Below are 144,179 nucleotides of genomic sequence, written 5' to 3' on the forward strand. Positions count from 1 at the left end.
TTGCTGACAACACAACGGTGGAAGGCCTGATCACCAACGACGATAAGACAGCCTATAGGGAGGAGGTCAGTGACCTGGCAGTGTGGTGCCGGTACAACAACCTCTCCCTGAACGTCAGCAAGACAAAGGAGTTGATTGTGGATGACAGGTAACGGATTCTCCATCCACATTGACAGGGCTGTAGTGGAGCGGGTCGAGAGCTCCAACTTCCTTGGTCAACACATCACTAAGGAATGAATATGTTCCACACACACCAACAAAGTTGTGAATAAGGTGTGAAAATGCCTCTTTTCTCTGCCTCCACATGGCAAGCGGTACCGATGCACCAAGTCTGGAACCAACAGCTTCTACCCTCAAGCCATAAAATGACTAAATAGTTAACCAAATAGCTACCCTGACTATCTGCATTGACCCTTTTTGCACTCATTTGACTCATCAATGCTGCTACTGTTTATTATCTATCCTGTTGCCTAGTCACTTTACCACTACTATCTACCTCAATTACCTCATACCCTGCACATCAACTTGGTACTGGTACCCCATGTATATAGCCAAGTTATGATTACTTATTGTGTATATTACTTGTGTTATTATTTTTCTGTGTTTTTAAATATCTTTCTCTCTCTGTATTGTTGGGAATGGCCCGTAAGTAAGCATTTCACTGTTAGTCTACACCTGTTGTTTACAAGCATGTGACAAATAACATTTGATTTGAACAGAGGTCAGAATTCCTTATTGAATGGCCACAAAGGGACTCTTTTCATCACTTACCTTCTTACAAAACTTTCTGGGATGTGATGACTTTCACCAGTTGAGAGTGTGTGATAGATAGCCTACACTTTTTTCCTATACTTTTTTCCTAGCCTCTAACTCATTCACGATATATCCATGCTATTGCTTAGCTTTGAATGAGGAGAGGAGACTCAACTTTCATGACATGATGTTGCTATAGATGCTTTCATTTAGCTGTGTATACAGTATCCACTTAAAAAACAGACACAGACCATTCTGCTCACAAATGATCCTGACCATGGTGTGTCAGTTTTATGTAAAAAACATAAAAGTGTCACATTATCACAGAGAATAAACTTCTACATCAGCCTATCAGATGGGCAAATTATTTCACTAGAAATCAGATCCTTTGTTTACTTCTCACTGTATGGACGCTCTAACGCTTTATGAGAGATCTCCATGTTATGTTTGATATCGACAAGCCACCTCCTACCTTCCTGTGGATGCTTGATAAAATCTCTACTGTGGAGATTCTCAATATTCATTCCTCCTGCAAACCGGACCTTGAGTGTGAAGTTTGGGAAAGGGGGATACAATCAAGGTAAGCTTAGAATATCCTATTGGCAATGCATTATTATTTTCATAGCATTGTAATTACGGCATGAATGATTTATTTAACCATGGGATTGTGAATGGCAAAGTAAAGAGACCGAAGTTAGGTCTTCAGATGGTTTTCTCCAGCTGTGGGCAGATGTGTAGTCAAAGGGACTAAGCGCATTTATCAAGGTCGGGATAAGCTATTTGTTATAGCCTCAGAAGATGTTGAAGCCCTTTATTGAACTACAGTTAATAGGTCGCTAAATTAGACAATAGCCGATTTGTTCCCCCCTCTATTTAGATTACACTTGGAGTGGGGTGATGATTTATTATACTGTCACACTGTTTGTGCCTTCAATGTTCAAAAGGGGACGTTCCTTGTGCATCTGCATCATTTGGCAGATGAGACGGAAGCGTAGACTAGAGCTTACTATAGTTTACAATGGGGGCCAAGGAAAATCTCAGTGAGATGTAGAGAAACATTCAGCAAAGCGGGTAAGAATCAGACTTTTCTACTTTTATTCTCATATTAGGTCTAACAATAAACTATTGGCTATGCTTAGCCTATACAGATTGGCTAAAACAATTGCTTTGAGGACCTACATAATAGGCTATTGTTATATTTGTTGGGCTATATTACATTAGGAAACAGTGAAAAAGGGAATTACTGAACTAATGCGTTAACTAATGCCTCAAAAACAATAATATTCCCTATTGATGTTCAACTCTGTATTGAGTATGAACTCACTCTGTGTGTCTAAGCTAAACAGTTCCAATAACTTAATCTGCATCATGACACTCCTCATTACCCCCTGTCTGTATTTGCTTTAGTTCAATGAGATATCCGCTCTTTCGGTATCTATAGTCAGGCTATAATAAAATAGAGTTGAGATAATGCCAATTTCAAGATTCAACACACATTTATGGGACTGTATGGCATCATGTGGTGGCAAATGCAATACAATGTTGCAGGAAGTGGCTGAATATGTACATAGTAAAGTCACTTTTTTATACAACGGGGGGTTTGGAACATCCATTGTTAGAGCCTATCCAGCCCATGATATACTAGACAACATACACATTGCCAGTACATTAATAAAAAGATTCCATTGTTTATGCCTTTACCTAGAAATACATTTACTACTACTACTTTTAAAGATCCACTGCCCAGCTATTCAATTTAGAAACTTAATCTCCACTGAGAAAAGCATCTAAAGCATTATCTTCAACGTTTGCAACAATGTTGCAATATTGAAATTTGATCCCCACTGTGTCCCATAGTAATTAACGAGTCGGGAGTCGAGATAAGACAGACAGCCATCTTTTCTCAGCCAGTCGAAATCATGAATCAGCATAATTTCTATGGATATATATATACACTGTACAATGACATGTCAATAGAAAAACTAGCTTGCTGTCTTTCCAGCTTCAGTCTGAAGTGATTGTGTTAGTTGTATAGTTGGCTAGCTAGTTCCAGAACTGCAAAGTGGTGCAACTGTTGAGAATCTGAGTCTATGGTTGTTGTCGGAGAAAGGGGTTGAGTGTGTGTGTGTGTGTGTGTGTGTGTGTGTGTGTGTGTGTGTGTGTGTGTGTGTGTGTGTGTGTGTGTGTGTGTGTGTGTGTGTGTGTGTGTGTGTGTGTCCCACAACTGTTGCGAGGGAGTAAAAGATGTTAGGGACAATACAGGATGATTCACAATAATTGTTTGCTAATATAATAATTGCTTGCCATAATGTCATTTTGGTAATGGGGAGACTGGTGAGAGGTAAAAATCCTTTGCATAAATTGCCTACATTACTACAAATATTAATAGCTAATTATGGAAAATAAGATAGAGGATTTTTATATATATATATATATATATATATATTTTTTTTTTATGGCTATATATAATACAAATCGAGGTGAGGGCGATGGAAATGCATTTGGCGGTTCATCTCCTTCTGTTCTGTGGGTGGCACTCTGTGCTCTTTTCGAAGGATGGGTCCCGATCTCTTCGGGGCTATGGGATCTGGGAGGGTCGGGGGTGGTCTGCCGGGCATTGGGATGACAACCCAACTCGGGATGAGGAGGGGTTTTAGCTGGTGGAATAGTGGGGACCAATTGGAGGTTTACTTAGTAGCAATGCAAATATCATGGTACAGCTATATAGACAATCATCATGTTACCTTTTAATGGTACGTTTACAAACTTATATTTTGATAAATATAATTGAAACTTGTGTCTTATTATGATGATAAGTGATGAAATAAGTATAGCCAGTTATAATTGTAATGGCTTAGCAGATAACATGAAAAGACGATACCTGGCTATAAGAGAAAGAATTTAATATCTATTGTTCACAGGAAACTCATTCAACAATTTTAGATGAAGTTTTGTGGAAAAAGGACGGGGGGCGAATTATATTTCTCCCATGGGGAAAGAAATTCAAAAGGGGTGATGATATTAATTAACCGTAATTTTGATCCCAATGTGCAAAATGTCCTAACAGATATGGTAGATGTAGATGGATTATTTTAAATATGTTATTGAACAATAAACAGATAAGGCTTATTAACCTATACGGTCCAAATAATGATGATCCAAGCTTCTTTGAAAATATATATAAGAATGTATCAACTCTACAAGCAACACTAGAACATATTATCATGGTGGGGGATTTTAATATGGTTTTAAAAACCTCTATGGACCGTAAAGGAAATCACACTGAAAATTATCACCCTCAGGCACTTAAGGAAATCATGAATGTTATAGATATATTGGAATTAGTGGATATATGGAGGCTTAAATACCATGACCTAGTGAGATATACATGGTGGAGGCTTAATCAAGCTAGTCGTCTTGATTACTTTCTTATGTCATACTCACTGGCACCAAAAGTTTTAAAAAAGTGTTGATAGGGGACAGAATGCGGTCGGATCATCACATAATTGGCATATAAACTCAGCAAAAAAAAGAAGCGTCCTCTCACTGTCAACTGTGTTTATTTTCAGCAAACTTAACATGTGTATATATTTGTATGAACATAACAAGATTCAACAACTGAGACATAAACTGAACAAGTTCCACAGACATGTGACTAACAGAAATGTAATCTTGTGCCCCTGAACAAAGGGGGGGGGTGGGGAATCAAAGGTAACAGTCAGTATCTGGTGTGGCCACCAGCTGCATTAAGTACTGCAGTGCATCTCCTCCTCATGGACTGCACCAGATTTGCCAGTTCTTGCTGTGAGATGTTACGCCACTCGTCCACCAAGACACCTGCAAGTTCCCGACATTTCTGGGGGGAATGGCCCTAGCCCTCACCCTCCGATCCAACAGGTCCCAGACGTTCTCAATGGGATTGAGATCCGGGCTCTTCGCTGGCCATGGCAGAACACTGACATTCCTGTCTTGCAGGAAATCACGCACAGAACGAGCAGTATGGCTGGTGGCATTGTCATGCTGGAGGGTCATGTCAGGATGAGCCTGTAGGAAGGTACCACGTGAGGGAGGAGGATGTCTTCCCTGTAACGCACAGCGTTGAGATTGCCTGCAATGACAACAAGCTCAGTCTGATGATGCTGTGACACACCGCCCCAGACCATGACGGACCCTCCACCTCCAAATCGATCGTGCTCCAGAGTACAGGCCTTGGTGTAACGCCCATTCCTTCGACGATAAACGCGAATCTGACCATCAGCCCTGGTGAGACAAAACCGCGACTCGTCAGTGAAGTGCACTTTTTGCCAGTCCTGTCTGGTCCAGCGACGGTGGGTTTGTGCCCATAGGCGACGTTGTTGCTGGTGATGTCTGGTGAGGACCTGCCTTACAACAGGCCTACAAGCCCTCAGTCTAGCCTCTCTCAGCCTATTACGACAATCTGAGCACTGATGGAGGGATTGTGCGTTCCTGGTGTAACTCGGGCAGTTGTTGTTGCCATCCTGTACCTGTCCCGCAGGTGCGATGTTCGGATGTACTGATCCTGTGCAGGTGTTGTTACATGTGGTCTGCCACTGCGAGGATGATCAGCTGTCCGTCCTGTCTCCCTGTAGCGCTGTCTTAGGCATCTCACAGTACGGACATTGCAATTTATTGCCCTGGCCAAATCTGCAGTCCTCATGCCTCATTGCAGCATGCCTAAGGCACGTTCGCGCAGATGAGCAGGGACCCTGGGCATCTTTCTTTTGGTGTTTTTCAGAGTCAGTAGAAAGGCCTCTTTAGTGTCCTAAGTTTTCTTAACAGTGACCTTAATTGCCTACCATCTGTAAGTTGTTGGTGTCTTAACGACCGTTCCACAGGTGCATGTTCATCAATTGTTTATTGTTCATTGAAACATGGGAAACAGTGTTTAAACCCTTTACAATGAAAATCTGTGAAGTTATTTGGATTTTTACGAATTACCTTTGAAAGACATGGTCCCGAAAAGGGACCTTTCTTTTTTTGCTGAGTTTAAATTACTCTTACAGAATTTCCACGTGGGCGAGGATATTGGAAATTTAATCAAAGCCTACTTACTGGATGATAACTTGTTTATAACTAGGACATAAGAATTTATAACTGACTTTTTCCGATATGACATAGGTACAGCAGATCCCCTTATTGTATGGGACACTTTTAAATGTGCCTTTAGAGGCCATGCAATTCAGTACTCATCAATAAAACAAAATCAATTTAGATCAAAATAATCCATATTAACAAAGGAAATTGAAGGACTAACAATACAGTTAGATAGAAATAAAAACTGTACCATAGAGGCACAGAATAAGTTAGAGGAAAAACAAAAAGAAATGGATAAAATTATTCAAGAAAGATCCAGGGTAACATATTATTAAAAAATTAATTGAGCTGGACGGAATATGGGGAAGAATGTACCAAATTCTTTTTTGATCTTCAACATAGAAATGCTACCAAATAAAATGTATTGAAACATGTTACAAATGATGGAGTCACGCATGGTTCACCAAATTATATTTTGAAAGAGGAAGTAAAGTACTTTAAGAATATGTTTTCGTTTCAGTCTCCTCCATCTCCACTAACCGAAGCTAATTGTATGGATTTATTTCCTATTAATAATGTAAAATTAACATCTGTTCAGAAAGACTCAAGTCAAATTACAGAGGAGGAACTTCTTGATGCAATTAAAGCCTTTAAGGCTGGGAAAACTCCAGGGCTGGTTGGCATACCAGTAGAAGTATAATTTTATTTTTTATATACTCAGAGGATCATTATTAACATGTTTAAACCACTCCTATATAAACGGTAGATTATCGGACACGCAACAAGAAGGTCTGATTTCACTATTACTGAAACAGGATTGTCACAACATCCGCCGAAGTTGGTGCCTCTCCTTGTTCGGGCGGCGTTCGATGTCACCGGCTTTCTAGCTACTACCGATCTACGTTTCTTTTTCCATTTGTTTTGTCTTGATTGTACACACCTGGTTCCCATTACGTTATAATTTATTCCCTATTTAACCCTCTGGTTCCCACATGGTTTTGTGCGTGTTTGTTCTTTATTTAGTGTTCTAGACTTCTGTGCGCTGGTGTGTTTTTCCCTGCGTGGAAATTGTTGTTGTTTCTTTTCAAGTAAAGTACGTCTTTTACTCAGTTCTGTGTCCTGTGCCTGACTCCGTCCTACCGCTGCACACTGACGCCTGACAGAAACACGCACCTCATATGAAGTCAGCAGGTGCACCCAGTCCTCCGTTACCAGTGGAGAAGCGTGTCCAGCAGCACGTGACGATGCTCCAAAATCTTGGCACAGCCATGGATCGCGTGCTGCACACCATGGAGCGATGGGAGAGAGGGGGTTTTCCCACACCCCTATCAACTTCACCCCAACCCACACCACTGTCCACCCCTCCGTCACCTGGACCCAGTGGGATTCGGCTCTCGCTCCCGAGGGCATATGATGGGACGGCTGCCGGGTGCCAGGGGTTCCTGCTCCAGTTGGAGCTCTACCTGGCGACCGTCCACCTGGCTCCCTCGGGACACTAGAGTGTGTCCACCCTCATCTCCTGTTTGTCGGGGAAAGCACTTGAGTGGGCCAACGCCAAATGGGGAGGAATAGACGCAGCCTTGGTCCGCTATGAGGATTTCACCCGCCAATTCCAGGCGGTCTTCGATCATCCACCTGAGGGAAGAGCGGCGGGGGAACGCTTGTTCCATCTCAGACAGGGGATGAGGAGCGCACTGGACTTCAGGACCCTGGCTGCCAGAGCGGGATGGAATGAGAGGGCCCTGATCGACCATTACCGGTGTAGTCTACGTGAAGACATTCATCGGGAGCTGGCATGCAGGGACACCACTCTTACCCTCGACCAGCTGGTGGATTTATCCATCATGCTGGATAACCTGTTGGCCACCCGCGGACGTCTGGATCGGGGTCCGTCCATTCCATCCCCCAGCACCTCCGATCCTACACCTATGAAGCTCGGAGGTGCTGCTCTAAGGGTGACCGGAGGGGGGGCTGTATCCTGCACCACCAGTGGCCTCAGAGGGCACACTGCTGGTCGGTGCTGGGGAGGTTCCCAGGTGACCTGGTGGATCATCCCAGGTGAGTAGGCACCCGACTAACCCAGAGCTCCCTGTTGCACACTGTTGTATGTATAGAGATTTCCCCGCATTCCCAGAATAAGGCGCTAGTAGATTCAGGCGCAGCTGGGAACTTTATTGACCGTTCATTTGCACTTAGATTAGGGATCCCTATTGTTCCTGTTGATGTGCCCTTCCCTGTACATGCCTTAGATAGTCGTCCTTTAGGGTCGGGCCTGATTAGGGAGGTCACAGCTCCACTATGTATGATAACGCAGGAGGGTCACGAGGAGAGAATTAGTCTCTTCCTGATCGATTCTCCTGCGTTTTCTGTGGTGTTGGAGCTTCCCTGGTTGGCCTATCATGACCCCACTATTTCGTGGCAACAGGGATGGTTTTGTGGCTCTTAAGGGATGGTCACGTCAGTGCTCAGGGAGGTGTGTAGGTGTTTCCATAGGTGTAACTAGGGTGGAGAGTCCAAACCAGGTTTCCACCTTGCACATCCCCCCAAAATATGCCGATTTGGCTCTCGCCTTCAGTAAAAAGAAGGCAACTCAACTACCACCTCATCGACGGGGGGATTGTGCGATAAATCTCCTGGTAGACGCAGCACTTCCCAGGAGTCACGTGTATCCTCTGTCACAGGAAGAGACGGCGGCTATGGAAACATATGTCTCCGAATCTCTGGGACAGGGATACATTCAGCCTTCGACTTCACCTGCCTCCTCGAGTTTATTTTTTGTGAAGAAGAAGGATGGAGGTTTACGCCCATGCATTGACTATCGAGGTATAAATCAGATCATGGTGAAGTACAGTTATCCGCTGCCGCTCATAGCCAGTGTGACAGAGTCATTGCACGGGCGCGCTTCTTCACCAAATTGGATCTCAGGAGCGCTTACAACCTGGTGCGTATCCGGGAGGGGGATGAGTGGAAGACGGCATTGAGTACCACCTCTGGGCACTATGAGTACCTCGTCATGCCATACGGGTTGATGAATGCTCCATCAGTCTTCCAATCCTTTGTAGACGAGATTTTCAGGGACCTGCACGGGCAGGGTGTAGTGGTGTATATAGATGACATTCTAATATACTCCGCTACACGCGCCGAGCATGTGTCCCTGGTGCGCAATGTGCTTGGTCGACTGTTGGAGCATGACCTGTACGTCAAGGCTGAGAAATGTCGTTCTTACAACAGTCCGACTCCTTCCTAGGGTACCGCCTGTCCGAGTCAGGGGTGGAGATGGAGAGTGACCGCATTTCAGCCGTGCGTAATTGGCCGACTCCAACCACGGTTAAGGAGGTGCAGTGGTTTTTAGGGTTTGCCAACTACTCCCGTATGTTTATCTGGGGCTTTGGTCAGGTAGCGGCTCCCATTATCTCCTTACTTAAGGGGGGACCTGTGCGACTGCTGTGATCAGCAGGGGCGGACAGGGCTTTTGGTCACCAGAAGGCTCTGTTTACCCCGGCTCCCGTGCTGGCTCATCCGGATCCCTCCTTGGCATTCATAGTAGAGGTGGACGCGTCCGAGGCTGGGATAGGAGCTGTGCTTTCTCAGCACTCGGGTACGCCACCAAAGCACCGCCCCTGTGCTTTCTTTTCAAAGAAGCTCAGCCCGGCAGAGCGAAACTATGATGTGGGGGACCGGGAGGTGTTGGCTGTTGTCAAGGCTCTGAAGGCGTGGAGGCATTGGCTTGAGGGGGCTAAACACCCTTTCCTCATTTGGACTGACCACCACAATCTGGAGAACATCCGGGCGGCGAGGAGACTGAACCCTCACCAGGCAAGGTGGGCCATGTTTTTCACCTGTTTTGTTTTCACCCTATCCTACAGACCAGGTTCCCAGAACGCTAAGCCAGACGTACTGTCTGTATGACACAGAGGAGCGGTCCACGGATCCCACTCCCATACTTCCGGCTTCTTGCCTGGTGGCACCGGTGGAAAGGGAGGTTGACGCGGACATCGAATGGGCGTTACGTACGAAGCCCACTCCCACCCAGTGTCCAGTTCGGCGTCTGTACGTTCCGTCTGATGACCGCGATTGATTGACCTGTTGGGCCCACACGTCACCCTCCTCTGGTTATCCTGGCATCATTTGGACAGTGCACTGTCTTAGTGGGAAGTACTGTTGGCCCACTTTAGCTAAGGACGTGAGGGTTTATGTTTCCTCCTGCTCGGTGTGCGCCCAGTGCAAGGCACCTAGACACCTGCCCAGAGGGAAATTACAACCCCTACCTGTTCCACAACGGCCGTGGTCACACCTATCGGTGGATTTCGTGACGGATCTTCCTCCGTCACAAGGAAACACCACGATCCTGGTCGTTGTGGATCGGTTTTCTAAGTCCTGCCATCTCCTTCCTTTGCCCGGTCTCCCTACGACCCTACAGACTGCGGAGGCCTTGTTAACACACGTCTTCCGGGCACTACGGGGTGCCTGAGGATATAGTGTCTGATCGGGGTCCCCAGTTCACATCGAGGATCTGGAGGGTGTTCATGGTTTCACCCCGAGAATAATGGGCAGGTGGAGAGAGTTAACCAGGATGTGGGTAGGTTTCTGCGGTCCTATTGGCAGGACCGGCCGGGGGAGTGGGCGGCTTTCATCCCCTGGGCAGAGATGGCCCAAAACTCCCTCCGCCACTCCTCCACTAACCTGTCTCCGTTTCAGTGTGTACTAGGTTATCAGCCGGTCCTGGCACCGCGGCATCAGAGCCAGATCGAGGCACCTGCGGAGGATGAATGGTTTCGGCGCTCGGAGGAGACTTGGGACGCTGATCATGTACGCCTGCAACGGGCCATCAGACAACAGAAGGTGAGCGCCAACCGCCACCACAGTGAGGCCCCGGTGTATGCACCGGGGGACCGGGTCTGGCTCTCGACCCGAAACCTGCCCCTTCGCCTGCCCTGCCTGAAGCTGGGTCCGCGGTTTGTGAGGCCATTTAAAGTCCTGAGGAGACTGAACGAGGTATGTTATAGGTTACAGCTTCCCTCTGATTACCGTATTAACCCCTCGTTCCATGTGTCTCTCCTCAGGCCGGTGGTGGCTGGTCCGCTCCAGCAGTCTGAGGTGCGGGAGGTTCCTCCGCCCCCTCTGGACATCGAGGGGGCCCCGGCGTATACTGTGTGAGCCATCATGGACTCAAGGCGTCAGGTGAAGGGCCTTCAGTACCTCGTGGAGGGGTACGGTCCGGAGGAGAGATGCTGGGTGCCGGTGGAGGACATCCTGGACCCTTCCTTACTGCAGGAATTTCACCGTCTCCACCCGGATCGCCCTGTGCCTCATCCTGCAGGTCGTCCCCGAGGCCGGTGTCGGCGCGCTGCTGGAGCCGTGCGTCAAGGGGGGGGTACTGTCACGACTTCCGCCGAAGTTGGTGCCTCTCCTTGTTCGGGCGGCGTTCAGCGGTCGATGTCACCGACTTTCTAGCTACCACCGATCTACGTTTCTTTTTCCAATTGTTTTGTCTTGATTGTACACACCTGTTTCCCATTATGTTATAATTTATTCCCTATTTAACCCTCTGGTTCCCACATGGTTTTGTGCATGTTTGTTCTTTGTTTAGTGTTCTAGACTTCTGTGCGCTGGTGTGTTTTTCCCTGCGTGGAAATTGTTGTTTCTTTTCGAGTAAAGTACGTCTTTTACTCAGTTCTATGTCCTGCGCCTGACTCCATCCTACCGCTGCACACTGACACCTGACAAGGATCCAAGTGGTATATACACTGCTCAAAAAAATAAAGGGAACACTTAAACAACACATCCTAGATCTGAATGAATGAAATAATCTTATTAACTACTTTTTTCTTTACATAGTTGAATGTGCTGACAACAAAATCACACAAAATGAATCAATGGAAATCCAATTTATCAACCCATGGAGGTCTGGATTTGGAGTCACACTCAAAATTAAAGTGGAAAACCACACTACAGGCTGATCCAACTTTGATGTAATGTCCTTAAAACAAGTCAAAATGAGGCTCAGTAGTGTGTGTGGCCTCCACGTGCCTGTATGACCTCCCTACAACGCCTGGGCATGCTCCTGATGAGGTGGCGGATGGTCTCCTGAGGGATCTCCTCCCAGACCTGGACTAAAGCATCCGCCAACTCCTGGACAGTCTGTGGTGCAACGTGGCGTTGGTGGATGGAGCGAGACATGATATCCCAGATGTGCTCAATTGGATTCAGGTCTGGGGAACAGGCGGGCCAGTCCATAGCATCAATGCCTTCTTCTTGCAGGAACTGCTGACACACTCCAGCCACATGAGGGCTAGCATTGTCTTGCATTAGGAGGAACCCAGGGCCAACCGCACCAGCATATGGTCTCACAAGGGGTCTGAGGATCTCATCTCGGTACCTAATGGCAGTCAGGCTACCTCTGGCGAGCACATGAAGGGCTGTGCGGCCCCCCAAAGAAATGCCACCCCACACCATGACTGACCCACCGCCAAACCGGTCATGCTGGAGGATGTTGCAGGCAGCAGAACGTTCTCCACGGCGTCTCCAGACTCTGTCACGTCTGTCACGTGCTCAGTGTGAACCTGCTTTCATCTGTGAAGAGCACAGGGCGCCAGTGGCGAATTTGCCAATCTTGGTGTTCTCTGGCAAATGCCAAACGTCCTGCACGGTGTTGGGCTGTAAGCACAACCCCCACCTGTGGACGTCGGGCCCTCATCCCAACCTCATGGAGTCTGTTTCTGACCGTTTGAGCAGACACATGCACATTTGTGGCCTGCTGGAGGTCATTTTGCAGGGCTCTGGCAGTGCTCCTCCTGCTCCTCCTTGCACAAAGGCGGAGGTAGCGGTCCTGCTGCTGGGTTGTTGCCCTCCTATGGCCTCCTCAACGTCTCCTGATGTACTGGCCTGTCTCCTGGTAGCGCCTCCATGCTCTGGACACTACGCTGACAGACACTGCAAACCTTCTTGCCACAGCTCGCATTGATGTGCCATCCTGGATGAGCTGCACTACCTGAGCCACTTGTGTGGGTTGTAGACTCCGTCTCATGCTACCACTAGAGTGAAAGCACCGCCAGCATTCAAAAGTGACAAAAACATCAGCCAGGAAGCATAGGAACTGAGAAGTGGTCTGTGTCTCCACCTGCAGAACCACTCCTTTATTGGGGGTGTCTTGCTTATTGCCTATAATTTCCACCTGTTGTCTATTCCATTTGCACAACAGCATGTGAAATTGATTGTCAATCAGTGTTGCTTCCTAAGTGGACAGTTTGATTTCACAGAAGTGTGATTGACTTGGAGTTACATTGTGTTGTTTAAGTGTTCCCTTTATTTTTTGAGCAGTATATAAAGATCCAGTCCATTAAAACAATTGCAGGCCTCTTACACTTCAGTGTTGTGATGCAAAAATTCTAGCTAAATGTTTGGCGCATAGAATTAAAAAGGTATTGTCAGATATTATTCATCCTAGTCAGACAGGTTTTTTACCTGGAAGATACATTGGATATAATATCAGACAAGTACTGGAAACAATAGAATACTATGAAATATCGGGGAAACCAGGCCTGATTTTCATAGCTGATTTTGAAAAGACTTTTGATAAAGTACAACTGGAGTTTATATGTAAATGCCTAGAATATTTCAATTTTGGAGAATCTCTTATTAAATGGGTTAAAGTTAAGTATAGTAACCCTAGGTGTAAAATAGTTAATAATGGCTACATCTCAGAAAGTTTTAAACTGTCAAGAGGAGTAAAACAAGGTTGTCTACTATCGGCATATCTATTTATTATTGCCATCAAAATGTTAGCTGTTAAAATTAGATCCAACAATAATATTAAGGGATTAGAAATCCGTGGCTTATAAACAAAGGTGTTATTGTACGCTGATGATTCATGTTTTCTTTTAAAACCACAATTAGAATCCCTCCACAGCCTCATAGAGGCTAGATTAAAACCAAATTATGATAAGTGTACAATGGGGTGGCAGGTAGCCTAGTAGTTAGAGTGTTGGACTAGTAACCGGAAGGTTGCAAGATCAAATCCCTGAGCTGACAAGTAAAAAATCTGTCATTCTGCCCATGAACAAGGCAGTTACACTGTTCCTAGGCCGTCATTGAAAATAAATTGGTTGTTGGTTGCAATTTCAGTTTAAATGTCTACTCTACCAAAATTACAACCAACTAATTGCAGCATCACCACAGAAATGGAAGAGGCAAGTAGAAGGGGGGAAAAAGTAAGGAACTTGTCTGTCAGCCCTGCATTTAAGACCATTAATGGTTAAAGAAAATTGTGATAAATAAAAACAATTACCAATTTAATTTAAGGACCAAAAAGTTGACAGCTGTGCCATATAAATTGCAAAATAGTTGGGAAGAGATTTTTGATGTACCGATTCCATGGCACATGCTTTATGAATTGACACGCAAAACAATGCCAGATTCAAAACTTCACATTTTTCAATTTCAATTATTATAAAAAATTCTTGCAACCGGTAGAATGTTATAAATATGTTGAATACAATCTTCCCAAGCTCTGCAGATTTTCCTGCGAGGATGCAGAGTCATTAGATTTATTTTGGTTTTGGTACTGTCCATATGTAGCTTGTTTTTGGCCACAGGTCCAGGAATGGCTGAAGAATTGCAACATTTATCTAGAACTAACACTGCAGATAGCAATACTGGGTGATTTGAAAAGTCATAGTCAATCAATAATATAATAATTATTTTAGCTAAAATGTTTATCTTTAATTCACAATCTGTATAATCTATGAGAATAGAAAGGTTCAGTACTTTTGTGAAGCATCACAGCACAGTTGAAAAATATATGGCAAATAGAAATCCGAAATGGATAGTGTTAAGAGATAGATGGGAGGGGTTGAATCGAGCTGAAGGGTGGGACTAATAACAACAAGATAAACAATGCAAAACATACAGGGTCTGTAAAATGTGTATAGGTTCAGAAATGTTGTTAAATAGCACAGTTACAAATAAAAATCAAACTGGATGGACATCAGAAATAGAGGAAGGACTAAAAACAAACAAAATATAACTATTGTAAAATAGTTTGTGTCTGTAAAATGTGTATAATACGTATAAACTGAAGGTAGAAGCCTAAGTGTTATTGTTTATTAGTTACTCCAATTGTGGGAGGGGTGGTAGGGTTTGCGGGAATAATAAAGGTATATTCAAAAACAAAGTGTGTATATGTACGTATATACCGCAATGCAGTTGTAAGCATACTAGGCATTCTATATTATACTACAACATCAGTCTAACTCACAATGGGTGTTGTGTTGGCTGAAAGTTCAAGGCAGGTCCTCTTCAGCTAGTGAACCTCATCTTGTGTTCGACAATGGGAGCTGGTCTGGCAGAACTTCACATTGGCTCTTGCCAGCCCCGTGCAGTCTTTTCCTCCTCCGGGTCAGATGATGTTGAGTCTACAGGATCTGTACTACTAAAGCTTCTGTCAAGGTCATCATCGGCAGCAGCAGCAGGATTAGTCTGTAGGCTATACACTAGTCAGTGTATGTCATTTTACTACTGTCCCCACCAATACACACTCAAACAAGGTATTATATCAACCCACCCCTCTCATGTCAATAGATCATGCTAACTACAATACACAATACCCACCCCCAACAGACACCAGGCAGTCACCCACACCATCCCCTCCTTACTACACTGAATAAAAATATAAAACCCAACATGCAACAATTTCAAAGATTTTTACTGAGTTACAGTTCATGTAAAGAAATCTGTCATTTGAAATGATTTATTAGGCCCTAATCTATGGATTTCACATGACTGGGAATTCAGATATTCATCTGTTTGTCACAGATCCCTTAAAAAATAGGTAGGGGCGTGGATCAGAAAATCAGTCAGGATTTGGTGTAACCATTTGCCTCATGCAGCGCGACACATCTCTTTTGCATAGAGTTGATCAGGCTGTTGATTGTGGCCTGTGGAATGTTGCCCCACTCCTCTTCAATGGCTGTGCGAAGTTGCTGGATATTGGCAGGAACTGGAACACGCTGTCATACACGTTGATCTAGAGCATCCCAAGCAGGCTCAATGGGTGACATGTCTGCTGAGTATGCAGGCCATGGAAGAACTGGAATATTTTTAATTTCCAGGAATTGTGTACAGATCCTTGCGACATGGGGACTGTGCATTATCATACTGAAACATGAGGTGACTGGGATGACTGGCACGACAATGGGCGTCAGGATCTCGTCACGATATCTCTGTGCATTCATACTGCCATTGATAAAATGCAATTGTGTTCATTGTCTGTAGCTTATTCCTGCCCATACCATAACCCCACCGCCACCATGGGGCACAGTGTTCACAACCTTGACATCAACAAACTGCTCGCCTACACGGCGCCATACACATTGTCTGCCATCTACCAAATACAGTTGAAACCTGGATTCATCCATGAAGAGCACACTTTTCCAGCGTTCCAGAGGCCATCAAAGGTGAGCATTTGCCCACTGAAGTCGGTTACGACGCCAAACTGCAGTAAGGTCAAGACCCTGGTGAGGACGATGAGCATGCAGATGAGCTTCCCTGAGACGGTTTCTGACAGTTTTTGCAGAAATACTTTGGTTGTGCAAACCCAGTTTCATCAGCTGTCCAGTTGGCTGGTCTCAGCTGATCCCGCAGGTGAAAAAGCCAGATGTGGAGGGAGGGTGGTTACACATGGTCTGTATAAGGCCTGTTGGACGTACTGCCAAATTCTCTAAAACAACGTTGTTGGTGGCTTATGGTAAAGAAATTGACATTCAATTCTCTGGTAACAGCTCTGGTGGACATTCCTGCAGTCAGCATGCCAATTGCATTGTATGACAAAACTGCACATTTTAGAGTGGCACAAGGTGCACCTGTGTAATGATCATGATGCTTAATCAGCATCTTGATATGCCACACCTGTCAGGTGGATGGATTATATTGGCAAAGGACAAATGGTCACTAACAGGGATGTATACAAATTTGTGCACAAAATTTGGGAGAAATAAACTTTTTGTGCATATGGAAATGTCTGTGATCTTTTATTTCAGCTCAAGAAACATGGGACCAACACTTCCTACGCGAACCACCATCCATTTGGGAATTCAATTTGAATTTCCATTAGGGTTATATAGCATCACAGAATCTACAGTGTGACTGTCAACATAATCATTAGAAACAACCCTGGTAAACACCAGGTGGAAGTGGTTTATTCAAGTATGATTAGAACGGCCTTTCTCTTGCTAGCTTATAATGACATTGGACTGAGTGATTATTATCATCCTAAGTACCTGTAGGCTACTTCATTTAGAATAATAAATAACTTAATTTCTCACTGAATATCAATCAATCTGTTGAGCTCAAATAAAAGCAGATACATTAACCTGAGATAGTATTTTTCATGAGATAATTCAATTCAATCTAAGGGCTGATCCGGGAGGACCATGAATAATGGGCAATAGGTGCCAGTCGGTATAGTACAGCCGCCATAAGTCTGTCCAGAAGTCATTAGAGCAGGTTTATTCCAGATATAATAGTTAATTAAGTATCAAAAGTAAATTTAATTGCTAAAATGTACTTAAGTATCAAATGTAAAAGTATAAATAATTTCAATATCCTTATATTAAGCAGACCAGATCGGCACCATTTTTGTATTTTTTTTATTTGCAGATAGCCAGGGTCTCACCACAACAGTCAGACGTCATTTACAAATGACGCATGTGTTTAGTGAGTCTGCCAGATCAGAGGCTGTAGGGATGACCAGGGATGTTCTCCTGATAAGGGTGTGAATTTGATCATTTTCCTGTCCTGCTAAGCATTCAAAATGTAACGAATACTTTTCGGTGTCAGAGAAAATGTATGGAGTAAATAGAACGTTACATTCTTTAGGAATGTAGTGAAGTAGGGTGCCTCCCGAGTGTTGCAGTGGTCTAAGGCACAGTGCCGCAGTGCCAGCTGTGCCACTAGAGATTCTGGTTTGAGTCCAGGCTCTGTTGCAGCTGGTGGCGACCGGGAGACCCATGGGGCACTGCACAAATGGCCCAGCGTCGTCCGGGTTAGACGAGGGTTTGGCCGGCAGGGATGTTCTTGTCCCATCGCGCTCTAGTGACTCATGTGGCAGGCCGGGTGCAATGCATACTGACACAATCGCCAGGTGTACGGTGTTTCCTCTGACACATTGGTGCGGCTGGCTTCCGGGTTAAGAGGGCATTGTGTCAAGAAGCAGTACAGATTGGCTGGGTTGTGTTTCGGAAGGCGCACGGCTCTCGACTTTCACCTCTCCCGAGTCCGTACAGGAGTTGCATCAATGGGACAAGACTAACTGCCAATTGGATACCATGAAATTGGGGAGAAAAAGAGGAGAAAAAAATTATAATAATAAAAAAACAAATAGGAATATACTGAAGTAAAAGTAAAAGTTGTCAAAAATATTAATAGTAAAATACACTTAAAAAAACGACTTAAGTAGTACTTTAAAGTATTTTTACTTAAGTACTTTACACCACTGATGTTATGTCTAGTGTATGAGACAAGGCTTTGTATTTGCCACACACACACACACACACACACACACACACACACACACACACACACCACACACACACACACACACACACACACACACACACACACAAATAGTCAAGCAATAGGAAAACTTAGGGACACTCACTCTGACGTAGAGGGGCAGTGAATTGGAATAGCTAAGCTGTGATTGGCTGAGAAAGTTGGGTGATTTGTAGGTACCACTATGGTGAAAAAAGGGACGTTGGGCAACAAACTACTAGAAAAGGGGTATTGAAACAGCCTTTTTAACATCAAAGGTGCATTTATCCACAATGGATGCTTGGGAAATGTCACACTGTAATAAGAGTGTCAATGAGGATGAGCATAATAATAATAACCATATCTTATTTCAATTAAACTCAAGAGGTTGCTGTGCTTTGAAATGTGAAATTGATATTATTGCAGTAAAAAAACATGGGTTGATTTTGGAATGGAATGCTGATCTTATCCTGAATTGCTAGCTCCCAAGACGTGAAATGAATCAAATCCAATTGCTCTCAGGAGCAATGCTGTAGCCTTGGGCTGAACATCCCTGTAACCCTGTAACTTATATTTCCCTCGCTAACTTTAAACATCAGCTATCTGAGCAGCTAACCGATCGCTGCAGCTGTACATAGCCCATCTGTAAAAAGCCCACCCAATCTACCTACCTCATCCCCATATTGTTTTTATTTACTTTTCTGCTCTTTTGCATACCAGTATTTCTACTTGCACATCATCATCTGCTCATCTATCACTCCAGTGTTAATTTGCTAAATTGTAATTACTCCGCTACTATGGCCTATTTATTGCTTTACCTCCTCCCGCCATTTGCACACACTCTATATAGACTTTTTATTTTGGCGGTGGACAATGGAACATTTACATATTCCATTGCTCTAGAACAGCTGACCCTTTGTGATAGCTTTTGGGAATCACCTGTTAATCTTTGTGGTACACTTGAGGTCATAGTCAGACACAAGAATGGGAGTAATTTTCCACACATGAGATGTTTATCTCTTGGATTGTGAAAGAGGAGGAAATGCTGTATATCCATTGTGTATACGCTACCCAGCAGGATTCTATCCTTTAAGTATCTTCTCATTTAAATGTCTTCTCATGTTTTATTCTGATTTTTTATTGATTTATTTCACCTTTATTTAACCAGGTAGGCTAGTTGAGAACAAGTTCTCATTTGCAACTGCGACCTGGCCAAGATAAAGCGTAGCAATTCGACACATACAACAACACAGAGTTACACATGGAATAAACAAAACATACAGTCAATAATACAGTAGAACAAAAGAAAGCAAAAAGTCTATATACAGTGAGTGCAAATGAGGTAAGTTAAGGCAATAAATAGGCCATGATGGCAAGTCATTGACACGGTTATTCTCATGGAAATGCACTGCCTGTGGAAGGTGTTGTCTTTGCTATGGGGGTTGAGATTATTTACTGTATATCATGAGGCCTTTTGATAATAACACATTTCAGCTTTCCTCCATGCTGCTTGCTTGATGATACGCTGTTAATGCATCCTTAGGTATAATTGCTAGTACTCAGGTAGACAGAGATATACTGTACATCTGCATGTTTTTCAGTCACCGCATCTTGAACCTCTCACATCATTCATTCTCCTCTGTTTTGCAATAGTCTACTCCAATAAATTGATTTTATTGCTTACACAAGCACCTCAAGAGCCAAAACAAACATGAATGAATACTGCAATGATAGCTAAGGCTAAGTTTTGAACAATTTCAAATATATAGGCGTATCTACTCATTATCTTATATTTCAATTTCTATTGTGTATGCACCAAAGTGGAAACCACTGAACCTGATATTATAGAAAGCAAAGATTATATTACATTTTAATATTGTTTTACTTAAAGTGGATCCTTTTCCTGGAGCCAGCAGTTTTCAGAACAGGAGTTAACATGGTTGCAAAGACAAGTCCTTTATTTCTCCTAGGGTTATTAAATAGCTGCATTCACATTTGGGAAATCAGCTCAGTGAAGGATTTAATGTTTTGATTGTTGTGTTCTCTTTCAGACGGCAAAAAGACGGCAATCAATGTTCCAGTCATTACTAAGAGTACCGGTATGATTAAAACCCCAGCAAACTCAAACATACAATAAAGACATCAGATAATATATTGAAGCGGAAGGGAAACATACTAATACATTTGGATCCCAGTCTAAAAAAAATACGTTTGGACTTCTAGCATGGAGGTGTCCCATGTGAACAATAGCAGTCATCATGCTTGGTGGAAAGAGATGCCATGGGGCGACACAGACGAGTGCCCCTCCTCCTGGAGTGGCACCACCTTCCTGATAGTTGCCTACAGCGCACTGGTCGCGGTTGGCCTTATCGGTAACACCTGCCTGGTGTTTGTCATCACACGGCAAAAGGAGATGCGGAATGTCACCAACATCTTCATTGCCAACCTGTCCATCTCTGACATCCTCATGTGCATCGTGTGCCTGCCTGTCACCATCATCTACACCCTGATGGATCGCTGGATCCTGGGGGAGACACTCTGTAAGGTCACACCCTTTGTCCAGTGCATCTCTGTCACGGTTTCCATCTTCACCCTTGTCCTCATAGCCATGGAGCGCCACCAACTCATCATCCACCCCACTGGATGGAAGCCCATGGTGCGCCACTCCTACCTGGCTGTAGCCATCACCTGGTTAGTGGCCTGCTTCATCTCTCTTCCTTTCCTCTTCTTCAACGTCCTCGACAACAGTCCTTTCCAGAACATGAGCCTCCCCTTCAATCCCTTCACTGACCACTTCATTTGTATGGAGCGATGGCCCTCAGAGCACAACCGACTGGCCTACACCACCTCCCTGCTGCTCTTCCAGTACTGCCTTCCCCTCATCCTCATCCTGGTCTGCTACCTGCGCATCTTCCTGCGTCTCCGACAGAGAAAATACATGGTGGAGCGAGCCAGGGACAACTGTCAGAAGAAAGCCAAGGGGTCAAAGAGGATCAATGCCATGTTGGCCTCCATTGTGGTAGTGTTTGCCCTCTGCTGGCTCCCGCTCAACATCTTCAATACCTTGTTCGACTGGAACCACCAGGCCATCCCATCCTGCCAGCATGACATAATCTTCTCTGCCTGCCACCTCACAGCCATGGCCTCCACCTGTGTCAACCCCATAATCTACGGCTTTCTCAACAGTAACTTCCAGAAAGAGCTAAAATCTACCCTATACCGCTGCCGCTGCTGGGGGTCACCAGAGAGTTATGAGAGCTTCCCTCTTTCTATTGTCAGCACAGAGGTCACGAAGGGGTCAACCTTGAGCAAAGGATCAATGAGCATGAATGTACAGTCCTGACCCATTCAGAAAAGGAGAGAGAAAGTATAGAACTTCAACCCCCATTGTCTTAACCATCCATTGAAGGTTGACTTGTTGAGCTTTATGCTGGAGCAAGGGTTGACATGGCTGGACTTATTCAAATTAGTCACAGGGGATTGTTGTGTGTCTTAACAATCAATGGTTGGTCTCTTCTGTGGGCATGGAGATAAATGGAAAAGTAAGAGAACACTGTAACCTAAGATAGAGTTTACAGTGTCCTCAATTAGATACAGTGCATTCAGAAAGTATTAACAAAACATGGCCAGTGACAAAATAAATCTAATCCATTTTAAATTCAGGCTGTAACAAAACAAAACGTTTAAAAAGTCAGGGAGTGTGGTGTTAAAGCCTGAATTTAAAATTGATTAAATGTAGATTTTTTTGGTCACTGGCCTACTCCATAATATGAAAGTAGAATGATGTTTTTTCAAAAATGTTACAAATTAATTAAAAATGAAAAGCTGAAATGTTTTGAGTCAATAAGTATTCAATCCCTTTGTTATGGCAATCCTAAATAGGAGTGAAAAGACTAAACAATCGCTTAACAAGTCATATAAAGTGTTTAACATGTTTTTTTTAATGACTTCAAACCTACAGGCGTCCTTCCTAACTAATTTGCCAGAGAGGTAGGAAACCGCTCAGGGATTTCACCATGAGTCCAATTATGACTTTAAAACAGTTAGAGTTTAATGGCTGTGATAGGAGAAAACTGAGGATGGATCAACAACATTATAGTTACCCCACAATTCTGACCTAACTGACAGAGTGAAAAGAAGGAAGCCTGTACAGAATAAAAATATTCCAAAACATGCATCCTGTTTGTAACAAGGCACTAAAGTAATACTGCAAAAATTGTGGCAAAGCAATTCACTTTTTGTCCTGAATAGAAAGTATTGCTTTGGATTTGACCCAAACATATTACTGAGTACCACTCTCCATATTTGTAAGCATAGTGGTAGCTGCATCATGTTATCGGTATGCTTGTAATCGTTAAGGACTGGGGAGTATTTCAGGATAAAAATAAACTGAATGGAGCCAAGCACAGGCAAAATCATGGAGGAAAACCTGCTTCAGTCTGCTTTCCACCAGACACTGGGAGGCTAATTCACCTTTCAGCAGGACAATAACCTAAAACACAAGGCCAAATCTACACTGGAGTTGCTTACCAAGACGACAGTAAATGTTCCAGAGTGGCCGAGTTACAGTTTTGACCTAAATCTGCATGAAAACTTATGGTAAGACCTGCAAATGGTTGTCTAGCAATGATCATCAACCAATTTGACAGAGCTTGAAGAATTTTGAAAAGAATAACGGGCTAATGTTGCACAATCCAGGTGTGGAAAGCTCTTAGAGACTTACCCAGAAAGACACTGTATTCTGTATTTCATTTTCAATAAAATCACACCCTCATTATGGGGTGTTGTGTTTAGATGGGTGAGATTTTTTAAATTTTATTCCATTTTGAATTCAGGCTGTAACACAACAAAATGTGGAGTAAGTCAAGGGGTATGAATACTTTCTGATGGCACTGTATGTGTTTATACAATTTAGAGCACGTTTCAAACTCATTCCATGGAGGGCTGAGTGTCTGCAGGTTTTCGCTCCTCCCTTGTACTTGATTGATTAATTAAGGTCATTAATTAGTAAGGAACTCCAGTCACCTGGTTGTCTAGAGCTTAATTGAAAGGAAAAAAAGAAAAAACAGCAGACACTAGGCCCAACATTGAATGAGTTTGACACCCTGGAAGTCGATGAGTTTATGACCGTGCAAAGGTCTTCTCCAGTGCAAGCACTGCAGAGTAAAAGATGTGGATGTACACAAACATAATATTTCAATGTATTATTTAGGTCTCTATAGAGTATGTAAAGTTGGGAGGGGGTCATGGGGGATTGTTTTTGGCATAAAAAAAATACAAGTACAGAATATTGTATGGAACTTTATTTAGAAAGACAGTTGTTTATTTGTTGTCTAAAGTTTGATAAGCGAGAGGAAAATGTAATGAATTGAAGGTGATTTGTTGATGTAAAAATCTAAATTTACAGACATTTTGGCAAATAAAATGTGCCCTGCTAAAAATGTTTGAATACCACAGCTATAGTGTAACCAGATGTGTTGTAGTATTTAAACTTGCATTGCAGCACATTATAATTTAAGGAATTCTAGGGGTCCACTCACAAAGCCATCCCACTGGGTACAGACATCAGTTCAATGTCTAGTTTTGATTTACATTTTGTTGAGTTGTCAACTAACGTGAATTCAATGTGAAATCAACAACAACAAAAATTCACCATGTCATTGGATTTAGGTAAAAAATTGGTTGAATAATTTACTAAATGCTCTTACATTGATGACTTTTTAAAATTCCAAGCAAGTTTTCCACATTGATTCAATGTCATCACAGAGTTTTGGGGGTTGAAATTATGTGGAAACAACGTTGATTCCATCAGTTTGTGCCCAGTAAGATGTTTGAATAATGTGTCATTTTGAGATTGTGCTTTTTCCTCACATTTTACTCCTGCTGTTTTTACAGAATTTGCTTTTATTATCCAGCTCACACTATCCTTCCAGCCCTCCTTGTGTAATTCCTTCCTTCATTCTGAGACTCATGGAATATGCATGTTAAGGGAGGCCAAGTGCCAACCACTTCCAATGGTTAATTTGTGAAATTGATGAGGGTTTAATGGGATAGTTTTCCAAAATAATTTGTTAATGATTTCCTTCATAGACATGAATAATGTGATCTTTACACTGGCAAATTATTTGGCTAAGATCACATCATGTCAATAAATTTTTCAGAATTGGTTTGTAAATGTACCAATATAACAGAACATAGTTATAGAATTTCCACAAGGAAAGACTTTGACAAGGACTGACATTGAGAACTACTGATTTAAAGCAGAGTGCCTGTCACAGACATGTTTTATTCTACCCACCAAGGTTTACTGCTAAATGTATTACTGTCTAAGCAGCTGACTTTGATAATAAAATGTGCTATCCAACAACCATATATCAAGCACCATATAACAAAAGAAAGAGAGCAGTAAATTAATACACTGTACTTTATGAATGCAGCACATGGAACAATATCCTACTGTATATCCTTGCTCTCTCACTGAGGTCCACTGAGTCTTTGTATGCACAGTAATATACCTAGTGCCATGTTTAGATGCATTGTCTGCATTGAACTTGATATGTCTCTTGCATTGCCATGTGGGACAATTGGTTTATAATATTAATTTGGAATCAATCATTCACCATTTCCATCCGTTCTCCCTCTAATCTACTCTCGTAAACAGATTTTCATCCATTACCCCTTGGCAGTTGCAATAATGATTATTCAAAATGATCAAACTGGAACTCATTCATGAATGTGTGCAATATTTAGTAATTACTAGTTTTGCAGGGTAAAATGAAGTCCAGTTTGCCAATACAGTAAGTAGTGCAAATATCAGGCCATATTTTGTCTAAACATTTGTAAGATAGCTGCGTTTCTGTTTTCCTATTATGAAAAAATGTCAATTTAAATATATGGCTCTTAGCCTCTGTATAATGTTATCCAATGTGCAAAGAACGTTCTCTGTTTACTGCGTAGTTAGCAATGAGCTTTTAGAAGCCAGATGAAGTGTTCTACATTCTCTGTATTCCTTTCTACAGCGATAATCTTTTACAATGAAAGTTACAATACCAATAGATGTTACAGTAGCTATACAAACGTTCAATAAACATTTAATATAAAAAGTTATATTGTATTGCATTTCATGAGTTTTCCATTCTCCATGTGCTCTTAGATATAACAAAGTAATGTAAAATGTTTATCAGCACTCTCATTTTTCCAAGGTATTTCATCATGATTTAGAATGTGAATCATTTACAAAATACAGCTCCTTTACAAAATACAGGTTTTACAGCAGTTTAGTCAATTATATCCACATCCCAGAGAGAAAGTGGTTGTGCTTAAACGTCCCACATAAAAAAATACTTCAGTTTACTATGGAGTATATCATGCTATTGTTTGAGGAGAGTGCACAGTTATGAACTTCAAAAGTTGTTAATAAACCAATTAGGCACATTTGGGCAGTCTTGATACAACATTTTTAACAGAAGTGCATTGGATCAGTCTAAAACTTTGCACATATACTGCTACCATCTAGTGGCCAGAATCTAAATTGTGCCTGGGCTGGAATAATACATTATGGCCGTTCTCTTGCATTTCAAAGATGGTACAAAAAATACAAAAAAAATGTATTAATTAAATTAATTTCACATTTCCACAAACTTCAAAGTGTTTCCTTTCAAATGATATCAAAATATGCATATCCTTGCTTCAGGTCCTGAGCTACAGGGAGTTAGATTTGGGTATGTCATTTTAGGCAAAAATTGATAAAGGGTCTCATCCTTAATTAAAGATGCACTATGCAGAAACACTCCGACATTTCCTGGTGGGTGGGTTTAATTTGTGGAACGTTCCAACAGGAATCTGTTCCAAAAACTTTGTAAATAACAAGGTTGCCAACAAACAATGCAACCTTTCCTGGTTGCAAAAATTCTAATAGATCACCTAATTTCAGTTTGTTACAGAACAAGCAGTCATTGTGTAGTGAATCATTGTACCATCTAAACCGCTGTGAGATATATTTTCCATAACCAAAGATATAGTATATTCAGCTGTTTAAAGCTGGTGTACAAAACTGAAATGAAAAGATGGAAAAACTAAACTTGGGAAGCATAGAAATCGCACTCTACCACTTCTTAGACTTGCTTTCAATGGAAATGAAAGATCTATAACTGACATTTCTATGTGAATTTGGTCAGGTAACCCAAAAAGTTACATATTGTAGCTTTAAAGGGAAACAGTACAGAGGCAGAAATCAAAACAAACTACGTTTATTAAAGCTTAGAGGATTAGTTGCTTGTTTGACACAGATAAGTAACACACATTAACAAGAGTACACCAAAATGACTTAGATCTGTTACTTCCACTAGATAGCTTTCTACGTGCTTTCACGGAAATTCAGCTGACCAATTTCACAAAATGACCAAAAACAGTGACAAACAATACTGTACTTCTGATGGTAGAAAATAAACAGTTAACCACTGCATTTACATAAATATAAATGCAACATCTAAAGTGTTAGTCCCATGTTTCATGAGCTGAAATAAAATATCCCAGAAATGTTCCATATGCACAAAAAACTTATTTTGCTCAATTGCTGTGTACAAATTTGTTTACATCCCTGTTAGTGAGCATTTCTCCTTTGGCAAGATAATCATCCACCTGACAGGTGTGGCATATCAAGAAGCTGATTAAACAGCACGATCATTACACAGGTGCACCTTGTGCTGGGGACAATAAAAGGTGCAGTTTTGTCATACAACACAATGCCACAGTTGTCTCAAGTTTTGAGACATCTGTGGCATAAGCCGCCTCCAACGTCATTTTAGAGAATTTGGCAGTACATCCAGCTGGCCTCACAACACGTGTAACCAAGCCCGCCCAGGACCTCAACATCTGGCTTCTTCACCTGTGAGACCAGCCACCCGGACAGCTGATGAAACTAAGGAGTATTTCTGTGTGCAATAAAGCCCTTTTGTGGTGAAAAGCTCATTCTGATTGGCTGGGCCTGGCTCCCCAAGTGGGTGTGCCTGGCTCCCAAGTGGGTGGCCCACCCATGACTGCGCCCCTGCCCAGTCTTGTGAAATCCAGAAATACAAATGACTTTACTTAAAGACAGTCACCTTATTGGAGGACGGCGCTGCCAATAAACTGCTTGGACCTCAAACTAGAATAGTCTCTCCAAACAGGCTACGCAGACCAAACAGGCGACGCAGACCCGGTAGAGAGAGTGGTGAAACAGAGAAGACACTGTCCTGTCCTGCTGACTTTTGATGCAGTCTTTACCCGACAAAGTCAAGTTAGGATGTGTCAGTTATCCCGTGAGAGATTTTGTCCCGATTTTGTCCTGCCAAGCTTAAAGTCATGTTCCCGCAGTGTGTAGGAGGGAGATTCCTAGATGTGAGAAGTGTGCAGGAGGGCATGAGACAAAGGAATGTGTAGTGTTGGTTGAAAAAGTTGTGTGTGTAAACTGTAGGGGTACCCCTGGTGCTGGAGATCAGAAGTGTCCGCTGAGAGAGAGGCAGGGTGATGTCGCCAGGATTAGAGTAGTATAGAAGGTGTCATATGCTGAGGCAGTGAAGAGAGTTGTAGAAGAAGATAGGTACAGGGTGAGGGATCCTAAGAGGATCCCTGTGAGTAGGCCGAGGCCAATGGAGCGTGATAGGAATAACATGTACTACAGTAAGGTTGGTTTCTTAGCATTCATAGCCATGGTTATCAACTGTACCGCAGAAATAGAATGTAAATCAAAGAAATAGATGTTGTTGTACCAGCTGCAGAGAGACGTACTTGAACGATAGTGTCCCGTCCTCCCAGGCTGCCGGCCTGGTGTAGGATCAGATAGAGCCAAGTAGTGGAATAGTGGTGAGGTTTTAATGGGTGTAGGGTTTGTTGGTAGGGCCATTTCTTCTGCCTTTTTCCCCCCTTTCTTTTTTCCATTCCCTTGTGTCACAAAGTGTAATGAATTCACACTCCAGAACAGTAGGTGGAAACACAGGGCTAGAAAAGAGAAATAGATTAATAGCGAGGCCGTCACCGGCCTCACACTCCACTACAGTAGGTGGTGTTGTACGCACCTTTCAGTTAGTTGCGATCCACTAATACAAATTTAAAGAAGAAGATGAAGCGGGCGCCTCCTTTCAATACAAGTCCATCACCCAGACAGAGCTGAGTAGTTGAGTACGAGAAACAACTGTCACAAACAACAACCAGTATGGGTCATTCAAATGTGAGTACAAGCCTTTTATAATATAAAAGAGGATAAGAAGAGGACTCTCTCACCATTGTTTGTTTTGTATAGTTAATATCGGCTGTGAAATACTAACGGCCAGGGGCGCCATTTTAGAAGTGGGGGAGGGGCATACTTTTTTTTCATTTTATTATCATTATTATTTTTCCTCTTATTTTTCCTCTTCCTTTATTATTATTCTATTTCCTCTCCCTGTCACTCACTCCCTCACTCACCAGTCACAAATACAGTCAAGAATATTAGAATACTATTTTACGATTCTCAAGCATTCTGTTCCTCCTCCTTACTCCTTTCACTGTCAATCCTTCACCTAAACAATTCTCATGAGACAACATATGCTTTTAAGATTATTCATAAGTTATTCATAATTCACAGATGAGAAAGCAGCCACATTCTGTGCTCTTCAGTGATATATGATTACAGAGTTCAGTTTGACATTCTTTTTCAAGAGTCCCAGAAATAGAAATCTTTATACATTTTTGGGATTGTTTTTCTTATCACTTATCCTGTTGGGGCCACTATGGATACTTACCAAATTAGCCTGATCTGCATTGCCCTGTAAACAGTTTGCTGAGATGAAGACGTTTTGTATGGACTGTCAAGGATAGTTATGGCAAGTGTGTGTATGTTAAATGACAAGGTTATGTGGATATTTTGAAACCAAGTAAAGTGATGAAACAAAACCACACTGTCTGTTTTCCTTTTTGAAGCAGGTACCCAGCATGAGAAATACGTAAACGCACGAGGAATGGGATGTAGGAGGCCTGCACTAGCCCACCCATCCTTAAGTCTGAAACATCAGGGATCCTCCAGTCACAGGCCTTAATCTCAAATGTTAATGAATTCTCAATAATATCTCCTGTGGTAACATAGTAAAGTCACATTGGCCTGTGTGTAACCTAACTTCTGTGTAAGAAAAATAGAGGTACTGTATTTGAAGTGTATTCTCATTTGTCTTTGGCAATTGAAGAGGTCATAAAGCATCTCTGCCTCTTGAATTCTAATCCTGGTATTATACATGCAAAAACGTGTGACTGCATTGAAACATGGAAACAGTCACCTGGGGTCACACTCGCATATTGGCTCAGTCAATATTTACCAGGTAATCTGTCTTGCTGTTGAATTGTCCTAATGCCATATCTTTTTATGAGGCATTTCCTGATGCCCTTATGCCCTGGCTGCTCTGATGGCTTTAGTAGCTTGGGAAAGAGTGTGTCCAATAGATAGTTTATGATGAATGGAACACAGGGACATTTGTAAGAGAACCTTTGCTTTCCTTCCATCTGCCACAGAAATCATTTTCAGAGATCACACTCATCTCAAGACTGCGGTAGCAGAAAGACTCATCTACGTCTCCCCAAACACGAAATCTTAATAAACCTAATCTATTAGTCACAATTGTCTTGTCTCTTTGTGTTGTTGTATTGTTGGGGGTAATGACAGTTGAAATGAGCTGTTCTAGAAAGCTGCAGCTGCCACTTGATGAGTCTCATTTCCCCACAGGGGTGGCATTTGACTGTGAAAGCAGGTCTTGGCCTTCATTTATGGATCTCCACAGGTAAGAATGACTGAGCCATCCAATGATCACCCACCTCCTGCAAAAATGAGACTGAATATGGAAAGAAAGAAAAGTGGTAACTTTCTCTTATGCCATTTTCACAGCCTACATTCTCACGTCTATAACGATGTACATTATTGTAATTTTACTAATGAATACCAAGTAAGAAACAACACAGTGGCTCAAGTGACAAGGCTCATATGACATTTTTTTATGACATTTATCCCCACCCCAAACCCAGCAACCACTGTGCCACAGCATCTCACCACTATGTCTATATAGATCTGCTATTTTCTCACCTGTATTCTATTTTCTAATTTAACTGGTAGATTAAACCATGCATTATTTACCACGCTTTTTGCCAAGAGGTCCTAAAATGAACATCAGAGCCGTGCAACCCTGTTGATTAATTTATGTGGTGCTGTTGTCTATTGGTGATGTTTCCAGCTCCTCTAGAACACCTGCTGGTAACAGCAGTGGGTACCACCTGTGCTTTCAACACACATATTTGTATACTGCTAATGTCTCCATCTACAAGGGAAAGAAAGTTTGCAGTCAGCATAATGAAAAATAATACATGAAGCTAGTAAATAAAAAGAAACAGGTGAATTACGACTCTTATCATAATGTGATCTAATCGTATTGGTAAAGCGCAGTGTCCATGGTTGCCTTTATATTTAAGCTGTGGCCTCTCCATCTGACCTTTCCCTCTCTTTGATCATGAGAGTAAGACTGAGAGATAGACCTTGGAATGTAGCTGTGGTTGCCTAGTTACTGCTTCCACAAGGCTTCCAGTGGGTTGCCTTGTTGCCTCCTCTCTCATTGGACCCTTTGACAGAAAAGCTAGTCCAGTGATGACAGTGATCTGTGTACCTCCACTGTTCTACCACATATCTCTCTCTCTGTTGAGCTTGAAGACTTGACAAAAGGTATCAGGACTAGAAGCATCATGCTGCTCATCCTCCCGCAATGTTATCAATTTAGGATAGAACATTTACAAGATTGCTTGTTTTACAAGTGATTAATTGCAAGTTGTTAGATCTGGCCCAAAATGAAAAATATATAGTATTCACTGTAGTATTTATTCACTGTGTTTTTGTTTTTTTTAAACACTACAATGAATACTGTAATATGTAAAGTAGTGTTTACAGTTAACTATAGTAAAATAAATGTAGTCATATGTGGCTCAGTTGGTAGAGCATTGCACTTGCAACACCAGGGTTGTGGGTTTGATTCCCATGGTGGACCAGCATGAACAAATATGAAAATAAATGTATGCACTCCCTACTGAAAGTTACTCTGGATAAGAGTAACTAAATAACTCAAATGTAAAAATATATACTGTAGTAATTCAAGTAGTGTTTTTGTGGACTGTAGGGTTTTGCAGATGTGCCTGTATTATTTACTATAGTGTTTCTGGTTTATGGAGGCTTTCTCCTTGAGGAAACCTACTGGAGAAATACTACAAGAGTAAAATTGTCCATAAATCTGTAGGTAGGTACAGTCATGGCCAAAAATATTAGCACCCTTGCACTTTTTTCAAGTAACTCACAATTTTCGCAAAAAATAAGTTGAAATTGACCAAAGTACACTACATGACCAAAGGTATGTGGACACCTGCTCATTGAACATCTCATTCCAAAATCATGGAAATTAATATGGAGTTGGTTCCCCCAATAACAGCCTCAATTCTTCAGGGAAGGCTTTCTACTAGATGTTGGAACGTTGCTGCAGGGACTTGCTACCATTCAGCACCATTCCTCCTCCACAAACTTTACAGTTGGCACTGTGCATTGGGGCAGGTAGCGTTCTCTTGGCATTCGCCAAATGCAGATTCGCATGGTGATCTTAGGCTTGTGTACGACTGCTCGGGCATGGAAACCCATTTCATGAAGCTCCCGACGAACAGTTATTGTGCTGATGTTGCTTCCAGAGGCTGTTTGGAACTTGGTAGTGAGTGTTGCAACCGAGGACAGATTATTTTTACGCGCTATGCGCTTCAGCACTCAGCAGGCCCATTCTGTGAGCTTGTGTGGCCTACCACTTTGCAGCTGAGCCGTTGTTGCTCCTAGACATTTCCACTTCACAATAACAGCACTTACAGTTGACTGGAGAAGCTCTAGCAGGGCAGAAATTTGAAGAACTGACTTGTTGGAAATGTGGCATCCTATGACGGTGCCACGATGAAAGTCACTGAGCTCTTCAGTAAGGCCATTCTACTGCCAATGTTTTATGGACATTGCATGGCTGTCTGCTCGATTTTAAACACCTGTCAGAAACAGGTGTGACTGAAATAGCCAAATCCAATCATTTGAAGGGGTGTCCACATACTGTGTGTGTGTGTGTGTGTGTGTGTGTGTGTGTGTGTGTGTGTGTGTGTGTGTGTGTATGTATATATATATATATATATATATATATATATATATATATATATATATATATTACACATTCACTATATATATTATTTCACTGTTAATATTAGAAACTTTGTTTTTGATCCAGAACTTAAATATATTAATTTAAAATCAGTAAATAAACAGAAATGGCATTGACAAAATTATTGACACCCTAGACTTAATATTCGGTAGTACAGCCTTTGGTCAAAATAACTGCAATCAAGCTCTTCCTATAGCCATCAATGAGCTTCCTGCACCTCTGGACTGGCAGTTTGGCCCACTCCTCTTGTGCAAACTGCTCCAGTTTTTTCCATATTTGAAGGGTGCTTTCTCCCAACTGCGGTTTTCAGATCTCTCCACAAGTTTTAAATGGGATTTAGATATGGACTCATTGCTGGCCACTTCAGTAAAGTCCAGTGTTTTGTCTTGAACCATTCCTGTGTGCTTTTTGAAGTGTGTTTGGGGTCATTGTCCTGCTGGAAGACCCATGACCTTCGACAGAGACGAAGCTTTCTGACACTGGGTTCGACATTGTGCTCCAAAAAGCCTTGGTATTATCCTGATTTCATGATGCCATGCACACGTTCAAAGCACCCAGTGCCAGAGGCAGCAAAGCAACCCCAAATATCACTTAACCTCCATGTTTGACTGTAGGGAAGGTGTTCTTTTCTTTAAAGGCTTAATTTAGTTCTGTAAACAGATGTTTTACCAAAAAGCTATAATTTGGTCTCATCTGTCCACAGGACATTCTCCAAGAAGGATTTTGGAATGTTCAGGTGTGTTTTGGCAAATTGCAATCGGGCTTTCTTATGTATCTCTCTCAGCAGTGAGGTCCTCCTGGGTCTCCTACCATATAACCCCTTTTATTGAGTTGGCGACGGATAGTGTGAGTTGAAACTGTCGTACCTTGTGTCTGAAGGTCAGCTTGAATCTGTGTGGCAGATGATCAAGGTGCTTTTTCCACCATTCTAACAATCCTTCGCTGCAATCTTCTATCAAGTGTTCTCTTGCGGCCACGTCCAGGGAGGTTGGCTACAGTGGCATGGGCCTTAAACTTCTTGATAACATTACGAATGGTAGAAACAGGAACATCAAGGTCTCTGGAGATTGACTTGTAGCCTTTAGATTGTCCATGCTTGGCTACAATCTTGTGTCTGACCTCCTCAGATAATACTCTGGGTTTCTTTCTTTTCTCCATGCTCATTGCAGTACACAAAACAGGAGAATGAGTCCTTTTCTCTATTCAAACTGGTTGAATGAGTGATTTTCATATTGCAGGCACCTGCAACCACCACACGTGAGTTCAATTCCAAAGTAAAGGACAATCAGCTGCTTGAAATCTAATTATTTTTAACTACTTCTAGAAAGGTGCTGATAATATTGTCTAGGCCATTTTAGGATTTCTGTGTGGAATAAGCTAAGATTTAGTAAATTACTCCGATTTTTTTTTGTTTTGTTCAGCTGCAAACCAAAGACATACATATGTGTATACCAAATAATTTTTTAATTTGCAGTTTTCTGAAAGAAATGGTGCATTATTTGAAAAAAGGTCAAGGGTGACAATATTTTCGGCCACGACTGTAGGTAGGTAGGTACGACTGGGGTCTTCAGCGCTTCTGCTATTATCTATAATCTGTAGGGAACACAATATATGCTATATACTTGGCATGTAGGTTTCTTTTTCATGTGTGGCACAAATTGGGATATTGTGGAGGGGAATAGGCAGGGTATATTTGTCCCTTCAGAAATCACCTCTAACAGTGTCTGGTTGTTTCAAAGCTATACATTATCTCTAGGCCAAGGTTATTTTACAAACTGTGTTGCTAGTCTCATCTAGACTAGGTTACATCCTCCCACTGTAGATGGTGTTAAAACTGCATAATATACGTTAGACTGAGGAAAGCCCTTTGAGAAGAGAAGTCTCAGACAAGGGCATTTCTGCCTGTGTGAAAATCTGTTCTACAAGCTACTTTTAATCTGTCTGTCTGCATATTTCAAGACATGGCATATGAGGGTGCAGTGAGGTTGTTGTACGATACTTTTCTCATCAATCATCTTGAAAAAACACGTACTTAACTGGAAATCAACCAATCCTCCATTATTAACACAATGGAAAGGTCAAATGCTTTATCACCAACATGTTGAAAGTGTGTGGGCAATGGAGAGAAACAAAATGGTGCAGTTTGAGGTCATGTGGCGGAGAGTGATGCAGGCGCTGGAGATGAGAGGTGTGAGCAGGTCAGTTCTGGCTACAGCCAGCTCTACTTTTCCGTATCCCTTAAAAAGACCCTGAAAGACCCTATCCAACTAAACCTATAGTCTGAATGTCCAAGATTAGTCCGAAATATAATAATTGTGTTGTAACTGTATCCCACACTAAGGTTTTGTCCCATGTTTACAAAATCTATTAAAACCATTGTTCTGTATCTTCATTTGATATTTTACACATTCAGTTGCTCATTGTCAAGATGATTGAGTGAATGCAATCTGTGTAAATCTGAGAGATCAATTGTCTTGTTAAATTGAAAGTGAACAGTATTATACAATAGTTTTATATTCAGAATGGGATTAGTTTTACCCATTTTTGTACCCTTTAATACCTTATCAAATCTATTTCATAAAGGATAATACTCCACATAGTGTGCAGGGTATGTTCAATGCCAGTAATTTCAATTACATCAACAAGATAGCCCATAGGGGTGATTATCTGGTTCGTGTGTTTGCGTAGTATGAGCAGGGTGGCAGACAGACACATTGAATGTGTTTTTTTTATTGGAGATAAGAATATGACCAACCTATTCAGTTGTCAACAGGATATTACACGCATTGTCTCATTGTCAATTGTCTTGCATGAATGCAACTGAATGTACTCTTACTTTGTTTTAAATTCCCGAAGCTATGGGCAAACTAACACACGTTCCACAGCTGTAGAATTCAAATCAAATCAAATGTATTGGTCACATACATGTTTAACAGATGTTATTGCGGGTGTAGTGAAATGCTTGTGTTTCTAGCTCCAACACTGCAGTAATATCTAACAATTACAAGTCACATGCGCCGAATACAACAGTACAACAACCTTACAGTGAAATGCTTACTTACGAGCCCCTAAACAACAATGCAGTTATATATATATAAAATAAAAAGTAACAAGCAATTAAAGAGCAGCAGTAAAATAACAATAGCGAGATAATATACAGGGGGGTACCGGTACAGAGTCAATGTGTGGGGGCACCAGTAAGTCGAGGTAATCTGTGCATGTACGTAGGTAGAGTTATTAAAAAGTGACTATGCATAGATGATAACAGATAGTAGCAGCGGTGTAAAAGAGGGGGGTGCAATGAAAATAGTCTGGGTAGCCATTTGATTAGACGTTGAGGAGTCTTATGGCTTGGAGGTAGAAGCTGTTTAGAAGCCTCTTGAACCTCGACTTGGCGCTCCAGTACCGCTTGCCGTGGGGTAGCAGAGAGAACAGTCTATGACCAGGGTGGCTGGAGTTTTTGACCATTTTTAGGGCCTTCCTCTGACACCGCCTAGAATACGGGTCCTGGATGGCAGGAAGCTTGGCCCCAGTGATGTACTGGGTCGTACGCACTACCTTCTGTAGTGTATTGCGGTCGGAGGCCGAGCAGTTGCCATACCAGGCAGTGATGCAACCAGTCAGGATGCTCTCGATGGTGCAGCTGTAAAACCTTGAGGATCTGAGGACCCACGCCAAATCTTTTCAGTTTCCTGAGGGGGAATAGGTTTTGTCGTGCCCTCTTCATAACTGTCTTGGCATGTTTGGACCATGTTAGTTTGTTGGTGATGTGGACACTAAGGAACTTGAAGCTCTCAACCTGCTCCACTACAGCCCCGTCGATGAGAATGGGGGCATGCTCAGTCCTCTTTTTCCTGTAGTCCACAATCATCTCCTTTGTTTTGATCACGTTGAGGGAGAGGTTGTTGTCCTGGCACCAGATGGCCAGGTTTCTGACCTCCTCCCTACGGGCTGTCTCGTCGTTGTCGGTGATCAGGCCTACCACTGTTGTCATTGGCAAACTTATTGATGGTGTTGGAGTCGTGCCTGGCCGTGCAGTCATGAGTGAACAGGGAGTACAGGAGGGGACTGAGCACGCACCACTGAAGGGCCCATGTGTTGAGGATCAGTGTGGCGGATGTGTTGTTACCTACCCTTACCACCTGGGGGCGGCCCATCAGGAAGTCCAGGATCCAGTTGCAGAGGGAGGTGTTTAGTCCCAGGTTCCTTAGCTTATTGATAAGCTTTGAGGGCACTATGGTGTTGAACGCTGAGCTGTAGTCAATTAATAGCATTCTCACATAGGTGTTCCTTTTGTCCAGGTGGGAAAGGGCAGTGTGGAGTGCAATAGATTGCATCATCTGTGGATATGTGAGGGCAATATGCAAATTGGAGTGGGTCTAGGGTTTCTGGGATAATGGTGTTGATGTAAGCCATGACCAGCCGTTCAAAGCACTTCATGGCTACAGACGTGAGTGCTACGGGTCGGTAGTCATTTAGGCAGGTTACCTTAGTGTTCTTGGGCACAGGGACTATGGTGGTCTGCTTGAAACATGTTGGCATTACAGACTCCCAGGGAGAGGTTGAAAATGTCAGTGAAGACACTTGCCAGTTGGTCAGCGCATGCTCGCAGTACACGTCCTGGTATTCCGTCTGGCCCTGCGGCCTTGTGAATCTTGACCTGTTTAAAGGTCTTACTCACATCGTCTGCGGAGAGCCTGATCACACAGTCGTCCGGAACAGCTGGTGCTCTCATGCATGTTTCAGTGTTATGTCTCGAACCGAGTATTGAAGTAGTTTAGCTCGTCTGGTAGGCTCGTGTCACTGGGCAGCTCTTGGCTGTGCTTTCCTTTGTAGTCTGTAATGGTTTGCAAGCCCTGCCACATCCGACAAGCATCAGAGCCGGTGTAGTATGATTCGATCTTAGTCCTGTATTGACGTTTTGCATGTTTGATGGTTCGTCGGTGGGCATGGCGGGATTTTTTATCAGCTTCCGAGTCCCGCTCCTTGAAAGCGGCAGCTCTAGCCTTTAGCTCAGTGCGGATGTTGCCTGTAATCTATGGCTTCTAGTTGGGGTATGTACGTACAGTGACTGTGGGGACGACATCATCGATGCACTTATTGACGAAGCCAATGACTGATGTGGTGTACTCCTCAATGCCATCGGAGGAATGCCGGATCATATACTGTCACGGATCCCTCGAACTTTCATTACGCACACCTGGCCCCTATACCAGTGATTAGTAACTGTATAAGTGTGTCCTTGGTTTACCATTGTCCAGTCGATTATTGTTCCCATGTCCGTTGGTGCGTGTGGGTACCTGTGCTGTGTGTTTTGGATGATTACGGGTCTCGTCCCGTGTGTTACTCATTGTGCGCTTGTGTTATTTATTCGAGGTACTCCTCGTTCTTTTGTTTGGGTTTCAACCCTGTGTTTTGTGTAGTGTTTGTTTGGTCTTCGTCCCCTTACACGGCACGCCGTAATTTTGGTATAATAAAAAATAAAAAAAGTTTACGCATTCCTGCGCCTGTCTCCCGAATCATTCATACCAGCGTGACAGCTTATGGTGGAATACAGCTCATTGAGTGCAGTCTTAGCGCCAGCTTCAGTCTAATGGTATGCAGACTGCTACGAAAAAAACAGATACACTCTCTAGGTAAAAATCTCTTGGCCACAACCTAAAAGATACAGCTCATCATGAGATACTCTACCTCAGGCGAGCAATAGCTCGAGACTTCCTTAGATATCGTGCACCAGTTGGTATTTACAAAAATACATAGTCCCCGCCCCTCGTCTTACCAGACGCCGCTGTTCTATCCTGCCGATACAGCTGTATGCTGATAATGTCGTCGTTCAGCCACGACTCCGTGAAGCATAAGATATTACAGTTTTGAATATCCCTTTGGTAGTTTAATCTTCCGCGTAGGTCATCGATTTTATTTTCCAAAGATTGCACGTTTGCTAGCAGAATGGAAGGCAGTGGGGGTTTATTTGATCGCCTACGAATTCTCAGAAGGCAGCCCCCCCTCCAGCCCCTTTTTCTCCGCCTTCTCTTCACGCAAATGACGGGGATCAGGGCCTGTTTCCAGGAAAGCAGTATGTCATTCACATCGGGCTTGTTGGACTTGTTAAAGGAAAAAAAGGATTCTGCCAGTTCGTGGTGAGTAATCGTGTCCAGAAGATCTTTTCAGTCATTAGAGATGGTAACGGCAACATTATGTATGAAATAAGTAAAAAAAGAAGTTACAAACAACACAAAGAAACACAAAACGTCAGCATTCTTCCCCCGGCGCCATTGTGGATAAATAGATACAGTATATACAAATGAGTATAGCACAAATATGTAAACATTATTAAAGTGACAATTCCTTGTTGCTTCTCTGACCATGACTATTAGCTCTGTACTTAGTTGAGATTGGTTTAGCACATTAGTAATAGGGTGTCCACTATAGAATACAGATATTCTCTCCTACTGTACCAACTGCTCTAGTGCCTCTACTTAAAGAAAAACATGTATCCATCTCATTACATGCGGTGGTTGAGAGGAAAAGCAGGTTGAGTTCATTGGTCCACGCAAAATGTGAAGAGTAGAAATAATAACTTATGTAAAGTAAATTGAATCTGTCAGTCAGACTGAAAGAGCATAACCATGCCATTTGGACTCTTAATATAGCAAGTTTAAGAAAAACGTTCTTAGAGTTAATAATAATCTCCTCTAAATTTCTCAAAGTAGGCTTATATTATTTGCCAATATAATGGCCTGAATGATACATCTGCATGTCGGAAAAGTGAAACATCCCATTTGTAGTCTTGCTCACCAGAAGAAAGTATGGCACTCCACAGCAGCTGTAGGAAGAGACTATCCTGATTGTAAAGTCCAACATTCCACATTGTATTTCAGTGCCATCTGGTGGTGGTGTAGGCTTGTCGAAACATACAGTGAGCTCCAAGTATTGAGATAGTGACATTTTTGTGTTGTTGTCGTCTCTTTTGTTCGCCTTCAAAATAAGTTATCAATTGAACATCCAAACGGATACAAATAGTGGAATAATGCCATATTTGGACTAGACAATGCTAAACAAGGTTGGAGTGTTACATAACTTACAAATAAATACAATAATTAATACCATTTACAATAAACAGTCAAATAATATCCCTCTGGATGTATTATACTGCATAATTGCATTGGGGGCATACATGTATGCACTGTACAGCCTTACCTATGGAGTGTGCGCCCATGAAATTGGGTATCAGCCTACTCAGTGACACCCACAGATTACAAATCCAAAGAGTTTACACAAATATTAGCGTCATAGCTCTTATTGCAGGTCTCTGAAACCACTGAAATGAACCACATTAGATCACCAGTCAGCCTATTGTGCATATCTTTTGTCTGACCTCCTTAGACTCAAGATATAAAAGTATTCAGACCCCTTGACTTTTCCCACATTTTGTTATGTTACAGCAAGAGGTGACCCGTCATTCAGGGCAGGTGAGTTCAGTGTTCTGTCACACTACGTCACCCGCCTTTAGTAAGGGGAGACATCAAGAACGTGAGCCCTCCGGTGTCCTGCCATAGATTAGAAGTGCCCTTCCAAGAAGGCTCAAGGTCATTGGCCACAGAAATGTAGTCAAATCATGTTATATGTACAGTAGCTTTGATTGGACTGATCATGTCAACATCTTACTTTCACAATCTTAGCTAGCAGTCATCATCATGAATCAAGTCTACTGGCAAATCTTTTTTAATAATGAAGAGAAAATATAGATAAAACATATCGGTGCTCATTGGCCATTGGAGATATACATTACACGACAATTTGGAAATCGCAAATTCAACAATGAGTTGTTTGGAAGGAATCGGTGACAGTAGCTATCCGCAAGCCTTGCAATTGGGAAGGCAGACTGGGAAAATATGTTTTGAATGGTCATCCAACACAGAATTATAAATACTTTTCTTTGATGACAAAATTTGCCCACAAAGGACCAGCGCGCACAACGAGTCCAAAAATGTTTTATATGCTGCTGCATAAATGATGTAATATGCCAGGGAGATATGGTCAGGCATATGTTTTTTAAAAAGGCAGTAAACAAGGCTGAATGAATTGTTTTGCTGCCAGACAAGGCTCCGCTGATAGCCAGGTGTAGCGGTGGTAAGGATTCACTCCATTGTGCTGGAAAGAAAGCTCTGCTGTTGGGACAGCTTTATGTAGGCCCTAACAGTTTGTGGGCACCGTTTGTCGCCATTATAAATGAATGTATTGTTTACTGTTGTGTAGTGGCTTTCTGAAGAAGAAAAAATGGTTTGCCCCACCATGATTTATATGCTAAAATCTAAAACGTATTTACAAAAAAAGTATAATCTCAACAATCTACACACAATACCCCATAAATGACAAAGCAAAAAGTGTTAACATTTTTGCAAATTTATTGTAGATAAAATCAGAAATACCTTATTTACATAAGTATTCAGACCCTTTGCTATGAGACTCGAAATTGAGCTCAGGTGCATCTGGTTTCCATTGATCATACTTGAAATGTTTCTACAACTTGATTGGAGTCCACCTGTAGTAAATTCAATTGATTGGACATGATTTGGAAAGGCACACAACTGTCGATCTAAGGTCCCACAGTTGGCAGTGCATGTCAGAGTAAAAACCGAGACAGGATTGTGTCGAGGCACACATCTGGGGAAGGGTACCAAAACATTTCTGCAGTGGCCTCCATCATTCTTAAATGGAAGAAGTTTGGAACCACCAAGACTCTTCCTAGAGCTGGCCACCCGACCAAACTGAGCAATCGGGGGAGAAGGGCCTTGGTCAGGGAGGTGACCAAGAACCGGATGGTCACTCTGACAGAGCACCAGAGTTCCTCTGTGGAGATGGGAGAACCTTCCAGAAGGACAACCATCTCTGCAGCTCTCTACCAATCAGGCCTTTATGGTAGAGTGGCCAGACGGAAGCCACTCCTCAGTAAAAGGCATATGACATCCCGCTTGGATTTTGCCAAAAGGCACCTAAAAGGACTCAAACCATGATAAACAAGATTCTCTGGTCTGATGAAACCAAGTTTGAACTCGTTGGCCTGAATTCCAAGCATCACATCTGGAGGAAACCTGGCACCATCCCTACGGTGAAGTATAGTGGTGGCAACATCATGCTGTGGGGATGTTTTTCAGCGGCAGGGACCGGGAGACTAGTCAGGATCGAGGGAAAGATGAACGGCGCAAAGTACAGAGAGATCCTTGATAAACCTTCAGAGTGCTCAGGACCTCAGACTGGGGTGAAGGTTCACCTTCCAACAAGACAACGACTAAGCACACAGCCAAAACAATGCAGGAATGTACTTGAGAGGCCCAGCCAGAACCCAGACTTGAACCTGATCAAACATTTCTGGAGAGACCGGAAAATAGCTGGGAAGCTACGCTCCCCATCCAACCTGACAGAGCTTGAAAGGATCTGCAAAGAACAATGGGAGAAACTCCGCAAATACAGGTGTGCCAAGCTTGTAGCGTCACACCCAAGAAGACTCGAGGCTGTAATCACTGCAAAAGATGCTTCAACAAAGTACTGAGTAAAGGGTCTGAATACTCATGTAAATGTATTATTTAAGTTTTCTAAATTTGTAAAAACCTGTTTTTGCTTTGTCATTATGGGGTATTGTGTGTAGATTGAGGGAAAAAAACAATTGAATCAATTTTAGAATAAGGCTGTTACATAACAAAATCTGAAAAAAGTCAAGGGGTCTGAATACTTTCCGAATGCACTGTACACAGTGGACTGTACAGACTTACTAATAGAGTGTGCACCCATAAAATGTTGTATCAGCTAGGATCTTTTGGCAGGAACCAGGTTACCAAGATTTACCAGGATTTCCCACCCAAACCCATCCCCTTTTCCTGGGATAAACAATTGTGAGAAACAAATAAATGAGATATATGAACAGAAGTGATGGGGGAAAGTCTATACAATTACATATCACAATATATACATATTTTATATTTGACTACAAATAGGGTGTAAAAATATATTTAAATAATAAAGGCAGCGTTAGCCAACGCTCGTTGGAGCCAAAATGTTTTCAGCACTTTTTTCCCCCTGACTGATCAAAACTAATTTGCTCTTGCTCTCTCGTCTCTCTCCGGCAGAGATATAGTTAGAAATATGTTTGGAACGTCAAATCGCAGTGCATATAGAATTGTGAGAATCGATATATATATATATATATATATATATCGGCACATAAGTATCATGATAATATGATAATATCGTATTGTGAGGTCCCTGGCAATTCCCAGCCGTAAGGAACAGTGTGACGTTAAATGGAACTGTTAAATGATATGCAATGTCTAAATCTGTCTCATACTATCTTCTCTGCTCTGCTATCCGCATGATCAATAATCGTGTGTGCGTTGTTGTAGCCGATAATATTTACTCATACAAATCGCCATGAATTCAAAGCACATGCATCGTTTATCCTGAAACTGTCCGCGCGACTTTGAAATGCAGCTCCCGAGTGGCGCAGCGGTCTAAGGCACTGCGTCTCAGTGCTAGAGGCGTCACTAGAGACCCTGGTTTGATTCCACACTATATCACAACTGGCCATGATAGGGCGGCGCACAATTGGCCCAGTGTTGTCCTGGTTTGGCCGGGGTAGGCTGTCATTGTAAATAAGAATTTGTTCTTAAGGATACCCTAGGATAGGGGGCGCCACAGCGCATTTTGAAAAAAATTCGTTCCCATTTTCAACGGCCTACTAAGCAAACTCAGAAGCTAGGACATGCATATACTTATTATATATGGATAGAAAACACCCTAACGTTTCTAAAACTGTTTGAATGGTGTCTGTGAGTATAACAGAATTCATATGGCAGTCAAAACCCCGAGACCGATTGAAACAGGAAGTGGAGTTCTGAATTGTGGACTCGACTTCATCACTTTGCCTATTAATCACACCGTGAGCAATGGTTCACTGAGCACTTCCTATTGCTTCCACTAGATGTCCCCAGTCTTTTCACAGTGGTTTGAGCCTTATACAGTCGAAACTCAGTGAATGAGACGCATTGGAAATTGGTCACAGGGGATGGGCCATCACCATTATGACGTTGGCGGCCCAGTCTACCCCCACCTTTGGAAACGTTTCAAAACACTCTGCAATCGTCCCCGTCGAATCTTATTGGCTCTCTTGGTGTTACAGGCCCTGAAGATGAATGTTTTACAACGTTTGACATGTTTGAACGAACCTAGAGGAAGTAAAAAGTACATTTTCCGAAACTACTGTCCCGCGCACGTCGGATGATTTGGAGATAGCCCTAGGACACGCTACCAACAGCAGGCTAATGGAACATGAATGATGGACTTTTTCGACCGAAAATACATCTGTTGTGGACCTGGGATTCCTGGAAGTGCTTTCTGATGAAGACAACTAAAGGTAGGCGATTATTGACAATATTATACAAGATCAGATGTGACTTGCGATTGTTCCAAGATGGCTAGTTTTCCAGGCTCATTTTCTGAGTATCGCATCTCCTTTTATCGCAAAGTGTGATTACCCAGTAAAGTTAATTTAAAATCTGGTATGACAGGTGTTCTCAAGAGATATTCATCTATAAATGTTAGATTGACAATATAAATTTAAAAAATTGTTTTCGAATAGTAATAAAGGGAAGTATGCACTGTTTCCCGGGACGCATTTGAGGGGAAAATAGTTAGTCAACGTCAGACGCCGATGTAAAATGCTGTTTTTATATATAAATATGACCTTTATTGAACAAAAGAATGCATGCTGTGTGTAACATGATGTCCTAGGTGTGTCATCTGATGAAGTTTGTAAAAGGTTAGTGCTGCATTTAGCTGTCTTCTGGGTTTATGTGACATATGCTAGCTTGAAAAATGGGTGTCTGATTATTTCTGGCTTGGTACTCTGCTGACATAATCTAATGTTTTGCTTTCGTTGTAAAGCCTTTTTGAAATCGGACAGTGTGGTTAGATTAACGAGAGTCTTGTCTTTAAATAGCTGTAAAATAGTCATATATTTGAGAAATTGAAGTAATAGGATTTTTAAGGTTTTGAAAATCGCGCCACGGGCTTAAAGTGGCTGTTACGTAGGTGGGACGAATTCGTCCCGCCTAGCCCAGAGTTAACAGACTTTCCTAGTTAATGAAAGGATACAAAAAAAAGTTAATACATTAAAAACATTGGCTCCAACGGGAAGCATTGATGCACTCTGCTTTTAGAGAGCCCACTTCAGAAGAAAAAAATACAAGTTAAACAGGTACGGCCCACAGCCTATGGAAAATATTTTTGTTTGATTCTTTGCTACAGGGTAGTCCTACCAGGTCCTGCATTAAGAGCTATTACCTTAATAATATTTGTGTAAACTCTTTGGAATTGTAATCTGTGGGTGTCACCGAGTAGGTGAAGCTGGCTGTACAGTGGACATATGCATGCCCCCAATGCAATTATGCAGTCTAATACATCCACAGAGGGATCTGAATTTTTTTTTTACTGTTTGTCAAATTAATTATTATTGCATTATTTTTAAGTTATGTAACAACATTCCAACCTCGTTTAGCATTATCTAGTGGTCTAGATATGGCATTATTCCACTACTTGTATCCATTTGGATCAGTTTCAATGGTGAGCTTTTATTTTCAGGGTGCTTGCACCCAGTGGTGGAAAATGTACACCATTGTCATACTTGAGTAAAAGTAAAAGATACCTTATTATAAAGTAACTCAAGTAAAAGTGAAAGTCACGCAGTAAAATACTACTTGAGTAAAACGCGCACGACCCACGTGGAGTTCCAGGTCTCCGGCAGCCTCTGGAACTGCCGGTCTGCAGCCAACAAGGCTGAGTTCATCTCAGCCTATGCTACCCTCCAGTCCCTAGACTTCCTGGCGCTGACGGAAACATGGATTACCACAGATAACACTGCTACTCCTACTGCTCTCTCTTCGTCTGCCCACGTGTTCTCGCATACCCCTAGAGCATCGAGCCAGCGGGGTGGTGGCACTGGAATCCTCATCTCTCCCAAGTGGACATTCTCTCTTTCGCCCCTGACCCATCTGTCTATCTCCTCATTTGAATTCCATGCTGTCACAGTTACCAGCCCTTTCAAGCTTAACATCCTTATCATTTATCGCCCTCCAGGTTCCCTTGGAGAGTTCAATGAGCTTGACGCCTTGATAAGTTCCCTTCCTGAAGATGGCTCACCTCTCACAGTTCTGGGTGACTTTAACCTCCCCACGTCTACCTTTGACTCATTCCTCTCTGCCTCCTTCTTTCCACTCCTCTCCTCTTTTGACCTCACCCTCTCACCTTCCCCCCCTACTCACAAGGCAGGCAATACGCTTGACCTCATCTTTACTAGATGCTGTTCTTCCACTAATCTCATTGCAACTCCCCTCCAAATCTCCGACCACTACCTTGTATCCTTTTCCCTCTTGCTCTCATCCAACACTTCTCACTCTGCCCCTACTCGGATGGTATTGCGCCGTCCCAACCTTCGCTCTCTCTCTCCCGCTACTCTCTCCTCTTCCATCCTATCATCTCTTCCCTCTGCTCAAACCTTCTCCAACCTATCTCCTGATTCTGCCTCCTCAACCCTCCTCTCCTCCCTTTCTGCATCCTTTGATTTTCTCTGTCCCCTATCCTCCAGGCCGGCTCGGTCCTCCCCTCCTGCTCCGTGGCTTGACGACTCACTACGAGCTCACAGAACAGGGCTCCGGGCAGCCGAGCGGAAATGGAGGAAAACTCGCCTCCCTGCGGACCTGGCATCCTTTCACTCCCTCCTCTCTACATTCTCCTCTTCTGTCTCTGCTGCTAAAGCCACTTTCTACCACTCTAAATTCCAAGCATCTGCCTCTAACCCTAGGAAGCTCTTTGCTACCTTCTCCTCCCTCCTGAATCCTCCTCCCCCTCCCCCCCCCCTCCTCCCTCTCTGCGGATGACTTCGTCAACCATTTTGAAAAGAAGGTTGACGATATCCGATCCTCGTTTGCTAAGTCAAACGACACCGCTGGTCCTGCTCACACTGCCCTACCCTGTGCTCTGTCATATCCTGGCTCTGTCATATCCTCACATGGTCTCTCCTATCATTGCTATGCAGACGACACACAATTAATCTTCTCCTTTCCCCCTTCTGATAACCAGGCGGCAAATCGCATCTCTGCATGTCTGTCAGACATATCAGTGTGGATGACGGATCACCAGCTCAAGCTGAACCTCGGCAAGATGGAGCTGCTCTTCCTCCCGGGGAAGGACTGCCCGTTCCATGATCTCGCCATCACGGTTGACAACTCCCTTGTGTCCTCCTCCCAGAGTGCTAAGAACCTTGGCGTGATCCTGGACAACACCCTGTCGTTCTCCACTAACATCAAGGCGGTGACCCGATCCTGTAGGTTCATGCTCTACAACATTCGCAGAGTACGACCCTGCCTCACACAGGAAGCGGCGCAGGTCCTAATCCAGGCACTTGTCATCTCCCGTCTGGATTACTGCAACTCACTGTTGGCTGGGCTCCCTGCCTGTGCCATTAAACCCCTACAACTCATCCAGAACGCCGCAGCCCGTCTGGTGTTCAACCTTCCCAAGTTCTCTCACGTCACCCCGCTCCTCCGCTCTCTCCACTGGCTTCCAGTTGAAGCTCGCATCCGCTACAAGACCATGGTGATTGCCTACGGAGCTGTGAAGGGAACGGCACCTCCATACCTTCAGGCTCTGATCAGGCCCTACACCCAAACAAGGGCACTGCGTTCATCCACCACTGGCCTGCTGGCCCCCCTACCTCTGAGGAAGCACAGTTCCCGCTCAGCCCAGTCAAAACTGTTCGCTGCTCTGGCACCCCAATGGTGGAACAAGCTCCCTCACGACGCCAGGACAGCGGAGTCAATCACCACCTTCCGGAGACACCTGAAACCCCACCTCTTTAAGGAATACCTAGGATAGGATAAAGTAATCCTTCTAACCCCCCCCCCCCCCTAAAAGATTTAGATGCACTATTGTAAAGTGGTTGTTCCACTGGATATTATAAGGTCAATGCACCAATTTGTAAGTCGCTCTGGATAAGAGCGTCTGCTAAATGACTTAAATGTAAATGTAATGTAAATGTAAAAGTCTAAAAGTGTTTGGTTTTAAATATACTTAAGTATCAAATGTAAATAGAATTGCTAAAATGTACTTAAGTATCAAAAGTAAAAGTATAAATCATGTCAAGTTCCTTACATTAAGCAAACCATTCGGCACAATTATTTTTTTTAAATTGACAGATAGTGTTGGAGAGTGGCTCAGACATAATTTACAAGCGAAGGGTGTGTGTTTAGTGAGTCCGCCGGATCAGAGGTAGTAGGGATGACCAGGGATGTTCTCTTGATAAGTGTGAGAATTGGACAATTGTTCTGTCAAAATGTACTTTTGGGTGTCCGGGAAAATGTATGGAGTAAAAGTACAAAATATAAATAGTAAAGTACAGATCCCCCAAAAAACTACTTAAGTAGAACTTTAAAGTATTTTTACACCACTGCGTGCACCCTATTGTTGCTAGCTAAGCTTCATACGTCACCGTTTTACTTCCAATGGCTTGCGATTGGCTTGTGTGGCTGTACGTCGACAACATCACAAAAACCACGCTCTAATCGTTGCACATAGAGTGGGCTATATAGCTGAGCCTATATAGCTATACATTTATATCTGCATCGTTGCGCCACATAACAAGGCGAAATCAGCTAACTACAATGCTAGGAAAAAGGGATTCATAAAGGACCTATATTACCATGGAGTCCTACGATATAATAGCAAATCAGCCTGTGGTTATTGATAATGTAAGTAGCCAACACCATTGGTAAATGTAACGGTAACTAAGGTAACCGAAAAGTCGCTAACGTTAGTTAATGGGTGGTGGTCGTTGTCTTGTTTATAGATAAAGTTAGCTAGCTAGCTGATTAGCTAGTGGTATGCTTTTGCAAACCCTCTTATTGGCTAGATGGTTAGCTAACAAGATTAGCTAGCTAAAGCCACAGAGATCAAATATCTTTGCTAAAGCCACTGACTAGCTTTGCGACTCAGTCAGTAGCTAGTTAGCTACCTGCTTTAGCATTGTGAGATGGGAAGGGTGATAACCAAGGCTAACAACAAGCTAACGTTTGATGGTTGCATCCCCAACCAATCCATCCCTATGCAGTATGCTAACTATGGGGAGCTCCCAGAGTAAAACAATGTATCTTACTTTTCAACAGTTAGGTTAGTTTGCCAGCTAGCTATAAATAAGTCTAGCTAACGTTAATTATGAAAGAAAGGACGAGTTAGGAAACTAGCGCATCTTCTAACGTTAGGCTAGATTATTAACAGCCTTTCTCTTCAGGCTACTTGATAGCAGCATCATTGAAATAAAATTAAGAATAATTTACTTATGCATCATTGTGTTGCTGATCGTAATCAATACAAGGCATTAGAGTACAAGAATTAAGGAACAGCATTTTTACTATTGATATTGGGGTCTGATACAGTACTTTACAATAGGCCGGTGTGCTGCCCCTCAGCACTGTCTCATGACTACTGACTGATATCACTGTACAAACAGGATGAACAGAGACGCCCTCAGTCCCTATAATAAATGAGTTAATATATGTAGCCAACATTGCAAGGACCTACATTTTCTTACTTTCTCTTTCAGGGCTCAGGTGTTGTTAAAGCTGGTTTTGCAGGAGACCAGATCCCCAAATACTGCTTCCCAAACTAGTAAGATCAAACACTACAGCCATCTCAACACTATAATATTAAATACTTAAATGTATTTGACTGAAATGCTTTGTTTGAATGAAATGTAAAATGATCCATGTGTTTACCTTCTAGTGTGGGTCGTCCAAAGCATGTTCGGGTGATGGCAGGTGCTCTGGAAGGAGATCTCTTCATTGGCCCAAAAGCAGAGGTACAGTGCTCTTCTAAGACTGATGCCTGTGGCCCTGTGTCACTGATAATGTAAAGGGATTTATGGGCCTCTATGCCTATATGTAGGCTGTTTTTAACACTAAATCTGTATTTTTAAACAAAATATAGTACTTTGGCTGCTATTCCAAAGACTTTCTCTCTCCATGTGGTTGTAGGAACACAGGGGGCTCCTGTCTGTACGGTACCCAATGGAGCACGGTATTGTGAAGGACTGGAATGACATGGAGCGCATCTGGCAATATGTGTACTCTAAGGAGCAACTACAGACCTTCTCTGAAGAGGTATTTTTCTCTGGTTTCTGTGACACACACTTATTCTGGGTACTTTTAATTTGATCATGAGAGCTGGTGTTCTCTCTTAGGGCTTCTTGAAGTGAATATGAATTTGATTTTTTTTTTTTTTTTACTGTTTCACTGCATTGACTTTCTTTTGCATTTCTCCTAATGTCCTTTAGCATCCTGTGCTGCTGACAGAGGCCCCCTTGAACCCAAGTAAAAACCGGGAGCGTGCAGCAGAGGTGTTCTTTGAGACCTTCAATGTACCAGCACTCTTCATCTCCATGCAGGCAGTATTAAGCTTGTGAGTTTGTTTTTCCCTTTAGATATCTTGTTTGCCAGCCTTATGTTGGGCATACCGGTACATTTAAAGAATTCACTCCCTGAGGAGGAAAATGGTTGTCACTAGTTATCACAGCCATATAGGTCATAAAACCCCTCCCTCCTATGGCTGTGGTAGCTAGTGACAACTAAGGAAACCCCAGGTTAATATGACATGTAATGCATTAGTAACTGTAGAGATATTGCAGATATGCCACAGGCCGGACAACAGGAGTGGTGCTGGATGCTGGTGATGGGGTAACCCATGCTGTGCCCATCTATGAAGGCTTTGCCATCCCTCACTCTATCATGCGGGTCGACATTGCTGGGCGTGATGTCTCACGCTACCTACGCCTGCTACTGCGCAAGGAAGGCTATGACTTCCACACCTCAGCTGAGTTTGAGGTTGTGCGCACTATCAAAGAGGTATGGATGAAGAAATTCTAGTATTTTTGATGGGGTCAAGACAAATAGTTGTATACATCTTCAAGACACTAATCAGTCCTGTTATTCGTTTCATTCTTTGTCCTTGACACCTGTCACCCTAATTGTTTACCTCTGCAGAGAGCATGCTACTTTTCACTGAACCCACAAAAAGATGAGACCTTGGAGACGGAGAAGGTGCAGTACACTCTTCCTGATGGCAGCACATTGGATGTGAGTCATGTTAGATACATTCTCAAAATGTTTAAGATTGTGTTCTGGAAGTTAAATATTACTACTTACTGTTGTATTTTACTGAATAATTGACAGCTTGTTATCCCCTTTGTAGATTGGCCCTGCTCGGTTCAGAGCCCCAGAGCTCCTCTTTCGTCCAGACCTGATAGGGGACGAGAGTGAAGGAATCCACGAAGTTCTTGCTTTTGCCATCCAGAAGTCCGACATGGACCTGCGACGTACACTCTTTTCCAACATTGTTCTCTCTGGGGGCTCCACACTCCTCAAAGGTATGGACTAGAGTCCTGTCCCACCAATTACATATTGAGGACTGTAGCAAACAAACTCCACTCCTTCAGTATTGGCTAATTGTATTACTCTCCCTGTTTAATTCTTTTTCTGTCCCAAAGGTTTTGGTGACCGGTTGTTAAGTGAAGTAAAAAAGTTGGCACCTAAAGATGTGAAAATAAAGGTATTTGCTGCCTTAACCTTGGCGCTGTATTTACCTAATGTATGAGCACTGAGCAGCAATTTCAATGTAGTATGTTTAATGTTGGTGCAACATATTTCTGAACTAGTTGTGCTGTTTCACAGCCAGTTTATTTTCCTGTTTTACTCTGTTAGATCTCTGCACCTCAAGAACGACTCTACTCCACGTGGATAGGGTAAGTAATGTCATGTGATCAGCCACACTCAGATTAGTCTGTTTTCAGAGTAATGGACAGTAATGATCCTCTGTTGTATGCTTTAAGGGGCTCCATCCTTGCGTCACTGGACACCTTCAAGAAGATGTGGGTTTCAAAGAAGGAGTATGAGGAAGACCGAGCACGTGCCATCCATCGGAAGACCTTCTGAAGAGACTGGCGGTGCTCCTATTCTGCCCCCAAAAAAGTCCAACTAGTCCACCAACTTACATTATCACCAACTCCCTGATGGGGAGAGCCCATGACTCCCTATGGCATGCCTTCTACCGACTCCCCTACACGCCATATGACAGGGAAACTGGCCAGGACTGGCAAAGTGTTGACCAGCATTTACCAGACAGACCCAGAACCTGTCCCAATGACAAGGCTTTAAGTTGCATCTCTTGATATTGTGGATTTTTATTTTTGTTTAACACGTTCAAGGCATTGCTTGAATCAAATTATGTATTTATTCTGCTGTGTTATGCCCCATAAAATCCATCACTTAAATGACAATGAAGGTGAACGTTATGCTTTACTTTCATAGATTCAATTAAGACTTGTTTTTACCTTTTGGGCGTTGTTACTGTGGCACATTAAACAGTGTGCAAAGATACCTTAAGAACTAGTTATAAAGTTGTCTCCTTATTTCCCACAGTCTGAATGGAGACAGTTTAAATGTTAAAATATGACCCAGTGTACTGTAACTTACACCTCGACTCCATTTAAGTGTTGCTTCATATTCAACTGTTGAAAGATGAGACACTGATGGATAAAAAAAAAAATGTACAGATGTTGCAATTTCTGAGAACTTTCCTTTATTTCAAACCCAAGTGGATCTAAATTCTATTAAATATTTGATCAGTTCATCATTTAACTCAACATTGTAAGGAGACTAATATTAAATCTTGAGTGGACCATATGAGTTAAAAGCACTGTCACATTGGAGAATATTATCCAAACTGGTATGGTTTACTTCCTCTAATTAATCTGAACTTTAAACTGCACCAAAAGGTATGCTGACATGATAATGGGTTGGTTGTCATGTTTTCTGCTGGATATTTGCAATTTAAACCGAATTGGAATTACTGACTTCATTTTATATCAAAATGTGTATTTATTTTTTTTTGTTTCAAGAGGAACCGTGTGACCATATCCTGCTGGTATAATAACTCCTTTAAGCAAATACTAACACTAAAATTAACAGTATTGCTGAAAGAATGCCTTTCATTATAATAAATTAGTGCACTGCTGGGATGTGGTTATTTTTGTTGTGCTGAATACATTAGCAACACTGATTTTGAATAAAATTCTCACTGCAGATCCTCTCAAGCTCTGTCAGGTTGAATGGGGAGCTCTCCAGAGATGTTTGATCGGGTTCAAGTCTGGGCAACTCAAGGATATTCAGAAACTTGTCCCAAAGCCACTCCTGCGTTGTCTTGGTTGATTTTGATTTGTTTGAGATTCTTCAAATAGCCACACTTTGCCTTTGACAGCTTTGCACACTCTTGGCATTCTCTCAACCAGCTTCACCTGGAATGCTTTTCCAACAGTCTTGAAGGAGTTCCCACATATGCTGAGCACTTGTTGGCTGCGGACTCTGCGGTCCGACTCATCCCAAACCATCTAATTTTGGTTGAGGTCGGGGGATTTGTGGAGGCCAGGTCATCTGATGCAGGACGCCATCACTCCCCTTAGTTAAATAGCCCTTACACAGCCTGGAGGTGTGTTCGGTCATTATCCTGTTGAAAAACAAATGATAGTCCCACTAAGCGCAAACCAGACGGGATAGCGTATCGCTGCAGAATGCTGTGGTAGTCATGCTGGTTAAGTGGGCCTTGAATTCTAAATAAATTACAGACAGTGTCACCAGCAAAGCACCCACACACCATACATTTTTAAAATTGATTTAACTAGGCAAGTCAGCTAAGAACAAGTTCTTAATTACAATGATGGCCTACCGGGGAACAGTGGGTTAACTGCCTTGTTCAGGGGCAGAATGACAGATTTTTACCTTGTCAGCTCAGGGATTCAATCTAGCAACCTTTTGGTTACATGCCCAACGCTCTAACCACTAGGCTACCTGCCGCCTCAATGCTTTACGGTGGGAAATACATATGCGGAGATCATCCGTTCAACTACTCTGTGTCTCACAAAGACACGGCAGTTGGAACCAAAAATATCAAATTTGGACTCCAGACCAAAGGACAAATTTCCACTGGTCTGATGTCCATTGCTCGTGTTTCTTGTTCCAAGCAAGTCTCTTCTTATTGGTGTCCTTTGTAGTGGTTTCTTTGCAGCAATTCGACCACGAAGGCCCGATTCACACAGTCTCCTCTGAACAGTTGATGTTGAGATGTGTCTGTTACTTGAACTCTGTGAAGCATTTATTTGGGCTGCAATTTCTGAGGCTGACAACTCTAATAAACGTATCCTCTTCAGCAGAGGTGACTCTGGGTCTTCCATTCCTGTGACTGTCCTCATGAGAGCCAGTTTCAATCATAGCTCTTGATGGTTTTTGCGACTGCACTTGAAAAAAAAAAACTATTTAAAGTTCTTGACATTTTCCTTATTGACTGTCTTAAATGTCTTAAGGTAATGATGGACTGTTGTTTCTCTTTGCTTATTTGAGCTGTTCTTGCCATAATATGGACTTGGTCTTTTACCAAATAGGGCTATCTTCTGAATTAATGAACGTGCACCTGTGGAACGGTCGTTAAGACAATAACAGCTTACAGACGGTAGGCAACTAAGGTCACAGTTATGAAAACTTAGGACACAAAAGAGGCCTTTCTACTGATTCTGAAAAATGCCTAGGGTCCCTGCTCATCTGCGTAAACGTGCCTTAGGCATGCTGCAACAAGGCATGAAGACTGCAGATATGGCCAGCGCAATAAAAAAGTCAGTATCTGGCGCTGTTACTTTTGATTTTGAAAGCCAAATCTTGACCCAGAAATTATAAAAAACTATCGGCCTATATCAAATCCTCCATTCCTCTCAAATTTTAGAAAAAGCTGTTGACCAGCAACTCACTGCCTTCCTGAAGGCAAACAATGTACACGAAACGCTTCAGTCTGGTTTTAGACCCCATCATAGCACTGAGACTGCACTTGTGAAGGTGGTAAATGACCTTTTAATGATGTCAGACCGAGGTTCTGCGTCTGTCCTCGTGCTCCTAGATCTTAGTACTGCTTTTGATACCATCGATCACCACATTCTTTTGGAGAGATTGGAAACCCAAATTGGTCTACATGGACATGTTCTGGCCTGGTTTAGGTCTTATCTGTCGGAAAGATATCAGTTTGTCTCTGTGAATGGTTTGTCCTCTGACAAATCAACTGTAAATTTCGGTGTTCCTCAAGGTTCCGTTTTAGGACCAGTATTGTTTACACTATATATTTTACCTCTTGGGGATGTCATTCGAAAACATAATGTTAAATTTCACTGCTATGCGGATGACACACAGCTGTACATTTCAATGAAACATGGTGAAGCCCCAAAATTGCCCTCGCTATAAGCCTGTGTCTCAGACATAAGGAAGTGGATGGCTGCAAACTTTCTTCTCTTAAACTCGGACAAAACAGAGATGCTTGTTCTAGGTCCCAAGAAACAAAGAGATCTTCTGTTGAATCTGACAATTAATCTGGATGGTTGTACAGTCGTCTCAAATAAAACTGAAGGACCTCGGCGTTACTCTGGACCCTGATCTCTCTTTTGAAGAACATATCAAGACTGTTTCAAGGACAGCTTTTTTCCATCTACGTAACATTGCAAAAATCTGAAACTTTCTGTCCAAAAATGACGCAGAAAAATGAATCCATGCCTTTGTTACTTCTAGGTTGGACTACTGCAATGCTCTACTTTCCGGCTACCCGGATAAAGCACTAAATAAACTTCAGTTTGTGCCAAATACGGCTGCTAGAATCCTGACTAGAACCAAAAAATTTGATCATATTACTCCAGTGCTAGCCTCCCTACACTGGCTTCCTGTTAAGGCAAGGGCTGATTTCAAGGTTTTACTGCTAACCTACAAAGCATTACATGGGCTTGCTCCTATCTATCTTTCCGATTTGGTCCTGCCGTACATACCTACACGTACGCTACGGTCACAAGACGCGGGCCTCCTAATTGTTCCTAGAATTTCGAAGCAAACAGCTGGAGGCAGGGCTTTCTCCTATAGAGCTCCATTTTTATGGAATAGTCTGCCTACCCATGTGAGAGACGCAGACTCAGTCTCAACCTTTAAGTCTTTACTGAAGACATATCTCTTCAGTAGGTCCTATGATTAAGTGTAGTCTGGCCCAGGGGTGTGAAGGTGAACGGAAAGGCTGGAGCAACGAACTGCCCTTGCTGTCTCTGCCAGGCCGGTTTCACCTCTTCCCACTGGGATTCTCTGCCTCTACCCCTATTACGGGGGCTGAGTCACTGGCTTACTGGTGTTCTTCCATGCCGTCCCTGGGAGGGGTGCGTCACTTGAGTGGGTTGAGTCACTGACGTGGTCTTCCTGTCTGGGTTGGCGCCCCCCCTTGGGCTGTGCCGTGGCGGAGATCTTTGTGGGCTATACTCGGCCTTGTCCCGGGATGGTATGTTGGTGGTTGGAGATATCCCTCCAGTGGTGTGGAGGCTGTGCTTTGGCAAAGTGGGTGGGGTTATATCCTACCTGTTTGGCCCTGTCTGGGGGTTTCATCGGATGGGGCAATAGTGTCTCCTGACCCCTCCTGTCTCAGCCCTAGTATTTATGCTGCAGTAGTTTATGTGTAGGGGGGCTAGGGTCAGTCTGTCACATCTGGAGTATTTCTCTTGTCTTTTCCAGTGTCCTGTGTGAATTTAAATATGCCCTCTCTAATTCTCTCTTTTTGTTTCTTTCTTTCTCTCGGAGGACCTGAGCCCTAGGACCATGCCTCAGGACTACCTGGCTTGATGACTCCTTGCTGTCCCCAGTTCACCTGGCCGTGCTGCTGCTCCAGTTCCAACTGTTCTGCCTGCAGCTATGGAACCCTGACCTGTTCACCGGATGTGCTACCTGTCCCAGACCTGTTGTCCCAGACCTGCTGGAACCCTGACCTATTCACCGGACGTGCTACCTGTCCCAGACCTGCTGTTTTCAACTCTCTAGAGACAGCAGGAGCGGTAGAGATATTCTCAAAGATCGGCTATGAAAAAGCCAACTGACACTTACTCTTGTGTTACTGACTTGTTGCACCCTCGACAACTACTATGATTATTATTATTTGACAATGCTGGTCATTTATGAACATTTGAACATCTAGGCCATGTGCTGTTATAATCTCCACCCGGCACAGCCAGAAGAGGACTGGCCACCCCCAATTGCCTGGTTCCTCTCTAGGTTTCTTCCTAGGTTTTGGCCTTTCTAGGGAGTTTTTCCTAGCCACCGTGCTTCTACACCTGCATTGCTTGCTGTTTGGGGTTTTAGGCTGGGTTTCTGTACAGCACTTTGTGATATCAGCTGATGTAAGAAGGGCTATATAAATAAATTTGATTTGATTTGATTTTGACCCCCCCTTTGTTCAGGGACACATTATTCCATTTCTGTTAGTCACATGTATGTGGAACTTGTTCAGTTTGTGTCTCAGTTGTTGAATCTTGTTATGTTCATACAAATATGTACACGTTAAGTTTGCTGAAAATAGACGCAGTTGACAGTGAGAGGACGTTTATTTTTTTGCTGAGTACACACACACACACAAACACTGCTCGTTCTGATATTTCTCAATTTATTTTTGGATTGTGTATTGCTAGACTGTTGGAGCTAGAAAACAAGCATTTCGCTGCACCTGCGATAACATCTGCACATCTGTGTAAGCAACCAATAAACTTTGATTTTTAAATATTTAGGTACGGTTATGGTAGGGACATCCCAAGGATTCTACTTAGTAATTACCATGGGTGTGTGGACTGCAGAGCATGTGGACAACACCAGATATACTTCATTTATTAACGAAATGAAATTATGATAATACCCTTTTAGTGTAAGAGCTTTTTGAAAAGACTGCCTGACATTTCTGGTGGGATAGAGTTTTGGCCTGTCTGGTGGCATCACCAGGCAGTAAATTAGTTTTCAATTCAAAATAATAATTGGTCTATCACATTAAGGAACGTAATTGTTACCCAGGAATGATTTGATATTGAGATAAAACCGGCTGCATTGGACCTTTAAAGTATTACTGACGGCACGCACCGGCTTGTAAAACGATTGCACCCAAAGATGGCCCCTGATTGGCTCACCTACTTTCTGTTTCAGAATTTGATTGGTGTGAGGCTTAACGCCTAAGTAATATGCCCATTCCATTGGTTGGTTGGTTGGTTGGAGTTAACCAATGTTCAAGGTTGTCTTCTTGCTGTTTCATCCCACTGTCAAGTCTGCTAGCTAGCTACCTCTGGAGCATCCTTCTGGGGCTCATTGTTCTAAGGATTAGTATTAAAGATTATTACTAAGAATGAGAAGAGTTACTGTTTTTGTGAACGGGACGTCCAAAAATGGCAAGGTGCGTACAGTTAGCTTAGCTGTTGAGCTAACGTTAGCTAGACTAGCTAGCTAGCTAATTTAATACAGCCTCATCTTCGACGCAACTAAGCCACTAACAGCCAAATGTCCAAACAAACTGGGTTTAGTTGCATCGAAGTTATGCGGCCCATAATTTGTGTAGCTAGCTAACGTCAGTGGTGGAAAAAGTACCCAATTGTCATACTTGAGTAAAAGTAAAGATACCTTAATAGAAAACGACTCAAGTTAGTCACCCAGTAAAATACTACTTGAATAAAAGTCAAAGTACTTTGTTTTAAACATACTTAAGTATCAAAAGTGAAAGTATGAAACATAAAAGGACCTTATTTTACATATCAGCAAGAAATAAAAATAAAAGGTTTAATTAATACCTTGATAGGGTTAGTGTTCCCACACTGAATATCTCATGTTGCAGCGCTTGTTTGCGGAAAACAGACAGAAGACAAGAGGTTACCACCTGTGCTAATTAAGCAATAAGGGGTGGTGTGTGTGTGGGTGGGGGGGTATATGGCAATATAGCACGGTTACGCTGTTCTCATGCGCAACGGGGAGTGCCTGGATACAGCCCTTAGCCATGATATGTTGGCCATATACCACAAACCCCAGATGTGCCATTGCTATTATAAACTGGTTACCAACGTAATTAGAGCAGTATAAAGAAATGTTTTGACATACCCGTGGAATACGGTCTGATGTACAACGGCTGTCAGCCAATCAGCGTTCAGGGCTTGAACCACCTAGTTCATAATTAGCTATATAACATGCACTAAACACCTATGTCTAAGCGTAACTCGGGAAGTGTAGTTACTGTGCAAAACTGCCACAGTAAGTGTATATTTTTTTATCTGAAGGATTCTTTCCCGCTGATGAAAGATATGTTTCGAAAGCCGTTTCGCAAGCGATGATTATTGACCTTTCTAAACCCTAAAACACAGCATCGGGATTGTAGTTCACATAAGCCAGTCGTGGGCGAAGCTAATGGCTGAAAACTGTAGGGAGAAGGTAGGGAGAAGGCAGAATGCCACCTAGAATTTTCTCTCGAATGCCAAACTCTTCATTTAGACAGTGCCACATTTTAATTTGTTCCAAAATCAAAATGAAAGGAAGTTGTCTTGCAAATTCAGCAGGCTCTGACTTTTAGAAGTTCCGGCTTTTATTTTATTACTTATTATTATAGTTAATGCCGTCTTTGGTGTGCTTTGCACAAGCATCTTTTTCCCCAAACCTATTTATTTTTTATTGAGTCATACATAAAGTGTTAGTGTGAAGTTTACAAAATGTGTAATGTGATATATTTTAACATGACTATTTTTAACACATGTTTATTAATAAAATATTTCATCCATTGTCTACCTCAAATGAAGGGGATGATGACTCTTTGCAAGATGGAGGGAATCTGATTTCATTGGTCCTTAACTCGCGGCTCAGTAATTTCATTCAATTTCATTCAGAGTAAGTGGAGTTAGGCTGCCACAGAGCAGGTTAGTTCTGAAGGATTCGTTACGATAGAAATTTACCTGACCAAAAAGGTGAGCCACTTTCGTATGACCAGTTATCCCAAGTTGAACTCAGAGTTGACTAAAGTTAAGTCGCTAACTCCTGGCAGTCTTGGTGGATTTGAACTTTGTTGTTGTTATCTGTCTATAAGCAGTGCTCTAGCTGTGTGTCATCATGTCATATTGCTGAGTCTATCTTTAAGTTAGCAAGAAATAATGGGTTTGACCAAATCAGTCTGTTTTGTGACAATAACTCTATTTTCCTTTTATTAGGTTGTAGCTGTGTATGGGACCTTGACTGACCTGTTATCTGTAGCAACCAATAAGTTGGGAATCAAAGCCTGTAATTTATACAATGGAAAAGGTGGTCTTATAGATGACATAGCGCTCATCAGGTATTGTTAACTTCCTTCAACACTTTAGTTTCATGCACTTGGAAGGTCCTTACTCCTGCCAATATTGCGTATTAATTTCTCTACTATTTCTTATTATTATAGGGATGATGATGTTTTGTATGTCTCAGAGGGAGACCCCTTTTTTGGTGAGTTTGTGTGCTCTAATTCTTTCCTTGCAAACCATTTGGTTTGAGATATCCCTCTGAATACTGTTATTATCTTAGACCCACAGAATGATGTCAGGGCTAGAGACGATCGGCCTGGGGCACACACCGATTGGCTGACGCTTAATATTGGAGGGCGTCTCTTCACCACCACACGGTAAGCAATGAATGAGTTATTTCCATGGTCTATGAACATCAGAAGTCACAAATTAACATCTCTCTCAGTATTATTGCCATCCACTTTATCCTTTGGTCACTTCTTTCCTCACAAACTGATCTTTTTTTACAGGAGCACCTTGGTCAGCAAGGAGCCAGAGAGCATGCTTGCTCACATGTTTCGGGAGAAGGGTACGAATAATTAAGTCTGTCACATCTACCACTAACCCTGCCACCTTTTGTGATTTACCCATAATGATGTCCCTCTATCTTGCTCTGCAGCTGTATGGGGTAACAAGCAGGATGAATGTGGGGCTTACCTGATTGATCGCAGCCCAGAATACTTCGAGCCTATTCTTAATTACCTGCGACATGGCCAGCTCATTATCAATGAAGGAATCAATTTACTTGGTAAGTATGGCATTGATAGCCAGGACTTTCATTACCTTTATTCTATGATACTGCTCACAGATGAATGAGAACACTTCAGTTGTGCATGTTGAATACAGGTTTTAGATTTCTGAAATCTTGACAACATATTAGCTCAAATCGGTAAATTAAATGTGAATTTCAGGGATTTTGGAGGAGGCCCGTTTCTTTGGAATTGAGCAGCTTGCTGAGCAGTTGGAAGTAGCAATAAAGGTGAAAAACTCAAGCTACATATTTCAAATGATTTATTACATTTCAACACAGCATATTGATCCATGTCACCCCATGCTTTTCTCCAGAATAATGAGACACCTGAGGACCACTCTCCCATCTCTCGCAAGGAGTTTGTTCGGTTTCTGCTGGCTACACCCACCAAATCAGAGCTCCGCTGTCAGGTAAAACGCAACACATTTGCAACAAGGACAACGCACTGTTGAACATTAGATGCAGTCTAACTAACATGACATGTGAACCTGACAAATAATACATTTATCCACAAGGGACTTAATTTCAGTGGTGCTGATCTCTCTCGCCTCGACTTGCGCTACATCAACTTCAAAATGGCCAACCTGAGTCGCTGCAACCTGACACATGCCAACCTATGCTCTTCAAACCTGGAGCGCGCTGACCTCTCTGGGGCCAACCTTGATGTGAGCCCATAGCTCCTTCATTAGCCTATGAAACCTACCTGTTACAGCATGTCAACATTTCAGAAATGTGCAGTATTCTGTATGGACTGATTTTGTCTTTCTGTTTTAGGGTGCTAACTTGCAGGGTGTGAAGATGCTCTGTTCAAATGCTGAGGGGGCGTCTCTCAAAGGATGCAATTTTGAGGACCCATCTGGACTCAAAGCCAACTTAGAGGGTAAGCTTTCTAATTGATTTGTATGATAAGAGGAATGAGAAATATGGAACTGATAACACTTGTATAACCTCTGGTGTTGAACATCTGATTTCTGTCTTATTAGGTGCCAATCTGAAAGGGGTTGACATGGAGGGAAGTCAGATGACAGGAATTAACCTGCGTGTGGCCACTCTCAAAAATGCTAAGCTGAAGAACTGTAACCTGCGGGGTGCCACTTTGGCAGGAACCGATCTTGAGGTAAGCTGATGGCATTTAAGAGGATTAATCTTGAGACAAAAAAATGAAGTCAAATGGAATTAGACAGCTCTTGTAATGATTTTAAGTTTGTTGTTGAAGGTTTGTCAGATACCATGAAGTTGTCCATCCTAAGATAACTGTTTTATTACCGTGACATCTAAGATTAGTACCAAGAATACTGACTGTTGAGTTTCGTTTTACTCCTCACAGAACTGTGATCTGTCTGGCTGTGACCTACAAGAGGCCAACTTGAGAGGGTCCAATGTGAAGGGGGCCATTTTTGAAGAGATGCTGACTGCATTGCACATGTCTCAGAGTGTTAGGTAAATCTCCTGCACATTCCACCTGGGTTCAGGCTGGTTAATCTCATGGATGCCTGGCAAATGGTTTCTTTTGCCAGCCAATCCCACCCACCCCTACTATCAAGCTTCTTGGATCCTTGTGCAATACAGGTAGTTTTATGCACATCCCTGGCATTCCAGCTCATATACTAGCTTTAAATAATTTGCACTAGAGCACATTCAGGGATATTTGGTTCTGTTATGTATTGGACGCTTTTAACTGACTTTCCTTATTTTTCCCCAAAACATTTAATGTTTTTATGTATGTTTACTATTATGTCTGGATTAAATCCTACCTTATTACAATTTTTTTTTATTCTAGATGTATACACACTTTCTTGATTATTTAATGCAACATCTCTGAATGTCAAAGATTATTAAACTATAAGTGCATGAAGGTTTAAAGTAACAGTATAAGGGCATGGTGTGACTGTACATTCTTATCAATGTACTTAGTTTTATGCCAGATATGCTTTATAATTAGGATAATGGTTTTTTTTCTAAGCCAAAGCCATACTGTAGCATGATCAAAATGGCAAAAGAGTTTGCTGTTATTGCACCACCTAATTATGCTGTGGATTTCATTTTTCTTATAATACTGTGGCTGTTGAAACAGAATTTCAAGAATGCAATGTACTCTTCCTTGATTATCACTGAAATCAGAAGCTGCCTGTTGTTTTGTATGGTGTTCTCTGTGAATCTACCTCCTTATATTTTACCGCTTTCTGATTTATATCTAGTTGCATGCATTTCATGGTGGTTTTTGCCGCTTGTTGTATGAAAACCATTATTCATCATATCCAAATATGATAATCAAAGTGAATAAGATGTTTTTTAATCATGTTACTGTCATGTTCAAGCTTGTGGATCACCTAGTTGTACGAGGAAGATAGTTGTATAACAACACTCCCATCACAATGAATTGCATATAATTCAATCATGTTTTGAAGTTATACTTTGCACAAATCTGTCTTAAATTAAACATTTTGTTCACTAACTTCTGTTTTACTTACTCGCAGGACACCAAAAAGTTGAATGTGTTGCTTGTGGTGTTTTTTTATTTTATTTTATTTTTTATAAATCTAGTGCTTACAAAACTTGTGCGTTTTATAAGGATAGCAAAACATTATCACTGCTGGACTGTGATTTTAACAATCTGTCAGTTTGTTTAAGAAAATGTTTGCATGTTTAAAGACTGTATTTTACCAGTCTAAGACTGCAGAATTTTTTTTCTAGGTGTAGCTGAGACCTTTTTGAGATTCAATACTCTATTCCACAGTAGGCACTCTTTTGTCGTGATAATGAAGGCAATCATAAAGAATATTGCATCTTGAGTGTGGAGATCGTCAATATCAGGACCTTGTAGAAAAGAACAATGGTTATTTATTTTGATATAACATATTGAAGAAATATGGAATGAAAGTTAGTTAAAGACTGGGGGTGTTTTTCTTCCTCCCCTGTCTATAATTATTGCACTCAAGCACAAAAATGTATTTCAATAAATTACTGTTATCAATAAACAAAAGCCACTGTAATTACAAATGAAATACTGTTATCTTTTCACTAACTTCCTAGAAGAACACCAAGACCATGTGCCTAATTCATTTTATCGTTGCTGCTGTAAAAGTGCACAATCATTCCCAAAGTGTTAAGCTTTTAAAAGGCTATTTGGGGTGCCTGGTCTCTGAAGTGGAGGTGCTTAAAGCTGCTCTGTAATATATTTTTGAGTGGAGCCTTTTTCTGTAATCCACTTTGTGTCCTCCTGCAGCAGTGATGGAACTGGTGGGTGTGGCACATGGGAACTAAGCTGCCTATAAAACCTTAAGACACCTGAGTTGCTTACCAAAAGTAATAAGGCTGACTTTGCAGAATGGAAGAGAAAAAGGTCTTGTTGCTGCTGCTTTTGATAGTGGCTCTAGTGTCACAGGGTTGCTGTCAACATTGGTCCTATGGCATGAACCCAGGGGGGAAAAGAGTGACTGACAGCCTGTCTGACACCCTGGACAATGTAAGTACTTTACCTATTCATAATATGGAAGCAGAAGTAGCTAGGTCTTTTACTAAAGGTTGTGATGGTAAAGTATCCAATGATGGAAGGGATGTTCCTATATTTGCATTAAGTAATCTAGTTTAAAAAATCTAGTTAAAATGACAATTCTACAGATGGCTGAAGACCTTCCGAAGATGGACACATCTTGCAGTTTGTTTGGCTGTGCTGATGTCTCACCTCATGCCGAAATTTACCGGTTGAGGGCATTACTTGTGAGTGACATTTACAATTTTGAATATTCATTTCCCTCCAAGAAGTTACCCAGAAGTTGAATATAAAGGGAAATTGTGTTGGTAGTTAAATATTGCAACTTTTTTTTAATGCATGTTTTTTTCTCTCAATGTTTTAAACAATTTGTATCCAAATTGTAAGTAATGTTTTTCATTTACTTTTTTCTAGGCAAGCCTCGCTGACAGACAAAGTGGACTCAATAATATATAGCAAATGTATGCTAGCTAACTCTATTAAACATTGCCGTGCCATCATTGTCTTTTGTGGTGTCTTTGTTGGGGGACATTTTTGCTACATCGCATATTACATGGTATGGCTTTAAAACAATTTAACACGATGTCAAAATACAATGACGAATAGGCCATCATTGAAAATAAGAATTTGTTCTTAACTGACTTGCCTAGTTAAAAAAAAAAAAGCCAACAAATGATTGCCTGTATGAGTTACGTTGTTGACTCTTGTAGCAAACCTTTATTTTGAAAATATTGACAGCATGGCTTTAATGTCGAGTTCCTGTGTACACATGTTCATCACGGGTTAGTTATACAAGTCTTTGTGTACATTCTGTGGTGGTTGTTCAAGATTATTAGCTTTGAGCCCAGAATGTCCAGATAAATAGCTCAACTCAAGCTCAGTTACTTTGAGGGACACGTTTGCAGACAATCGTCCGGTTTTCGCTAGCATCTGTGTTAGCTACTTATGAGAGCTAGCTAGCTGTAGCTAACAACATTAGCTAGCTAACGTTAGCAAGGTACAGTAGTGGGACTTGGAAGCCAACTACTGAGTGCAACGTTTCCTCTATTTTCGTGCTAGCATTACAAACTTCGGCAGACATCGAGATATAAGAAATACCACATTTGTTTTTCAAATGCGTTATATATATTTTTTTTACAAGAACATAAACAACTGCACTGAAGACTGCAATGTCGTCTGGAGGCCATCAATGTAACGTTAGGTGTTGTTCCCACCAACTTGCGTCCCCCAGTGCGCACCAAACATTGGATGAAATGGACTTTGAAAGAGGTAGCTAGCTATATTTGGTACTTTCATACTCATCAACAGTTTTCCTGTTTTAAATGGATCACAAAACAGATATGGAGCTGTAATGAGTGAAGTCTGAGTGATATTACAGGTATTTGGTCTGCTGCAATGGATGGAGACTTGGAGAGGGTCAAATCACTTCTCAAGAAGGGCACAGACCCTAACCTAAGAGACTCAGCCAATTACACTGCTCTGGTGAGGATGTCTCCAAAGGCAAAAATTATAATTTCACCTATATTTGGTAACACATTTTGGCTGAGTTGAACTGATCCTCCTAACTATGTGGAATGGTTGTTTTATTTCAGCACTATGCCAGCCGCAGTGGGCATAAGTCTGTATGTAAGTTCCTTCTGGAGAGCGGGGCATGTGCCAACGCTCAGACGCCAGGTGGGGCCACTCCTCTTCACCGATCTGCCTACTGTGGACAGCTGGACGTGGTCCAGCTGTTGCTTCACCATGGGGCAGATCCCCAGCTATGTGATGGTGATGGATCCTCCCCTTTACATAAGGTGCAGTACTAGTCAATAGCAATAAAAGGAAAATTATACAAAAGCTATAACGGCAGCATTATGTTGTGAGGCAATACTGTAATTCAGGGATGAGCAACTGGTGGCCCACGGATCAATTTTCCTTCGATTTAAAAATAAATAAATACACAGTTGCAGCCAAATATAGGTACCCTTGCACTTTTACTTAAATAATTTCCTATTCTCAAATAAGTTGAAATGGAAAAACAAAAACGTTTTGTCACCATACGTTAATATATTTTCAACATTGAAGAAACAATTTTATTTTTGTATTAAAACTTAAGTTTGGGCATGGGCAAAATTATTGGCACCCCTGAGATAAATTTAAAAAACTAACTAGGCAAGTCAGTTAAGAACAAATTCTTATTTACAATGATGGCCTAGGAACAGTGGGTTAACTGTCTTGTTCAGGGGCAGAACAACAGATTTGTACCTTGTTAGCTCGGGGATTTAATCTAGAAACCTTTCGGTTACTGGCCCAACGCTCTAACCACTAGGCTACCTGCCATGTTTGAGTGGTCCCTCCACCAACTGCTGGACTGTTCTGGAGTGGCCAGTGACGAGTCCACATCTGAATCACATCCAAAACCTATGGCGAGATCTTAAAATAGCAGTTTAAGAATTAGAGCACTTTGCTGCTGAAGAGTAGGCCAAATAGCCAGTAGAACGGTGCAGCAAGCTCTTTGATGGCTACAAGAAGCATTTGTTGTCAGTTATCTTGACCAAAAGATGTGCAACCAAGTACTAGCTCTGCGGTGCCAATCATTTTGTCCATGCCATTTCGTCTTTATTTTCTAAGTAAAAATTATAAACTTAAGTTGACAAAATACAATTTGTTCCGCAATGTTGGAAATCCAATAAGATGTGACGACCAAATTTGGTTGTGCATCAGCAGTTTTTCTCTTGTTATGTCAGTCACTGACTAATCTCGGTTACCCAGAAGTCAAATTCCTGCGAAAGTCGTGAATCTGTCCATGAGAGATTAGTCTTGACAGTCACTCAATTAGCCTATGTTTTAGATTGGTAAGTTAGTCTAGCCAACTATTACCGGCCGGGGGGCCTCCATTGATTTTATTTGTCACTGTCACTCAGATATATTAAAAACAGCAAATATGTCAAAATATGTAGAATTGCACGAAATTAGCTGTAAAACTACAATTATTTTCTCTCCGCGCCAACTAAATGTAACTTAGGGCTGGCTCTGACTGCATGTGGGGTTATGGATGTGGGAACACAGACCCGTGAGCCACGGCGGCCCAACATGAGTTCAGATCTTTTGTGGGCCCCACCCCCATCAAAGTTGCCCATCCCTGCTGTAGTTGTATCACTTACGATGGTGTGTGTTGACGAAGGGAGCAGGCTGCAGAGCAGAGCCATGAAGATGTCTGCAGACTCCTTCTCCAGTGCTGTCCCTCCCTCCGGAGCCACACAAACAAGAAGTCCCAGGTACCTTACCAGCTAGCACCAGATGGACATCTGAAGGAGCTCCTGGAACCCCCACAATAACACAGGGACACCCAGCTTAACCAGAGTCAACACAACACATTACCTATCTGGTTAACTAGAAGCTTATCAGTGAGGCAGTCACTTGAGTTCAGCTGTTTTGTGTTTGTTTTCCTAAGGTCCCCACCTAAACTGTCTGGAAAGGGATTGATGTTATCTGGTGTAATTCTTTCTCAACCAGCAGGGGGAGCAAGTCTACCAGCAATTGGTTTACTTTGTCAACTAGCTGTTTCTGCATATTCACACTCACAAAATGCCATGGCATGCTGATCCTGACATCCTGGCCCTGAATTTGTTAGGTCTGGATGGCCCTTGGATAACTGCATAAAAGCTGAGCACGCGCCTGTTTGTCTGTACTAGCTGCTTTGAGCCATAAAGCAAGTGCACGTCTGTGAAAAAGATGTACTGAAAAACTGATGACGGGGTAAAAAATGAATCTGGCAGTAGTTTGCTTCTTGTTGTACTGTTTTTTTCATAGAACGTTGTGAAACTGAAGAGGCTTTCCATATGGTGTGAGACTGAAATGTGTATGAGTGTGTTGTGGGGAGGAAGACATTCTGCAGCCTATGGATTTTCCTTGGACAAAGGAAATGGCACCAGCCTCAACAAAAATAGGATTAATCAAGCAAATGAGTTGGCTTTAGTTTGACCACATACATTATTTATGTTATGAAAAATCTCTCATTTTGTCTGATCAGTTATGATGTCTAAGACTTGTATAATGTGTAAATGAATAGATGTATTGTTTATATGTTTGGTTATGGACATGAGAGGGAAAAATACCATCTTATATGTCTGGACTTGGCAGTAGCTACTTGTCCAACATCCTTGCCTTTCAATAATTAGCTAAATATATGGTTTGGAGTTAAACTTTTTGCTGTCTCTCTCTTGTTAGCATTCATTAAACTGAATAAAACACTCTTTATATTATTAACATCTTTAAACTGGATAGGTGCAGTGAAATGTGTAGTATCTGACAATAAAACGTATATACACTACCGTTCAAAAGTTTGGGGTCACTTAGAAATGTCCTTGTTTTTTTAGTTTTTTTAAAGAAAAGCACATATTGTTGTCCATTAAAATAACATCAAATTGATCAGAAATACTGTGTAGACAATGTTAATGTTGTAGATGACTATTGTAGCTGGAAAAGGCTGATTTTTAATGGAATATCTACATTGGCGTACGGAGGCTCATTATCAGCAACCATCACTCCTGTGTTCCAATGGCACGTTGTGTTAGCTAATCCAAATTTATTGTAAAAGGCTAATTGATCATTACAAAAGCCTTTTGCAATTATGTTAGCACAGCTGAAAACTGTTGTGATTAAAGAAGCACTTAAACTGTCCTCCTTTAGACTAGTTGAGTATCTGGAGCATCAGCATTTGTGTGTTTGATTATAGGCGCAAAATGGCCAGAAACAAAGTACTTCCTTCTGAAACTCGTCAGTCTATTGTTGTTCTGAGAAATGAAGGCTATTCCATGTGAGACATTTGCAAGAAACTGAAGATCTTGTACAACGCTGTGTACTACTCCCTTCACAGAACAGCGCACACTGGCTCTAACCAGAATAGAAAGAGGAGTGGGAGGCCCCGGTGCACAACTGAGCAAGAGGACAAGTACATTAGAGTGTCTAGTTTGAGAAGCAGATGCCGCACACGTCCTCAACTGGCAGCTTCATTAATTAGTACCCGCAAAACACCAATCTCAACGTCAATAATGAAGAGGCGACTCCTGGATGCTGGTCTTTTAGGCAGAGTTGCAAAGAAAAAGCCATATCTCAGACTGGCCAATAAAAATAAGATATTAAGATGGGCAAAATAACACAGACACTGGACAGAGGAAGATTGGAAAAAAAGTGTTATGGACAGACAAATCTTAAGTTTGAGGTGTTCGGATCACAAAGAACATTCATGAGACACAGAAAAAATGCAAATATGCTGGAGGAGTGCTTGACGCCATCTGTCAAGCATGGTGGAGGCAATGTGATGGTCTGCGGGTGCTTTGGTGGATCTTGGAGAAGGAAGGCTATCACTCCATTTTGCAACGACATGCCATACCCTGTGGACAGTGCTTAATTGGAGCCAATTTCCTCCTACAACAGGACAATGACCCAAAGCACAGCTCCAAACTATGCAAGAACTATTTAGGGAAGAAGCAGTCAGCTGGTATACTGTCTATAATGGAGTGGCCAGCACAGTCACCGGATCTCAACCCTATTGAGCTGTTGTGGGAGCAACTTGCCCGTATGGTACGTAAGAAGTGCCCGTCAAGCCAATCCAACTTGTGTGATGTGCTTCAGGAAGCATGAGGTGAAATCTCTTCAGATTAACTCAACAAATTGACAACTAGAATGCCAAAGGTCTGCAAGGCTGTTTGCCAAAGGTCTGCAAGCAAAGTTTGAAGGACACAATTATTTCAATTAAAAATCATTATTTATAACCTTGTCAGTGTCTTGACTATATTTCCTATTGATTTTGCAACTAAATTCATGCATGATTTCATGGAAAACAAGGACAAACTTTTGAACGGTGGTGTGTGTGTGTGTGTGTATATATATATATATATATATATATATATATACACATATATATATATATATATATATACATATATACAGTATTAGTCAAAAGTTTGGATACACCTACTTATTCAAGGGTTTTTCTTTATTTTTACTATTTTCTACATTGTAGATTAATAGTGAAGATATCAAATCTGAAATAACACATATGGAATTATGTGGTAACCAAAAAAGTGTTAAACAAATCAAAATATTTTTATTTCAGATTCTTCAAAGTAGCCACCCTTTGCCTTGATGACAGCTTTGCACACTCTTGGCATTCTCTCAGCCAGTTTCACCTGGAATGCTTTTCCAACAGTCTTGAAGGAGTTCCCACATATGCTGAGCACTTGTCTGTTTTTCCTTCACTCTGTGGTCCAACTCATCACAAACCATCTCAATTTGGTTGAGTTCGGGTGATTGTGGAGGCCAGGTCATCAGATGCAGCACTCCATCATTCTCCTTGGTCAAATAGTCCTTACACAGCCTGGAGGTGTGTTGGGTCATTGTCCTGTTGAAAAATAAATTATAGTCCCACTAAGCATAAACCAAATGGGATGGCGTATCACTGCAGAATGTTGTGGTAGCCATGCTGGTTAAGTGTGCATTGAATTCTAAATAAATGACAGACAGTGTCACCAGCAAAGCACCTTCACACCTCCTCCATGCTTCACGATGGGAACCACACATGGAGATCCTTCGTTCACCTACTCTGTCTCACAAAGACACGGTGGTTGGAACCAAAAATATCAAATTTGGACTGATCAGACCAAAGGACAGATTTCCACCGGTCTAATGTCTATTGCTCGTGTTTCTTGGCCCAAGCAAGTCTCTTCTTCTTACTGTTGTCCTTTAGTAGTGGCTTCTTTGCAGCAATTAGACCATGAAGGACTGATAAACGCAGTCTCCTCTGAACAGTTGTGTTGACGTTTTTGTTATTTGAACTCTGTGATGCATTTGTTTGGGCTGCAATCTGAGGTGCAGTTAACTCTAATGAACTTATCCTCTGCAGCAGAGAACTCTGTTTCTTCCTTTCCTTTGGTGGTCCTCATGAGAGCCAGTTTCATCATAGCGCTTTATGGTTTTTGCGACTGCACTTGAATAAACTTTCAAAGGTCTTGAAGTTTTCCGGATTAACTGACCTTCATGTCTTTAAAGTAATGATGGACTTTCGTTTCCCTTTGCTTATTTGACCTCTTCTTGACATAATAAGGACTTGGTCTTTTACCAAATAGGGCTATCTTCTGTATTCCACCGCTAAAGTCACAACACATCTGATTGGTTCAAACGCATTAAGAAGGAAAGAAATTCCGCAAATAGCTTTTTACAAGGCACATCTGTTAATTGAAATTAATTTCTGGTGACTACCTCATGAAGCTGGTTGAGAGAATGCCAAGAGTGTGCAAAGCTGTCAGCAAGGCAAAGGTTGGCTACTTTGAAGAATCTCAAATATAAAATATATTTTGATTTGTTTTACACTTTTCTGGTTACTACATGATCCCATATGTGTTATTTCATAGTTGTGATGTCTTCACTATTATTCTACAATGTAGAAAATAGTAAAAAATAAAGAAAAACCCTTGAATGAGTAGGTGTGTCCAAACTGTTTTACTGGTACTGTGTGTGCAGACAAATAAAAGGGTTTATTTTCTTGTCTGTAGGATACACATAACATTTTAGCTTCAAGATAAAAGCACAGTGTTGCTATAACAGCATGTCTTCATCAAGTAACATTTGCCTATCAAAAATGAATGGTTAACCCTCTCACACGAATATAAAAGCACAGCAGGCCTACTTTACAACATTACAACAAACCAGGCTCCATCTTTATAAATATCATGCAAATCATTGCATGTGGTAACAGCAAATTGCAACTGAAAATGTAGGTATAATTGAATTTACCGCAACAAAATATAGGTATAATTAAATTTACTAGACAAAATATGTTTTATATGGAAGCTCATACCTGCCACCAAAAAAAGTAAAATGCCTCATGATTTGTTAACTGTAGCCTACCGATAACAACCACAGCTGTACAGTCGTGGCCAAAAGTTTTGAGAATTACACAAATATTAATTTTCACAAAGTCTGCTGCCTCAGTTTGTATGATGTCAATTTGCATATACTCCATAATGTTATGAAGAGTGATCAGATGAATTGCAATTAATTGCAAAGTCCCTCTTTGCCATGCAAATTAACTGAATCCCCCAAAAACATTTCCACTGCATTTCAGCCCTGCCACAAAAGGACCAGCTGACATCATGTCAGTGATTCTCTCGTTAACACAGGTGTGAGTGTTGACGAGGACAAGGCTGGAGATCACTCTGTCATGCTGATTGAGTTCGAATAACAGACTGGAAGCTTCAAAAGGAGGGTGGTGCTTGGAATCATTGTTCTTCCTCTGTCAACCATTTTTACGTGCAAGGAAACACATGCCGTCATCATTGTTTTGCACAAAAAGGGCTTCACAGGCAAGGATATTGCTGCCAGTAAGAGTGCACCTAAATCAACCATTTATCGGATCATCAAGAACTTCAAGGAGAGAGGTTCAATTGTTGTGAAGAAGGCTTCAGGGCGCCCAAGAAAGTCCAGCAAGCGCCAGGACCGTCTTCTAAAGTTGATTCAGCTGCGGGATCGGGCACCACCAGTACAGAGCTAGCTCAAGAATGGCAGCAGGCAGGTGTGAGTGCATCTGCACGCACAGTGATGCGAAGACTTTTGGAGGATGGCCTGGTGTCAAGAAGGGCAGAAAATAAGCCACTTCTCTCCAGGAAAAACATCAGGGACAGACTGATATTCTGCTAAAAGGTACAGGGATTGGACTGCTGAGTACTAGAGTAAAGTCATTTTCTCTGATGAATCCCTTTTCCGATTGTTTGGGGCATCCGGAAAAAAGCTTGTCCGGAGAAGACAAGGTGAGCGCTACCATCAGTCCTGTGTCATGCCAACAGTAAAGCATCCTGAGACCATTCATGTGTGGGGTTGTTTCTCAGCCAAGGGAATGGGCTCACTCACAATTTTGCATAAAATCACAGCCATGAATAAAGAATGGTACCAACACATCCTCCGAGAGCAACTTCTCCCAACCATCCAGGAACAGAACTTTTCCAGCATGATGGAGCACCTTGCCATAAGGCAAAAGTGATAACTAAGTAGCTTGGGGAACAAAACATCGATATTCTGGGTCCATGGCCAGGAAATTCCCCAGACCTTAATCCCATTGAGAACTTGTGGTCAATCCTCAAGAGGTGGGTGGACAAACAAAAACCCACAAATTCTGACAAACTCCAAGCATTGATTATGCAAGAATGGGCTGCCATCAGTCAGGATGTGGCCCAGAAGTTAATTGACAGCATGCCAGGGCAGATTGCAGAGGTCTTGAAAAAGAAGGGTCAACACTGCAAATATTGACTATTTGCATCAACTTCATGTAATTGTCAATAAAAGCCTTTGACACTTATGAAATGCTTGTAATTATACTTCAGTATTCCATAGTAACATCTGACAAAAATATCTAAAGTCACTGAAGCAGCAAACTTTGTGGAAATGAATATTTGTGTCATTCTCAGAACTTTTGGCCATGACTGTAGGTAGTGTAGAGAAGCCTATGAGCTCTGATCCCATCTGGACCAGGGGAAATGTAATTGAACCAGGGGAAATGTTTTCATAGCCTAAGTTATGTATTTATAGCCTAAAAGAGCCAATTTTATTTGTGTTCTGAGAAAATGTGAATGTGATCAAATTTGATTTATATTAACACTTCGGGTGCTAGGCTTCCTAGGCCTTTTTAATAAAAAATGGATTGACTGGAATTAATCAATCAACTCTAGTGATGCCATACTTAAGAGCACATTTTTTTTACAGAAGTGAAGGCCTACACATTGCAACCCTGCATACAGTGAGTTCAGCCCTGTTAGTTTTATGTACATTTTCGTCCAATCGCAGTTGTTGTCTGTGTAACGGGTTTTAATGTTTTCATTCTCCTTAGGGCCAGGACGTTTTCCAGGATTCTTTTTTTTTACCATATCACGTGATAAGAAATATAATCTGCTCCTATCATTAGTCCATATCAAAGCCCATATAGAATAGTTTTTTACAGCTGATTTATTACTATGTCATACGCTACAACTAGGGTCCGGCGTTGGTTAGGTTAGCCTACTACCAGCTCAGGAAAAACTCTGGGCCCCAGGAAAACAATACCACCCCACCACTCTAAGACCTGTGTGGCCACCTCTGAAATCACCACCCAATATTACAAATAAAAAAACATATCCTGTTTGTATGATCAACATTTTACATGGTTTTGGTGGTGGGGATGGACTTACATGGTTTTACATGGCTCAGTGCTGCCGGCAACTACTGCAACAATTTCAGAATGTAACAGGCAGTTACTGCAATTTCAGGTAAAACCCCAATAAAACCACGGGCATAGCACAAACCCCAGAAGCCCCCGCAAGGCAGGTTTGTGAATTTTAAAGCTGCATATGGAAATGTGAGTTATAGATATGTCATAGTCATTGAAAGCAAGTCTAAGAAGCGGTAGATATGCTCTATGTGTGCTATTTCTATACTTCCCTTTTTTAAGTTTAGTTTTCGTGTCTTTTACCTTCGGTTTTGTACACCAACTTCAAACAGCTGAATATACAATATTTTGGTTATGGAAAATATATACAACGGTTTAGATGGTACAATAATTCTCTACACTATACTTGCTTGTTTTGACACATAAACTGAAATTAGGCGAACTATTAGAATTTTAGCAACCAGGAAATGGCGGAGCGATTTCTGCGTAGTGCATCTTTAACTGTGTCATTGCAGGAGCTGTCCCATGCTGAAAATTATTCCAGAATAGAGGCTATAAAGAGTTATCTGTAGCTCTTAAATTATTTATGGCTATTCAAATTCATCTTTATTTATTTTTATTTTACAAAATACAGTTTTTCCATCAAGCGAAATGTTCTTTAGCCTATTGTGTATTGTATGTTTTCCATATATTGGAGAGTTCATCAATGAGCTTGACGCCTTGATAAGTTCCTTTCCTGAAGATGGCTCACCTCTCACAGTTCTGGGTGACTTTAACCTCCCCACGTCTACCTTTGACTCATTCCTCTCTGCCTCCTTCTTTCCACTCCTCTCCTCTTTTGACCTCACCCTCTCACCTTCCCCCCCTACTCACAAGGCAGGCAATACGCTTGACCTCATCTTTACTAGATGCTGTTCTTCCACTAATCTCATTGCAACTCCCCTCCAAATCTCCGACCACTACCTTGTATCCTTTTCCCTCTTGCTCTCATCCAACACTTCTCACTCTGCCCCTACTCGGATGGTATTGTGCCGTCCCAACCTTCGCTCTCTCTCTCCCGCTACTCTCTCCTCTTCCATCCTATCATCTCTTCCCTCTGCTCAAACCTTCTCCAACCTATCTCCTGATTCTGCCTCCTCAACCCTCCTCTCCTCCCTTTCTGCATCCTTTGATTTTCTCTGTCCCCTATCCTCCAGGCCGGCTCGGTCCTCCCCTCCTGCTCCGTGGCTCGACGACTCACTACGAGCTCACAGAACAGGGCTTCGGGCAGCCGAGCGGAAATGGAGGAAAACTCGCCTCCCTGCGGACCTGGCATCCTTTCACTCCCTCCTCTCTACATTCTCCTCTTCTGTCTCTGCTGCTAAAGCCACTTTCTACCACTCTAAATTCCAAGCATCTGCCTCTAACCCTAGGAAGCTCTTTGCTACCTTCTCCTCCCTCCTGAATCCTCCTCCCCCCCCCCCTCCTCCCTCTCTGCGGATGACTTCGTCAACCATTTTGAAAAGAAGGTTGACGATATCCGATCCTCGTTTGCTAAGTCAAACGACACCGCTGGTCCTGCTCACACTGCCCTACCCTGTGCTTTGACCTCTTTCTCCCCTCTCTCTCCAGATGAAATCTCGCGTCTTGTGATGGCCGGCCGCCCAACAACCTGCCCACTTGACCCTATCCCCTCCTCTCTTCTCCAGACCATTTCCATAGACCTTCTCCCCTACCTCACCTCGCTCATCAACTCATCCTTGACCGCTGGCTACGTCCCTTCCGTCTTCAAGAGAGCGAGAGTTGCACCCCTTCTGAAAAAACCTACACTCGATCCCTCCGATGTCAACAACTACAGACCAGTATCCCTTCTTTCTTTTCTCTCCAAAACTCTTGAACATGCCGTCCTTGGCCAGCTCTCCTGCTATCTCTCTCAGAATGACCTTCTTGATCCTAATCAGTCAGGTTTCAAGACTGGGCATTCAACTGAGACTGCTCTTCTCTGTGTCACGGAGGCTCTCCGCACTGCTAAAGCTAACTCTCTCTCCTCTGCTCTCATCCTTCTAGACCTATCTGCTGCCTTTGATACTGTGAACCATCAGATCCTCCTCTCCACCCTCTCCGAGTTGGGCATCTCCGGCGCGGCCCACGCTTGGATTGCGTCCTACCTGACAGGTCGCTCCTACCAGGTGGCGTGGCGAAAAATCTGTCTCCGCACCATGCGCTCTCACCACTGGTGTCCCCCAGGGCTCTGTTCTAGGCCCTCTCCTATTCTCGCTATACACCAAGTCACTTGGCTCTGTCATATCCTCACATGGTCTCTCCTATCATTGCTATGCAGACGACACACAATTAATCTTCTCCTTTCCCCCTTCTGATAACCAGGCGGCGAATCGCATCTCTGCATGTCTGTCAGACATATCAGTGTGGATGACGGATCACCACCTCAAGCTGAACCTCGGCAAGACGGAGCTGCTCTTCCTCCCGGGGAAGGACTGCCCGTTCCATGATCTCGCCATCACGGTTGACAACTCCCTTGTGTCCTCCTCCCAGAGTGCTAAGAACCTTGGCGTGATCCTGGACAACACCCTGTCGTTCTCCACTAACATCAAGGCGGTGACCCGATCCTGTAGGTTCATGCTCTACAACATTCGCAGAGTACGACCCTGCCTCACACAGGAAGCGGCGCAGGTCCTAATCCAGGCACTTGTCATCTCCCGTCTGGATTACTGCAACTCGCTGTTGGCTGGGCTCCCTGCCTGTGCCATTAAACCCCTACAACTCATCCAGAACGCCGCAGCCCGTCTGGTGTTCAACCTTACCAAGTTCTCTCACGTCACCCCGCTCCTCCGCTCTCTACACTGGCTTACAGTTGAAACTCGCATCCGCTACAAGACCATGGTGATTGCCTACGGAGCTGTGAAGGGATCGACACCTCCATATCTTCAGGCTCTGATCAGGCCCTACACCCAAACAAGGGCACTGCGTTCATCCACCTCTGGCCTGCTGGCCCCCCTACCTCTGAGGAAGCACAGTTCCCGCTCAGCCCAGTCAAAACTGTTCGCTGCTCTGGCACCCCAATGGTGGAACAAGCTCCCTCACGACGCCAGGACAGCGGAGTCAGTCACCACCTTCCGGAGACACCTGAAACCCCACCTCTTTAAGGAATACCTAGGATAGGATAAAGTAATCCTTCTAACCCCCCCCCCCCCCCCCCCCCCCCTTAAAAGATTTAGATGCACTATTGTAAAGTGGTTGTTCCACTGGATATCATAAGGTGAATGCACCAATTTGTAAGTCGCTCTGGATAAGAGCGTCTGCTAAATGACTTAAATGTAATGTAAATGTAAATATGTTATTTATTCTAAGGGTTTTCTCGTGCTATTTTGTATTTCATGTTTGATTATGTAAATTCTGCATTCAGTTTGTGTAAACTGTGAGCAAGAATGAATAAAGCCAAAGTCAGTCGCGCTTTCCTTTGTTCGCTATGGAAAATATCAATGTGACCTAAAAAAAAGGATGACAGAGGTTTTTGTAACTGCTCAACAAATCATTTTAGCCTAATGGCAGGCAGGAATTGGGCTTCAAGTAAGCCTACAGATATTCTCCAATTAAATAATTCAACAATTAAAATTAAATAATTCAACATGAAGTAGCAAGTTAAGCGAAGTTGCCATATACGTAATATGTTGACCTTTAGGTTATTGGTTAGGTTGCTGAAGGCCTAATGGATACTAATATTGAAGTGGCTCAGATGTAGCCTAATGGCTTAATACTAGGTAGTTCTATTTATTGCACATACACTTAGTGTAGAGAACATTAAGGACACCTTCCTAATATTGAGTTGAACCCGCCCCCCTTTTGCCTTCAGAACAGCCTCAATTTGTCAGGGCAGGGACTCTACAAGGTGTCGAAAGCGTTCCACAGGGATGCTGGCCTATGTTGACTCCAATGCTTCCCACAATTGTGTCAAGTTGGCTGGATGTCGTTTGGGTGGTGGAGCATTCTTGATACACACGGGAAACTGTTGAGCGTGAAAAACCCAGCAGCATTGCCGTTCTTGACACAAACCTGTGCGCCTGGCACCTAATACCACTCCCCGTTCAAAGGCACTTAAATCTTTTGTCTTACGGATTCAGCCTCTGAATGGCACACATACACAATCCATGTCTCAATTGTCTCAAGGCTTAAAAATCCTTATTTAACCTGTGACATCAATAAATAACATATAAGGGATCATAGCTTTCACCTGGATTCACCTGGTCAGTCTATGTCATGGAAAGAGCAGGTGTCCTTAATGTTTGGTACATTCAGTGTACATGAAAGTGATGTCAATATTTAGCCTGATTATCTCGATATTAAATCATTTGGTTAATATGGTTTTCATACAAATAAATGTGTCTTTGCTTGTTTATAACATTGTAAACTTTTTAGTCTATTTATATTCAACAAATTAGTTTTCAATGGTCACAGCTAGACAAATAAACATCTTCATTCTATATTTAACAGAGATTTTCTGCGAGTAAAGTGACGCAGGAGGGCAAATCGTGATCTAATGACGCACTTATCTGTCCTATGAGTGGTCTGAGACAGGCATTAGATTACAAGCAATTGCAATGTTAATGAGGATGGTTTTCAGAAACTGCTTGGAAATTTAAAGATGCTCCTACGAAGATTCTAATGATGAACTGAGCCTTAAGATACTTTTGGGAAACCGAGCCCAGGACCAAAGCCAGATCCCAGGACGGTACCATAGGCTTAGACACTGGTCTGAGCCAACGCAAGCCTTCAGGAACCACACCACCAGAGGATGAGACCCCGGGGTAGAGCCATCAATCCCAGCATGTCACAGCGATATGGCTGCCACATAAACTTTCAATGTAAAAAAAGAAAAGCCAAGCTCAAAAAGCTCTTGCAAGATATCAAAGCGTCCACCAAAGATCTCTGAAAAGGAGAAGCTCCTTTAATCTGACACCAACCCTCAAATGCGTCACTTATACGTATTCAACCCCCTCGTAGAGGTCGCTCGTGCTGACTGTATAGTCATAGTCATATTCGAGGGTAAACCCCTAACTGTCAATGTCAGCCTTTCAGGGGCCAAACCCACAGATTCCGCGACAGAAAATGCACACAATGAAGGGCAAGGTTCAGGAGAGATAGAGACCACGCTCCCCCTGCCTGATGAACACCACCGATATCCTGTTGTCAGACCTTACCAACACATGCTGGCCCTCCAATATCGGAAGAAAACGCCTGAGCGCCAGCAAAACAGCCAGTAGCTCCAGGTAATTGATATGCAGCAACCTTAGCACTGTCGTTCCCAGTATCCCACACACAGCACTCCCCATCCCAGTGAAGATGCATCTGTTGTGATCACCTGGCCCATGGGAACGCCTTAGGGCATGGTCGGAGGTTCAAATACGGTTGGTTAGCCGTTTAGAGCTTATAGGCTGACCACACCGCTCGCGTCGCATGCGCGAGCGTTGCAAAATAAATTTAGAAATCCATGTTATTCAATTATTGCATCCACACTGCTCGCCTGCGCCAACAAGCATCTGCGTTGCCAAGGGCTAAAATCCAAGTAATTCCTATTTCTGATGCAGATTGCGCTGCAATTTCTGCCTCTCCCATCTCCTCATTGGTTTATAGAAGCAGGTACCCACGTGGGTGACTGAAAGACGAAATGTTTTGCCGGTCGTTGTGGTAATTCTATGAAAGTTTAGATGCCAATCACCAAGTTCTAAGTTCAACGATGAAAAAGCTTGGAAGGAGGAGAGATGACTAGAAACGATTCGGTTGACCGTTTTATGTGTGGATTAATTGTCGGAGTAGAGGACCTTGTGCGTTTCAGGTAAAATAACAACTCAATGTTTATATCCCAGGACAAATTAGCTAGAAACAGCAAGCTAGCTAAATAGGACAAATTAGCTAGCAAGTGCAAGCTAACTAGCTAAATTGCCATAAATGTTTAATGCTTTTCGACCTGTCCCCAAATTAATGTAATTGGTTCAGTGTTTGTTTTGATATTTTAACCTGCATGTCGTGATCGCGTTTGGTGTGGGAGGACAAAATATATTTATGCACGATGGCGCACACTCGCAGCCGGTTTGGGTTCCGTGTTACTCTTACCACTAGCCATTTTATTCAAGCAGGGAAGCACAAGCAGAGCAGAAGTGTTAAGCTTTTAGCCAACACAAATGCTACCCAAGCAAGCAAGCATTAGCTACACAAACAGAGCAGAAAGTAGTTAGCTTTTAGAAAACACAAAAACCGATACCAAGACCCAAAACTCGCTACATCTAGGGGGACGAGTACTCTCTCCCCACTAACAGACACCTAAGTCAGAGCCGAATCCAGTAGTCTTTGTGTGACACGTTGCGTGACACGTTCTCCTTCAGGCGGGCTGAAGAGCGAAGAATTTAGGAAATTAATGTGAGCCCCGGTGTTCTAGCCAGGAAGGCAGGACTTCCGAGGGCACGCTCTGCATTCATTGACCCGTTGGGCGTTTTTTGGTCGTTGACTTCCCGTAGTATGTTATACCAAGTGACCGACTGAAAGGGAACTGCCTATTTTTCTCTCTGCCCCATAGTAAAAAATCCCCCCCCCCCCCCTATTTTTTTAAAAATTGTTGTAGTGGCCCTTGCTCGAACCTTGTGGGGGGCTCAATGAGACAATTCTGTTTACACCGCCCTGCTTCAAGGGGGGCAACTGTCAAGACATAGCAAGTACACGACTTTACTGCGCTACGCCACTGAATAAAACAAGTCTCAAATATTAGATGTCTGTACATTTCAGCTGTTACAAAAACATTGCGCTGCTATTAACATTTAAACTGTAGGAGTGTTGGCTCAATGAGACAATTCTGTTTACAACGCCCTGCTTCAAGGGGGGCAACTGTCGAGACATAGCAAGTACACACGTTTACATTTGAGTAAAATGTGCAGCCCATGGTATTTTTATGAAAAGTAGTAAGTGTGAAGAGGCTCTTTCATTGGGCCCTGCTGGTGGGCGTTTTCCATTGCGCTCTTCAAACCACATCCAGTGCCGTAACTGGAGGGGTGCCAGGCCACATCTGGAGCTCATTGCAGCTGACGCCACGCTGCACAAGTGGAGAGAGAGGGGGTGAATGTCATGCTGGCTAACCAGGCCAAGTGAGCCGTTAACCCTCAGTGACAAGATTGTCCTTCCACATTGTGTTGTGAGTGTGACTTCAGCATACAGTACATGTGATAATACCTTGTGTTGCTGTGATGCACAGAGTTGGGATGTCCTTTGGCCGTTAGCCTCTGCCGAGTCCCCAACAACCTGATGTTCTGTTTTTCAGGTGAAATGGAAAGAGCCTGTGACACAACTTCCACTTTGGACGTTAACAAGGCGACAATCTATCTTAACTCCTCCTCCACATTTACTGTATTGGTTGAACAGTACAGAAGAGAACCTCCCCCGACAGTTATTTATCTTCTCATCAAGACCAGTATGTAGGAGATCTAGTTTCAGGCGTTTCGTTTACGCCTGCTACGTCAAGTTATTTGGCCATTGGAGGATATGGGAAGATATTTGGGGGAAAAATGGCTATTGCAATGTTTTGAGGGTACCATGGAAAATAAAGAATAATATGCAACGTAAGTGAGCTGATTCATTTCAGATGGCACACAGATAATCATAGCTAATCATGGCAGCCTATCTGATTGTATCTTTGCCAGATTTTGTGAAAGACAAACAATCACTCTAAAACGTTTATGCCGTCTCTGGTTTGCCAATGAGCGAGCTAATGAAAACCTTATGTGGCATTGGGGGAAATGGAGGAATGTTAAAAGGCTTTCTCATTCCTTTTTGATATGTTTTCATGTGTCGGCTTGAATTGGAGAATTGCTTACACTTTTATGTGAGAAGCACATCATAGAGCGAGCAATTGTAATTGGGACAAATCTGCTCTTGAACTGTGTTAATCAACATATTGCTGAACAACAATGCAACTTTGCTACCCACGTTATATGTACTTAAAAAACACAGATCTAAATGTAGTTTGCACTACATTTGAACTTACATTGTGTTATATACGCATTTCTCAAGGTTTCAAAACCTTTTACAGTTAGCGTTGACTCATCTCATTCACAATGTTACTATACAGTCGAAGAATGGATTGATTTCCACAAATCCCACATTTTGATTATTTGTGTATACATCTGCATACCTGAAAGTGTAAACAATATGGATGATTCACTGAAAAAGAATGTTCTTCTCTCTCTATCTCTCTCGCTCTCTCTCTCTCTCTCTCTCTCTCTCTTTGAAACTATATTCTCCCTGTGTGAAAACTAGAGGAGGACTCCACAAGACGAGTAAATGTATACTGCTCTATTTCGTGGGATTTTTTGGGCAAGCAATGAAACTTCCATTGGCCCGAGAACCCACTTCCTCAATAATGAAACCAAGTTAAGCCAGGACTGGATGTTTTTCCCCTCAGAAATAGAAGGTGGTCTGAAAACGCTGGTGTTGGAGAACTTTAGTGCAGGAGCTACATTTTAAACAGGGCCTACTGTGGCCAGAGGAGCAGAAAGAGTGGATTGTGTGCATATGTGTAGAGCATGTTTTCTCCCTCTTGCCTTCTGTAAACTTTGGAAAACAGGAAAGGACATAAACGGAGCTCAAGGCTGTACATCTCTGGTAAAGTTGAGTCAATCAAAACTGGGTCTGAATTAATGTTATTGCACTATAAGAAATAATGTTTTGATACATGAACTGAACTGTGTTTACCATGTTAAATACATTTAGTCCCGGAAACGTTACAATTTGATTCGTTTTGCTGGATTTTAGACTATTTTAGACTCTAAACTGTGCCAGAAAAAAAAGCCCTGAGGCCTATGATTTCTTAATCTGGCCCTGCTGAGTTCCTTTTGTGTGTTTGACCTACACAGGCCTGGTCACTGTCATCTTGGCTGCTGGAAAAGCTCTCCTTCCACCTGTTCTCTACACAGGAGCCATTCCCTGGTCTCCCAGCTGCAGGACCAGAGAGCAGGGCCTGGCTGGTTGAGCCTGAAGTAATCAGCTAAATGGCTGGCAGATGGGAACACATCTAAAAGGGAGTGGACTTCCAGATACTGGCATAGAAGACTGCCCAATATTATCAAATGTAACCTGGAATGAGGAAGGGGGGTCATAATCAAATCTCAGGGGGCTACTCCTCAGAGATCCAACTTAATCTAATTCAACTCCACTCCTGCTTTATAGCAGCCTGATGATTGAAGTGATGTTGGAAATCTTACTCTCCCACTGTCCAGGTTAGGTGGTAACGGAAGGCTGCACAGACTCAGATCCAGGGGCTGCTGCTCCTCTCAATCAGCACTGTCACTATCTAGGGTGTTAAAACAGAAGTGTCAAACGCGCTTTGACATGAGGCCCAAAACAAAGCTAAAGTTGTTCATATTGTCAGATCCTGCCATAAATACTTGAATTTGCAACCCTTGACCATGGGACACTAGCATCCTCGAAGTTTTACTGCAGGAAGTGACTTTAGTAGAGGAGCATTTTTAACCAGCCCTTTAGAATATATTGACAATAAGGAAGAGGCCCAAATTCCCGTCAGTCATCTAAAGGTGGATTTCAGTGGTTCCGCCTTAAAAAGAAATGTATTAATTAAGATCCCCTTTAGCTACTGCTAAAGCAGCAGCTACTCTTCCTGGGGTTCACGCAAACATAAAACATGACATAATACATCACATTAATAGACAAGTACATCACACGGACAGAACTACATGCATTTAAAATGAATACACACTTTTGTACATTTATTCCTTCATAATTATGTGATTAATAGACGCTACTAAATGGCTTGCCCCTCAGTCATACCCAGTGGTGACCCGTCATTCAGGGCAGGTGCAGAGCTCCACCTGTTTTGAGCCCCACCTGTTTAGCTAAAGAAAGAAATATATCTATATTTTTGTTGTTGCCTGTTTTGCATGTTATTTTGGCATTAATACGTGTCACATATCAGTTTGCAAACAATGTAAAAAAAACATTGAGTTAATAAAGCCGTATACAAACATGGTCTCTTTTTTACTTTCTTGAGTGAGGCAGCTCCAAAATGCAAGTGTTTCAGCCTAGCTCAGTGCTTTCTGTGATGGTGGGGGAGCTAGCAGAAAATACGGAGCGTAGGTGTTGGTAATGTTCTCTAGTTGCGCCGTGATTGGCTCAGTGTTCTGTCACTCATGGGGACACTACGTCACCACAAAATCTACGGTGTGAGCTTGAAAATTCAAGCCGCTTGGGTACTGCCATAGAGTTACATTAGAAGTGCCCATCCAAGAAGGGTCAAGGTCATTGGCCACAGATAAAATGACATTAAATTACATTCTATCTACCATAGCTTTGATTGGAATGATCATGTCAACATCATACTTTCAAAATCTTAGTTAGCAAGGTAGCAGTCATCACCATGAATCAAGTTGACAATCTACTGGAAAATCCTTTTCAATCCTTGACATCTGAAGAGAAATTATAGATAAAATGTATCATCAGCCATTGGACATAAACAAAATATTGCAAATTAAACAATGAGTGGTTTGGAAGGAATCAGTGGCTAACTGCAAGTGTTGCAAAGCAATCACTAGCCTATTCAGTGGAGTGGGTGTGTGATCCAAGTTTGGGTTTAAGAGTCTCTTTCCCAAGCTTAAACGATAAACGTTCACATGCCTTGGGCCAGAAAAGGTTGAATACATTGACCATGCTGTCAATCCAGCATGACTTCTGCTGCATTGAAAACAACTGGAAACTCGGAATTGGGAAATCTCAGACTCTGAAAAAAACAAGCTCTGACTGGGAAAATTCCAAGTCAGGAACTCTGGCCTCTTTCTAGAGCTCCGACATGAAGATCACTGACGTCATGATTCAACATTGTTTTTTTCCGAGTTCCCAGTTGTCTTGAAAGCACCGTATTATGCCAGGGAGATATGTATACTGTAGCTACGAAAGTAATACTAAGTGTATGTTGTGTAGTAAGCTGTTAGTAGTCCATGTGCCTCACCCTAATAAAAACCTCACTGTTCCCCTCACTGTTCTGACTTGGTGGTGCACATGTAGCCTAAAGCCTGTTTTAGTTATATTGACCACGGACAGCCTAGCTTGCTCATTCATTTCTTAAATTAAATTACGGATTGCCTCTTATCCACTCTTCGTCCCCTTATGCCATAGTTTGTACATCTCAATTGTCAGTAGAAACCATATCAGCTATGTTTTTTAAAAGGCAGTAAATGAGGCTGAATGAACTGTTTCGCTGCCAGACAAGGCTCTGCTGACAGCCAGGTGTAGCAGTGGTAAGGATTCACTCCATGGTGCTGAAAAGAAAGCTTTGCTGTTGCGACAGCTTTATGTAGGCACTAACAGTTTGTGGGCACCGTTTGTCACCGTTATAGTGTGATTGATGTATTGTTTAGTTATGTGTTGTGTAGTGGCTTTGCTGGCATTCATCCCTAATGTTTTTTGTTGAGTTTGCCCCACCAAGATTTACATGCTAAAATTACCACTGGTCATACCAATGGAGGATGACATGTCAGTGTGAAATACGAGAATGTGTGTCTAATTAAGACATCGTGTTTCTGTGCAGCTAGTTCCTACATGCCTGGAATGAGACTGAATGACATGCAATCATAGACTGCAGTGGACCTCCGGCATACTTCCTTCTGTGGTAACCAGAGAATGCAGTTGTAAAAATTTTCCCATATGTCTCTTCCTTCACTGGGTACAAGCTATCTATCCAGTATAATTACAGACATTTTATGACGTCAACATTACTTTTTATTTAGTTGTTTAAATGTTGGTAAGTGCAGTTTTAGGTAACGTAAAGACAGTGGGACAGAGCTCGCAAGTGCATTTGATAACGTGAAACCATCTGAAAGACCTAATTTGCAGTAAATTGACATTACAAGCAATTATTTACTGTTCCATGCATCCCATTAGTTAGATTCTCAAGAACTTTGCCTTATCATAGTACTTTCTTTTGATTCATAACCAAAGATGACAACATCAGAAATGTGTAAAACAGATCATACTCTCCAGCCATAAAAGTTTACAGCACACCAAATGCTGTGGATATACAGCTCTGGAAGACCACTGCAAAATGTTAGTTTCTCTTTACTATTTATAGGTATGTGTTTGGGTAAAATTAACATTTTTATTTTATTCTAACTACTGAAAACATTTCTCCCAAATTCCAAATAAAAATATTGTCATTTAGAGCATTTATTTATAGTTCAGAAATCAATATTTGGTGGAATAACCCTGATTTTCTATCACCGCTTTCATGCGTCTTGGCATGCTCTCCACCAGTCTTTCACATTGATGTTGGGTGACTTTATGCTTTTCCTGGTGCAAAAATTCAAGCAGCTCGGCTTTGTTTGATGGCTTATGACCATCCATATTCCTCTTGATCACATTCCAGAGATTTTCAATGGGGTTCAGGTCTGGAGATTGGGCTGGCCATGACAGGGTCTTGATCTGGTGGTCCTCCATCCACACCTTGATTGACCTGGCTGTGTGGCATGGAGCATTGTCCTGATGGAGAAACCAATCCTCAGATTTGGGGAACATTGTCAGAACAGAAGGAAGCAACTTTTCTTCCAGGACAACCTTGTACGTGGCTTGATTCATGCTTCCTTCACAAAGACAAATCTGCCCGATTCCAGCCTTGCTGAAGCACCCCCAGATCATCACCAATCCTCCACCAAATTTCACAATGCGTGAGAGACCTGGAGAGGCCTACAAGCCACACCGTCTCGCACCCACTGTGAAATTTGGTGGAGGATCTGTGTTGATCTGGGGGTGCTTCAGCAAGGCTGGAATCAGGCAATTTTTTTACAGAAATTCAATGGTTCCTTCGATCAGTCTAAAACTTTGCACATCCACTGCTGCCATCTTGTGGCCAAAATCTAAATTGCGCCTGGGCTGGAATAATACATTATGGCCTTTCTCTTGCACTTCAAAGATTATGGTACAAAAAAAATACAAAATAACTGTTTTTTTGTATTATCTTCTACCAGATCTATTGTGTTATATTCTCCTACATTCCTTTCACATTTCCACAAACTTCAAAGTGTTTCCTTTCAAATGGTACCAAGAATATGCATATCCTTGCTTCAGGGCCTTAGCTACAGGCAGTTAGATTTGGGTATGTCATTTTAGGCGAAAATTGAAAAATAAGGGGGGATCCTTAAGAGGATTTATTAAAACATTAGTATTGTGTTGTTTAAAAATGAATATGAACTTATTTTCTTTGCATTTTTTGAGGTTTGTTATTTTGATCATATAACGTTTCAGGTAAGACCCAAGTGCAGACTGTGTTGAAGTAACAATGTTTAGTACAGCAACAGGGGCAGGCAAACAACAGGTCAAGGCAGGCAGGGGTTGATAATCCAGAGTGGTGGGGCAAGCAGGCTCAGGTCAGGAAGAGGTCGGTAATCCAGAGTAGGGGCAATGGTACAGGACGTCAGGCAGGCTCAGGGTCAGACAGAGTGGTCAGGCAGGCGGGCTCAGAGTCCGGACAGGCAAGGGTCAAAACCTGGAGGGCGAGAAAAAGAGAGACTGGGGAAAAGCAGGAGCTGAGCAAGCAGAAGGTTCACTTGACAAACAAGATGAACTGGCAACAGACAAACAGAGAACACAGGTATAAATACACAGTGGATAATGGGGAAGATGGGTTAAACCTGGAATGGGGTGGAGACAATCATAAGGACAGGTGAAACAAATCAGGGCATGACAGATCAGTTGTCATTTTCTGCAAATAAATGCTCTAAATGACAATATATTTATTTGGAATTTGGGAGAAATGTTGTCAGTAGTTTATAGAATAAAACAAAAATGTTTATTTTACCCAAACACATAACTATAAATAGTAAAACCAGAGAAACTGATTTTTCATTTGCAGGGGTCTCTTAATTTTTTTTCCAGAGCTGTATATATATCATATATGTTGTACATTGCTTGTGAAGGGTCATTTTGAAGAATGGTTGGTGTGTTTGATTTTCAGATGGAGGGAATAAGTATGCACTTATTATTTTATGATTATGGAGATGTAATCTCCTGAAAAGCATACCCAGAAAAACACCCCCTAGCCTTCACCACATCACTCAGAGGACAATTAGTGAATCTGCTGTATACATTAACATGAATCATCTGTTCTTCCTGGTTCCCATCATGCAAGAGTAATTGGCAGTTAATCACCTTAACAAGAATCTCATGTAAACATTGATGGACCTACATTACTGATGAAACTGTAAAAACGCTGGGCTCGATTCAATCACAACTGGGTACTGGAATACTGGGGTAAGGATAAATCAGCATCCTTCTTGTACCTGAGTTGCATGTACTATCGGGTTCATGCACAATACAAAAAAACAACAATATTGTTTTTTCTTATCGTGGAAATCCCAGGTAAAAGTTTTACATTCATAGAGCCCTTGGGATCTGTAAAATGCAGGCCCTACCAGAGCTCTATATCTCTTTTAGAAAGTAGAATATGTCAGGTTGGGTTTTGTCCATACATTTATCATATGAAACAATAAAACTTCAATGGATGAGCACATATGTGGACAAGATGCTGTATGTAAGTACTTGTTGTGTACTATCCCTCTCCTCCTCACCCTAGGCATTATATGAAGAGGTCCTCTCCCATCTGGCTTCCCTGAAGCTCTGTTTTCTCAGTCGTACAGATAGTTGATCATGCTGTTGAAAGAACCTACAGAAAACCTTGTGCTCAAACTGATTGGCAGGCTCAGTGATTCACCAAGAAATGGGAAATCAGGAGGGATGGGGTGGGGAGAGTTTTGGGGAAAAGACAACAAAAAACATATTGCATCAGGTGATATTGATCAGTTCCAGTTAAAACATTGAAGCAGATTTGGCAGTCTTTGCTGCTCCATCCACTGAGTTATGTCACACAGCACTGAAACACAAAGCAACAGCACAATCCGCACAAAGACAGAAACAATGGACAATCTCTCTGCATGAATAACAAGAGAATGCAGCACCCGGCTACACATGTAATTGAACAAGATGATTGTGCTGGTGAACTGAGACACACACAGGCATACAGGCCCTGTTTCAGCAGGTGCCCAGCACACACTAGCCCATTCATATGCGCATTCCTGTCTCTCCGCTCGGAGCCCAGCAGGTTCCTCCAAGCCACTCAGGACAGGCCTGACACAAAAGGGTCTTCAATTTGCCTCAGACAACAGCCAGCATAAAGGCCCGGAAAGCCACAACAGCGTGATGTCAAAGACCAGGGTGGGGGTGGGGGTTGAAGTTGGGGGCTGCGTGAGGAATGGGGGCATTGCTGATGGATGGATGAGGGCTGGGTTTGGTTTTGATGTAGAGGAGGGATTGACAGAGGCTTTTTTGTTGTCTATGAAAAAGGTTATTTGTACTTGGCCAGTGACAATGGAATGCAAACAGGGAAAGGGAGGACGATTTAACAGCACTTTTGGATGTGGAGAAGCTGGTATGCAAATCAGCATGCAAACCAATCCCAGACAGATATTGTTGATATTGTTGGTACAAGAATGCCCTCTCTGTTCTCATGCTGATGTGTGGTTTTACCTACCTTTGGTTTTCTTTTGCAGAGGGCATTCTTGGGTTAAACAGTATCCTGAACATTTACTTACTTTGAAAGAGAGGGAATAGAAATTAGTCTATCCTAAACCAATATCTATGGACCATTGTGGGACAATAAACGTTCAACTGACTTTGAAACATACGCAGCAAAGGCAACTCAGTGCAACTCATAAATGAGGTTGAGACCTATGTTTTTCTAGACATTTCTTGGAAAAACTATATTAATCATCTTCCTCAGATGGGGGTTGGAGTAAAGTATCCGGTTAAAGGAACCAAGTGAATAAATCACTAAATCCATCAACATATGTTCTGAATTTGGTCCCGTCTTTCATGTGTCTTTGGCATAATTCTGTAACTTCAAATTCATACCCCACACATTCATTTTCATAGTGGATGACCTAATGCTTTTATGGGCTCCCGAGTGGCGCAGCGGTCTAAGGCCCTGCATCTCAGTGCAAGAGGCGTCACTACAGACCCTGGTTCGATCCCGGGCTGTATCACAACTGGCAGTGATCGGGAGTCCCATAAGGTGGCGCACAATTGGCCCAGCATTTGTTTTTATTTTATTTTATTTCACCTTTATTTAACTAGGCAAGCTAAGAACAAATTCTTATTTTACAATGACGGCCTACCCAGGCCAAACCCTACCCTAACCCAGACAATGGGCATCACCACCCTGGACAGTTCTGACCTATATGTGGACAACTATAAATACTTAGGTGTCTGGCTAGTCTGTAAACTCTCCTTCCAGACTCATATTAAACATCTCCAATCCAAAATCAAATCTAGATTCGGCTGTCTATTTCGCAACAAAGCCTCCTTCACTCATGCTGCCAAACTTACCCTAGTAAAACTGACTATCCTGCCGATCCTCGACTTCGGCGATGTCATCTACAAAATAGCTTCCAATACTCTACTCAGCAAACTGGATGCAGTCTATCACAGTGCCATCCGTTTTGTTACCAAATCACCTTATACCACCCACCACTGCGACCTGTATGCTCTAGTCGGCTGGCCCTCGCTACATATTCGTCGCCAGAACCAGTGGCTCCAGGTCATCTATAAATCTATGCTAGGTAAAGTTCCGCCTTATCTCAGTTCACTGGTCACGATAACAACACCCACCCCTAGCACATGTTCCAGCAGGTATATCTCACTGATCATCCCCAAAGCCAACACCTCATTTGGCCACCTTTCCTTCCAGTTCTCCGCTGCCAGTGACTGGAACAAACTGCAAAAATCGCTGAAGCTGGAGACTTTTATTTCCCTCACCAAGTTTAAACATCAGCTTTCTGAGCAGCTAACCGATCGCTGCAGCTGTACAAAGTCCATCTGTAAATAGCCCACCCAATCTACCTACCTCATCCCCATACTGTTTTTATTTACTTTTCTGCTCTTTTGCACACCAGTATCTCTCCTTGCACATCATCATCTGCTCATTTATCACTCCAGTGTTAGTCTGCTAAATTGTAATTCTTTGCTACTATGGCCTATTTATTGCCTACCTCCTCATGCCATTTGCACACACTGTATATAGACTTTCTTTTTTCTACTGTGTCATTGACTTGTTTATTGTGTTATTGGCTTGTTTATTGTTTATTCCATGTGTAACTCTATGTTGTTATCTGTGTCACACTGCTTTGCTTTATCTTGGCCAGGTCGCAGTTGTAAATGAGAACTTGTTCTCAACTAGCCTACCTGGTTAAATAAAGGTTAAATAGAATAAATACAGCAGCTCTGAAGGTGGTTTTACCTACCTTTGGTTTTCTTTTGCAGAGGGCATTCTTGGGTTTAACAGTATCCTGAACATTGACTTACCTTGAAAGAGAGGGAATAGAAATTAGTCTATCCTAAACTAATATCTATGGACCATTGTGGGACAATAACCATTCAACTGACTTTGAAACATACGCAGCAAAGGCAACTCAGTGCAACTCATAAATGAGGTTGAGACCAATGTTTTTCTTGGGCTACCATTATATGTGCATATCAGAGAGAATAGTTAATGATTAGTTGAGAGTGCATGCTTTTTATAAACCTCAGATAACACAGGGCCTTAAGTTTTATTGCTCCTTTGTGACAGTCAGGGAGTTGTGTTCTTTGTTCCTCCTCCCTCTGCTGTAGTTGGCCAACACACACTGGGAGGCCTGGAGTCTGTTCATCTATCTAGCACATAACCCCCCACACACCCCATCCCATCCCTGCCACACACCTTGAGAGTCCCATCCCAAACCTCTGTTACCACCACAACCCCTTATTACCATACCTCTTCACTGAGCAGAGGGAGAGAAACAAGTTCATTCAAAACACCTGCTTTTAAAATTCGTCATTTAGCACTACCTTTGTTATAACAGTATTTGCTTACATTTATTCACAACACACCACCCACAGAGGTTTGTTTACACAGACTGTTAGTCCTATTATACTTGCGCATGAAATCACACCATGAATACTTACTAGTACATTCAGTAAAAAGACAGTGATATGCACGGTTGGGTAGGTTACTTTCTAAATGTAATCCATTATAGTTACTAGGTACCTGTCCAAGATTCTAATCAGTAACGTAACTTTTGGATTACCCAAACTCAGTAACGTAATCTGATTACTTTCAGTTACTTTTGGATGACTTTAACCTTAAGAGGCATTAGAAGAAGACAAAAAGGATCCATCAAGCGTATTTGGTGTGTCATCATATGGAGCGGCAGGTAGCCTAGTGGTTAGCGTTGGGCCAGTAACCAAAAGGTTGCTGGATCGAATCCCCGAGCTGACAAGGTAGAAATCTGTCATTCTGCCCCTGAGCAAGACAGTTAACCCACTGTTCCCTGGGTGCCGTGGATGTTGATTAAGGCAGCCCCCCGCACCTCTCTGATTCAGAGGGGTTGGGTTAAATGCGGTAGACACATTTCAGTTGAAGGCATTCAGTTGTACAACTGACTAGGTACTCCCCCTTTCCCATAGTGGTCTCTGACTTATCCTCTCACTCAGGTGGAACAAACTTAAACTTGTGCCTTTTTTCAATGCTGAATTGAGAAAACAGAAAGGTCTCATAATGCATTTTTTTCCCCGAAAACATCCTTTCTGAATTTAAAAGTTATCCAACAAGTAATAAATAATACATTTTTCTACATGTACATGTAATCAGTTACTCCCCAACCCTGGTGATATGTAAGGTCTAGTTGTCCTCTAGTAATTAAAATGGCTACTGACTCTCTCAAAGAAACTAAGATTAAACAAATGAATCTCAAAATGTATAGCCTCTGCCTTTGCTATCCTATCATTATAATGTTTGACAGAACGCACTTATGAAAAATATAAATATAAAAGTAGACATTTCTTGGAAAAACTATATTAATCATCTTCCTCAGATGGGGGTTGGAGTAAAGTATCCGGTTAAAGGAACCAAGTGAATAAATCACTAAATCCATCAACATATGTTCTGAATTTGGTCCCGTCTTTCATGTGTCTTTGGCATAATTCTGTAACTTCAAATTCATACCCCACACATTCATTTTCATAGTGGATGACCTAATGCTTTTATGGGCTCCCGAGTGGCGCAGCGGTCTAATCCCCTGCATCTCAGTGCTAGAGGTGTCACTACAGACCCTGGTTTGATCCTGGGCTGTATCACTACCCGGCAGTGATCGGGAGTCCCATAGGGTGGCGCACAATTGGCCCAGCGTTGTCTGGGTTAGGGTAGGGTTTGGCTGGGGTAGGCCGTCATTGTAAAATAAGAATGTGTTCTAAACTGGCTTGCCTAGTTAAATAAAGTAAATGCTGCAGCTCTGAAAAATTATACAAATAGAAAGTGTATGTAGGGTCTCTGGTTTGAAACCATTCCGTTTACATCTAAGCTTTGTGTGATAAGCATAGCTTTGGCAAGATTGAGTGCTGTGTAATAACGTGATGTGGTTTTTCAGCACGTCTGGGGCTTTAGCTCATGTGCTCCCCACTAATATGTAATTTGCCCAAGTCCTATAGTATGGGTTTTTGGTTCTGCTAACCTGAGTGTTAGGCCTAGATGTCTAGGTCTGTCTCAGATCATCCTTTGATAAGATATCTATTTCGAGTAGATTGTGTGAGGCACGATTATGCTTTCTATTTCATAATGAAGAGGCACTTTTGATACAATGCCCGAAAAACAAACGTGTTTTCTAACTGCATACAACCATCAACTCATGTTTCTGATCGTCAGTTCCAAGGCCACCTTACCCTTCCCAGCCCTAGAGCCTCCCTTTATGTTTGTGATGATGAACAGATAGGAAGATATTGGGGTTGTGAGGAAATTAATCTACCTAGTAGAAACTCTGCACTAGTTGCCTGGAGCTGTAGCCAATGCAGCAGCAGAAAGATTATGCTTGTTCAGTTTTTCATTAGAGGATAAACGTACACCTATAATACCGGAGGAACACAATGCCATTGTTTGAGGCTTGTAAGATAGCTGGGGGGTAATTTCCACCAGTAAATCTATACAGCAGCTTTTATCCTGAGTGTCAAGACAGAGTTAGTGATAAGCCTTGAGGTTGCTCCTCACATTACATATCCATACAAATAAGCATAACCATACTCTGTCACCAACATAAACTCTGTTTTTTGTGTATTTATCAATACAATAAAGACAACAAATTAAATATGACTGATTGATATACTTTTTAATACTATAGAATATTGATTTCGGCCTATCCCTTCCATCTCTGCCCCCTTCCATCTCCTGTATGGCCATACAACCAAACTGGGACGCATGTGTCAATGCATATGAGATTAGGAGACCTTCATTTATTAGACATGCAAATCAAATGAGACATGGCAGGGGTGACATAGCATCAAAGACAATATAAAAGAGAATATAAAAGAATATAGAGAATATAAAAGATGTGATTGATCGGAGTCAGAGAGCAGTTGCTTTTATGTTTTGTAGTGAGTAAGTTACCAGATGTGCTCATACAGCTGCTATTTGAAATAGTGCCAATATCCTCATATGGTTCTCTATCGAGTTACTGTGAAGTGGTTTTAGATGTGACATACAGTATTAGCTTGCTATTGCCATCAAACATGGGCTTGGCATTTCTGATCTCTTGGAATGTCTCAGCCAGAGAAAAAAAGAAAAAGCATATACTTAATATTCACCACAAAACCTTATGTCTGACAGGATTTTATTTACCGGTATGTATCATTATCTGTTGCATAGATACATCTTTAGGGGGCTTATTTACATCCTTCAAACTAGTTTATTTTACTTGTCCCCCTCCTGTCTCTCTCCCCCCTCTCTCTCTCCCTCCCTGCCCCTCCCTTCCCACTCTCTCTCCTCTCTCCCTCTCTCTCTCCCTCTCTCTTTGAGTATGCTCCTCATTAGTCTCTGTTGGTCTAGTTCACACCTCATTGCCACCTCCATTCATTGCTATATTTGGTGATAAGCTCTCTTTATTAGGTCAATGGGGGCCTTTCAGATCCGCCTGTGTGCTCTCAAAAAGAATAAGACTGGGGGTAACGGACAATTAGGTAGATTTATTCTTTCTTTCTGGCATTTTCTGTAACAAGCTTCAGTAACTGCTTCCTGTTCTAAGTAACTAACTTGTGGCCCAGCCTGAGATGAGGTATTTGTCTTTCAGTAGCAGAATCTGTAGCATAATCTGAGAGTGCTCTCTATCAAGCTCAAAGTGGAAGGGATGTACAATCCTTTAAAAGATGTTGGGTGTGGTAGTTCTTCCACCAAAAATATACTGAAATGATATGTCTAATTGCCAACACATTGTGTTCTACACAGATAAGCCTAACTGCCAAGCAGCTACTGTGTTAAATAGAATGACGTGTGTGTAAGAGAGAGAGAGAGAAAGAGAATAAAATGATAAAAACATGATGACCATCATAAAGGGAAGAACTAAAGTTCCGCTAGGGTTACATCTGGATTTTGTAGGTCATATAAAAAATGTCTTTGTCACATGCTTCGTAAACAACATGTGTGGACTAACAGTGAAGTGCTTACTTACGGGCCATTTTCAACAAAGCAGAGAGAAAGAAAATAGAGAAATAATAGAACAGTAAAACATGTAATGATAAAAGTTTATAATAGATACACAATGAGTAATGATAACTTGGCTATAGACAAGGGGTACCAGTACCGAGTCGATGTGCTGGGGTACGAGGTCATTGAGGTAGACATGTACATTAAACAGGGAATAAAGTGACAGATAATAAACAGTAGCAGCAGCGTATGTGATGAGTCAAAGTAGTTAGTGCGAAAAGGGTCAATGCAGATTGTCTGGGGTAGAAGCTGGCTTGGTGATAGAAGCTGTTCAGGGTCCTGTTGGTTCTAGGTTTGGTGCATTCGTACAGCTTGCCATGCGGTAGCAGAGAGAACAGTCTATGATTTGGGTGGCTGGAGTCTTTTAAAATTTTGGGGACTTCCTCTGACACCGCCTGGTAGAGAAGTCCTGGATGGCAGGGAACTCAGCCCCAGGGATGTACTGGGCTGTACACACTACCCTCTGTAGAGCCTTGCCAAGCAGTTGTCATACCAAGCCGTGATGCAGCCAGTCAAGATGCTCTCAATGGTGTAGCTATATAACATTTTGATGATCTGAGGGCCCATGCCAAATCTTTTCATCCTCATGAGCACGAAGAGGCGTGGTCGTGCCCTCTTCAAAACTATGTTGGTGTATTTGGACCATGATAGATACTTAATGATGTGGACACAACGGAACTTGAAGCTCTCAACCCGCTCCACTACAGCCCTGTCGATGTGAATGGAGGCGTGCTCAGCCCTCCGTTTCCTGTAGTCCACGATCAGCTCCTTTGTCTTGCTGACGTTGAAGGAGAGGTTTTTGTCCAGGTACCACACTACCAGGTCTCTGACCTCCCTATAGGCTGTTTCTTTGTCGTCTGTGATCAGACTTACCACCGTCGTGTCATCGGAAAACTTAATGATGGTGTTGAAGTCGTGCACAGCCGCACATTCGTGGTTGAAAAGGGAGTACAGCAGGGAACTAAGCACGCACCCCTGAGGGGCCCCCGTGTTGAGGGTCAGGGTGGCAGATGTGGTGTTGCCTACCTTCACCACCTGGGGGTGTCCCGTCAGGAAGTCCAGGATCCAGTTGCAGAGGGAGATGTTCAGGCCCAAGTGGTGAAACAGTGCCCAAATGGGCTTTTATAATAAGTCTGTTCTGGGATAAATACTGAGGATTCAAAGGAACATCAGCATACACATTCAGTAATTAGGATAAGTGAGGGCAAAGAGTGAGGGCAAAGATGGAGCATAGAACTAAAATCCCATAATGCAAAGTATGTGCTGAAAAACTTGGATAGGCTCATAGACTTAGATAGACATTGCATCATTGTATCTGCCTCATTATGGCATCTGTGAGAGCCCGGGTAGTGCCATTGAGGCCAAATCTTAATTTTGAAGTAGTACATTTTCTTCTTCTACTACGTCTATGAGCTGGCAAACAAACTGAAAGGCTGCATACTGCCTGGAGTGTGTAGTTTGAACAGGTATAAAACCAAGGTTGGTGATTTACTGCCACCTGTAGTTATGGAATGTTTGCTCACGAGTATAATTCATTGGCTTATCCCTCCTGGTGACCTGGATGGATTTATGTGATCCTTCCTTAACTCATAGGAAGTCCCACCCAGTTGACTACTTCAAAAGGGTGAAAGCAGGGTTGCCATGTCCACGGGTTTCCAGCAATTTGGCTACTTTGAAAAACAATGTCATGGGTGAAAATGTATTGGTCGGGGGTTGTGGGTTTTTGGGCTACTTTTAAATTGCACCGTGGCCGCGATGGCATTTAAAAAAAAGAAATATATATATATACACACAGTACATTTGAAAAGTATTTAGACACCTTGACTTTTTCCACATTTTGTTACTTATTCTTATTCTAAAATGTATTAAATTGTTTTGTTCCCTCATCAATCTGCACACAATACCCCATAATGACAAAGCAAAAACAGATTTTTTTATATTTTTGCAATGTATTAAAATAAAAAAATTGAAATATCACATTTACATACGTATTCAGACCCTTTACTCAGTACTTTCTTGAAACAACTTTGGCAGTGATTACAGCTTAGAGTCTTCTTGGGTATGACGCTAAAAGCCTGGAACACCTGTATTTGGGGAGTTTCTCCCATTCTTCTCTGCAGATCCTCTCAACCTCTGTCAGGTTGGATGGGGAGCGTCGCTGCACAGCTATTTTCAGGTCTCTCCAGAGATGTTCGATTAGGTTCAAGACCGGGCTCTGGCAGAGCCACTGAAGGACATTCAGAAACTTGTCCCAAAGCCACTCCTGTGTTGCCTTGGCTGTGTGCTTAGGGCTGTTGTCCTGTTGGAAAGTAAACCTTTACCTCAGTCTGAGGTCCTGAGCACTCTGGAGCAGATTTTCATGAAGGATCTCTCTGTACTTTTCTCATTTCCTCGATCCTGACTAGTCTCCCAGACCCTGCCACCACTATGCTTCACCGTAGGGATGGTGCCAGGTTTCCTGCAGATGTGACGCTTGGCCTTCAGGCCAAAGAGTTCAATCTTGGTTTCATAAGACCAGAGAATCTTATTTCACATTATCTGAGAGTCCTTTACGTGCCTTTTGGTAAACTCTAAGCAGGCTATCATGTGCCTTTTACTGAGGAGTGGCTTCCGTTTGGCCAGTCTACCATAAAGTCCTGATTTGTGATGTGTTGCAGAGAAGGTTCTCCCATCTCCACAGAGGAACTCTGGAGCTCTGTCAGAGTGAACATCGGGTTCTTGGTCATCTCCCTGAACAAGGCCCTTCTTTCCTTTTTGGTGGGTCCAAACTTCTTCCATTGAAGAATAATGGAGGCCAGTGTGTTGTTGGGGACCTTCAATGCTGCAGAAATGTTTTGGTACCCTTCCCCAGATGTTTAGCCTCGACACAATCCTGTCTCAGTGCTCTATGGACAATTCCTTTGACCTCATGACTTGGTTTTTGCTCTGACATGCACTGTCACTGGACATTATATAGACAGGTGTGTGCCTTTCGATATCATGTCCAATCAATAGAATTTACCACAAGTGGACTCCAATCAAGTTGAAGAAACATCTCAAGGATGATCAATGGAAACAGGATGCACCTGAGCTCAATTTCTAGTCTCATTGCAAAGGGTCCGAATGCTTATGTAAATAAGGTATTTCTGATTTTAATGTTTTATACATTTGAAAAAAATATATAAATCCCCCCCCCCCCCCTTGACATAGTGTGGTATTGTGTGTAGATTGATGATGATGTTACATTTATTTAATCCGTTTTAGAATATGGTTGTAACGTACTGTAGTTCACTTTGGCCTGCTGCTGCTGACTATTAGTCACTGAGCTGGCTGTTGCTGAGTGAGTGAGTAAGTGATTGGTGGGGTTGGCCGGAGGGCTGTATGTGTGTTGAGAGCACTGGTTAAGAGAGCGCTGCAGCCGGCAGCTGAGTCACTTGCTCATTTCGTGATAACTTTTTACCAGTTGTACGTAGGCTATTTAGATTGTCATTATGGAGACATCTATTTCAAACCCTCTTCCCATAAAATATATGAACGTGCGCATCAAGAAATAACAGCGACAAGGAATTGGAAAACAACATTCGGTGCACTAGAACGCTGTAGATAACTTTAAACCAGTTCTGAGCGAATTTAACTGCATTCTAATGTCTGCTTACGGAAAACCGTATCAAGTTAAGGGTTTTACGAATGCTCCGTTTTTGGGTCTAGCCCCGCGGCGGCGAGTGGACATTTGAAATGGATGTTATGGAACTCCCTCCTGTGCTTCTGTCATGGGGGGTGGGGAGTCCACAATGAAACTGACATTAAATGTGGAGAATGACACATTTGCATCTGTTGGCCATCAAGTAGTCTATACATTTTATTTATGCCATTGAAGGCTACTGTAGCCTAACGTTACCATTTGATACAATAAATATGTTGAAATTATGATATCGCTGGAGTCATTGCAAATCAATTTGTGCCACTTGTGTAGCCTACCTGGAGCTGGCAAACGGATTTAATAAATAGCCTATAATTTAAGTTTATTGTTGTTGTAGCCTTGTGTTATAATGCAATTATTCATGGACATGTTTAGTTAATTAATTGGAAGTTATGAATTGTGATCATGGTCACAGCTCCATCGCAAATGTATCATTCTTCATATTTATTGTCAGTATTATTGTGGACCCTGAAATTAGATGTAGGCCTATCAGGGGCTATAAGTTACCTGCATCTAGTTCAGTAACCCATAGCAAAATTGAATTACAATCATAAACCCAGATTTTCTTCAGCAGCCTATGCTTATTGAAATGACAAGTCGATTTCACAAATAGGTCATTTATAAGGGTTTATTGTCTTTTGGGGCGGCAGGTAGCCTAGTGGTTAGAGTGTTGGGCCAATAACAGAAAGGTTGCTGGATCGAATCCCCGAGCTGCTTAGATATACAATCTTTCATTCTCCCCTTGAAAAAGGCAATTAATCCCCGGTAGGCCGTCATTGTAAATAAGAATTTGTTCTTAACTGACTTGCCTAGTTAAATAAAGGTGAAATAAAAATTTAATTAACATCTGGCACATAGTAGTATCAATGGCGCTGTCCATGCTAAAACAGGGTTTTGGGTACTATAGTCCTCTATGGGTACGCTACAGCGGTGTTGCGGATGGGATGGCAGGGGGAGCCAGCTTTCTTCAATCCGAGTGATGCGAAAAGGCATTTGCTATGCAATGCTAGGGGGGAAGGCTTCCACGAGTCCGGAATCTCGTTGTCTATGCAGTCATTTGACCCGGGGTGGTGAGGAGAAGCCTGAGTCGAGAGAAGTTAGATAGGCATGAGCGCACAATTATTTTTATTTTTTTATACATTTACCCTCTCGTCTTTCGGGCAGTAAAATCATAGTAAAGGAATATTTGAGCCGGTGAGTAAATGGATTTATGAAAAACGACGAACGGATCTTCTATCGATTCTAAAATCTCTTACAACTGGAGTAGGGGAGATTTGTGACAAAAGTACAACTAGACTTAATCATATTTTATTGTAGCCGATGTAGGCCTATGCTAAATGTTTTCCTCTTTCTACGTAGCTACTGACATTTTGAGTTCTGTGATCTGGGATTGGGGCACGCTTTTCTCAGGAGCGATTTTTCTTTTGATGCCTTGCACATTTTATTTTATTTTGGGCAAGTAGGGTAAAGGCAAATATCTTCTAAAAGTTTCCTCTTAATACTGGAGTGTCTTTACGGGCTAAAGTTAACGACGTTGGATATTCAAGCTTTTATAAAGTTTTAACATCAATCTCGCACTCTTGAGTACGACATTTTTCTACGCTGGCTGTTTCGTCGACCCTCAAGAAGGTAGGTTTTTCCAAGGTGGGAATTGGGATCATTACTTAAGGCTACATGTTCGGCACAGAGCGTGCGGTTCGAATAACTTTTAGGGAGGTATCTAGCATGAGTTAGATCAGTATCAGGTATCCACATTTTGACAGATACACACAGGTCTCAGCAAGGACATTTTGTTAGTGTTTTTATAGTCTGTAGTAGCACTAGTCCCCCCTCCTATATGGAGTCTCCAGAGGGCATGTGTTTCTAGTTTGGAAACAAACCCTGACACTAATGACGTGACTAGAGCTTTTCTTTTCCCCTTTTTCACAGATTTTAGAATTTTGTTTTCCCTCCTGTGAAGTCCGGTTGACAATTTATTAACATTTGGTGCTAGTTTTGTATTTTAATTTGTTTTTCATGTGCTTAATTGGTTGGGAAGAGTGGGGGGCAATTAAGTTGCCATCTGTGGACGCTCAGTCACCACTGCTAACATTTTGGGAGAGATGACATTAAAGTTGTCAGTATTTGTTGGAATTTGTGACTTTCGCTTGATCTCTTCAATTAGCCCACGCATAAGCTTACATTAGGATTCAAATTACCCTAGGTCAGTGTGACATGCAAAATGTAAATACATTTAGCGTAGGGTTGTGCATCGGTTTGCATTTTAAATCAAGAAGTGTTAGGGCATGGTGGCTATGCAATGTATTTTACTGTTTTCTTTGTTTGATTTGATCATTGTTTGTCATTCCCAAGCTTTACCAGAGATATTCTATAGGCTTTTCCTCCATCACCTGTGTTACTGACAAATTACAAATACAAGTCGGTGCTTGTTTTGACATAAAACACTTTTGCGCAAGAATTTGCTTGAGCGCATCATCAAAATAGCCAATCATCTGAAATGAATATCTGAAGAACAGTTTTAGTTTCCTTAGCATGCTTAATTTACACCAGCGAGATTGGAAGTAGGTGCCCTTAACTTTAAAAAATGAGAGGGTGTCGTACTTTAAAGGTAGATGGTCACCTTTTGCTTTAGAAGAGATAAGACTAAGGGGATCACCACGCCCCTGCTCTCTCTATATATATAGCACATCACTAATTTTCCAGTGGAGTCATGAAGTCATCACCCATCCTAACATCCCCAATCTTTTCAAGAGGGAAGAATCCTGATTTACACCAGCCAAATCACTACACCATCATAGTCCATCTCCCTCAGATTCAGCATCTTTGGATAGTTTTTAGGGAAAGATGCTTCAGTACTCCAGAGGTGTTCTGTTAAACAAAAACAAGAAAACTATAAACGGGTTTTCGAGAATGAGCTCAGTCAAAAATGACATGCAGTAGCAAGAATGCACATGTTGAATGTACACAACAAAAGTGTTTAGTGCGAAACAAACATTTACATTTAGCATACGCTCTTATCCAGAGCCACTTACAAACATGCTCTCAAAAGCATATTGATTGAATTAGGCGTTCTTGCTGTACAAAAACACTGCTTACTGGTTTCAGTTCCAGGTTTTGATTTCAGCCCCTCGGTTGTCAACCCCAGCTAGGGGTGCGTACTTACTGGGAGAATAACATATACAATGCGAACAGGTGACTGTGCTGTTTGCCGATTAATCCTTACATGTGACTCTTCTTGAAAACAACTGACTGAGATCTACCATCTCTTGCTATGTGAATTAAGGTAAAGGATAATGTCCATGACACTCACTCTGGGTATCATCCTTGTAGCCTATGTGTTGCAAGGAAAATTTCTCCCATCACTTTCTGTAGTACACACCTCAGTGAAACTCACTACGTGAAATCATCTGTCCGTCCCTAAAGCCCGCTTTGCCAATATTAGTGTTGCTGATGCTGCCTGCCTTTGGAAGCAGGTTAAGCATGGATAGTGTCAATGCACCCTAAAATGTTACTTCCAAGTTGGTTTGAAATGAGAGAGAGAGGATGGATGGTTGAGCTAAGAGGCATTCCCTTAAGGAGTTCACCAGGAAAACAGTTGTTCTGTTGAGCTGTAGGAAAGGAAGTTAAGAGTTTTCCTGCCCTCTAATTTACTGGGTTGCTGGGTTGGCACATCATTATTGTTGCTTGCTGTTGATGTGGAAAGTTGTGGCATTAAATAACTTATCAAGATGTTCTCGAATGTAGATTATGTATAACTTACACTGAGTTTGCAAAACGTTAAGAACACTGACTAGGTGAATACAGGTGAAAGCTATGATCCTTTATTGATGTCACTTGTTAAATCCACTTCAATCAGTGTAGATGAAGGGGAGGAGACAGGTTAAAGAAGGATTTTTAAGCCCGGAGACAATTGAGACATGGATTATGTATGTGTGCCACTCAGAGGGTGAATGGGCAAGACAAAATATTTATGTGCCTTTTGAATGGGGTATGGTAGGGTTTTCTAATGTTTGGTTTACTCCGTGTATATGAAAAAATAGACTGAAGTTGCACATCTTTTGAAATGGAGATCAGCTACAATACAATAATGAGTATGCATAATAACTAAAAAATAGTTATACACTTGGGAGAATTCAAAGGACCAAACAAATCTGACTGCTGCCGTCATGTGAAAGCATCATAACTGGGTGGAATTGGCAAATTTAAGTCCTCAAAATTGAACTGACAACACCATGGTTGTAGGCATGAAAACCAACAACAACGAGTCAGCCTATAGGGAGAAGGTAAGTGAACTGGCATTGTGGTGCCAGGACAACAACCTCTCCCTCAACATCAGCAAAACAAAGGAGTTGATTGTTGACTACAGGAAGCAGAGGAGGGAATACGCCCTGGTCCATATCAACGGGACTGCAGTTGAGAAAGTCCACATCACCGAGGATTTGACATGGACCAACAACAGCACCACTCTTGTCGGGAGGGCGCAACAGTGCCTTTGCTTCCTAAAGTGGCTGAAGAAATTTGGCATGCCAGCCAGGTCCTCTTGAAATACTACTACTGCACCATCAAGTGTCCTGACCAGTTGCATCACAGCCTGGTACGGGTATTGCTCCGTCCACGACCGCAAGGCTCTCCAACAGGTGGTGAAGAAGTTTCAGTACATCACTGTGGTCGTGTTCCCACCCATCCAGGACATCTACACAAAATGGTGCCTGAGGAAGCCCAATAGCATCATCAAGGACCCCACACACCCCAGCCACAAGCTGTTCACTCCCTTACTGTCGGGTTGAACCGAGCACCTGCACTGACTCCCTGCACCTGAGCACACTCCCACACCTATACCTACAGTGCCTTCAGGATGTATTCACACCCCTTGACTTTTTCCACATTTTGTTGTGTTACAGCCTGCATTTTAAATGGGTTCAATTTAGATTTTGTGTCACTGGCCTACACACAATACCCCATAATGTCAAAATGGAAATATGATTTTACAAATTAATACAAAATGAAAAGCTGAAATTTCTTGAGTCAATAAATATTCAACCCCTTTGTTATGGCAAGCCTAAATAAGTTCAAGAGTAAAAATGAGCTTAAGTCCCAATAAGTTGCATGGACTCACTATGTATGCAATAGTGTTTAACATTACTTTTTAAATCACTACCACCTCTTTGTACTCCAAGCATACATTTATCCGTAAGCCCCTCAGTCGAGCAGTGAATTTCGAACACAGATTCAACCACAAAGACCAGGGAGGTTTTCCTTGCAAAGAAGAGCACCTATTGGTAGATAGGTAAAACAAACATAGAAAATGCAGACATTGAATATCCCTTTGAGCAAGGTGAAGTTATTAATTACACTTTGGATGGTGTATCAATACACCCAGTCACTACAAAGATACAGGCGTCCTTCCTAACTCAGTTGACAGAGAGGAAGGAAACCGCTCAGGGATTTCTCCATGGGGCCAATGGTGCCTTTAAAACATTTACAGAGTTTAATAGATGTAATAAGAGATACTAACCTAAATGACAGAGTGAAAAAAGGAAGCCTGTAAGGAATACAAATATTCCAACACATGCATCCTGTTTGCATTAAGGCACTAAAGTAAAACTGCAATATAAAGGGGCAAATAATGCTTTGTATTCAGGACAAAGATAATTTATGTTTGGAAATCCAAATTCAGCAACACATCACTACCACATTTATATTTTCAAGCATGGTGGTGGCTGCATCATGTTATGGGTATACTTTAGCCAGCAACACATCCCACACATCCCCCTACATCCCACTGATGGCTTCCCTCTGAAGCTATGCAGGGTTGGTCCCTGGATGGGAGACCAGGTGCTGCTGGAAGTGGTGTTGGAGTGCCATTAGGAGGCACACTTTCCTCTAGACTAAAAAATAAATAATTATCCCAATTCCCCAGGGCAGTGATTGGGGGCATTGCTCTATGTAAGGTGTGTTCTTTTGGATGGGATGTTAAACGGGTCTCCTGACTATCTGTGGTAACTAAAGATCGCGTGGCACTTATTGTAAGAGTAGGGTTGTTAACCCCTGTGTCCTGGCTAAATTCCCAATCTGGCCCTCATACCATCATGGCCACCTAATCATCCCCAGCTTCCATTTGGCTTATTCATCACCCCTTCTCTCCCTGTAAGTATTCCCCAGGTCGTTGCTGTAAATGAGAATGTGTTCTCATTCAACTTACCTGGTAAAATAAGAGTATAAAAGTAATCGACAAGGACTAGGGAGGGATTTGGGATAAAACAGAATAGAGCTAAGCACAGGCAAAATCCTAGAGGAAAACTTTGTTCAGTCTGCTTTCCACCAGACACTGGGAGACAAATTCACCTTTCAGCATGACAATAACCTAAAACACATGGTCAAATCTACACTGGAGTTACTTACCAATGAGTACATTGAATGTTCCTGAGTGGCCTAGTTAGTTTTGACTTAAATCGATTTGAAAATCTATGGAAAGACTTGAAATTGGCTGTCTAGCAGTGATCGACAACCAACTTGACAGAGCTTAAAGAATGTTCTAAAGAATAATGTGCAACTATTGTACAATCCAGGTGTGGAAAGCTCTTAGAAATGTACCCAGAAAGACTCAGCTGTAAGCGCTGCCAAGGTGATTCTAACATGTAATGACTCAGGGGTTTGAATACTTATGTAAATGGAATATTTCTGTATTAAATTGTCAATAAATGCGTAAAGGTTTCTAACATGTTTTCACTTTGTCATTATGGGGTGTTGTGTGTAGATGGGTGAGAAAATGTATTTCATCAATTTTGAATTCAGGCTGTAACAAGATAATGTGGAATAAGTCAAGGAGTATGCATACTTTCTGAAGGCACTCATACATGCTACACACACATTACAATGCATTATTGCAACCACATGAAAGGTATTCCTCTCCTCTCTTGCAACTTTGGTGTCCACCTACAGTCCCATTTCCTGGTCGATCAAGGAAGTGGTTAATAGAAATTGGCGCATTATTTCACAGCGACCCCAGTTTTGGTAAAGCATTTCAATCCGTCCTGAGGTTTTTCCTATAAAAGACCCTCAAATTTAAGGAATTGCTTAAGGTCAGATTTGCCCCCCCAAAAAAGCATAGCATTTCATGTCTATCATTCTAGGTGGCAATTTCCCTTGTCACAACTACGTTCACTGTTATGCCATGATCAGAGGGAGCTCTCTTATCCATTCCATTCGGGTGACAGGACAAAGGTTTGAGGTTGAATAACCTGTAACATGAAATATGTTGTATATCTCCTTAAGTGTTCCTCTAACTGAATGGCGCTGAAGGGAATAGCAGTCTTTTTACGGGCTCCTGACCAATTCTGCTATTTTGTGGGGTTTTTTTCGCTGATCTTACCTTTTTATGTACATAAAAAGTTCCCGCCATCGTTTCCTATGACTGTAAAGAGCTTCTGGACATCAACAGTGATCACTATCCTCGATTTGGATGAAGATTTCTACTTCAATGAGTCGGAAGCGAAGAACAAACTGCTCATCCAGGACCAGGCCCAAATCCCTGACACTCAAAAAAAGAAAAGGCGTTATAGAGTCCGGCGTGCGGGATACCTGACGAGCCTACGTTGGAAAGTGGATAAACCGCCTCTAGCCTCCATTCCATTGACGAGCGTGCAGTCACTGGAGAATAAACTAGACGAGCGCCGTTTGAGACTATCCTATCAACGTGATCTGAAGAACTGTAATATCCGGCGTTTTTCAGAGTCATGGCTGAAAATAGAAAACATACATCTATACATCGGCAGGACAGAACTGCAGATTCAGGTAAGGTTGGGGGGGTGTCTCTTTATTAACAGCTGGTGCTCGATCTCTAATATTAATGAAGTTTCGAGTTTCTGCTCCAATCAGGAGAATACCTCTTGATAAGCTGTAGACAATACTATTTACTTAGTGGTCTATTTACCACCATAAACTGATGCTGGCACTAAGACCGCCCTCAACAAGCTGTATAGGGCCATAAGCAAACAAGAAAATGCTCATCCAGAGGCGGCGCTCCTAGTGGCCGGTAATTTTAATGTAGGAAAACCGGTTTACCTAATTTCTACCAGCATGTCACCTGTGCAACTAGAGGCGAAAAACTGTAGATCACAACTCCACGCATAGAGATGCATACAAATCTCTCCCTCGCACTCCATTTGGTAAATCTGACCATAACTCTATCCTCCTAATTCCTGCCTAAAAACTCAAACCGGAAGTTTGTCTCTGTGCCCAAGAATGCCAAGGTAACATGTCTAAATGACTATCACCCCGTAGAGCTCACATCTGTAGCCATGAAATGCTTTCAAAGGCTGATCATGGCTCACATCAACACCATCATCCCAGATACCCTGGACCCACTCCAATTTGCATATCGCCCCAACAGATCCAGAGATGACGCAATCTCTATTGTACTCCACACTGCCCTTTCCCACCTGGACAAAAGGAACACCTACTTGAGAATGCTGTTCATTGACTAGAGCTAAGTGTTCAACATCGTAGTGCCCTCCAAGCTCATCACTAAGCTAAGGACCCTGGGATTAAACACCTCCCTCTGCAACTGAATCCAAGACTTCTTTACAGCCCATCCCCAGGTGGTAAGGGTAGGCAACAACACATCCGCCATGCTAACCCTCAACACGGGGGCCTCTCAGATGGGCATGCTTAGTCCCCTCTTGTACTCCCTGTTCACCCACGACTACGTGGCCGTGCATGACTCCAATACCATCATTAAGTTTGCCGATGACACAACAGTGGTCGGCCTGATCACTGATGACGATGAGACGGCCTACAGGAAGGAGGTCAGAAACCTGGCAGGAGTCGTGCCAGGACAACAACCTCTCCCTCAATGTCAGCAAGACAAAGGAGCTGATCGTGGACTACAGAAAATGGAGGGACGAGCACGCCCCCGTTCACATCGACAGTGCTGTAGTGGAGCGAGAGCTTCAAGTTCCTCTGTCTACATCACTAAGGATCTATCATGGTCCAAACACACCAACACAGTCATGAAGAGGCCAAGACTATGCCTCTTCCCCCTCAGGAGGCTGAAAATATTTGTCATGGGCCCTCAGATCCTCAAAGTTCTACTGCTGCACCATTGAGAGCATTTTGATTGGCTGCATCACCGTTTGGTATGGCAACTGCTTGACATCTAACGGCAAGGCACTCCCAGCCATCCAGGACCTCTTTACCAGGCGGTGTCAGAGGAAGGCCCTAAAACTGTTCAGACTCCAGCCACCCAATTCATGGGCTGTTCTCTCTGCTACCGTACAGCAAGTGGTACTGGAGGGTTTAGTCTGGGGTCCAAAAGGCTCCTGAACAGCTTCTACCCCCAAGCCATTAGACTGCTGAACAGTTAATCAAATGGTTACCCGGACTATTTGCGTTGAACTCCTTTTTTTGCATTGACTCTTTTTTTTAACTGGCTCTATGCACACTCTCCAGACTCTACCCACACACTCACATATACTAAACCAACATACACACGCTCACACACACATACGCTCAAACACAAAACACACACATGCATATTGACGCCACACACACTCTCACATACAGTACCAGTCAGAAGTTTGGACATAGCTACTCATTCCAGGGTTTTTATTTTTTACTATATGTGAAAATAAGACATGGAATCATGTAGTAACCAAAAAAGTGTTAACCTCTTTGGGCTAGGCGGGACGATTTCGCAACAGCCAGTGTAATCCCGTGGCGCGATTTTCAAATACCTTAGAAATGCTATTACTTCAATTTCTCAAACATATGACTATTTTACACCATTTTAAAGACAAGACTCTCGTTAATCTAACCACACTGTCCGATTTCAAAAAGGCTTTACAACGAAAGCAAAACATTAGATTATGTCAGCAGAGTACCCAGCCAGAAATAATCAGACACCCATTTTTCAAGCTAGCATATAATGTCACAAAAACACAGAAGACAGCTAAATGCAGCACTAACCTTTGATGATCTTCATCAGATGACACACCAAGGACATTATGTTATACAATACGTGCATGTTTTGTTCAATCAAGTTCATATTTATATCAAAAACCAGCTTTTTACATTAGCATGTGACGTTCAGAACTAGCATACCCCCCGCAAACCTCCGGTGAATTTACTAAATTACTCACGCTAAACGTTCACAAAAAAACATAACAATTATTTTAAGAATTATAGATACAGAACTCCTCTATGCACTCGATATGTCCGATTTTAAAATAGCTTTTCGGTGAAAGCACATTTTGCAATATTCTGAGTAGATAGCCCAGCCATCACGGCTAGCCATTTAGACACCCACCAAGTTTAGTCCTGACCAAACTCCGATTTACTATTACAAAAGTTTGATTAACTTTGATGTTCTTCATCAGAATGCACTCCCAGGACTGCTACTTCAATAACAAATGTTGGTTTGGTCCAAAAGAATCCATCGTTATATCCAAATAGCGGCGTTATGTTCGTGCGTTCAAGACACTATCCCAAGTGTAAATAAGGGTCACGAGCATGGCGCAATTTGTGACAAAAAAAATCTAAATATTCCATTACCGTACTTCGAAGCATGTCAACCGCTGTTTAAAAGCCATTTTTATGGCATTTTTCTCGTTAAAAAAGCGATAATATTCCGACCGGGAATCTGCGTTTAGGTAAACAGAGGAAAGAAAACAAAGCATTCGGTCGACGCTGGCACGCGCCTGAGTCTCACAGTACTGTAACCAGCCACTATCCAAACGCGCTACTTTTTTTCAACCAGAGCCTGCAAAGCCACGATTCAGCTTTTTCCCGGGCTCTGAGAGCCTATGGGAGCCGTAGGAAGTGTCACGTTACAGCTAAGATCCTCACTCTTCAATAAACAGAGACAAGAAGAACGACACCTTGTCAGACAGGCCACTTCCTGCATGAAATCTTCTCAGGTTTTTGCCTGCCATATGAGTTCTGTTATACTCACAGACACCATTCAAACAGTTTTAGAAACTTTAAGGTGTTTTCTATCCAAAGCCAATAATTATATGCATATTCTAGTTACTGGGCAGGAGTAGTAACCAGATTAAATCGGGTACGTTTTTTATCCAGCTGTGTCAATACTGCCCCCTAGCCCTAACAGGTTAAACAAATCAAAATATATTTTAGATTTGAGATTCTTCAAAGTAGCCACCCTCTGCCTTAATGACAGATTTGCACACTCTTGGCATTCTCTCAAACAGCTTCACGAGGTAGTCACCTGGAATGCATTTCAATTAACAGGAGTGCCTTGTTAAAAGTTAATTTGTGGAATTTCTTTCCTTAATGCGTTTGAGCCAATCATTTGTGTTGTGACAAGGTAGGGGTGGTATACAGAAGATAATATAGATTTGGTCTTTTACCAAATAGGGATAAGGCAAGAACAGCTCAAATAAGCAAAGAGAAATGACAGTCCATCATTACTTTTAAAACATGAAGGTCAGGCAATATGGAAAACTTCAAGTACTTTGAGTGCACCCGCAAAAACCATCAACGGCTATGATGAAACTGGCTTTCATGAGGACCGCCACAGGAAAAGAAGACCCAGAGTTAATAAGTCCATTAGAGTTAACTGCACCCAAATAAATGCTTCACAGATTTCAAGACACATCTCAACATCAACTGTTCAGAGGAGACTGCGTGAATCAGGCCTTCATGGTTGAATTGCTGCAAAGAAACCACTATTACTAAAGGACACCAATAAGAAGAGACTTGCTTGAGCCAAGAAACACGAGCAATTGACATTAGACCGGTGGAAATCTGTCATTTTGTTCTGATGAGTCCAAATTTTTGATTTTGGTTCCAACCGCCGTGTGTTTGTGAGACGCAGATTAGATGAAAGGATGATCTCTGCATGTGTGGTTCCCACCCTGAAGCATGCTGGTGTGATGGTGTTGGGGTGCTTTGCTGGTGACACTGTCTGTGATTTATTTAGAATTCTAGGAAAATTTAACCAGCATGGCTACCACAGCATTCTGCAGCAATACACCATCCCATCTGGTTTGCGCTTAGTGGGACAATCATTTGTTTTTCAACAGGACAATGACCCAACACACCTCCAGGTTGTGTAAGAGTTATTTGACCAAGAAGGAGAGTGATGGAGTGCTGCATCAGATGACCTGGCCTCCAGTTGAGATGGTTTGGGATGAGTTGGACCGCAGAGCGAAGCCAACAAGTGCGATTATTCTACAATTTAGAAAATAGTGAAAATAAAGAAAAACCCTTGAATCAGTAGGTGTGTCCAAACTTTGGACTGGTACTGTCCATGTCGACACACTTACACACCTTTCACATACGCTGCTGCTACTCTGTCTATCCTGATTGCGTAGTTACTTTTAGCCCTACCTACATGTACATATTACCTCAACTGCCTTGTACCCCTTCACATTGACTCAGTACCGGTACTCTGGTATATAGCATTGTTATTTTATTGTGTTACTATTTCCTTTTTTTTAATCCATTGCAATGGCTCATAAGTAAGCATTTCACTGTAAAGTTGATACCTGTTGTATTCGGTGCATGTGACAAATGCATTTGATTTGATCTTCTATTTTTATTATGTGGGTAAGACCAAACGGGGACTGAAGACAAGGATTTTTGAGCAAAAGAGCTCCATTTGCAACCTCGCATTTCAATAGCCATAATCTTGAACTAAGTGCCTTGCGTGATATGGGCATTGAAATGGTGAAGATGCCATGTAGGGGAGGAGATTGGGATAAATTACTTCTCCAAAGAGAGACATATTGGTTAGACCACTTGGGCATTCTTGCCCCAGCAGGTCTCAATGAGTTACGTTCCTTTTCTTGTTTTTTGTGGAAGGCTATACATTTGTAGGCCAAATATACCCTCCTATTGGCTTTAACATCATAATGTACTGTCTGTGTGTGTGTGTGTGTGTGTGTGTGTGTGTGTGTGTGTGTGTGTGTGTGTGTGTGTGTGTGTGTATATCTATATGTATGTGTGTGTGTGTGTGTGTGTGTGTGTGTGTGTTTCCCCCACAACTCCCTCTGCTGGGATCTCTTGATTGGAGTAATACTGACATTGTGAATCTATAATTATGCCCACCTGTGTGTGGCCTGTATTCTTGTCGTAACATTGCCTCCTATGCATGCTGAAGATGGGCTCATACCCAAAACATTTGTGCGGCAATACAAATATGTTTAGTTAAGTTTATTCACCGGAGTGCTCTCCTATTGTTTTTTTGTTCTTCATGTACATACGACTAATAAAACTTAAACTTGAACCCCCGTGGAGAGAAGCTTGGTGAATCTGCACTGTAGACTGGCGCTGGGGGTGGAGAAATTAGTGGGGTTGGACTACAGAATCAAACGGAGAGCTAAGGAATTTCATGCATGGATGGATGGATACAGTGAACAGTAATTACGGGGCCATGCTTGGGCTTATACCCTGTCTCTGCATGTTTGGGTGGGAAGGAAAATAAATGCACCATAACTTTTCATTGTCAATGTGAAGGCAGAGCATTCTGATTTCTTAATAACTTTACCTTTTATCTTCTCAGATTTCTGTGTCTCTCTGTAAAAGTGTTTGTTTTTGCAGAACTCACCACTCGGGTGTAAACTTCATTGCTCATCTCTGTCTCAGCTAGTGTGGCTCAGTGTGGATTCAGTGTGATCGTAAATTCAGTGGAGGCTATGTGACACGAGGAGCAGCTATTGTTTGGGAGAAAATGTTTTTGTTTACTTGGATGAATGTCTGCTTACTTTCAGTGTGATTGTATTGAAGCAGCCTTAGGGTCCCATTTCAAGGACCCATAAACAATGTCCGTGTCAACTGTCCGAGGCTACGTGTTTTTAACATCCGTGAGACGAGGAGGATATTTTTCCACGAGTCAAGCTTTTCTGCAGACTCGCAATGCATAATATGTCAATGACTGTTATTCTCCTTAGTTGTAGGAAATGCTGAGAATAAATGTAATTTCATGTTTTGTTCCTATTTTGTGTGCTTTTCTCAAAATGTCTTATCAGGTCCCAGAAAAGACTAGCAGACCACAACCTAGGCCTGAACACTTTGTTCATGTCAATTATCCCTTTTATGTGAACTTAAAAATAACCGTCAAAGGTGATGGGTTTTTCTGATTTACGTAATATTCAGAAAAACTCTCACTCACCATTAGTGTGTGTCTTATGCAGTATGTTTTTAGCATAGGCCTACAGTAAAAACACAGGTTGCACTTGACAAACTTGGAAGTGGGCCGTTGCATCATATTTCACTCCCCGAAGACCCCATTTGTTCCTTCATCATGAAACGTTGTCTAAATGGTTGTGTAGTGGTCGCGCTCGGGGAACGTGGTTGGCTGTGTGGACTTCTGTCTGGCAGCTGAAGTGGATACTTGGAGCCTGACCAGGCACTGACTCACTGCTTACGGGCCTGTGATGACCAAGCTCCTTTATCCCCCGGGACCCTCTGATACAACTCAGCTGCCGGAACACTGGGCCATTCTTGGAAAGTGAAATTGAATTTCTTTAGATGACAGTACAAGGAACATGTTTAAGTGAAGAACACTTATGAAGACCATCAGAATTGACTGAACATTATTCCTCTGTCGAGTCATGGGGATGACCTGACCTCCATTGGATGTTTCCCATAGATTATTTTCTGATTGCTTGGATCTGTAGAATCTGGATCACACCAACCTGCTTTTACATAAGTGAACTATGTAGACTGTTACCACATGCACTGACACATCCTATATCTCCTCACGTTTATTGCTGATTCATTCTAGAGATTATTCATATTTCCATATGTCTTTTAATGCTTGATACTTTGGACAAACTGTAAGTTAATTGTGTATAGCCTACTTCATGAATGTTTTAATGCAACAATTAGGCTAGTTCTCAGAAGCCTGCACCCTACAACAAGCATTTGTTTCACACCACTTGACAGGCATGAGAACAAATGGGGGTTGGGGCCAAAACCAACTGTTAGGTGATAGATCTGTAAGTGTGGAAACTACGTCTTCGCTGCCTCTCTACAGGGGTATCACATAACAACCCTGAGTTTTGGGGTCCTTTAACAAATTCCTTAAGGGGGATTATGGGAGTTAGGGGCAAGTGTTAATCTCCCTGGCCAGATGCTGCAGGGTGATGGGGCGAGCAGATGTGCATGTGAGGGTCACCCACAGCAGCGTGCCTATTTACAACACGTCCTCAGCTTCATTATGCCATCGACAGCCATGGGGGAGCAATACTCTCAATGCTCTTGGGATTCCCCATCCCCCCTGTCCGTGACATGAGCTCTGCCTGCCCAGTTATCTATCGCCTTTCATGAATCCCTATAGGAATTCACCTTTTGTTTCCTCTCTTCATTCTTCTTAATTGTATCGTCCTTGTTGTATCTTGGCAAGAAGATGACTAACACTCATTGTAGCCTTTTCTTTTTTAGAACACGCTTATTTAAAGTTACTGTTTGTGAAGAAAGGTGTTTTAGATACTGTTGCATATAAATACTTTTTGTTACAATGTGAGTTAAAGTAACCCTTTTCCTCTGTGTAATTAGAGACTATCTGTATGAGTTTGACAGTGAAACATTTGCATCTCGCCTCCCAGGGTTTGTATGTAGTAATACTATTACGTACAGGCCATGAAAATGTATCATGCCTCTTGTTTCTTTTGTTCTTACTTCTTTAGAACTACGTAATACAATTTCACTTGTTTGTTTTGTAATACCTGAACAATCTGATGCATGCTTTGTTTGTATTTTCTTATCACACTGGGAGTATCTGCATTTGCAAAAATTGCAAACCACCAAGCTCATTTGAAATTCAAAATCATACTGTCCAAAAATATATATTTTTTTAATCAAATCAAACTTTATTTGTCACATACAACACATACAATGCCGAATACAACAGGTGTATTATACCTTACCATGAAATGCTTACTTACAAGACCTTAACCAACAATGCAGCTCAAAAAGATTCTAACACAATTTTTAAATCTGCTGTACTTGTTAATTCTCAATTGTACAGTGTTAGTCTTTACATGAATAATGAGTGAGTTTGGCTTAAAATGCAATAGATCCCTTGTGAGATATCCCTCTGAGTGTTTCAGCACAGCTCAGCATCTACTCTTCCTCCGCACGCTAACTCTCAAAGCTCTCGTTTTCTGCAAGGCACTCAACAAAGGCTCATAACTTCGCATTTGTGTTTGACATGCCTCATTTGTGAGCACAGTTTCACCTGGTGGTGTTTTTGTTCCTCCAGGTTGGCACAGTGAATGGCTCACTGCTGATTCCCCAGAGGTCCCGATGGCATTCCATTCACAGAGCAATCAACAGCTGTAGCGGCCCTCACAGGATGTTGGCGGTGCGGAGTACGCTGGTGGTTCTGGCCTTGCTTGCCCACATTTTACCATCCCAGGCCCGGCCTGCCATCCCCGATGAAGGTAAGGCTCCTGCCTGGCCTCTTTTAAAATATACACATATATGGCGCAGTCCGTCACCTAAATGTATGTCTTCTTGTGTGTCACATTTCTCTTGATCATGTTTTCTAGTCAAAATGAACCAGAATATATTTTACTGGCTCTTATCCCAGACCCTTTTGAAATGGGTCATACGATGGCCTTTTCTATTATTCATTTACATCCGTACATGGATTTAGAGATGATGTAGTTTTATTTTACAAGCACTCCATTTTACCAGTAATTCTTTAATTCCTCTGGTCTCTGTAGCTGTGCAATAATCTGGAGACTTTTCCAGTGTTTGAAGTTTTTCTCTTTGTAGTCTGTGTAGCCCCCTCCCATTTCCCTGTATTTGATGTAATGTAGTGAGCCTGACTGGATCTAACTTGACGGGGCTGCGTTTGTAACCCTGGAGACATTTCGCTGTATGCTCTCAGTATCTACTCTTTAATATTCTTGTAAAGCTCAGATAGGTAACTTCTAAGTTGCCTTTTCGTAGGCTACCTATTTGTTACACAAGCTCAGCTGGAAAAAATGGAATAGAGTCACTGAAATAGAATCCTGAAAAAAGTTTATTTGGGCTGAATTCCAATACTGTAATGGCTGCCTGGACTTGTGGGTGGATAGTTTTGGGTGTTTACACTCTGGAATCGGAAGTAGAGTGCTGCAAATGGAATATAATGAAGTCCAGCATTATAATTAGAGTGATTATGAAAGAGTGTATTTTTTTGGGCAGTAAGCCTTAAAATAAAACTAGTCAGAGCTGTGTTTATCCCAACACTGAGACAGGGAGGGAGTAAATAGCTCCCATCTGTAGCTTCAGGCCCAGGCAGCTACACTACATAGCTAGAAATTCCTGCTCCTATCCTCTCCTCCTTTGTAATGAAAAGGTTTTTTTTGTCACAGAGGGAAGAGTTAACTGCCAGAGACACTATAAATAAGCTGTACAACTTTTTTTAACCTTTGTTTTAAGGTTGGAACCCTTGGAGCCCTTTCTAAGCCAAAGAGAGATGGTTTTTAAGAAAACAGTGTATTTTCTTACAGCTAGAATGAGAGAGACCGGAGGATATATGTGACCGCCCAGCTCGATTCGGTCTTGGGTAGCAAAATTTGAAATGGTGTTTTTTACATTGGATGAAAGTAGAGACTAAGAGCTAGAAAATTGTTCCTCAACTGTAGTGTATGATATACAATGTAAAAGTAATTCTGCTTTAAAAGTTGATCAACTTTTGAGAAAATGGCCCTTGAATGATTTGGTACATGAACTGTAGAGCTCTTCTTTGTCTACACTCATTCAGCATAGTTCACACCCTCTTAAGCCTTAGCCCCACCCATCTCTTTTAAGGATTCACATGCGTCAGCAGCCTGGTGGTCCAAAATAGTATAACTGGTGTATTTTAACACCAACAAACCCATCCTTTAAAAAAATAATTTAGTATATGTCAATATAGCATACCAGGCAACTAAAAGCAACTTTCTACACAATATTATTTTTTGTTTCTAGCTTGTACACCTGACAAGGATAAATCGTGCTGTCTCGGGGGTGCGGGGAGGGGGCCTCATGTTGACTCGTGGGAACCCTTCGTTCCCTTCTGACATGAAGTCTGGTTGACGCAGAGCAAACTGTCTCTGGCATGTTAGTGCAGGGAGGTAAATGGCTAGCCAGTTCAAATAATGACCACATCATATAGCTGACAACGTCTTAACTTTAGCTAATTTGTATTCATTATTACAGGAAAATAAACTCACAACATGATAATTATTTACAAGTTAATAGCAAGCTAATTACAGAAAATAGCTTACGGTTGTGAGTCTCGAAACAAAAGCAGGGCATTCTACTGGATCATTTTAGAACTTGGACACTTTCGTTGACCTAACGTTATATCCTAATTTGACTTTGGTGAAGGTCATGTTGTTCTTCACATTAACGTCTCTGGTAAACACACACTATATGAAATAAAATCAAAGTTTCACATGCACAGGATACAGAAGGTGTAAACGGTACAGTGAAATGGTTACTTGCATAGTGGAGTCTTTTGTTTAGACATGTAGCTAGCTAGCTAAACAATGAACCGTAATCCCAACTCATAATGTTAATACCCTGAGATTCAATATTAGCCTGCGAGCTAACATTAGGCTATATAACTAGCAATGCAAATGGCTCTGAGATACGAATAATAGTACTACACAGATCATACAATTAATGTTAGCTAACGAGCCAGCCAGTCAGATAAGTGGAGGAACAATGCGCTTCATCTTAAATGTTTAAAATCTGAAAATGAAGCTAGATAGATGCTGTTACCCGTATACATGGTTGCACGCTTCTCCTTCTCTGTCACGGATGCCATGGTTGCCCTTATTTTTGTATTTATTTGACAAGGCAAGTCAGTTAACTTCTTTGGGATAGGGGGTGGTATTTTGACGTCCGGATGAAAAGCGTGCCCAAAGTAAACTGCCTGCTGCTCAGGCCCAGAAGCGAGGATATGCATATAATTGGTAGATTTGGATAGAAAATACTCGAAAGTTTCTATAACCGTTACAATAATGTCTGTGAGTATAACAGAACTGAAATGGCAGGCGAAACCCCGAGGACAAACCATAAAAATAAAAAGAATATCAGCATACCACTGATTTCAATGCCTGGCACTTTTATAATAGGGTGAAATCGTGCCCGATTGCAGTTCCTAAGGCTTCCACTAGATGTCAACAGTCTTTAGAAAGAGTTTGAGGCTGGTTTTTGTAAAAATGAGGGAGAAGTTGTAGTTTTTCTAAGTGGCTCCCATTTTGGCTGTAGTTTCCAAGCGCATGGCCGAGACAGCGCATTCTTTTTGTTTTTGTTTATCTCCGGTAAAGACAATAACGATTCTCTGTCTTAAATGTTATTGTTTATTTGTGTATTAGGGTACCTAAGGATTGATTATAAACGTTGATTGACTTGTTTGGATAAGTTTATTCTTAACGTTTGGGATTCATTTTGTATGCATTTTGAAAGAGGGAAACCGAGTGGATTATTGACTGAAGCGCGCCAGCTAAACTGATTTTTTTTTTATGGATATGAAAAAGGACTTTATCGAACAAAAGGACCATTTGTAATCTAACTGGGACATTTTGGAGTGCCAACAGAAGATCTTCAAAGGTAAGGCATATATTATATCGCTATTTCTGACTTTCGTGTCGCAACTCCCTGGTTGAAAATGATTTGTTATGCATGTGTGTGCTGGATGCTGTCCTCAGATAATCGCATGGTTTGCTTTCGCCGTAAAGCCTTTTTGAAATCTGACACCATGGCTGGATTAAGCTATAAGCTATAAATTAAGCTATATTTTGATGTATTGGACTTGTGATTTCATGAAAGTTTTAATATTTATAGTAATTTAATTTGAATTTCGCGCTGTGCAATTTCACCGGATGTTGGCCAGGTGGGACGCTAATGTCCCACCTATCCCAAAGAAGTTTTAACAAATTCTTATTTACAATGATGGCCTACCCCGGCCAAACCCTCCCCTAACCTGGACGATGCTGGGCCAATTGTGCGCCGCCCTATGGGACTCCCGATCACGGCCAGTTATGATACAGCCTGGGATCGAACCAGGGTCTGTTATAACGCCTCTAGCACTCAGATGCAGTGCCTTAGACCGCTGCGCCACTCGGGAGCCATTACAATGTAATCCAGAGATGGGTGTTTTATACAACAGCCTTCTGTGTGTTCTCTTTTCGACTCCGCCCGCATATCAAATGCCAGAATTTTCTCCACCTCCTTAGCTATCCTACTCTGCTTCCACCGGGCATTCCACTGATTTCAAAACTGTCCTCCAGAAAGTGTAGAGCAACACTTTTGCAGTTATTTGTGATATCTTTCAAAAAAGCTATGTTAGAAAGGATTACCAACACATACTGAGCAGCCCTTCAGTTACAGACTGAAGCGTTCTACATGGAGGACCAATCGCAACTCCTCTCTCGGCATGTCCAGCCCATCCATTATCTCAGCCAATCATTGCTAGCTGGAAGGTTCCAGTCTTTTTCCGTGGCTAAACCAACTCGGCTCGTCATTTAACAATTGTATTCATATTTACAGATGGCATACAAGTTGGTTATTAAGTTCACACGTTCCAGAAGGCATTTCTGCCAAAAAACGCATTTTGACAAAAAAAAAGTTAAATTTACATTCAAATGCCTCTCGTGTGAAGTAGTGACGCATGACATACGCCTAGTTTTCTGAAACAAGTCACATATTGCCAGTGGGGTGGGGAGCATGATGCATTGTCTTTCTCCAAAAAGTTTTCGTACCCAAATGGTCAGGTACTGTCTAGGGCCCCCTCTGCATTTCCTCCAGTCCTTTCCCTGTGCTCTCCCACTGGGGGACTGATCGCTTCAGCTGTCCACAAACCATCACGGTAGAAGCATTTGGTCACATTCTTTTTGCACATGAGTGGGAAACAAAATAGCTTATGTGGAAATTGTCATGTTTTTAGGCCTCAGGACAGGAGGACAGCACAGTCAAAAGATTCCACTGGGAAACAATATATAATTCTAGGGAGGGCCTTTTAAACACAATCCTTCTCACAGACAAACAAGCCACAAACAAATACTCAAGCCTCCACATGTTTATAACACTCAAGATAGTGAGTGCGCTAAGATAACTTACTTTAAAATACAAAGAGAAATACTCTTTTGCCTGTGCTTAGCTCTATTCCGTTTATCCCCCCCCCCCAATAAAAACCAAGCATACCCATAACATTATGCAGCCACCACCATGCTTGAAAATATGAAGAGTGGTACTCAGTGATGTGTTCTGTTGGATTTGCCCCAAATACACTACATGGCCAAACGTATATGGACACCCCTTCAAATTAGTGAATTTAGCTATTTCAGCCAAACACGTTGCTGACTTGTACATAAAATCAAGCACACGACCATGCAATCTCCATAGACAAACATTAAGCAGTAGAATGTCCTGTACTGACGAGCTCAGTGACTTTCAATATGGCACCGTCATAGGATGCCACCTTTCCAACAAGTCAGTTCGTCAAACCTCTGCTCTGCTAGAGCTGCCCCGGTCAACTGTAAGTTATGTTATTGTGAAGTGGAAATGTCTAGGAGCAACAACACCTCAGCTGTGAAGTGGTAGAATACACAAGCTCAAAGAACAGCACCGCTAAGTGCTTAAACGCGTAGCGCGTAAAAATCGTCTGTCCTTGATTGCAACACTCACGACCGAGTTCCAAATTGCCTCTGGAAGCAACGTCAGCACAAGAACTGTTCGTCAGGAGCTTCATGAAATGGGTTTCCATGACCGAGCAGCCGCACACAAGCCTAAGATCAACATGCACAATGCCAAGAGTTGGCTGGAGTGGTGTAAAGCTCGCCGCCGTTGGACTCTGAAGCAGTAGAAACGCGTTCTCTGGAGTGATGAATCACGTTTCACCATCTGGCAGTCCGACTGACGAATCTGGGATTGGCAGATGCCAGGAGAATGCTACCTGCCCAAATGCATAGTGCAAATTGTAAAGTTTGGTCTGGGGCTTTTTTTCATGGTTTTAGGCTATGCCCCTAATTTTCAGTGAAGGGAAAATGTAATGCTACAGCAAGTCCCTGCAGCAATGTTCCGACATCTAGTGGAAAGCCTTCCCAGAAGAGTGGAGGCTGTTATAGCAGCAAAGGGCAGACCAACTCCATATTAATGCCCATGATTTTGGAATGAGATGTTTGACGAGCATGTGTCCACATACTTTTGGCCATTTATTGTGTGACGCTTTGTATTCATAAAGTTAATTTCCCATTTTTTGCAGTTTTACCTAAGTGACTTATTGCAAACAGGATGCATGTTTTTGGAATATTTTTATTCTGTGCAGGCTTCCTTGTTTTCACTCTATCATTTAGGTTAGTTAGTATTGTAGAGTAACTACAATGTTGTTGATCCATCCTCAGTTTTTCCCTATCACAGCCATTAAACTCTAACTGTTTTAAAGTCACCATTGGCTTCATGGTGAAATCCCTGAGCGGTTTTCTTCCTCTCCGGCAACTAGGTTAGGAAGGGCGCCTATATATCTTTTAGCGACTGGGTGTATTGATACACCATTTTGTTGTTTTTACACATCTACAAATAGGTGCCCTTCTTCGCGAGACATGTCTTTGTGGTTGAATCTGTTTGAAATTCACTGCTCGACTGAGGTACCTTACAATTATCTGTATGTGTGGGGTACAGAGATGAGGTAGTCATTCAAAATGATGTTAAACACTATTATTGCACATAGTGAGTCCATGTAACTTATTATGCGACTCGATAAGCACATTTTTACTTCTGAACTTATTTATGCTTGCCATTTAAACGCGGTTGAATAATTATTGACTCAAGACATTCCAGCTTTTCATTTTTTATTAATTTGTAAAGAAGTCTAAACATAATTCCACTTAGACATTATGGGGTATTGTGTGTAGGCCAGTGACACAAAACCTCAATTAGCTCCTTTTTAAATTCAGGCTGTAACACAACAAAATGTGGAAAAAGTAAAGGGGTGTGAATACTTTCTGAAGGCACTGTATACAGAGAGCGGGGTTAAAGGCACTGTATACAGAGAGCGGGGTTAAAGGCACTGTATACAGAGAGCGGGGTTAAAGGCACTGTATACAGAGAGCGGGGTTAAAGGCACTATATACAGAGAGCGGGGTTAAAGGCACTGTATACAGAGCGAGAGGTTAAAGGCACTGTATACAGAGAGCGGGGTTAAAGGCACTGTATACAGAGCGAGAGGTTAAAGGCACTGTATACAGAGAGCGGGGTTAAAGGCACTGTATACAGAGAGCGGGGTTAAAGGCACTGTATACAGAGCGAGAGGTTAAAGGCACTGTATACAGAGAGCGGGGTTAAAGGTACTGTATACAGAGAGCGGGGTTAAAGGCACTATACAGAGAGCGGGCTTAAAGGCACCATACCTGCTGAACATCAGGGATATTATGGTGCTAATGAAGTAGACATGAGGGGTCCAGATGGAAATGTTGGCCATTGAAAAACTTTAAGCAAAGGTTATCCCATTAATGTAAACTTTTGGGTTTGCTAATAGACTCTGTGTTGTTCTCACTTCCTGCTATTCCTGTCTGCTGTCACGATCAACCCTTCACTCACTCTGTGTCGGGGTCAAATCAGTGGGGGTAGACTGGCCACAGAGAGAGCGAGGTCTTTCTTCTCACGCCATCTCCCTGCTTTAACTGGTCTCTGTGCTGCACTCAACCATCACTCCGGCAGGAAATCCCAACAGTCATTCACATGGCATATTGCTTCCTATCTGGAAGCCAGCACAGGTTCTATAGACTGCTGCCTATATGTTCCGTTTTTGGATTCAGTCCTGCGCTCATAAACTCATGAACTTTTTGTTGTTGTTGTTCAAACCCTGTCTTGCATGCTTACTTCTCGGTCAAAATACCTTTCATGATTTTGTGTAATTAAGTTGATTTTCAGGAATGTCAATCAATTTTTCCAAATAGTTGGAAGAAAGCATGCAAGCAGGAATATTCCAGCTGGGGTGCTTTCTGAAAATATGGTCTCTAATCCAATCATTGAAGCAGAAGGATTAACTGAGCCACAATTTTCTAATGGGCTAGCTGTCTGTTCACCTTTTATATTTTGAGTTACACACAGATACCGCTTACTGAATGGAAATAATGATGGAATGACTGTTTGTGAAAATACTGTGACTCACAGTATTAGTTAAGATGACACTTTCTTTCTAAATACACAAACTAGACAGGCCTCAACTGGACATTGACTCAATCTCCTTACAGCATGTGCGTTTCCCACTTGATTCTCCCATTTGGAAGAAAGAAATAATGTATGCAAGGTATGTCTGCTCCTCAATAGTGATGACAATGTTGTACTTTGTTGCTGTTCCCAGCGGTAATTATAAAACTGGATTGACTTTGCTCCACAACAGTGACGAGTACATTTTGTACATCTTTCATGGGATATTTATGGGGCGTCTGCAGCTAGATTAATAACTAATGTTGACATAGCCTTATCAGGTTTAGGACGAGGAGGAAAAAGACAAGCAAGATCATGGCCCCACACAGAGCATGGTGGAGCCCTTAACGTTTTAGCCCAAGTCTCAATTGGATAGTTCTGGGCTTCCCGTCCCCCCCTTCCCTTTGGTTTTGTTTTTGAGGAGAAAGTTGATCCTACCCCCTGGCCCCTTTTCCTGCTGGGATTAAAGGCCTGTCAGACATATGTGATCCAGGAAATACCTTTACTAGGCCCAACTGAGGGTCACCATGGCAACTGGCACTAGAACTTGCCACTGCAGGCCCTAACTCGCTCTCTCTCTCTCTCCCTCATTCTCTTGTGCAAATGCTCTTTCTCTCTCCCCCTTTATTGTTGAGAGGCCTTTGTTGAGATGGAGGGAGGGATTACTGTGATCAGGTTTGCTAACGTTGTCCTGAGGGTATGGTATATGGGTGTGCTCCCTGTGTTGGAGGAAGAGCCTAGTATATGTTACATGTAGCAGTGTGCTGTATGTTCAGTCTTCACTTCATTATGAACGCACCAAGAATCTGTCTTCTTTGGACCCAGGAAGAAAGTAGATTCAACAACACTAACTTTTCTTTACATCAATCTGTAGGTTATCTGTTCATAACTAAGCGATCTTTAGATTATGTCTAGAAGCATTTGGGATTCCATGTTCTTGGAATCATAATTGTTGGAATGTATGGATTTTAATCCATCAAGGATATAGGAGGACCTAGGTACGTGAGATGTACAGATAGTTGTGACAGAGGAGCAATGAGAATGGCAAAGGATGCAGAACATGTATTTGGGCCACAGTGTTTGTGACAGACATTACCATCTGGAAATGGCAAAGATGGCTTTTTCACTGTATAGCCCAGTCCGCAGCCTATAGCTAAGATTCAGATCACATTGTCCTCTAATGCTTTTCCAGTGTCTTTTCAACAAATGTCCCCATAAAGAGCAAGACTCCCAGGCAAGTTTAGCTTGTGACGCTGTGTGCTTTTGTAACCAGACAGACAACACCGTTGTGATGGACAATGTGTCAACATAATTGGGTTACCCCCTCCCCCTGGTCGACTGTGTAGTCATAGAGAACAGGGGCTCAGGTGTCTAGCTCTGTGTCGCCGTCCCCCTCCCCATTCCTCAAATCTAATTCCACCTTCCTCTCCCGAGGAGCTCCTTGCCAGCCTCACAATTTGGTCCTTGACTAATTCAGGGTGCGATTTAATTTAAGGGAGAGGATAGGCAGGGATTGGGTGAAGAAGGCAAGAGGCTGTAGCTCGATTTTCAGCTCTGCAAACGCAAACAAGAGCCTAGATTCAATAAGCTGCCTGTGAATGTGGACGATGGTTCTTTCAGGGACATCGAGGAACGAGCTGCTCCCTTGTCTTTGTCATTCCTTTCTCATGTAGCTGGGCACAACATTTAGACAGATGGTTGCATCACAGTATATGAGCTTTTTGGACATTTACCGAATGTCAGACATGTTGCAAATTTTACGTTGAGTTATATGCACTTTTGAGTTATGCACTTTTTTCTTCAATACATTTCCTCAAGACCGGTTGTTGTGGATACTATATGCTGTCTCCTGCTGTATACTATTACATACATGTTGATATGCATCTCCCAGTATCATATGAACAATTGAGTCTGTCTGTGGTTTTACTATTTGCCCAGTGAAGCTATTGTGTTAGTTGGACCTTGCCTGCATTTTTGATGTATACTATTGTACTGGAAGGTACTCAAATAAATCACATTTTATTTGTCACATGCTTCGTAGGTGTAGGACAACAATCAGTGTCGACAAACAGTGAAATGTTTACTTACTGGTCCTTTTCCAACGATGTAGGGTTAAAGATAAGATAAAAAATTGAAATAGTGACATGAGGAATAAATACATACTGAATAACAATAACGAGTAAGAATAACATGGCTATATACAGGAACTAGAAAATAACATGGCTATATACAGGGAGTAGAACATAACATGGCTATATACAGGGAGTAGAACATAACATGGCTATATACAGGGAGTAGAACATAACATGGCTATATACAGGGAGTAGAACATAACATGGCTATATACAGGGAGTAGAACATAACATGGCTATATACAGGAAGTAGAACATAACATGGCTATATACAGGGAGTAGAACATAACATGGCTATATACAGGGAGTAGAACATAACATGGCTATATACAGGGAGTAGAACATAACATGGCTATATACAGGAAGTAGAACATAACATGGCTATATACAGGGAGTAGAACATAACATGGCTATATACAGGGAGGAGAACATAACATGGCTATATACAGGGAGTAGAACATAACATGGCTATATACAGGGAGTAGAACATAACATGGCTATATACAGGGAGTACAACATAACATGGCTATATACAGGGAGTACAACATAACATGGCTATATACAGGGAGTACAACATAACATGGCTATATACAGGGAGTAGAACATAACATGGCTATATACAGGGAGTAGAACATAACAACATGGCTATGTACAGGGAGTAGAACATAACATGGCTATGTCCAGGGAGTAGAACATAACATGGCTATGTCCAGGGAGTAGAACATAACATGGCTATGTCCAGGGAGTAGAACATAACATGGCTATGTCCAGGGAGTAGAACATAACATGGCTATGTCCAGGGAGTAGAACATAACAACGTGGCTATGCACAGGGAGTAGAAAATAACAACATGGCTATGCACAGGGAGTAGAACATAACAACATGGCTATGTACAGGGAGTAGAACATAACAACATGGCTATGTACAGGGAGTAGAACATAACAACATGGCTATGTACAGGGAGTAGAACATAACATGGCTATGTCCAGGGAGTAGAACATAACATGGCTATGTCCAGGGAGTAGAACATAACAACGTGGCTATGCACAGGGAGTAGAACATAACAACGTGGCTATATACAGGGAGTAGAACATAACAACATGGCTATGTACAGGGAGTAGAACATAACAACATGGCTATGTACAGGGAGTAGAACATAACAACATGGCTATATACAGGGAGTAGAACATAACAACATGGCTATGTACAGGGAGTAGAACATAACAACATGGCTATGTACAGGGAGTAGAACATAACAACATGGCTATGTACAGGGAGTAGAACATAACAACATGGCTATGTACAGGGAGTAGAACATAACAACATGGCTATGTACAGGGAGTAGAACATAACAACGTGGCTATGTACAGGGAGTAGAACATAACAACGTGGCTATGTACAGGGAGTAGAACATAACAACGTGGCTATGTACAGGGAGTAGAACATAACAAGAAACAAGAAACAGACCCTGGTCTGTCTGTGTCTGTCTGTCTGTCTGTCTGTCTGTCTGTCTGTCTGTCTGTCTGTCTGTACAGGGAGTAGAACATAACAACGTGGCTATGTACAGGGAGTAGAACATAACAACATGGCTATGCACAGGGAGTAGAACATAACAACATGGCTATGCACAGGGAGTAGAACATAACAACGTGGCTATGTCCAGGGAGTAGAACATAACAACGTGGCTATGTACAGGGAGTAGAACATAACATGGCTATATACAGGGAGTAGAACATAACATGGCTATATACAGGGAGTAGAACATAACATGGCTATATACAGGGAGTAGAACATAACATGGCTATATACAGGAAGTAGAACATAACATGGCTATATACAGGGAGTAGAACATAACATGGCTATATACAGGGAGTAGAACATAACATGGCTATATACAGGGAGTAGAACATAACATGGCTATGTACAGGGAGTAGAACATAACAACATGGCTATGTCCAGGGAGTAGAACATAACAACATGGCTATGTCCAGGGAGTAGAACATAACAACATGGCTATGTCCAGGGAGTAGAACATAACAACATGGCTATGTCCAGGGAGTAGAACATAACAACATGGCTATGTCCAGGGAGTAGAACATAACAACATGGCTATGTACAGGGAGTAGAACATAACAACATGGCTATGTACAGGGAGTAGAACATAACATGGCTATGTACAGGGAGTAGAACATAACATGGCTATATACAGGGAGTAGAACATAACAACATGGCTATGTACAGGGAGTAGAACATAACAACATGGCTATATACAGGGAGTAGAACATAACATGGCTATGTACAGGGAGTAGAACATAACAACATGGCTATGTACAGGGAGTAGAACATAACAACATGGCTATGCACAGGGAGTAGAACATAACAACATGGCTATGTACAGGGAGTAGAACATAACAACGTGGCTATGTACAGGGAGTAGAACATAACAACGTGGCTATGCACAGGGAGTAGAACATAACATGGCTATGTACAGGGAGTAGAACATAACAACATGGCTATGTACAGGGAGTAGAACATAACAACATGGCTATGTCCAGGGAGTAGAACATAACAACATGGCTATGCACAGGGAGTAGAACATAACATGGCTATGTACAGGGAGTAGAACATAACAACATGGCTATGTACAGGGAGTAGAACATAACAACATGGCTATGTCCAGGGAGTAGAACATAACAACATGGCTATGCACAGGGAGTAGAACATAACATGGCTATGCACAGGGAGTAGAACATAACATGGCTATATACAGGGAGTAGAACATAACATGGCTATATACAGGAAGTAGAACATAACATGGCTATATACAGGGAGTAGAACATAACATGGCTATATACAGGGAGTAGAACATAACATGGCTATATACAGGGAGTAGAACATAACATGGCTATATACAGGGAGTAGAACATAACATGGCTATATACAGGGAGTAGAACATAACATGGCTATATACAGGGAGTAGAACATAACATGGCTATATACAGGGAGTAGAACATAACATGGCTATATACAGGGAGTAGAACATAACAACATGGCTATGTACAGGGAGTAGAACATAACAACATGGCTATGTCCAGGGAGTAGAACATAACAACATGGCTATGTCCAGGGAGTAGAACATAACAACATGGCTATGTACAGGGAGTAGAACATAACATGGCTATGTACAGGGAGTAGAACATAACATGGCTATGTACAGGGAGTAGAACATAACATGGCTATGTACAGGGAGTAGAACATAACATGGCTATATACAGGGAGTAGAACATAACATGGCTATATACAGGGAGTAGAACATAACATGGCTATATACAGGGAGTAGAACATAACAACATGGCTATGTACAGGGAGTAGAACATAACAACATGGCTATATACAGGGAGTAGAACATAACATGGCTATGTACAGGGAGTAGAACATAACAACATGGCTATGTACAGGGAGTAGAACATAACAACGTGGCTATGTACAGGGAGTAGAACATAACAACATGGCTATGCACAGGGAGTAGAACATAACAACATGGCTATGCACAGGGAGTAGAACATAACAACATGGCTATGCACAGGGAGTAGAACATAACAACATGGCTATATACAGGGAGTAGAACATAACAACATGGCTATATACAGGGAGTAGAACATAACAACATGGCTATGTACAGGGAGTAGAACATAACATGGCTATGTACAGGGAGTAGAACATAACATGGCTATGTACAGGGAGTAGAACATAACAACATGGCTATGTACAGGGAGTAGAACATAACATGGCTATGTACAGGGAGTAGAACATAACAACATGGCTATATACAGGGAGTAGAACATAACATGGCTATGTACAGGGAGTAGAACATAACAACATGGCTATGTACAGGGAGTAGAACATAACAACATGGCTATGTACAGGGAGTAGAACATAACAACATGGCTATGCACAGGGAGTAGAACATAACAACATGGCTATGTACAGGGAGTAGAACATAACAACATGGCTATGTCCAGGGAGTAGAACATAACAACATGGCTATGTCCAGGGAGTAGAACATAACAACATGGCTATGTACAGGGAGTAGAACATAACAACATAGCTATGTACAGGGAGTAGAACATAACAACATGGCAATGTACAGGGAGTAGAACATAACAACATGGCTATGTACAGGGAGTAGAACATAACAACATGGCTATGTACAGGGAGTAGAACATAACAACATGGCTATGTACAGGGAGTAGAACATAACAACATGGCTATGTACAGGGAGTAGAACATAACAACATGGCTATGTACAGGGAGTAGAACATAACAACATGGCTATGCACAGGGAGTAGAACATAACAACATGGCTATGCACAGGGAGTAGAACATAACAACATGGCTATATACAGGGAGTAGAACATAACAACATGGCTATATACAGGGAGTAGAACATAACAACATGGCTATGTACAGGGAGTAGAACATAACAACATGGCTATATACAGGGAGTAGAACATAACATGGCTATGTACAGGGAGTAGAACATAACAACATGGCTATGTACAGGGAGTAGAACATAACAACATGGCTATGTACAGGGAGTAGAACATAACAACATGGCTATGCACAGGGAGTAGAACATAACAACATGGCTATGCACAGGGAGTAGAACATAACAACATGGCTATGCACAGGGAGTAGAACATAACAACATGGCTATGTACAGGGAGTAGAACATAACAACGTGGCTATGTACAGGGAGTAGAACATAACATGGCTATATACAGGGAGTAGAACATAACATGGCTATATACAGGGAGTAGAACATAACATGGCTATATACAGGGAGTAGAACATAACATGGCTATATACAGGGAGTAGAACATAACATGGCTATATACAGGGAGTAGAACATAACAACATGGCTATGTACAGGGAGTAGAACATAACAACATGGCTATGTCCAGGGAGTAGAACATAACAACATGGCTATGTCCAGGGAGTAGAACATAACAACATGGCTATGTACAGGGAGTAGAACATAACAACATGGCTATGTACAGGGAGTAGAACATAACAACATGGCTATTTACAGGGAGTAGAACATAACAACATGGCTATGTACAGGGAGTAGAACATAACAACATGGCTATGTACAGGGAGTAGAACATAACAACATGGCTATGTACAGGGAGTAGAACATAACAACATGGCTATGTACAGGGAGTAGAACATAACAACATGGCTATGTACAGGGAGTAGAACATAACAACATGGCTATGTACAGGGAGTAGAACATAACAACATGGCTATGTACAGGGAGTAGAACATAACAACATGGCTATGCACAGGGAGTAGAACATAACAACATGGCTATGCACAGGGAGTAGAACATAACAACATGGCTATGCACAGGGAGTAGAACATAACAACATGGCTATGCACAGGGAGTAGAACATAACAACATGGCTATGCACAGGGAGTAGAACATAACAACATGGCTATGCACAGGGAGTAGAACATAACAACATGGCTATGTACAGGGAGTAGAACATAACAACATGGCTATGTACAGGGAGTAGAACATAACAACATGGCTATGTACAGGGAGTAGAACATAACAACATGGCTATGTACAGGGAGTAGAAAATAACAACATGGCTATGTACAGGGAGTAGAACATAACAACATGGCTATGTACAGGGAGTAGAACATAACAACGTGGCTATGTACAGGGAGTAGAAAATAACAACATGGCTATGTACAGGGAGTAGAACATAACAACATGGCTATGTACAGGGAGTAGAAAATAACAACATGGCTATGTACAGGGAGTAGAACATAACAACGTGGCTATGTACAGGGAGTAGAACATAACAACGTGGCTATGTACAGGGAGTAGAAAATAACAACATGGCTATGTACAGGGAGTAGAACATAACAACATGGCTATGTCCAGGGAGTAGAAAATAACAACATGGCTATGTACAGGGAGTAGAACATAACAACATGGCTATGTACAGGGAGTAGAACATAACAACATGGCTATGTACAGGGAGTAGAACATAACAACATGGCTATGTACAGGGAGTAGAACATAACAACATGGCTATGTACAGGGAGTAGAACATAACAACATGGCTATGTACAGGGAGTAGAACATAACAACATGGCTATGTACAGGGAGTAGAACATAACAACATGGCTATGTACAGGGAGTAGAACATAACAACATGGCTATGTAAAGGGAGTAGAACATAACAACATGGCTATGTACAGGGAGTAGAACATAACAACATGGCTATGCACAGGGAGTAGAACATAACAACATGGCTATGCACAGGGAGTAGAACATAACAACATGGCTATGCACAGGGAGTAGAACATAACAACATGGCTATGTACAGGGAGTAGAACATAACAACATGGCTATGTACAGGGAGTAGAACATAACAACATGGCTATATACAGGGAGTAGAACATAACAACATGGCTATATACAGGGAGTAGAACATAACAACATGGCTATGCACAGGGAGTAGAACATAACAACATGGCTATGCACAGGGAGTAGAACATAACAACATGGCTATGTACAGGGAGTAGAACATAACAACATGGCTATATACAGGGAGTAGAACATAACATGGCTATATACAGGGAGTAGAACATAACATGGCTATATACAGGGAGTAGAACATAACATGGCTATATACAGGGAGTAGAACATAACATGGCTATATACAGGGAGTAGAACATAACATGGCTATGCACAGGGAGTAGAACATAACAACGTGGCTATGTACAGGGAGTAGAACATAACAACATGGCTATATACAGGGAGTAGAACATAACATGGCTATGTACAGGGAGTAGAACATAACAACGTGGCTATGTACAGGGAGTAGAACATAACAACGTGGCTATGTACAGGGAGTAGAACATAACATGGCTATATACAGGGAGTAGAACATAACATGGCTATGTACAGGGAGTAGAACATAACATGGCTATATACAGGGAGTAGAACATAACATGGCTATATACAGGGAGTAGAACATAACATGGCTATATACAGGGAGTAGAACATAACAACATGGCTATGTACAGGGAGTAGAACATAACAACATGGCTATGTCCAGGGAGTAGAACATAACAACATGGCTATGTCCAGGGAGTAGAACATAACAACATGGCTATGTACAGGGAGTAGAACATAACAACATGGCTATGTACAGGGAGTAGAACATAACAACATGGCTATTTACAGGGAGTAGAACATAACAACATGGCTATGTACAGGGAGTAGAACATAACAACATGGCTATGTACAGGGAGTAGAACATAACAACATGGCTATGTACAGGGAGTAGAACATAACAACATGGCTATGTACAGGGAGTAGAACATAACAACATGGCTATGTACAGGGAGTAGAACATAACAACATGGCTATGTACAGGGAGTAGAACATAACAACATGGCTATGTACAGGGAGTAGAACATAACAACATGGCTATGCACAGGGAGTAGAACATAACAACATGGCTATGCACAGGGAGTAGAACATAACAACATGGCTATGCACAGGGAGTAGAACATAACAACATGGCTATGTACAGGGAGTAGAACATAACAACATGGCTATGTACAGGGAGTAGAACATAACAACATGGCTATGTACAGGGAGTAGAAAATAACAACATGGCTATGTACAGGGAGTAGAAAATAACAACATGGCTATATACAGGGAGTAGAACATAACAACATGGCTATATACAGGGAGTAGAACATAACAACATGGCTATATACAGGGAGTAGAACATAACAACATGGCTATGCACAGGGAGTAGAACATAACAACATGGCTATGCACAGGGAGTAGAACATAACAACATGGCTATGTACAGGGAGTAGAACATAACAACATGGCTATATACAGGGAGTAGAACATAACATGGCTATATACAGGGAGTAGAACATAACATGGCTATATACAGGGAGTAGAACATAACATGGCTATATACAGGGAGTAGAACATAACATGGCTATATACAGGGAGTAGAACATAACATGGCTATGCACAGGGAGTAGAACATAACAACGTGGCTATGTACAGGGAGTAGAACATAACAACATGGCTATATACAGGGAGTAGAACATAACATGGCTATGTACAGGGAGTAGAACATAACAACATGGCTATGTACAGGGAGTAGAACATAACAACATGGCTATGTCCAGGGAGTAGAACATAACATGGCTATGTACAGGGAGTAGAACATAACAACATGGCTATGTACAGGGAGTAGAACATAACAACATGGCTATGTACAGGGAGTAGAACATAACAACATGGCTATATACAGGGAGTAGAACATAACATGGCTATGTACAGGGAGTAGAACATAACAACGTGGCTATGTACAGGGAGTAGAACATAACAACGTGGCTATGTACAGGGAGTAGAACATAACAACGTGGCTATATACAGGGAGTAGAACATAACAACATGGCTATGTACAGGGAGTAGAACATAACAACATGGCTATGTACAGGGAGTAGAACATAACATGGCTATGTACAGGGAGTAGAACATAACAACATGGCTATGCACAGGGAGTAGAACATAACAACATGGCTATGTACAGGGAGTAGAACATAACAACATGGCTATGCACAGGGAGTAGAACATAACATGGCTATGTACAGGGAGTAGAACATAACAACATGGCTATGCACAGGGAGTAGAACATAACAACATGGCTATGTACAGGGAGTAGAACATAACAACGTGGCTATGTACAGGGAGTAGAACATAACAACGTGGCTATGCACAGGGAGTAGAACATAACATGGCTATGTACAGGGAGTAGAACATAACAACATGGCTATGTACAGGGAGTAGAACATAACAACATGGCTATGTCCAGGGAGTAGAACATAACAACATGGCTATGCACAGGGAGTAGAACATAACATGGCTATGCACAGGGAGTAGAACATAACAACATGGCTATGTACAGGGAGTAGAACATAACAACATGGCTATGTCCAGGGAGTAGAACATAACAACATGGCTATGCACAGGGAGTAGAACATAACATGGCTATATACAGGGAGTAGAACATAACATGGCTATATACAGGGAGTAGAACATAACATGGCTATATACAGGAAGTAGAACATAACATGGCTATATACAGGGAGTAGAACATAACATGGCTATATACAGGGAGTAGAACATAACATGGCTATATACAGGGAGTAGAACATAACATGGCTATATACAGGGAGTAGAACATAACATGGCTATATACAGGGAGTAGAACATAACATGGCTATATACAGGGAGTAGAACATAACATGGCTATATACAGGGAGTAGAACATAACATGGCTATATACAGGGAGTAGAACATAACAACATGGCTATGTACAGGGAGTAGAACATAACAACATGGCTATGTCCAGGGAGTAGAACATAACAACATGGCTATGTCCAGGGAGTAGAACATAACAACATGGCTATGTACAGGGAGTAGAACATAACATGGCTATGTACAGGGAGTAGAACATAACATGGCTATGTACAGGGAGTAGAACATAACATGGCTATATACAGGGAGTAGAACATAACATGGCTATATACAGGGAGTAGAACATAACATGGCTATATACAGGGAGTAGAACATAACAACATGGCTATGTACAGGGAGTAGAACATAACAACATGGCTATATACAGGGAGTAGAACATAACATGGCTATGTACAGGGAGTAGAACATAACAACGTGGCTATGTACAGGGAGTAGAACATAACAACGTGGCTATGTACAGGGAGTAGAACATAACAACATGGCTATGCACAGGGAGTAGAACATAACAACGTGGCTATGCACAGGGAGTAGAACATAACAACGTGGCTATGTCCAGGGAGTAGAACATAACAACGTGGCTATGTACAGGGAGTAGAACATAACATGGCTATATACAGGGAGTAGAACATAACATGGCTATATACAGGGAGTAGAACATAACATGGCTATATACAGGAAGTAGAACATAACATGGCTATATACAGGGAGTAGAACATAACATGGCTATATACAGGGAGTAGAACATAACATGGCTATATACAGGGAGTAGAACATAACATGGCTATGTACAGGGAGTAGAACATAACAACATGGCTATGTCCAGGGAGTAGAACATAACAACATGGCTATGTCCAGGGAGTAGAACATAACAACATGGCTATGTCCAGGGAGTAGAACATAACAACATGGCTATGTCCAGGGAGTAGAACATAACAACATGGCTATGTACAGGGAGTAGAACATAACAACATGGCTATGTACAGGGAGTAGAACATAACATGGCTATGTACAGGGAGTAGAACATAACATGGCTATGTACAGGGAGTAGAACATAACATGGCTATATACAGGGAGTAGAACATAACATGGCTATATACAGGGAGTAGAACATAACAACATGGCTATGTACAGGGAGTAGAACATAACAACATGGCTATATACAGGGAGTAGAACATAACATGGCTATGTACAGGGAGTAGAACATAACAACATGGCTATGTACAGGGAGTAGAACATAACAACATGGCTATGCACAGGGAGTAGAACATAACAACGTGGCTATGTACAGGGAGTAGAACATAACAACGTGGCTATGTACAGGGAGTAGAACATAACAACGTGGCTATGCACAGGGAGTAGAACATAACTTGGCTATGTACAGGGAGTAGAACATAACAACATGGCTATGTACAGGGAGTAGAACATAACAACATGGCTATGTCCAGGGAGTAGAACATAACAACATGGCTATGCACAGGGAGTAGAACATAACATGGCTATGTACAGGGAGTAGAACATAACAACATGGCTATGTACAGGGAGTAGAACATAACAACATGGCTATGTCCAGGGAGTAGAACATAACAACATGGCTATGCACAGGGAGTAGAACATAACATGGCTATGCACAGGGAGTAGAACATAACATGGCTATATACAGGGAGTAGAACATAACATGGCTATATACAGGAAGTAGAACATAACATGGCTATATACAGGGAGTAGAACATAACATGGCTATATACAGGGAGTAGAACATAACATGGCTATATACAGGGAGTAGAACATAACATGGCTATATACAGGGAGTAGAACATAACATGGCTATATACAGGGAGTAGAACATAACATGGCTATATACAGGGAGTAGAACATAACATGGCTATATACAGGGAGTAGAACATAACATGGCTATATACAGGGAGTAGAACATAACAACGTGGCTATGCACAGGGAGTAGAACATAACAACATGGCTATGCACAGGGAGTAGAACATAACAACATGGCTATGCACAGGGAGTAGAACATAACAACATGGCTATATACAGGGAGTAGAACATAACAACATGGCTATATACAGGGAGTAGAACATAACAACATGGCTATGTACAGGGAGTAGAACATAACAACATGGCTATGTACAGGGAGTAGAACATAACAACATGGCTATATACAGGGAGTAGAACATAACAACATGGCTATGTACAGGGAGTAGAACATAACAACATGGCTATGTACAGGGAGTAGAACATAACAACATGGCTATGTACAGGGAGTAGAACATAACAACATGGCTATGCACAGGGAGTAGAACATAACAACATGGCTATGCACAGGGAGTAGAACATAACAACATGGCTATGCACAGGGAGTAGAACATAACAACATGGCTATGCACAGGGAGTAGAACATAACAACATGGCTATGCACAGGGAGTAGAACATAACAACATGGCTATGCACAGGGAGTAGAACATAACAACATGGCTATGTACAGGGAGTAGAACATAACAACGTGGCTATGTACAGGGAGTAGAACATAACAACATGGCTATGTACAGGGAGTACAACATAACAACGTGGCTATGTACAGGGAGTAGAACATAACAACGTGGCTATGTACAGGGAGTAGAACATAACATGGCTATGTACAGGGAGTAGAACATAACATGGCTATATACAGGGAGTAGAACATAACATGGCTATATACAGGGAGTAGAACATAACATGGCTATATACAGGGAGTAGAACATAACATGGCTATATACAGGAAGTAGAACATAACATGGCTATATACAGGGAGTAGAACATAACATGGCTATATACAGGGAGTAGAACATAACATGGCTATATACAGGGAGTAGAACATAACATGGCTATATACAGGGAGTAGAACATAACAACATGGCTATGTACAGGGAGTAGAACATAACAACATGGCTATGTCCAGGGAGTAGAACATAACAACATGGCTATGTCCAGGGAGTAGAACATAACAACATGGCTATGTACAGGGAGTAGAACATAACAACATGGCTATGTACAGGGAGTAGAACATAACAACATGGCAATGTACAGGGAGTAGAACATAACAACATGGCTATGTACAGGGAGTAGAACATAACAACATGGCTATGTACAGGGAGTAGAACATAACAACATGGCTATGTACAGGGAGTAGAACATAACAACATGGCTATGTACAGGGAGTAGAACATAACAACATGGCTATATACAGGGAGTAGAACATAACAACATGGCTATGTACAGGGAGTAGAACATAACAACATGGCTATGTACAGGGAGTAGAACATAACAACATGGCTATGTACAGGGAGTAGAACATAACAACATGGCTATGTACAGGGAGTAGAACATAACAACATGGCTATGCACAGGGAGTAGAACATAACAACATGGCTATATACAGGGAGTAGAACATAACAACATGGCTATGCACAGGGAGTAGAACATAACAACATGGCTATGTACAGGGAGTAGAACATAACAACATGGCTATGTACAGGGAGTAGAACATAACAACATGGCTATGTAGAGGGAGTAGAACATAACAACATGGCTATGTACAGGGAGTAGAACATAACAACATGGCTATGTACAGGGAGTAGAACATAACAACATGGCTATGTACAGGGAGTAGAACATAACAACATGGCTATGTACAGGGAGTAGAACATAACAACATGGCTATGTACAGGGAGTAGAACATAACAACATGGCTATGTAGAGGGAGTAGAACATAACAACATGGCTATGTACAGGGAGTAGAACATAACAACATGGCTATGTACAGGGAGTAGAACATAACAACATGGCTATATACAGGGAGTAGAACATAACAACATGGCTATATACAGGGAGTAGAACATAACAACATGGCTATGCACAGGGAGTAGAACATAACAACATGGCTATGCACAGGGAGTAGAACATAACAACATGGCTATGTACAGGGAGTAGAACATAACAACATGGCTATATACAGGGAGTAGAACATAACATGGCTATATACAGGGAGTAGAACATAACAACGTGGCTATGTACAGGGAGTAGAACATAACAACGTGGCTATGTACAGGGAGTAGAACATAACAACGTGGCTATATACAGGGAGTAGAACATAACAACGTGGCTATATACAGGGAGTAGAACATAACAACATGGCTATGTACAGGGAGTAGAACATAACAACATGGCTATATACAGGGAGTAGAACATAACATGGCTATGCACAGGGAGTAGAACATAACAACGTGGCTATGTACAGGGAGTAGAACATAACAACATGGCTATATACAGGGAGTAGAACATAACATGGCTATGTACAGGGAGTAGAACATAACAACATGGCTATGTACAGGGAGTAGAACATAACAACATGGCTATGTACAGGGAGTAGAACATAACAACATGGCTATGTACAGGGAGTAGAACATAACAACATGGCTATGCACAGGGAGTAGAACATAACAACATGGCTATGTACAGGGAGTAGAACATAACAACATGGCTATGTACAGGGAGTAGAACATAACAACGTGGCTATGTACAGGGAGTAGAACATAACAACGTGGCTATGTACAGGGAGTAGAACATAACAACGTGGCTATGTCCAGGGAGTAGAACATAACAACGTGGCTATGTCCAGGGAGTAGAACATAACAACATGGCTATGTACAGGGAGTAGAACATAACAACATGGCTATGTACAGGGAATAGAACATAACAACATGGCTATATACAGGGAGTAGAACATAACAACATGGCTATGTACAGGGAGTAGAACATAACAACATGGCTATGTACAGGGAGTAGAACATAACAACATGGCTATGTACAGGGAGTAGAACATAACAACATGGCTATGTCCAGGGAGTAGAACATAACAACATGGCTATGTACAGGGAGTAGAACATAACAACATGGCTATGTACAGGGAGTAGAACATAACAACATGGCTATGTACAGGGAGTAGAACATAACAACATGGCTATGTACAGGGAGTAGAACATAACAACATGGCTATGTACAGGGAGTAGAACATAACAACATGGCTATGTACAGGGAGTAGAACATAACATGGCTATGTACAGGGAGTAGAACATAACAACATGGCTATGTACAGGGAGTAGAACATAACAACATGGCTATGCACAGAGGTACAAGGTTGTTGAGGTAGCTATGTGTTGTACATGTAGGTAGGGGTAAAGTGACTAGGCAACAGGATAGATAATGGACAGTAGCAGCAGTGTGTGTGTGTGTGTGTGTGTGTGTGTGTGTGTGTGTGTGTGTGTGTGTGTGTGTGTGTGTGTGTGTGTGTGTGTGTGTGTGTGTGTGTGGCGTCAGTATGCATGTGTGTGCATAGTCGGTGCAAAAAAAGGGTCAATGTAGCTAGTCCGGATAGCCGTTTGATTAGCTATTTAGCAGTCATGTTTAGAAGTCTTATGGCTTGGGGATAGAAACTGTTCAGATTCCTTTCCTGTTTGTTCCAGACTTGGTGCATTTGTACTGGTTGCCATTTGGTAACGGGGAGAACAGTCTGTGGCTTGGGTGACTAGAGTCTTTGAAAAATGTTTGGGCCTTCCTCTGACACTGCCTGGTATAGAGGTCCTGTATGGCAGGGAGCTTAGCCCCAGTGATGTACTGGGCTGTACGCACTACCCTCTGTAGCGCCTTGCGGTCGGATGTCAAGCAGTTGCCATACCAAGCGGTGACGCAGCCAGTCAAGACGCTCTCGACGGTGCAGCTGTAGAACTTTTTGATGATCTGACGGCCCATGCCAAATCTTTTCAGCCTCCTGAGGGAGAAGAGGCGTTGACGTGCCCTTTTCATGACTGTGTTGGTGTGTTTGGACCATGATAGATCCTTAGTGTTGTGGACACCGAGGAACTGGAAGCTCTCAACCCGCTCCGCTATAACCCCCGTTAATGTGAATGGGGGCGTGCTCTACCCTCGGTTTCCTGTAGTCCACAATCCGCTCCTTTGTCTTGTCTTAACAAGATTGAGGGAGAGGCTGTTGTCCAGGCACCACACTGCCAGGTCTCTGACCTCCTCCCTATAGTCTTATTGTTGTAGGTGATCAGGCCCTCACTCCTTTCCCTGTTTGTACCCTAGTCATCCCTGTGCCACCTGTGGAAATCCAAGCAGAGCGTTACACCCTTTACCCTGGGGACCGACTGGAGCTGAGCTGTAAAACCGACTCGGTCAACTGGACCAAGGACCATGCAGTGGTGCTGGACGGGGAGCACACACGCTTACGAGATGGCCAGCTGGAGATCGAGGGGGTGGAGCCGGCTGACTCGGGCCTGTACACCTGCGTCACCTTTGGCAACCACAGCTCTTACTTCTCTGTCAATGTCACAGGTAAGGTCAAAACAACCACTGAGGGCTCAAATCACTGGTCCTGTAGAGAGAAACAATTCAAGGTATGTGGTAATGCAGCTACGCCCAAGTCAAATGACATATATTGTCCTATCTGCCTATTCACCAGTTGATATCCTGGCATCCTCTGAAGATGAAGACGAGGAGGATGAGTCTTCCTCAGAGGAGGCAAAGATGTCTAGCAGTCAAAAGCTTTTACGTAAGTGTCTGATCCTCCTAGTCCACCTGTCACTGGAATGGTAGACCAGGACTGGGTTTGGACCCGATTCTGCTCCTGTTGAGGTTAATGCCCTGAACTTAACATGACAACCCTGACTAATTTGGTTATTTCCTGTTACATTTCATATGTGATTCACCTATTAGGCATTTGCTGTTCATATAAGAGTGATTTGTTCACAGTTGTGATTCAGAGGGCCAGTAGCACCACACACTGCTGTTTACACTTGAGTAAGGAATGTCACACTAGTGACTAAACTCAGTACATTCCAGACGTCCCCTGATTACTGTTTGTCTACGCAGCATTATAAAGCCAGTCAGGCGTGGTCAGCTGCCTACTGCCGTCTGGTGAACGCCATGTGCCCACAGGGAAGTAAGCAGCTAGCGTGGCGGGCACCCCTGACGATGACCTTGGGCCCCAAGAGACTAGGCAATCCTATATTGGAGTTTTGTATGTTTTTAAGCAAAACTGGAAATTGTCACTTGACTTGTACTGTTTTTGTGGATCTTTGTATAGAACTCTCCTAAGCCAGATGGAAACTACCTGCACACACAATTGTTGTGTCAATTCTTCTGTCAGAATAGGTGTTTAAGTGTTCTCTCTTTCTCCCCATTGTTCCTCAGCAATGGCCCCTCAGTGGGCTCAGCCCGAGAAGATGGAGAAAAAGCTACATGCTGTCCCAGCCAGTAAGACGGTCAAGTTCCGCTGCCAGGCCAGTGGAAACCCCACCCCAACACTCAAGTGGTTCAAGAACAGCAAGGAATTCAAGAGGGATCAGCGCATCGGGGGCTTCAAGGTAAACCCCCTCCCTGTATTCACCCCTTGGTACTGGACGGCCAGAGACCATACTGTATTATCCTAATTGAAGATCCCCAAACTCCCTGAACATGAGTGCAGGTGTGATGGTGATCTCGTCACTGTTAAATCACCAACCCCCACCCACAGCATTAGAGGCATGTCGCACCTGACTAGGGAACAATGCACAGTGAAATCCAATGCCACAACGAGATGATTGTGCCACAAAAAAGCATGCCTCGAGGATGGCAATTTTTGCCCTGGAGGCAGAATACGCCTGGCTGTCCTCATTTAACATATCTGGGTATCTGCTGTTTACTGCATTTGTTTTCAGTCCAGATTTCTCTGCTTATAGCAAAACCAACTTCTCAAAGGAAATGTGTTTATAATGAGGAGACGGAATAAATCCTGCAGATCTCCCACATCTCAGTGTTGGGGAGCAGGACAGGACAGCTCACTGTCACAGAGGAAGTGAGACGGGGTAAACATTTCACAATAATGGGCGTGGTGGTGATAAGTCCGTTTCCTTTTCTTTTCCCTGGTGCAGATAGCATGTGTATACTGTGCGCTTGGCTTTTAAAGTTGACCATATCCGTGCCGTGGTGTGGACGATGGTGAGTGTGTTGGCTTGCGACAGCCTCATGTAGGATGTGCTGGGATGTTGTAGGAGTCTAGGGTCCTGTGCATCTGCTCTTCCCATCAAGGTGTTGTCCAGCCTTGTCCTCGGCAGCCCCCCCCCCCCCCCCCCCTCCCCCCTGCTGGGAAACATTAAAGAGTTTCCTTTCAGCTGCCTTCTCTCCCCCAGCTCGGCCCTGCCGGGCCACGCAGCACACTTTACCATCTGGCTGCTGTTTTTTCAGTTAAGGTGCAAAGGTCTAGATGGGCAGCTGGGGACGTCTATGAACGAGGCTCGCCAACCCCCCCCCCCGCGCTTTGGTTTTATGACCACAGCTCCATTGTTTATATAGTCTTAATGTATGGAGAGGGAAGGCAGGGGGAATAATACAGACCACATGTATTAACCCAAGCACAACACATCTGGCCAACAGCAGCTGTGGAACCCCAGCGCATTTAAGCTAAATGAGGGAAACCTTAACGCAGGCTCTGTGTACGCATGTTTGATGTTGCCATTGCCTGAGAGGTTTGTTAGTTTAATCACACACTGCCGGTCTTGGTCAGATATATGGAAGAAAAATAATAACTTGGAATATAGAGAACAGGATTTAGCCTTCGATGTGCATAGGATGTAACCTGGTCATAGTGAGCTACAGTTTTTCCCGGAGCAGGTTGTGACAAGTCATGTAACCACTAAGAAAACCGTTTCCCCGCTCCAATATGTTTCTAAGGGTGCATTAATGTACTGTTTCTCAAGCAATGGAGCACAATATAGTTTTATGTGACATGGGAAATAGTCTCCTGACAGCAAGTTCCTCCTTCCCATGGATGTTAAAATAAAAACAAAGTAATTATGGTTTGATCTGCATTTCATTACGCGTCATTGAACTCGTACATTTTCCCCCATTTTGTACAAATAACTAACTAGCAGTATGACAAATTAAATGTGCTCTGGAGAGGTTATG

The 144,179-nt window shown here is 42.2% G+C and overlaps 5 protein-coding genes and 1 non-coding gene across 16 annotated transcripts in view; 5 read left to right on the plus strand and 1 right to left on the minus strand.

The window, feature by feature from the left end:
* Window positions 1–1,245: 1,245 nt before the first annotated feature.
* LOC106580250 (neuropeptide Y receptor type 1-like) lies at window positions 1,246–25,443 on the plus strand. Of its 2 annotated transcripts, none has more exons than XM_014161070.3 (2): window positions 1,246–1,333; window positions 20,388–25,443. In XM_014161070.3, exon 2 carries the CDS (start codon window positions 20,561–20,563, stop codon window positions 21,677–21,679), a length of 1,119 nt encoding a protein of 372 aa, XP_014016545.1. In that variant the 5' UTR covers window positions 1,246–1,333; window positions 20,388–20,560; the 3' UTR covers window positions 21,680–25,443. The 2 variants fall into 2 exon arrangements, with proteins under 2 accessions (XP_014016545.1, XP_014016544.1); XM_014161069.3 differs by lacking the exon at window positions 1,246–1,333 and adding an exon at window positions 1,367–1,824.
* A 6,104-nt stretch (window positions 25,444–31,547) lies between these two features.
* Window positions 31,548–31,601, minus strand: LOC123729351 (U7 small nuclear RNA). Its single transcript, XR_006761137.1, has one exon. It is a non-coding gene; the product is annotated as a U7 small nuclear RNA (small nuclear RNA).
* A 16,540-nt stretch (window positions 31,602–48,141) lies between these two features.
* LOC106579867 (beta-centractin) lies at window positions 48,142–52,048 on the plus strand. Its single transcript, XM_014160178.3, has 11 exons — window positions 48,142–48,358; window positions 49,210–49,274; window positions 49,389–49,464; window positions 49,640–49,765; window positions 49,939–50,063; window positions 50,290–50,506; window positions 50,645–50,737; window positions 50,853–51,027; window positions 51,148–51,209; window positions 51,362–51,402; window positions 51,490–52,048. The coding sequence occupies exons 1-11, from the start codon at window positions 48,311–48,313 to the stop codon at window positions 51,590–51,592; spliced, it is 1,131 nt and encodes a 376-aa protein (XP_014015653.1). The 5' UTR covers window positions 48,142–48,310; the 3' UTR covers window positions 51,593–52,048.
* A 5,714-nt stretch (window positions 52,049–57,762) lies between these two features.
* LOC106579866 (BTB/POZ domain-containing protein KCTD9) lies at window positions 57,763–63,026 on the plus strand. Its single transcript, XM_014160176.3, has 12 exons — window positions 57,763–57,926; window positions 59,716–59,837; window positions 59,940–59,983; window positions 60,062–60,158; window positions 60,291–60,349; window positions 60,440–60,568; window positions 60,732–60,799; window positions 60,886–60,981; window positions 61,087–61,236; window positions 61,346–61,451; window positions 61,555–61,688; window positions 61,899–63,026. The coding sequence occupies exons 1-12, from the start codon at window positions 57,879–57,881 to the stop codon at window positions 62,013–62,015; spliced, it is 1,170 nt and encodes a 389-aa protein (XP_014015651.1). The 5' UTR covers window positions 57,763–57,878; the 3' UTR covers window positions 62,016–63,026.
* A 1,612-nt stretch (window positions 63,027–64,638) lies between these two features.
* Window positions 64,639–68,424, plus strand: ankrd39 (ankyrin repeat domain 39). Its single transcript, XM_014160179.3, has 4 exons — window positions 64,639–65,333; window positions 65,443–65,546; window positions 65,657–65,860; window positions 67,238–68,424. Exons 1-4 carry the CDS (start codon window positions 65,234–65,236, stop codon window positions 67,382–67,384), a joined length of 555 nt encoding a protein of 184 aa, XP_014015654.1. The 5' UTR covers window positions 64,639–65,233; the 3' UTR covers window positions 67,385–68,424.
* Window positions 68,425–100,521: 32,097 nt separating this feature from the next.
* fgfr1a (fibroblast growth factor receptor 1a) overlaps window positions 100,522–144,179 on the plus strand; it is a 57,184-nt gene continuing 13,526 nt past the window's right edge. For 4 of the 10 annotated variants that reach the window (XM_014160167.3, XM_014160172.3, XM_014160171.3 and 1 more), the window contains exons 1-5: window positions 100,523–101,150; window positions 115,747–115,927; window positions 141,321–141,569; window positions 141,697–141,786; window positions 142,428–142,600. In XM_014160167.3, coding sequence (XP_014015642.1) covers window positions 115,840–115,927; window positions 141,321–141,569; window positions 141,697–141,786; window positions 142,428–142,600 — 600 coding nt within the window. In that variant the 5' untranslated portion in view covers window positions 100,523–101,150; window positions 115,747–115,839. Of the gene's footprint in view, window positions 101,151–115,746; window positions 115,928–141,320; window positions 141,570–141,696; window positions 141,787–142,427; window positions 142,601–144,179 lie in introns of all 10 variants that reach the window. The other 6 variants (XM_045703101.2, XM_045703104.2, XM_045703102.2 and 3 more) reach the window with 4 other exon arrangements.

This window comes from Salmo salar, chromosome 20, assembly GCF_965601325.2.
Source record: "Salmo salar chromosome 20, fSalSal1, whole genome shotgun sequence".
NCBI classification, from domain to species: Eukaryota; Metazoa; Chordata; class Actinopteri; order Salmoniformes; family Salmonidae; genus Salmo; species Salmo salar.

Coding starts and splice junctions, on each gene's coding strand:
- LOC106580250 (XM_014161070.3), top strand. CDS start 20,561: ATGGAGGTGTCCCATGTGAACAATAGCAGTCATCATGCTTGGTGGAAA.
- LOC106579867 (XM_014160178.3), top strand. CDS start 48,311: ATGGAGTCCTACGATATAATAGCAAATCAGCCTGTGGTTATTGATAAT. Junction 48,359..49,209: donor AGCCTGTGGTTATTGATAAT/GTAAGTAGCCAA, acceptor TTTCTCTTTCAG/GGCTCAGGTGTTGTTAAAGC. Junction 49,465..49,639: donor TCATTGGCCCAAAAGCAGAG/GTACAGTGCTCT, acceptor ATGTGGTTGTAG/GAACACAGGGGGCTCCTGTC.
- LOC106579866 (XM_014160176.3), top strand. CDS start 57,879: ATGAGAAGAGTTACTGTTTTTGTGAACGGGACGTCCAAAAATGGCAAG. Junction 60,350..60,439: donor TCACATGTTTCGGGAGAAGG/GTACGAATAATT, acceptor CTTGCTCTGCAG/CTGTATGGGGTAACAAGCAG. Junction 61,237..61,345: donor TCTCTGGGGCCAACCTTGAT/GTGAGCCCATAG, acceptor TTTCTGTTTTAG/GGTGCTAACTTGCAGGGTGT.
- ankrd39 (XM_014160179.3), top strand. CDS start 65,234: ATGTCGTCTGGAGGCCATCAATGTAACGTTAGGTGTTGTTCCCACCAA. Junction 65,334..65,442: donor TGAAATGGACTTTGAAAGAG/GTAGCTAGCTAT, acceptor GTGATATTACAG/GTATTTGGTCTGCTGCAATG. Junction 65,547..65,656: donor CAGCCAATTACACTGCTCTG/GTGAGGATGTCT, acceptor GTTTTATTTCAG/CACTATGCCAGCCGCAGTGG.